Source organism: Lissotriton helveticus, chromosome 1_2, assembly GCF_964261635.1.
Source record: "Lissotriton helveticus chromosome 1_2, aLisHel1.1, whole genome shotgun sequence".
NCBI classification, from domain to species: Eukaryota; Metazoa; Chordata; class Amphibia; order Caudata; family Salamandridae; genus Lissotriton; species Lissotriton helveticus.
This window is the reverse complement of record NC_136058.1, coordinates 431,047,035-431,191,213: the sequence shown is the minus strand read 5'-3', so window position 1 is coordinate 431,191,213 and position 144,179 is coordinate 431,047,035. Positions and strand designations below refer to the sequence as shown.

The window sequence follows — 144,179 nt, the reverse complement described above, 5'->3', positions numbered from 1 at the left end:
GCAGCCGCTCGGGTTGAGATAGGCGCTCCACTTACAATCATACGACGGGCGCAATTCAACGACATCGTACCTAGGCGCCACGCACAGGACGCCGTTCGGCTCAGGTGCAAACCATTCACCAACCGCCGAAATGTATATAAAGCGGCATATTCATGTAGACTCCTTTCTATTGAAACGGAGCCACGCTGTATCGCTGCACTATGACTAGCTCTTACGAGCAGGTATGTACAACCGGGGGAACTTAAAGCATCGGGTTGAAAACTCCATTAGTGAGTTATGGGGCAGGTCGTAACCGACTGTCACACTTTTTTTTATTTAGGTTCACCGTAACTGGGGACCCTCTATATCTGAAGACTGGTTAAGGACTGGCTATTGTGTAAATAAAAAGGAAAGAGAATCGGTAATTCGTTTTAAAGCACAATTGTGGCTGACAACGCCATCAGGTATGTGCTATGGAGAGAAACCATCTAAACAAACAATTAAGCATGAGCTCATTATATATGTAGTGGTACCTGATTGCCCATTATTTCCCACATGTAGGCTGTCCACTATAGAAGACTGTTTGAATGATAGATCGTTGGAACATCAAACAATATGTTTTAAAGAGAAAAAAAAGAGTTGAATACTTTCAGGTAATCGCAACAAAAGTGATCCACTAACCATTGATATTTAAAAACAGCTCGCTTTAAAAACACAAGGCAGAACCTATATTGTTGGTTTATTCACCTTATATAGGGTCATTGACATTGGGGCTCTCTCTCCCCTCCGTCTTCAAACCCATGGTGTTGGTAAACTTAACTCATTTGAAGAACATATATCAAACTTGAGTCTATCGCTGGCGAAACGACCAGCAACTTATCAGGTATGGCACAAAACTATGACATTTAGAGACACCGTTTTAAAAAAAAACACTAATCAGCATAGAATGATAGTGTTTGAGAAAACAATTTATAAGACATTTTCTTGTCTCTATGTAATATTTAAATATTTACATGTTATTACTTCACCCTCGATAGTCATTTTGGGATTCCATACGATGGGTTTTTATATAAAAAAGAATTGAAGAACAAGTTGGTAATATAATTTGATACCAGTCATGGTTAAACAGGTTTAGATGTGGGTGTATACATACACTCCTTAGTTTGTTTGGATGCGAGAAATGATTGTATGAGCAATTAGTGTCATGATGTATAATATGTACTCCTATAATGAAACAGATTGAACGTTTATTAGGCACACAATTCAAATGTGTGTTTTGGTCATAGCAAGCTGTTTATTAATTGGTATACATTTGATAAAGATTGTTTATTTAATTAAAAAAAGATATATCTGACTCACATGGGGATGTTTTAAGCAACATAAAAATGTGGATTGGGTAGAAACTGTTTTTAAATAATTATGTACGTACTCTGATGGTGGAGCTTATTGTGTTTTTTATTGTATTTTAGAGAGATTATTTTAAATAAGAGACAACGTATAGTTTCGTCTTGACGAAGGTGATGCAATATTGAGCAACAACACCGAAACGCGTTGACGCATTTTTTCACCATTAAATCTGAGGAACTATTAAAGGTGTCAACAGTTGAGATAAAGTGCACCAATAATTTGATTTCAATCGGATTAATATTTCATGATGGTTTTCAATTGATTCACTGTTTTCTTTTTGTCTCTTATGTATAATTTTTATATTATGTATATTATTGAAGAAATGTTGTTTTTAACATATATGAATTTGTGATTTTATATTATTCTATTTTTAAACATATATTGTTATAAATGTATAATAAACTCACAACCAACTTCACATCAGATTAATTTAATTAATTTTTACACATTTATGTTTTGTTTAATTCATGCATATTCTGAAATCTGACACTGGAGTGAATGAGGAGTGGTTGAATTTAGATATCCTTATTATGGAAAGGTCTCTACTTGAGGGGCTCTTCTTTTATTGATTACGTCAGTACCCAGCCCCTTGGTTACCGGGTTACCCCCCTTTTTTCTTTCTGTGAAATCAAGAGTAGCCAGCTTGGTATCTGGCAATATAAATACATATTATGTTATATACACTCTCCCTTTTTGTACAAATTAAAATTAGGCCTTATACTAGGTTGCTCAAGGTTTATATGTTTCATTCTATGTTGCGGAAGCAGTGCCCCTTTAATTAAAATGCTACATTTAATTTATCTCTACAGACATATTGAAGATATGAGAATTAAAATTCGGAATTATGAAAAAGTCAAAGTGAAAAATAAAATAATGAATTGTTAAACCAAGTACCTGGTTGGAAAGATTTAATTTGAATCTAATGTCTGAAATTGTGAACTTTTCTGAAATCAAATATTGTAAAGGTGTTCTGATATCTGAATTGATTGATTCCCTAATTAGGAATACAATTAAATCATCAGCTTCAGATTGATTCACTCAACTTTAATGCTCTAAGACCTCCTTTTCTAATCGGGTTCCAGCCCTCTGTCTTGGCGTAAGTTCAACAGACTTTTAATAGACAGGTGAAAAATGGCCATGACCATATTTCAGAATGTTGGATATTTCCTAATATAAAAGAAAAATTATTTTGGTCATTAGAATTACAGAAGACTCAGGCGGTGCTGTTCTAAGTAATAACATGGTCCGTTGCATTCTGTAGTTTGTTTTGTAATGTGATTTTTTAGTTTGCGGACCGTAGGCTGCGCTTGCGCAGTTCGGTCCGAAGATTTAATGATTTTCAGTTAGGGGGCTTGAACCCGCCCCTCTTCTCCATTGGCTGGCCTCGTAAAGGCTGGCCAGCCATTAGAGGAGAGGGGCCTCACTCTTTAAGCCCCGTCTTTTTCGGATTGGGGGCGTGTTTTTTCATTTCTTTCTCGCTGTGATGTCATCATGAAAAAACACACCCCCCAGTCTAAAAAGGACGTGGCTCTTTCACTATCCCTCCCCTGGTTTCCTCCTCCTTCCCCCTCTTCCCACCTCTTCTTTAATTAGTAATGCAGTGCTAAAAAATAATGTGAAAATGAAACCGGTTGATTTTTCACTGTTTTGCTTTAGAAGCGGAGCGGGCCGACTTTTCACGAAATCTAGTTTAATCTTTCACATTTTATAGGCGGGGAAAACGCTGTCTACGCCTCTCCTTAACATGTTACTTCAGCAAAAGTAGAGCAGATCGCTTTAATCTATCTTTTGCCAGGGTGCAAAATCATTTTGGAGTGGAGCAAATCCTATCCAGTTCCTATGAAGGAGATAGAAAATAGCGCAAAGGAGCATTTGCGTTGAGCTTGCACCGCTGCAAGGCGTGTGTATGACTGGGTTAATTTCGGCCTGGTTTCCGCCTCATTTCTTGCCCCCTCCTCTTTCTTTAGACCCCGCAGCTCCCCCTCCTCCCTCGCAGTCCTGTGAAGTAGAGTTTGGGTGGCATAAATCGCCTCCAACTCGCACGAGGTTCACGGAGGAGGGGGGCGGTAATGTGTGGTCAGCCCGGGCCCTATCTGTGCCCGTGCCCTGAGCACCACACCCAGGCCACCTTTCACATGCTGGCAGTTGCCTCCCGCCTGTTTCTGATAAAAGTATCTGGTGGCCCTAGACCCGCAGGGGCCCTCTGTGCCCAGGAGTCAGATTTTCATAAGCCCCTTTGTGCGCCCCAGTCCTTTCTCGCTTCCTTCAGACCTGCCCCGGAATGCAGCCCCTAGTTCTGCCCAGGCTCCGGGGCAATGCCTGGTTTATGCACACGGAGCCTTCTGGGAGACGTGAAGATAGGCCTGGGACTTTGAACGGCGGGTCGGGCTGGGGTGGAGTCACATGCACCTCTCAGAGTCCTCATCGCACCAACTCGCCCTCCTTGTCTTGACCTTAGAGCTGCTCTCCCCTCCCTCCAGCTCGCCTGCTCTGGCGACTTTTCTTTTCTCTGCCCCTCCACCCACTCTGAGGCTCTCTGTTTCTACCTGTCGGCATAGCTCTCACTGTACCTTTCACTCCCCACCCCCTTCTTACCTTCTGGTGGACCCAGACCCACAGGGGCCCTCCGTGCCCAGGAGTCAGATTTTCACAAGCCCCTTTGTGCGCCCCCAGTCCTCTCTCGCTTCCTTCAGACCTGCCCCGGATTGCAGCCCCTAGTTCTGCCTAGGCTACGGGGCAATGCCTGGTTCATGCACACGGAGCCTTCTGGAAGATGTGAAGATAGGACTGGGACTCTGAACGGCGGGCCGGGCTGGGGCGTAGTCACGTGCACCTCTCCGAGTCCTCATCGCACCAACTCGCCCTCCTTGTCTTGACCTTAGAGCTGCTCTCCCCTCCCTCCAGCTTGCCTGCTCTGGCGACTTTTCTTTTCTCTGCCCCTCCACCCACTCTGTGGCTATCTTTTTCTACCTATCGGCATAGCTCTCACTGTACCTTTCACTCCCAACTCCCTTCTTACCTTCTGGTGGCCCCAGACCCGCAGGGGCCCTCCGTGCCCAGGAGTCAGATTTTCACAAGCCCCTTTGTGCGCCCCCAGTCCTCTCTCGCTTCCTTCAGACCTGCCCCGGATTGCAGCCCCTAGTTCTGCCCAGGGTCCGGGGCAATGCCTGGTTCATGCACACCAAGCTTTCTGGGAGACGTAAAGATAGGCCTGGGACTCTGAGCGGTACTAGAACACGGTCACATTGGATGTCTATGGCAGTATCTATATACTACTTTCAGCCATTTAGCCAAGGCTACTCAGCATCTAAATTTGTAGTTCCTTTCGCAACAAATTCTTATCTTGGATCTATTGGTTTTGCTAATATTTGTTGATATTTGCCACTTAACTATCTATTCTCCTCAAATGTAACTGACAGCATGGAGATTATCTTACCGGTTCCACATCTCTGGCGAGAAGACTCTTGATAGACTCTCCCCACCCCCAAAGACATTGCATCATAGATTAGCAAATTTCGCAGCATCAAAAATAAAACTTTGCAGCACACAATTGAATTTTATTACTTCAAAATTGTTTGTTTTCAGTCTTTAAAAATGGAAGCTATTCGAGAAAAAGTATTAGGTTTGAAATAGGCATGTTTAAGGTTAATGGAGTCGTTTTTTTCTTTACCTTTCTTACTTGAACAAGCTGTTGTTTGTACTACCCATTGCTGAGCCTGATGGGCTAAAAGGAAGTGCTTCCATGGAGGTCACCCCATATGCTCTGGGGCTCTGTGTATGTGTGTGTGGCTCTGTGTGTGTGTGGCTCTGGGTGTGTGTGTGTGTGGGCTCTGTGTGTGTGTGGGGGGGCTCTGTGTGTGTGGGGCTCTGTGTGTGTGGGGGGCTCTGTGTGGGGGGGCTCTGTGTGTGGGGGGCTCTGTGTGGGAGGGGCTCTGTTTGTGGGGGGCTCTGTGTGTGTGTGTGTGGGGCTGTGTGTGTGTATGGCTCTGTGTGTGTGTGGGGGGGGCTCTGTGTGTGTGTGTGGGGGGCTCTGTGTGTGTGTGTGGGGGGGCTCTGTGTGTGTGGGGGGGCTCTCTGTGTGTGTGTGTGGCTCTATGTGTGTGGCTGTGTGTGTGTGTGTGTGTGTGTGGCTCTGTGTGTGTGTGAGGCTCTGTGTGGATAGCTTTTTTTGTAGGTTGCTCTATGTGTGGGTGGTTCTGTATGTGTGAGGGTGGCTCTGTGTAGGTGGCTCTATGTGAATGACTCTGTGTGTGTGGCTCTGTGTGGGTGTAAATACAATAGGTCATGCATTTGCGAGCGATTAAGCTATTGGCATTGTAAATGACAGTGCCATTTATTTAACAATTAAGCTATTGGCAATGTAAATGAGAATGCCATTTATTTATGATTTAAAAAAAAAAAAATGTCATGAGCAATGCTAATAGCTCTACCTTTAATAATGCCGAGACCATTGCATTGTAAATGCTTGTTTTAACTTACCACGGATTTACCTATTAAAAAAACTTTCAAAATTTACCTTTGTATTAATGTCCCCCTCTTAGGGCATTATATACACTTAGACCATATCAAAGTCCTACATTTTGGGCCTGGTTGGGGATTTTAAGACTTTTATGGGGGCATAGCCTGGGTCTACTGGGTAGGAATGTTTATGGAAATGGTGAGGTTTAGGGGTATGGGATAATTTAGGGAGATGCGGAATAGTTGAAGAAAGTGGAGGAATTGGGTCACCAGAAGACATTGGGTGGACTTGGGACAGTGTGAGTGCTTTGAGTGCGGTCAGGTGGCTGAATGAAGTCATAGGTTGGAATGGATCTACAAGGAGGAATAGAGGCAGGTGTGCTGGAAGCACTTGTGTCAGAGGAGGTATTAGACCTCCCTGTGTGGCAGACAGGGCAGAGAACATATCTTCCAGGATGTTAACCAATTTAGAAAGTTGCTGAGTTAGATTTGTTTTAATACACTACGAAATTGTGGCTCGTCATCCTGTGATTCTGGGCACGTCACTTAATCTGCCTATGTCTATAAACAATGCATGTGTTTGTGTTGTAATTGTGTAGTGTCACTGGTGCACATGTGAAGAGCTTTAATACCTTCGGGTCAAGTTGGAGCTCTAATTTAAAAAACTACAGAAGAATGCATTAGGAGGTTAAAACTAAAAACAAAGTCTTAACATAAGGAAAGACAAATTGATACCCTGACACGGAGAAACATTAATCTACCGCCAGATGCCTCTTCTTACGTGATTATCCTGACGGGGGTCACAGAACTGGTACCCCCTAATACAGAAACTTTTCAGGCGCTCAAAAACAAGTTATGCCACTGGTTAACGAATAATCACCCTTTACCACCAAACCTTCGTGGTAATATCCTAATGGTGGATAGAACGCCTTGGGTAGGACATAATAAGAAAAGAATCCAGGGAGACTGTATTGTAGTGACCTTTGAGGATCCTCATATGGCGGATTATATCTGTCGGGGGAATCCTCGTAATGATAATAAAGGTACTTCGGTTACGGCCAGGCCCCTTTCTTATTTTTACATGCCCAACGAACAGCAGGATTGTAGATGGAGTTGGCTCAAAGATTCGAACTACCGTAGAGGAGAAATAAGCCAAGAGACACCTAGGGAAAGGAACACCTATAACTGGGACAGGGGTGGCGAGGAGAGGTGGATCTTAGCCCAGAGACGAGGAGGCAGACATAGTCGAGACATTAGTTATCATGTAGATAGGTTTAGGGGCAGTGGGGTGAATGTCGGTCACGCTTACAACCATGCCCAAATCCCCTATCCCTTAGATAATCTTTATAACATCCCAATGTCAAACCAGTATGATTGCCTGTCCGATTTGGGCTGGGTTGATTGACAAGAGGCGAGAATAGTACTAGGAACCGTTGAAAGAAATAAGACCAACCCCGTTTCCCCCGCAAACTTAGGTGTGGATATTAGGGTACTGCCTAATGTCGCCTGTGAGCTCTGGAATAGTAAAGATCTAGAAAATAGCCCAGTGGGTAGGGATGTCCCTAGAGATATTAGATATATCAAGATAGGAACCTGGAACATCGCAGGGTTAAGAAATAAAGTAGATGACCCGATCTGGAGGGAATTTTTGGGAACGGCAGATATCATCGCCTTGCAGGAGACGTGGGACACAAATAATACATTTACCATGGATGGGAGAGCGAGGGGAGGGTTGGTAACTCTAGTGGCAGCTAATATTTTAGGAAAACACACGGTGATTGATTCTGGCTCCCCCTATTGTTTGGTAGTTAGAATCGTCTGCAAAGGGGCTTATAATGTTCTGATTGTCAACTTTTATAACTCATTCGACAGAGCTACCACCACCAGTAACTTAACAGCTTTACATTCCTTTTTAGTAGACTATAGGGAGTTGTCTGAAAATGAATGTTATATAATACTACTGGGAGATTTTAATATCCATAGATGCCCAGATAAATGCCCGCCCAATGATCCCTTTGCTCCCATCGAACAGGCTGACTCACATTTTGAGCATACGGAGCAGGGGACCTTATTGGAATATATCTTAGCTGAAAATGGCTTAATGTTACCCATGGGGGATGAGGTGAACATACCAACTTTTAAGGGAAATGGTGGTGGGTCAACCATTGATTTTATTTTTACAAGCCTAACATTAGAGAACTACTTGGTAGATTATTTCCCTGTCTGGTCTCATTTTAGTGACCATAATCCCGTTTTTTTGCGTGTTGGAGGTATTTTTAGTAGATCCGGGACGCAACTGAACGGGGTCGATAAACAAGATATTAGGGCCACAGATCAGGCACGGAGAATTAAATGGTGTAAAATCATTCCTGAGGATTTTCAAGGCAATCTCTTAAATAGTAGGGGGGTGGAGTTACATACATGTATGGACAAGGAGGCTGGGGACAGCGAGGCAGTGGAGGCATTCCAAAAGGTCTGCCAGCAGATATTGTCTGACTTAACGCATCAAGGAAAATCTAAAGAAGCAGGGCCAGTTGGCTCGTTCAATCCTAACTGCTCAGTAGCCAACCGTAAACTGAAGGAGGCCTTGAAACGCAAGCCTGTTGATAGAAAATGTGTGGTGCTTTTAAGGAAAGCTTACAAAGCAGCAGTTAAACAGAGGAGGCGGGAGATTGGGGAAGATGCTTGGGCAGAACTGACCTCTATTGATGTTTTTGCTCCCTTGCACTATTTCTACCTAAAACGATTGATTGACAAATTTGTTTTAAAAAATTGTAATATATTTTAAAAAGGTGCGTTTTTACATTCCTGCCCTACCCTAAGGCGAGATTACTTCGCCCAGGCTCCAATACATCTCTTCCCACGGCGCCGCCGTTTCCAGGCGCATGGAAGCTTTCTGCATCATTTTGGCTGCCATCTTCAATTGGGAAGGCTGGCCGATAGCTCTGCGCCCCTCCCGCCCTCCCAGGGTATTTAATGGGCGTTACCTGTCATCGCCAGTAACTGCTTGATGTTTCCCTCTGAGGCGGAAGCCGGAGGTCTTTTTGCTCCCTTGCACTATTTCTACCTAAAACGATTGATTGACAAATTTGTTTTAAAAACTTGTAATATATTTTAAAAAGGTGCGTTTTTACATTCCTGCCCTACCCTAAGGCGAGATTACTTCGCCGAGGCTCCAATACATCTCTTCCCACGGTGCCGCCGTTTCCAGGCGCAGGGAAGCTTTCTGCATCATTTTGGCCGCCATCTTCAATTGGGAAGGCTGGCCGGATAGCTCTGCGCCCCTCCCACCCTCCTCCCGTCCCGCCCAAAAGATGTACATTAACAACAGTACCGCCCGACCGCGCAGCGGGCGGGCGCAGCGGGCGCGCCGCGCCAAAGGCAAGCCCGTCTGTGCCCGTCCGCGCCGGGACCGGGCCGAGGGCCAGAACCCCTGTCTCTACACTTTCGTACAGTCGTAGTACGCTCTTGGAGCTTTGTCCCTCATATGCCCCTCTCTGCACCAAATACGATCTACTACATATGCCCGTGGTGAAACAGATACAATGCCCACACTGCAACATTAAGCTCCCGCTTAATAAACCTACCATCGCTGCTAAAATTCCCGTTTATGAGAGAGATGCGCACATTACCATGGCACTCATTAATGCGCGTTCCCTGTGTAAACACAGCCAGGAAATAGCTGATCTCATTATTGATCTTAATCTGGATGTTCTCTACATAACAGAGACATGGACCGATGATGGATCTGCCCCTGATTACGTAACGGCAGCCCCCCCAGGCTATAATGCCTATCGGCAGGATAGGGCCAAAGGGAAAGGAGGTGGGCTAGCAATCATAGCAAGAGACCAATTTGAGGTTCGCTTCTCGCCTATTCCCATTACATCATGCGAAGCCATGCATTTTAATATAAAACTCACTCCAACCTATAACTTCAAGGGAGTACTCCTTTATAGACCCCCTGGGACCAGATCAGCGTTCCTCGCTAATCTAAGCAATATCACTGAGTCCATAATCACAGAAGAGTCCACTACTATCATGGGTGACTTCAATTTTTATCTGGAACAAAGCAGTGATAGGGACACTACCGCCCTCATATCAGACCTAGAAATAATGGGCCTCAGACAATTGGTCATGACGCCTACTCACCAGGCAGGCCATACGCTGGATGGAATTTTCACAAATGTGGAAGGTCTGTGCATAACTTCAGTTTCCCCCATGACCTGGACAGACCACTCAGTCATCCTTAGCAGCCTCACTATTAAAGGCTTGTTGAGGAAAATGGCTGTTCACCCGAAAACAGCAACGTTTAGAGCATGGAAGGATATAAACCCTAATGACCTAACATCGCTCTTAAACAATACCAGTCCGGAACTATCTATTGATCCGAATATTGCAACTAATCAATTCCAGAAATGGCTGGGCGATGCCACAACTCAGTTGGCTCCAATCAAATCCCTTTCAAGAAACAGAAGTTCACCAACGGCCAAGTGGTACACAGAAGAACTAAAATTTCCAAAAACAATTAACTAGGAACAGGGAAAGGCACTGGCGAAGAACCTATGACAGCGAAAATAAGGAAAAATATAAAAAAGCTCTTGCCTCCTACAAAGCAATGATAATAGCAGCTAAAAAACATTTTTTCACAACTCAGATAGAGACCGCAAATAACTCTAGCAAACAGCTCTTTAACATTGCCAAAACTCTTTCGGGTAATACCCCGGATCTTAATCCACCCCCATCACAAGTAATATGTGATGCCTTATCTAAGTTTTTCTTCGCAAAGGTAAACGATATCTACCAGGCCTTTAATTCTAAATCTAACTCTGGCAGCAGCAGTGCTTCCACTCCCATGACTACTTTAAAAAACACCATGACCAGCTTTAAACCCCTTACTACTGACCAAATCAAGGGCATAGTTAAATCAATAAAAGCTGGGTCAGCCCTGGATCCATGTCCAACTTCTGTGATCACGATGGTGCCAGACACGATCATCCCTATTATCACTCATGTTTGCAATATAATTCTGACATCTGGAATTTATCCTGATTCCTTAAAAAACACGTTGATCAAACCCTTGCTCAAAAAGCCTAGTCTGGATAAGGGTGAACTCAAAAACTATCGCCCCATAGCGAGTCTCTCTTTCTTAGCTAAAGTTACAGAAAAGGCTATGAATCAGCAATTGTCGGAATACATAGAAAGCAACAACTTGCTGGATGACACCCAGTTCGGTTTCCGTAAACACCATGGTACGGAAACCGCTCTCATCAAAGCAGCTGATGATATAAGATTCATCCGTGATCAAGGAGGAACAGCTTTGCTTATCCTTCTTGATCTATCAGCAGCCTCCGACACGGTCGACCATAAGATCCTGGTCGATCGTGTCGAAAGGATGGGTATTCAGCTCAATGCAAGGGACCTACTCGCCTCCTTTTTAGCCAATAGAACCCAGGCGGTTACACTGGGCCCTTTTCAATCGGCAAATCTGTCGTTACCGTGTGGGGTTCCTCAAGGCTCATCCCTAAGTCCGACACTATTTAATATATATGTGTCGGACCTTGCAAGTGTCATCAAAGCACATGGGATGAGCCTGACCTCGTACGCCGACGACACCCAATTGGTATTGGCCATAAAGGGTGATGGACAGGAGGTGGCAGCGAGGTTTCAAAGCGGGATTATTGCTATCGGTGAGTGGATGGCAAAAAACTGCTTGAAGCTCAATTCCGATAAAACGGAGGTGGTTATCTTTGGCAACTTGCTGCCAGCCTGGTCTGTAGTCTGGTGGCCACCGGCTCTAGGCACTCCTCCTCGCCCCACTGCTAAGGTCAGAAACCTGGGAGTAACATTCGACGACCAGCTTAACTTCCTGGCTCATGCAAATAAGGTGGCAGCAAACGCCCACTTCAAGCTCAAAATAATAAGGAAAATTTTACCTTATTTACCAGATTCGGCTGCTAAGTCGTTAGTCTCCTCCCTGGTCTTGACATCTTTAGACTATTGTAATGGTCTTTTTCTCAACGCACAAAACAGAGTAACCAAAAAACTACAGACCGTGCAGAACGCGGCGGCACGCGTGCTGTCCAAAAAACCTAAATTCGCACCAATCTCAGATACTCTGAAAAGCTATCACTGGTTAACCATCCAGAATAGGATAAAGTTCAAATCATTGTACATAGTCTACAAAACACTGCAGGACCAAGGACCACGGTTCCTTAAAGAGCAACTAATTCCCTATAATCCGTCTAGAACACTCAGATCCACCTCACTTAACCAATTGGTGGTTCAACGAAGCAGAACAGTCTCTTGGGGAGACCGCCGCTTCCTAGTTGCAGCTCCTAAAATCTGGAATACCCTGCCATACTACTTAAAAACAAGCCCCTCACTCCTTCAGTTTAGGAAAAAACTGAAGACATGGCTATTTAACCAGTAAATCAAGCTCCGGATCACCTGTTCAGGGAGAGACATTTTTGCTAACAGCGCCGAGACGCCCACGGGTAATTGTATGCGCTTTATAAATTTCATTAAATAAATAAAATAAAAAACAGCGCTAAATTTTGGGCAGTGATAAATCAACCCTACTTTGTAGATACAAGTAATAATGTTTTAGACTGTGGTATACAGGAGGATAAGTGGTTCTCCCATTTTAAGTCAGTTTACGAACATGTGTCCATAGGGGTTGACCATTTAACCTTTGGGGTTACTCGTCAATACACCTTAGTAGTAACCGAGGCTGAGGTAGCAGAAGCCATCTGTAAAATGAAAAGTAACAAGGCCCCTGGCCCTGATGGCATACCAGCCGATCTTTTTAAGTCTAACATAGCAATATGGTCTAAAGTTTTATCCAACGTTTTTAATAGAATTTCTAAAACTGGTATCCCAACTACTTGGTCACAGTCTGTAATTGTACCCATCTTCAAAAAAGGGAAAAGGGGTGAGCCAAGTAATTACCGGCCAATCTCCCTTATAGATTCTGCAGTGAAGGTCCTGGGCAGAGTGGTTCTGTGTAAATTATCTGATTGGCGCGAGGACACAAACACTCTGTCAGCATTACATACGGGTTCCGAAAGGGGCGCAGTACCATTGATCAGTGCCTTAACCTCCAATTATTGATTGGGAAGTATACCCTAGTGAAGCAAGGCTGTTTGTACATAGCGTTTATGGACCTGTCCTCGGCCTTTGACCGGGTAAACAGGTCCAAGCTATGGGGTCAGCTTTTAAAGATGGGCCTTGATGGAAACATAGTATATTTTTTAGCCGATCTTCATAGGGACCTCACAGCCACGGTAAGATATGGCCGTAAGGGGAATTGCACGGGGAAGATTGGTATAACTAATGGGGTCAGACAAGGCTGCATTCTAGCTCCTTTATTATTTACACAGTATATTAATGGGCTAGCTAGTGTTTTGAGTGCAGCCTGTAAGGATATCCCAAAGGCGGGTAAGTTCTGTCTTCCCGCGTTATTATATGCAGATGATGCCGCACTCATAGCGCGTACACCAGTAGGTCTACAAAGTCTGTTAAATGCTTTTTATGAGTTTATGTCTTCCCTGGATCTTAGCGTTAACTATACCAAATCACACGTCATGGCTGTGGGCACAAAGGGTGGGCATAGGAAGATTATGTCACTCCATTGTAATGGGAATAAGTTAACTAAGGTAACCAAATTCCCATACCTTGGGGTTGTTTTTGATGAAAGTTCCACCTGGCTTCCTCAACTGTCCGAGAAAAGAAATGTGTTTGTACGGTCCATCTCTGCTGTTCTGGGTTTTTCCCGCAAACTGGGGGTAAAGTCGTTACAAGCAGTGTTAAAGGTCTATGACGCAAAATGTGTGTCCATAGCTATGTGTGGCGCAGATCTATGGGGTTTTAAAAATGTTAAGCAGTTACAGGTCGCTGAGGACAAATTTTTAAAGTCCATTTTGTCTGTACCACAATCGACTCCAGGTTTTATAGTTCATCAAGAATGTGGGGTGGGATATTTAGAAGATTGGATTGCCATCGCGCCTCTTTTACAGTGGATTACGGTCTGGCTGAATCCAGAAGTGGATGTGAATCACGAGATTCTGGCGGATTGTCTTAAATTAGAACATTGGCGGTCCATTCCGTGGTTAAGCAATGTTAGAAAGGTTGCAGTCTTACTGGGGCGGCCAGAAATATTTGAGGAACCATCTAAACTGGTCAAAGGAGACATAAATTGGGTCAAGTCAGCCTTTAAACGGCACAGAGAGATGGATAGAGAGGGCTTTGAATTGAGTAAGCCTACTGTGAGAGCCCACCAGTTGACTGTAACATCAGACAATGACCTAGAGTTATATCTGAAGATTGTTAATAATGCAAACCACAGATATTTATTAACCAAGTTCAGATTAAATAAAATTCATCTACTTATTTCAGGCCGCCCATGTTGGACTAAGGCCACAGATCTGAAAATATGCACTTGCGATGGTTTCTCTATAATGGACACTGCTCACCTCATGTTCTTTTGTGGCTTTTTTAAGGATATACGGAAAAAAATAATTGTACCCCTTTTGAAGGATAAAGGGTTCTAACAAGTGAAACCTGCATTATTATATCTCCAACTGTTGACCAATATGTGGGAAATTTTTAATGTTGCTACTTTTTTAAATATAGCAATGAGACTGAGGAAAAAATTATTTAGTCTTAGATAATATTCTTTTTATAGTGTCAATTTCTGAATTTTTAAATTGAGATGAAATGTGTAGGTTTTTAAACTCATTCATGAAATTGTTATTTAAATCGAATTGTTTGTGTTACATTTCTTTCCTTACTCGATGTGCTGTCATTGTTAGTTAACCATATTGCATTTGTATGTTTTTTCCCTTTTTTTGGACCCATGTATACTTTTGTGGTTTTTGTTATGAACCGAATAAAGTATTTTGACTGACTGACTGATACCCAGTTACTTGCTATTTTGTACAGAGTGAAACCAGAAGATGTGGATACAATCGTGGCTTCCATGCTGAAATTGTGTGATTTTAGGCAAATGTTTAATTTCACTAAGGTAGGTTCTGGACTGCGATTCCCTATGGGATGCTCTGCTACCAGGCCATCTTTGATGGGCTTCTCAGAGCCTATACTAAATCAAATGGAGGATTGCATTACAAGGAATAACAGCCTTCACCTGTGGGCTGCTTCCTCTGTTCCATATCCCAGGTTTCCTATTTCAAAGCGGAATACTCTGCTAAAGCAGTTTCCATTGATATAAGGCTGAAAATTAATGATAATGAGTAAAAGAAAGTGACGCAAAAATGCCGCTAAATTTCCATATTTTTGCCGCTATATTTCCATATTTGTGCCGCTAAATTTACTAATCCATGCTGCTAGATCCTAGGGGGTCTGTAAATAGCACACAGCACAATATGCATGTAACATTCGAACTGATAGTTTTTCACTAGGTCCTGATGAATCGCCACTGATCCTCCAGACTATGAGGCATCAAACATGTCGACCCCTTAATAGTAGAGCGCAGTTATCCCATACCATTACTTCAAATAGTCGCCACTCTTCCTTATAACTAGGGGTGGAGCCAACCTGAATAAAAGTCATTCTTTGGACAACCCAACCTGTTTTAATCACTTTCCATTACACCACATCTACACTTTTTAGGTCCCTTACCTCCACTGCACCAAACGGCAAGGAACAAAAGATCTCTGCCAAAGAGCCCCTCTTCAGCATCTTCAAGCCCAAACCTCAGGGGGGATACAACGTGGTTGGGAATTAAAAGATAATTCCAATTTCAAATCGGTGTACCCTTGACTAAAGTACAAGCTAAGTCTTATCCTGCGGAAATTAAAACACTTGCCCAGGATCACATCATTTGAAATCAATTTAGGGGTCAAGAGCATTATAATTAGGTTGAGTAGATTATTTGAATCACTAGTCCTACAAGTCTTCTAACATTTTTAAGATTTTTCGAGGCCTGTGTGGGACCCGACTGTACCAAACAGGATGTGAGAGGTCCCAACACGGATAATCTCAGCTGCCTGCTAATAAATTATCATAACTACTTAAAGTAACTACAGTCTGCTAACTTGGAGCACTGCCCAGCCCGCCGCTGCACTGGGCAAACCGCAGGAGAGTGAGAAGCTGAGGCAAACAGGATGTAATTTTTTCAAAAGGCTTCAGCTTAGCTGTTAGCTCCCTAAAATAATTTAAATCAATTTTATTGTGGGCAATATGCCTGATCTGTTTATTAAGAAAAGCTATGCAAAAACATACGGTTGGATGTATTTATTGTGAAAAGCATATGTTAAAAGTGCCTAGAGATATAATATAGGGGAATTGCTATTACATGTCACGTCCCAGATCAGCCAAATTAAAGATGCTCATGTGGACACATTTGTGTCTAAAACATCATTTATAGAAGTGGTCAGTTAATGGGTAAAGTCCGTGGTTGCAGTGGCCCAGGAGAAAGGTAAGAATGTGCAACTTGAGATTCGGCAACTACGGCGGCATTCATTATCATGCCTGAAGCCTCCAAAAGCAGCCCGCTGGAGCCTGAGGAATCGCCAGTTCTGAGTTGCAAGCAGCAGACAGTCTTTAGTCTACAGACCTGAGGACGTGTGACTGGGAGCCCCAAGGCCACGACGAGCCTCCAACAGCCTGGTCGCAGGGCATTGGATTTATTTAGGCATTTTTCGATAGCGCATGCTTTACCAAGAGGTGTCAGAGCGCTTTACAATAGAGCGAAGTATATAAGATTAGATATTATGGTAACATATTTACAGAGTATAAATCCGCCAAAAAATTACACAATGCAAACTATAGTTGGCGCGATTATGGTTCCAAAAAAACACATTCCACAATTTAAGCGTAAGGACACACTAGTTCTCCAGTGAGGAACACGAAACAGTCAGAGTTATTGGGCGCCGTGTCTTTGAAAGAGAAGAGTTTTAAAATCCTTTCGGAAGATGCGGAAAGAGGTGGCAGTGCGGAGGTACGGAGGAAGCGAGTTCCAAATTGTGGTCGCACAGGGCCTCCAGTCTGGGCAGGTTTATTGTTTTGACCCTGCTCTCATTAACAGACCCCGCCCCCAAACCCAGACCCGCCACCCACCCACAGACCACACCCCCAAACCCGCCCCTTTGCAGTTCCCAACCTAAGTTCTGTGGTGGGTGGTAAAAATGTCGCTGCCGTGCCGCCGCCAGCGAGAGCGCAGCTCGGCCCGGCCGGACCTGCCCCCGGCAGAGGAGGAGCATTCACACCACAGGCCCCGTCCCAACATTCACTGACCATGCCCCACAGACCCCACCCCACACCCACAGGCCCCGCCCCAACATTCACTGACCATGCCCCACAGACCCCACACCCAGCAGAGGAAACACATTCCCACTCACAGGCCCTGCCCCCACAGGCCCCGCCCCTTGCAGTTCCCAACCTAACCTGTGGTGGGTGGTAAGAATGCCGCCGCGGTGCTGCCGCCCGGACCCGCCCCTGGCAGAGGAGGAGCTTTCATGCGCACTCTGGAAATAACCATTCAATGCCCCCAGGCTGGGCAGGTTTATTGTTTTGACCCCGCCCACTGACTCAGACTCCGCCCCCACATACACAGACCACGCCCCTACCCACAGGCCCCGCCCCTGACAGGCCCCATCAGCACATCCACAGGCCCGCCTCCTTTCAGTTCTCATACTTTAATGCTCTTGACCGCTGCCCCGAGGCCATGTCATACCTTAACTCTTTTGTGCGTTCGGCCTGCGAGAGGCGGCGAGGGAGGAGCAGCCCTGAGGCGGGCAGTGGAGCCTGGTGGAGCGGCCCTGAGGGGGGCAGTGGAGCCTGGTGGAGCGGCTCTGAGGGGGGCAGTGGAGCATGGCGGAGGGGGGGGACACACCAAGGGACTCGGGCTCTGGAGGCGCCACCAGGACAACAACTCTGATGAGCTGTAGCTGCGCATGCGCAGGACACACGATATGTTACAAGTGGCTATGACTGCGCATGCGCTGAGAATAGCGAAGCACATGAAACTGTAAGATTGTGCCATTGTGTATTGAGCAGCATAGCTGCCAAGGTTGCAGATTGCGATGTGTGACATTTTTATAATTTTAGTGTAATAAAGAGTGACATTTCAAAGACTATGAGTGACACTTTCTCGCGAGCAAAATCAAACAATGAAGATGAAGGAAACAAACAAATATTATAAATTACTATCCACTGAGCAACGAAAAGCTCTAATTGTATCTTAAACTTGCTTAAAAGCACCAGAAATGTAAGGACACTAACGAGACATAATCTCATCCCCACCATGCAGATTATGCAAAATTGGTATTGACTAAACCAGGTTGGCAGGTGATGGCAGTTGGTGGGAGCAGTTGCCACTTGAGGAAGTAACAGGATGTTATTTAAGTGTGTGAGGGAGAGCCCTGTGATTAGTCTGCTGTGTGTCTCTCCCTGCACAGAGAAACTGGATCTCAGCAGCCAATTAACTCATTTTCTGTAGTTTCAGTAAGTTGTTTAAGTTAGGGGTGGGTGCTCTGGTTTCTGGATGGTATGGGCAGAGTGGACAGGTTTTCAGTTTGCCCATGTGTGACATTTATAGGCTTCCATGGTATTTATGAGTAACATTTCAGTGGTTTATGTTTGACACTTTGTAAATCATTAAAGAAAGCACAATTGTTTTTTTCTTGCATGTTCTGTTTTCATAACTTCTTCTTGTAACTCGCCCTTGTCATAACCCATTGCCTCCAGTGCAAAGTAAGGACGCTTTTGGCAGAAGCTTTCACCAAGATTCATTTCCTTTACAGACCCAAGATGTGTTCACAATGTGGAAAAGTAAATGTTGCCATGTTCTGTGTCCCTACGCCTCATCCATCATATGTTATGTGTGCATGACCAATATGCATATGTTATTCCCCATGTCCGATTAATGACGCAATTACAGTTGTGTCCACCTCTGGTATGTCATTTTCCAGTCCTCGTGAATACTACGAATATCAGGCCTATGTAAAGTAATGTTGCCACGTTTCCCAGTGTGCACGTTATTCCATTATAAAGTCCCCGTTTCCAGGCCTCAAAAGGGCCCGGACCACAGATTCAGCTCCTGTCTCCTGAAAGCCTCGCTGAGGAGCGATACAGCCCCCACCTGTATCCTCGACCCTTCACTTACTTCCTGCCTCGCAGTGCCCGGTGCAGCTTGGCTCTGCCTCTGAGTCTGCCAAAAGTATGTTATAGTTCCAGCTATCAGTTCAGTCCTCCTCCTCTGCATTCCTAAGCTACTGAACTGCATCAATAGTTTCCGTCATTGTCTAGCCTACTCGGCTCCACGTTAGAGAAATACTGTATTTAATGGTCATTTAGTATTCCTCATCACGCACTACATGTAGAATAATGCATGGTCCAGTCTTAGAATCAAGTTAGCTTTTCCCCTCATGACTTCTAGTTTATATCAACATGTTCCCTAAACATTAGATACCAGATAGGGTTTAGGTACATGTCGCTCCGACCCTCCAGACTCTAGTCTCTGCTCCTAGCACCGAGTTCGTAGCCCCCAGCTTCTCCTAGTAACACGTCATTGCCAGTTTTCGCGCACCATTAGGTTAGAGGTCCCGGCTCCTTAGGTAGCCCCCTCCTATGTTTCCGCCCATTCATGACATATTCTGTTACGTTTGCATCACATGTCTATGTATACTCCCAGTTACACCTCTTTTTACTGTTATCTTTCGCGACTGCTACGCGTCACGCCTTCTGCTCCACCCACTGCTACGTCTACTGCAATGTAATGCTATGTGTTCGCGCTATGTATATATGCCTGTGTTTTGTTATTGAATGTTAGCGCGCTCATCCCAGACCTAGCCCCAGCAGCTGCTGGGCCTCTTTTCCCCTGCTGGGTCCCAGTTGTCCTGCTGGGCCCTGTCATTCTGTTCCTATGCAGGTTGTCCTGATCCTGTCCTTATGCTGTAATAAACCTGCAGAAACTCCTACTACCTCGAATCTTGACTCTTATTTATTGAGCTATCTGTTATGCTATAAGTCTAGTCAAAAATAGGGTATTATTTATTTATTTACCACATAATGGCGCCCGAATAGGGACTTGCCCTTTCCCCACGCGTCGGTGAAGCCACGCCGACCCCCTGACCCTCTGCAGTCGTGACGGAACTCTTCTGCGCAGTGGCAGATATTTCTGCTCAAGTATCCCTCAGGCCCACGGAGGAGACGGAGGAGGCGGTCCAGCATCCGAACGAGACGGTGGAGGAACGCGGCGAGTCCCGACCAGAGCCCAAGCCGAGAGTCCAAGGTCCGAGGTATCCGGAGGCCCACCTGTAACTGAAGTCCGAAGTCCGAAGTTCGTCGTCCGTCGTCCAGTCCAGTCCGAGGCCTTCCGTTCCGTGCTGCCCGGTGAGTACCATTGCTGGGGTAGTATCTAGACAGGACCAATCTAAATTGACTCCTGGTCCGTGGGTTGGTGGTGCCCAGACTCACAAACGAAGTGTTCACCTAGGTGGATACGGGTCTTGATGCGTCCCTTTATGGGACCGGTATGTTCCGTACTGTTACAGCAGTGCATCCAGTAACTCTAGTCTGTTCCGTTCTCGAGAAAATCTGTTCTATTTCTGTTCTCAGTATTCCAGGTAATATTCTGTTCGAACTGTTATTTATAATGTTCTTCATGTATTTTACTGTTGTGGTATGAGTGCGATGTGATTTCGTGTTTTCATTGTGTATTGTATTGTGTCCGGATTACAGTTCAGTCATGCCGCTCTTTTCCAAGTTACGTCAGATAAAAACTAGAAAGGGTCTGTTAGAGGAAGCGGTTCCTGTTCCGCCTAGGGACAGTCCAGGTCACTTTATGTATCAGAAACATGGCATAAGCGCCATAATGTATCTAGATTTATGGGTAGAGTATACCAAACAGTTAGAAGAAAAGTATAGATGGCCCGTATCGGGTACATGGGATGCCAAATGTATCATGCGAGTAGAAGAAGCATTATGGAAAAAGAAAGCCAGACAGTCACAGAAAGATGCCGTCGAGTTATGGCGTAAAGAAGCGCATAGAAGAACGGAAAAGGAAGTCAGAAAGTCAGAGTTATGTAGAGAATCCCAGGAACGAGCCCAAGAAAGAGAATTAATCGAGATAGGTGAACAAGTCAAAACCGAACAGTCAGACAGACAGAGGCATGCCCTCATTAAGGGTATGTATCCTCTTCTTGCCGAGGGCGTGCCAAAAGCGACCCCAGAGGCATCCAGTAATTTCCCGCCACCATTAGTTCCGACCAAGCTACGTCACAAACCGACCGCAGCTGATATTTTTATTTCGTCCTATCTGGACGACACAGTTCCCGAATATGCAAATCCTGTTCGTGCTCCGCCAGTCCTTGCAAATCAGGCACTTCCCGCTCCTCCAGACACCGGAGTACCTGTTACGGTACCCCCGGTCCAGCCTACAGTTCCACTTCCCACTCTGCCAGGACGTAGAGCCTCAGTAGACGACTCCAGTCTAGGGGCCGCAGGAGGAGCTACTCCTCAAACCCCGCCGCCACACAAGCGTTTATCAGCACTCGAATTACATGCTCAAGCATCACAGCGTACTCCTAAAAGTAATAAGTCTGTCACAGAAATCAGGCAAGCCCTTAACGAATGTGTCTATGATCCAGTTCCAGGCGAATATACTATGGTTTTATATTCCTTACGTGTAAGGAGAGTGACCGAGTATCTAGTCACCTTACCGAATATGAAAGAAGACCTAGACAGAATATATCGTTTCATCCGTACAGGGGATGATCCAGAAAGTATTGGCGAGATTATGTCTCAAAGGAAAGCCGAGATCCAGCTCATGATATTAAAGTTCCTGATCAATTGTCTAATAAGAGAACAAGATTACCCGTCTAAAGATCCCGCCGAAATGAGAATCCTGACAAGGTGGAGTGATAATATAGCCGAGGGTAAGCACAAGACCGTCAGTGCCATGGAGAGTATGTACAAGAAAATTCGTAAAGAAATAATAAGGTTACACGACCAGCGTAAAGCAGCACAAGTAAGCGAGAAAGAAAGTATCTCTGATCCTGAAGAGGAAGAGAACGAGAATCCCGCCAGAATAGCGTATGTAGGAAAATCCAGATTTCCAGACCGCCATTTACGCCTAGAACACAAGCCTATTTTTCATCATCCAGCACCAGAACAAGGTTCTCTAGAACAAGTATTTCAAGCTACCGATCACATTCTGAAATCACGAGTCGGTTACAGTGAATTAAGTACTATGCATGAACAAGAACTAGCCCGATCAGCAGTCCGATGGATTACTGATTCTACCACTTTTCCAGACGAAATAGTGGCACAAATGTTTCTGAAATTGCCCCCAGTCGAGCAACGACTGGTGGGTATGTATATGATCCAGCACCTCATTACTCTGTATGAGGGTCAACATTCTGATCCAGGTCCGTTGCACGATATCCTGAACGAGTTACTCCAGTATAGATGGAGAGGTCTAGGTACCGATTTAATTAGTGTCATTCTAGAACAGCGCCACAAATATAGAACGTTCCTGAACCCGCATTTTGTTCATGTCTCACCCCCAGAAAGTAAGCCATTCTACATAGACAGACAGAATCCGTTACGAGAAGTCCACCCAGTCCAAGGGGCGGGGGGCGTAATGCAACGAGTGTTTGTATACACTCCAATTTCAAAGATGGAACTTCTTGAAATGAAGAAATTAATTCCCTGTCATGACAAAGATCCAGCAGGGTTCCATAGAGAATTAAAAGACATGCTCCGTATGGGAGAATACACTTACCCAGACATCATTAAAATGTTAAAGGTCCTGTTACCCGCAGGGGTGTATGAAAAGTTAAAGGAAAAAGAATGGGAGGTGGGAGAGAAAAAGATCGATTGGGCAGCTCTAGAAGCTGAAGACAAGGCACGAGTACCAGGTACCGGTCTTGGAGATAAATGTAAAGAATTACCAGAATTACTGATTCAAGTTTTACCCAGATTATTGACAACTAGGAAAGAAGACTGGGATGCAATCTCAGCCTGTAAACAGAAACAAGATGAAGATATTAGTGATTTTTATTCTAGATTTGAGAAATGTTTTAGTATTAACAGTGGTCTCAAGACAAGTAGTGAGTCATACCCTCATCTTTTCGTTACCAAATTAGTCGAGAATTCAAGTCCACAAATTAAAAACCGAGTTCTGAAAGTCGAAAGCACCTGGCAAGCAAACACCCCGTCCCAGATGCTCCAGATGCTCCAGTATCACCAGAATAGAATCAGGGAAGAGCAAGAACACGAGAGAAAACGTATGAAAGATACGAAAATGAAAGTGCTAGTTGCACAATCTATTCCTCAAGACAGTCAGAAGAGGGGTCCGAATCAAGCCAGTCATCCTGCAGCTCCCGTTAAAGGGAACTGCAATTATTGTAAACAGCCAGGTCATTTTATAAACGAGTGTGCAGTTCTGAAACACAACATAGCTACTGGTAAGACTAAAGAAAGACCACGTCCGCCGAGACAAGAACAGGTTTCACAGATTCCTCAGTCACAGAATGCACAACAGACAGTTTCCGCACTGCAGCCTATAGCTGCAACACAGCACGTTACATCGCAGATGTATCAGTATGCACAGTCCGAGTATCCAGAGTACCAGTCATATTCATGAAACAGCCTAGAGAGGGAGGTAGGCTTGCCTCTCATCGAGATACCTGTAGATCAAGAAGGCCCCTATGTTCACAGTCAAGTATTAGGGAAAGACAGAAAGTTTTTGATCGATACAGGGGCAAGTAGGACCACAATTAGTCACGCCGAAGTTCCAGGGGCTCCGCTCTCAGGCTCAAGAAATGTTTCCCTTGGATTTTCAGGAAAACCAATAGTTAATGAGATATCTAAGCCAGTTACTCTAGAAGTAGGTCCATTGTCCCGTACTACTGATCTGTTACTTACTAAGTCATGTCCAGAAAATCTATTAGGCATTAAGACACTGAAAGAGTTAGGTGCAGTTATTTGCTGTTCCCCAGAGGGAATACGTCTGTTCCTACGTGACTTCAAGGGTCACTATGTATTACGAGATTTTGATTCAAGATTGTCTAATGTTCCGCAGCATTTATGGGCGCAAGGTCCAACTGATGTAGGTTATATGCAAATCACACCCCATCGTGTGACTCTCAAGCCAGGTGTAGTGTTACCACGAATCAGACAGTACAGATTGCCACCTGAGGCTGTAGCAGCCTTATCCAAAATTATTGACGAGCTCATGGCTCAAGGAGTAGTTGTAGAAACTGACTCCAATGTATGCAATTCTCCGATCATTCCAGTCATGAAACGTACTGATCCGAATGCACCTCCAGTATATCGATTAGTGATTGATTTACGAGAGCTTAATAAATGTATTATTCCTCAGTACCCAGTTGTCCCAGACATTTCTTCCCTGTTAACAGCCATTGATTCCGAAGCCATGTTCTTCACTGTTATTGACCTCAAGAATGCATTTTTTAGTGTTCCAATTCATCCAGACAGCCAGTTTCTTTTCGGATTTTGTTTAAATGGAAGGAGCTATATGTTTACACGCGCTCCTCAAGGTTTCACGGAAAGTCCTAGTATTTACAGTCAAGCACTCAAGAGACAACTAGACAACATTCACATGCCAACTGACACTGCCCTGCTCCAGTATGTCGATGATCTACTGATCACAGCCCGTTCTGAACGTGACTGCGAACGAGCGTCACTTACAGTTTTGTATTTCCTTGCCAAGATGGGGCACAAGGTGTCACCTTCGAAGCTTCAATTCTGTGTCCAGCAAGTGGTATACTTAGGACACTTGCTGTCCAAGAGGGGTAGGCAGTTGACACCCGACCGTATCCAGTTAATAGTGAGTCTTCCCCAGCCCAGAACCCAGAAGGAGGTACGTGCCTTTATCGGCCTTACTTCTTATTGTAGACAATGGATTCCCCAGTATGCATTTCTAGCCAAGCCACTGATACAGTTAACGACACAGGAGGCAGCCGTATCGACTGTCCTCCCTTGGACATCTGAACATACACTTAGTTTTAACGAGTTAAAGAAAGCCCTATGTCAAGCTCCAGTTCTAGCTACACCGAACTACAGTAAGCCTTTTACACTTTTCGTTACTGAACGGGAAGGTACAGCATTATCTGTTCTTACACAAGATCAAGCAGGACAATACAAGCCCTGTGCTTATTTTTCGAGCACACTAGATCCAGTCGCCCAGGCGTTGCCTGCGTGCCTCAAGTCAGTTGCAGCCACAGCTCTAGCTATCAGACAAAGTGATTCTATAGTTTTAGGACATTCCCTGACAGTACAAGTCCCGCATTCAGTAGAAGTTCTTTTAAACCGAACACAAACTCAGCACTTGACAATTGCACGTTTAACGGGTTATGAATTGACACTGTTCCAGCCACACATAGAAATCAGACGCTGCAACGTCCTGAATCCTGCTACACTGTTACCATCAGTTAATTCAAATCCAGACCCACATGACTGTGTGGAAGTAGTTAATATTACGACAAAACCAAGACAAGACCTAACAGACATTCCGTTACCAGATCCTGACCTGACACTTTATGTGGATGGTTCATGTATGAGAACTAGTACAGGAGAACTAGTCGCCGCGTATGCAGTGACTACTGACACTGAAGTTATTGAAACACACCGTATTGATACCCTGTCCGCCCAAGCAGCAGAGCTAGTTGCTCTGACACGAGCCTGTATACATGCCAAGAACCTGAAAGTTAATGTTTACACAGATTCACGTTACGCATTCGGAGTTGTACACGACTTCGGAGTGCTCTGGCAGGAGAGAGGTTTCATGACTTCTCATGGAACCAAGATTCAGCATGGTCTCCTTATTCAAGCCCTGTTAGATGCCATACATTTACCGACATCTATTGCTATCATGAAATGCAAAGCACATACGAAAGTCACCGACATTATTTCCCAAGGTAATGATCTAGCAGACCGTACAGCCAAGCTTACAGCACAGACTCCAGACATTCCAGTTAATCAGACACATACTCCAGATCCGATTATATGCATGACAGTTAAGGACCCTACACAAGATGTCATAGATATCCAGTTACATGCTACTCCCGATGAAATCAAGAAATGGTCTGAACAAGGAGGGGTCCAGACAGATCAAGGATGGTTAACGAAGGGTAGAGCCACATGGTTTCTCCCCGATTCTATGGTTCAAGTCATTATCAATACCGCACATAGTCCAGCACATTTAGGAGAAAAAGCTATGTTAGACAGTATCCAGAACATTTGGTTCAACAAGCATTTACGAGCTGCAGCCAAGCAGAAAGTCCGTACCTGTATGATATGTTGTCAGTTTAATCCAGGTAAAAGTGTCCCGGTGGAACAAGGTGGTTTCCAGCCCCCTGACCACCCTTTTGAGGTCCTCCAGATGGATTATATTCAGATGGAGCGATGTCGAGGTTTCAAGTATGTCCTTGTAGTAGTATGCGCTTTGTCCAGGTGGACAGAAGCATATCCAGTCCCAGATTACACAGCCGCGACCACTGCCAAGCAGTTGGTTCGTGAATTTTTCCCTAGATACGGACTCCCTAGAGTCGTATATTCTGATAACGGCCAGCCATTCTCATCTGAACTCATGAAACACGTTTCCCTTTTGTTAGGGTACCAGTGGAAGTTCCATTGTGTACGCCATCCTGAAGCAGCCGGTCTCGTAGAGAGACATAATCAGACTCTGAAAATCCGCATTGCAAAAATCTGTAAAGACAAAGGTGTGGACTGGTTAATAGCTCTGCCAGTCGCTTTATTTTATATGCGCATGGTCGCACATTCCAGATCAGGTCTGTCCCCGTATGAGGTCGTATTCGGCCACCCCCCTAACATGTGGGGTACTCCTAGACCCCGATGTATTACCGATGTTTCATGTAATATGCTGACAGATTACCTAGCTTCCTTGATGTCTGCCCTCAACTCATGTCGTTCACAGGTTGCCGCCGCATTTCCAGACAATACCGAGGTGGCACCGCACGAGATCGTTCCAGGCTCCCTTGTGATGGTCCGGAATTTCGACAGATCAAGTCCGCTGGAACCACGTTGGAAGGAGCCACGTCAGGTCCTCTTGACCACCCGAACTGCCGTCAAGTTGGAAGGCAGGAAGGGGTGGGTCCACCTTTCTCATGTAAAACTTTTCAATGGATTGAAATCAGTCTCCAAGAACATTTCCAAGGATTTCCAGGATTCGAAAGATTGCCAGAACATTGTTTTAAAGGACTGTCCCGCACAAGACATTATTACAACCCCTCCCTTGTTAGAGAAAACTCCGCAACAGGAGTATAAGCTCAAATTAAGGTCTAGTAAAATAAGTCAGTCAGTTTGATTGTATAAGTCCTCCCCTAGGTGAAACGGTTAGATTGTTTCTGACATGTATAAAATAGACCCCCATAGTGAGAGAGTCAGTCAAAGTTCAATCAAATGTATCGTTTTCCTGAGTTTCATATTATTTCTCAGCATTTTGATTTCCTGCACCAGCTATGCGTTCTATCTGTATTTACCAGTTCCTCATGTAAATATGTCTACTAATGCTACAGTAGAGCACACGTTTAGTGATCTGCCTCCTCACGAATATTCTTACCGCCTCGCTATGCGCAACAACACATTCATCCGTATGTTACATTATTCACACCAGACCAGCAATGCCACTAATTGTTGGGTGTGTGGTCGACTCCCCCCTTTCCAGACACCGAAGGGAGTTCTGCCACTTTTTCCTTATCCATTCTCACACAATGGTTCGTGTGGAGCATGGTCCACGTTAACGTCATCCTCAACAGATATGTCTTTTCTTAACAGTACATGTTTTCCAGACAAGCAAGGTCTCCCCCACAGAACAGGTTTAGATCTAGAAAATGAAGTGTATAATTTAGGTAATTATTCGTCGAATTTCATGGTCCTGAATGTTCAGTCTGATACTACTCCAGACTTACCTGCTATTTCAGTACTACCAGTCAAAGGCGAATTATGTGTCCGTAATCATGGTTCTGTACACGTAGGACATAGTGATTGTACTACTGTTATCCAGTATAGTGACAGTGGGAAATCTAATTTTAAAGCTTCACGTCATTCGTATTTTATTTGTGGTCAAACTGCATATGTCCGTCTGCCCCTCGATTGGGAGGGAACCTGTTACATTGCCTTCCTACTGCCACCTGTTTTCCTAGCCCCATCTGATTATCACAGAAACACACATCTAGTACACATTAGACATAGAAGGGAGTCCCCAATTGTCGATTATACTGAAACTACTCTAGAACAGTATACAGATTTCAATAAAGGTTTCTTCTTTTTTGTAGGACCTGTCCAGAATAGTAAACTGATCCGTAGGTTAACAAGAACCCTTGAAGCTGTAGTTAATGAGACTGCCTCTGCTCTAGGTAACCTAACCGAAGAACAATCTGCTATGAGATTTGTCGTTTTGCAAAATCGTCTCGTCCTTGACGTCATACTGGCCGATAGGGGCGGGGCCTGTAGAGTCATCGGATCTAGTTGCTGCATTTTCATTCCAAATAACGCGCCGTCTGTTTATTCAGCTATAACCAGACTCCATAAAATTGCCCATCTGTTACATCAAGATCCAGGCACCTGGACATGGTCAGGTTGGTTCTGGAATATAATTTCCGCATGGGGATGGAAAGTCCTGTCCTTTCTAGGTATTGCAGTAGCGATCATATTTAGCTGCTGCCTCTGTATACAATGTGGCCCTGCGATTTGCAGCATGTGTGCTACCTCTTGTATTCCTAGTCCCAAGCCCCGTTCTAAATCCCGTTCCAAGACAATTCGAGACGAGCAAATGATACTGTATGAAATGATAGACGGTATCATGAAAATTGATGTTTCCTGATGGAAACGTAGTGACAAGGAGGGAATGTGGAAAAGTAAATTTTGCCATGTTCTGTGTCCCTACGCCTCATCCATCATATGTTATGTGTGCATGACCAATATGCATATGTTATTCCCCATGTCCGATTAATGACGCAATTACAGTTGTGTCCACCTCTGGTATGTCATTTTCCAGTCCTCGTGAATACTACGAATATCAGGCCTATGTAAAGTAATGTTGCCACGTTTCCCAGTGTGCACGTTATTCCATTATAAAGTCCCCGTTTCCAGGCCTCAAAAGGGCCCGGACCACAGATTCAGCTCCTGTCTCCTGAAAGCCTCGCTGAGGAGCGATACAGCCCCCACCTGTATCCTCGACCCTTCACTTACTTCCTGCCTCGCAGTGCCCGGTGCAGCTTGGCTCTGCCTCTGAGTCTGCCAAAAGTATGTTATAGTTCCAGCTATCAGTTCAGTCCTCCTCCTCTGCATTCCTAAGCTACTGAACTGCATCAATAGTTTCCGTCATTGTCTAGCCTACTCGGCTCCACGTTAGAGAAATACTGTATTTAATGGTCATTTAGTATTCCTCATCACGCACTACATGTAGAATAATGCATGGTCCAGTCTTAGAATCAAGTTAGCTTTTCCCCTCATGACTTCTAGTTTATATCAACATGTTCCCTAAACATTAGATACCAGATAGGGTTTAGGTACATGTCGCTCCGACCCTCCAGACTCTAGTCTCTGCTCCTAGCACCGAGTTCGTAGCCCCCAGCTTCTCCTAGTAACACGTCATTGCCAGTTTTCGCGCACCATTAGGTTAGAGGTCCCGGCTCCTTAGGTAGCCCCCTCCTATGTTTCCGCCCATTCATGACATATTCTGTTACGTTTGCATCACATGTCTATGTATACTCCCAGTTACACCTCTTTTTACTGTTATCTTTCGCGACTGCTACGCGTCACGCCTTCTGCTCCACCCACTGCTACGTCTACTGCAATGTAATGCTATGTGTTCGCGCTATGTATATATGCCTGTGTTTTGTTATTGAATGTTAGCGCGCTCATCCCAGACCTAGCCCCAGCAGCTGCTGGGCCTCTTTTCCCCTGCTGGGTCCCAGTTGTCCTGCTGGGCCCTGTCATTCTGTTCCTATGCAGGTTGTCCTGATCCTGTCCTTATGCTGTAATAAACCTGCAGAAACTCCTACTACCTCGAATCTTGACTCTTATTTATTGAGCTATCTGTTATGCTATAAGTCTAGTCAAAAATAGGGTATTATTTATTTATTTACCACAACATTCTTGATGGCTGCAGCAGCAGTTACTCTTTTAAAGCACTAGCAGGGCCACTTATGAAGACAGAAGATAACTCAATTCTGATGATGATGTCATTAGACAAAGAACGAAGAATATACCTGTAACAGATGCACACCGCTGCTCTCTGGACAGGATCATTCTTAACCTCCTGGTCCCAGGGTGGCAGCTGTCCCCGCCGGGGCTGCAGCAGGGCGCTGTGTTGCTGTGGTACAGAGGGCCTCTCAGCTCCAGAGGCCTCTCAGCTCCAGAGGCCTCTCAGCTCCACAGGGCCTCTCAGCTCCAGAGGGCCTCTCAGCTCCAGAGGCCTCTCAGCTCCAGAGGCCTCTCAGCTCCACAGGGCCTCTCAGCTCCAGAGGGCCTCTCAGCTCCAGAGGCCTCTCAGCTCCAGAGGGCCCTCAGCTCCAGAGGGCCTCCCAGCTCCAGAGGGCCTCTCAGCTCCAGAGGGCCTCTCAGCTCCAGAGGCCTCTCAGCTCCAGAGGCCTCTCAGCTCCAGAGGGCCTCTCAGCTCCAGAGGGCCCTCAGCTCCAGAGGGCCTCTCAGCTCCAGAGGGCCTCTCAGCTCCAGAGGCCTCTCAGCTCCAGAGGCCTCTCAGCTCCAGAGGGCCTCCCAGCTCCAGAGGGCCTCTCAGCTCCAGAGGGCCTCTCAGCTCCAGAGGCCTCTCAGCTCCAGAGGCCTCTCAGCTCCAGAGGGCCTCTCAGCTCCAGAGGGCCCCTCAGCTCCAGAGGGCCTCTCAGCTCCAGAGGGCCTCTCAGCTCCAGAGGCCTCTCAGCTCCAGAGGCCTCTCAGCTCCAGAGGGCCTCTCAGCTCCAGAGGGCCTCTCAGCTCCAGAGGGCCTCTCAGCTCCAGAGGCCTCTCAGCTCCAGAGGGCCTCTCAGCTCCAGAGGCCTCTCAGCTCCAGAGGCCTCTCAGCTCTAGAGGGCCTCTCAGCTCCAGAGGGCCTCTCAGCTCCAGAGGCCTCTCAGATCCAGAGGCCTCTCAGCTCTTTGGCCTCAGAGACGCCGCCATGATGTTGTTTGGGGGGCGGGGAGGTCGGGAGCACGAGAGCGGTAGGAAGTAGTATCTTCGCTGCGCACATGCGCAGAGATGACGCGCGGTCCTGCGCACGCGCAGCTATGAGACGCCGTCACGATGTTGTTTGGGGGGCGGGGAGGTCAGGAGTACGAAAGCGATAGGAAGTAGTGTCTTCGCTCCCCACTTGCGCAGTGATGACTCGCGATCCTGCGCATGCGCTGTTATGAGACGCTTCATTATGTTGTTGGGGAGGTCAGGAGCACGAGAGCGATAGGAAGTTGTGTCTTCGCACCGCACTTGCGCAGTGATGACTGGTGGTCCTGCGCACGCGCAGTTATGAGGAGGCGGGGAGGTCAGGAGCACAGGAGATAAAAAGAGGCCTTCCCTCAAGGAAAACAATGTCACCCTGTGAGCTTTGATACACAGGGGCTGCGAGGCGCTACAGCGCCAATGTATGTGAGCAGAGACGAGTAGACGCAGGGGCCGCCAGCTCGGACTGGGAACCAATTCAACCACTTTGGGTCGAACGAGCCCTTCCTTGAACCCGAGCATCATTCCTTCCGGCTTCTTTCTGTGTTCAGCGGAAGGACCCTCCCCCCAGTGTCTGTGTAGCTATCTTCAGCTTCAGACCCTCACCGACCCCCCAGATCTGCCCCCACCCCCTCAGACTCCAAACCTGCCCCCCCCCCCCCCCCAGACTCCAAACCTGTTGTGCTTTTTACTGCTCTCTGGGAAATCCTGCATGTTACTTTGCATTTCACTGCACACGGAGGTATTTACATCTTAATCTTTAATTCTGTGCACACTGTATTACTTGTAATACTGTATGAGACATCTTTGCACACTGGACTGCTTTTTACAATACTATGTGAAATCTGTGCACATTGTACGTGTTTATTACTTAACTATAAGAAATATGTGCACATTGCTTTGCTTTTCATGGCACTGTGAGGGATATTTACAGCTTAAAGAGGTAATCTGTGCACAGGGCACTGCTTTTTACCACACTGAGAAATCTTTGCACAATGTACTGCTTTTACTACACTCTGAGGACTATGTTCACAATGGACTGCTTTGTACTGCACTACAGGGGGGCATGCACAGTGAAAATGTGTACACTGCACTGTTGTTTACTACACTGGGAGAGATGCTTATCGCTGCACTGTGAGGAATCTTTGCCACCACTCTTCTTTACCTGCACATTTGAGGCAAATTTACATTCTCATTGTTGCTGAGATTGGACTCACGCACCCATCGACGCGCAGGCCGCGCCTGGCTGTGTCTGGCCAGAAAGAGGCACTTCCGCCTTATACTCTGACAAGGAGAGTGTCTGCTTCTCCTGCTCTGCCGTGGTCAGCATCCCCCTCCTTTCTTCCTCTTCTTCCCTCTCTCTGTCTCTGTCTCGCTCTTCCTCACTTGCTGAATGAAAGCGTGACTTCAAGAAACGACGCTTACCCTCTCTTTCCTCTCTTTTCCTTCATTTGTTCCCCTGTGAAAGGGATCCAAAAGAGAAAAAAACACTTTTGCTGGAAATGTCGTCTAGTTCTCAAATTTTTCTATTCCAAAGTGCAGCCTCGGGATGGAAAGAAAAAAAGGTTCAAAATAAGAAAAATAACAAAGTAAAGCAAAACAGCAAAGTGGCCAGATTGCTTTTATTCACACCTAAACACATTAGCGCCACTTCACGGAGTTTGCCAGTGAAACAGTACTTTCGTTTTCTCGTCTTTCTGTTGGTGTGTGGAGTGGAAAACGTTTAATGCAATCCTTAACCACTGTTTAGTTTATAAAATGTGTACCACAGCTCTGTGTTCAGAGATGTGGTCTTTTTAAATCATACTATTTACGTTTTGTAAGGATGTAAGCATATAAGCAATGGACATTGAAATGGGTCCCTTCCATGTGTTTACTTTTCAGGCAAAAACACGCTTTGATTTCTAAATAGTGAGTGTAAACGTTTTGAGGTAACCATGTTGTTCCAGTTTATATTACGCATGCTTTACTTAATCTTGCATTCCCTACAATGTGTTCAGTTGGGTGTTGCAATTGCTTTGCGTGAAAAGTTGGTTCTAGAATATGTCAAAAATGTATGCAGATCAATATGTGGCCTGGAAAATTAAAGAACCATAATGCACAACGTAGATAGAGTGTGACCCTATCTGGGATGTGGAAATATTTTGCAAATCTAGTTGTTCAAGGGATAATAAGCTACATAAATCTACTAGCACTGCAAATAAATCAAAATGCCTGGCCTACTTCATAAATCAATTATACGGGCTTCCAAATAAATGTACCCCTTATGTGTAGTGCGGACTATGACGATATTGACTTTACACAGTGAAGCTTTTGCTTGAGGAAAAAAAGTTGTATAAAATTTCAGTGTCCGCTGTACTGGAAAATCAATATCATATATTTACATAGTATACATTTTAGCATAAGGTTTTGCAAAGAAATAAAATACAATAACAAGCATTTCAGACCCAAGCTGGTATTTACAAAACATCTGTGATCCAGCCGTAAGTCAGAAATGGACATACATGTTTGAGTGTATCTCAAGTACAGCTCTGTTTTCTCCGGCAATGTGAAGGTTAGCTTTTCTAATACATCAGGCAAGAGCAGGGGTGTGAGGAATCCTTTCTTAGGAGACAGTTCTGAAGATTTCATTTCAACTTACAGCAAAGTATCATCTCACAATGTGTGCAGGGTTCTCATTTGAATGACTGTGACATTAAAATACATAATGGCCATATAGAAAACTCATTGGTGTACCCCAGCCTGACCTCACTTGTGGGGCAAGCGGCGGGGTAGACAGGTTTATGACTGAGGTATCGCAGTCTTACCAACGGTCCCAAACAGAACTTACAGTGATACTTGGTGATGAGTTTATAGGATCGTCAACGAACAAGACCTCATTGTTTTTTACAGTGGGTCAAGAAGAGCATTAAAACTTCCCAAATGAGAGTGCTACGTGAGAGTCTTGGAGGGCTTGATTAGATCCCAGAGCCATTTCCATTGCCTGTGCTAGCGAGGCACAACTGGTACGAGAACAAGTTGTGTAGCAATGCTCAAATATGAAATGGCTAAACTCGTGATTAGCCGGTATCAGGGCTAAGGAAGGGAAACTCTTATCAATCTTGTCTGTTCCAAGCAGGCTTTTGATGTTCCTTGGAATTAACTGTAAGGAATTCTGTCTATGGAAATTTGTTTTTATGCTTATGATACACCGCTGGATGAATCCTGCGTTATCAGTATGAACATGGTATCAAAAAAGAAGGCAGTGCCATCAAAACGGTTGTGGTTGGAGCCGCGAGGTTTCACCGCTAATACTTACCACAGAGCTGTGATAGAATTAGACTTCGGCAGCAACTTTAACACAATGGGCCGTATGCATGAACACATTTTGCCATAGACACAGAATGGGCAAAACCCTTTGATGCATCTGGCCCAATGAGTCCATCTTGAGTGGCCAGTATTTGTCACAATAGTCATCCTCCAGTGAGAGCCATCTGCTTTGTAAGAAAATACATGTCCTGAACCATTCATGTCCTGAACCATTCATGTCAGACAGAAACCAAAGATGCCTTGCCATCAAAACATCAAATGTTTTACCTATTACGGTTTAGAGTATGATTTGGCCCAATTACAGCTCACTTACCAGTAAAGTCTTAAGAAATGAATCCTCAAGACTGGCTTTTCTTAACTCATGCACACTGTGTTTTACGCAGGAGCCAGGGAATGCATGCAGAAGGCGACTGGCAGGAGAAATCTCCAAGCAAGAAAAGCACAAATAGTCTAATGAAAAAACCACGCTGAAGCTTCTTTTTAAATTTTTTATTTTTTATTCTGTTTATTGATTTTACATAATACACAATACATCAGCTTATAATATATGACAAATGTACAGCATTTATCCACATTTTAGCTGAAACATTAAAACAATAACAAATTAAACAATTAGTACCGCTTCAAACATCTCTGCAACATCAGTCTCCAATAGAGAACAAATACAGAGGGGGGGAAGCATCAGTAGCCGTGGATCAGAGCAGCCAGAATAATAAGTACAGGTAGAGGAGAGCCATAACAGTACAATTCTCATAAAGTCCATGACCGGAGAGAGCAGATCATAAATGCCCAACAGAGATACAGACATACATAGAAGACCCATGCAGCCAATGGAGAGCCCCAATTTGCTTATGCACAGCTCTCAGCCCAAAACGCCATCCGGACAGTTTTCCCCGTTCATGACCTGTCTGACCCACCGGTAGTCTCTAGGTCTGCAGCTACAGTGGGGGACTGTGCCCTGTTGGTAGACCATTGTGTAAACGGCTCCCATATGTCTTTAGGTCTAGATGTAGGTGGCATGAGTTCCCAATATATACCCAGTTGGGTGTGGTTATAAGTGACATCTGACAGCCATTCAGTAAATTTGGGTATTCTTTTCCTGCCACATTGGAGTGCAATCTGCCTGCGCGCATAGAGCAACAATAGAGCATGTAAATTGCGCCGTCGGGGTAATGTGTTTTGCACGTGGCCTAGTAGGCCTAAATACGGTGAAGGTACATCACTACGCTCAACAATCTGGTTGATTGCCACAAAAATGTCCTTCCAATATTGGACAAGTGATGGGTAGTCCCATGCCATATGTAAAAAGGAAGCCGGTTCATAACCACACCTCCAGCATCGCTCATCCTCTCACAATTTCATTCTGCAGAGAGTGATAGGGGTTCTATAACAGCGATGCAGAAACTTAAAATGCACAAGACGGAGTTTGTAATTGGGGGACAATTCAGTCAATTGTTTACAACAATATTGCCACTGTTCTTCAGATAAAGGGGGATCTAATTCCATGTTCCAGAGCCCCAATGATTTGGGTTGTACAATGGGAGTTAGGTTCTGCATGGCGGTATACAACCTAGTAATCAACTTCTTGGGAGAAGCCTTAGCCAAAATGGATTCTAGCGCTTGCAATGTAGGGGGTGCCTCTGGGAATCCTTCCCACAGTGCACGACAGGCGCCTTCAATTTATGATAGGAGAACTGCTCAGCGAATGTTGGGCTCCTATCTTCCGTGCCTACGGAAAGGGGTCTGAAGCTACCCTCTGGATATAAATCCGCAAAGGTAAGCAGCTGTGTGTCACCTAACTCCAGCACCCCACCACCATGCTCCCAGCATGGAAGTATGGGATTATCGCGCAATGGTACAGAGGGCGCATATAGCGGGGGGACACCAGCTCGTCTCTGGAGTTCTCTCCAGACCCAGCGCAACAGGTCGGCTGTATCAATATCTTGACGGGGTCTCGGCGCCTTTTTAGGTCTCGTGACCTACAATGTGTGCAAGCGCATTGAGGGATCGAGAATTCAAGTGCTCGAAATCCTCATGAAACCACCAGCTTTTTGCTGGCGTTTTCATGAAGTTCACGTGGCCACAGGCACGCGCTTTTGGGCCATAAACTAGCATTTCTCCTCCCCCTCCCCAGCCAGCTTCCCCCAGGCCGTAGCAGCACTCCTCCCACACCAGCACCTCCCCTCTCTCTCCCCGCAAACACAGCCTTGCCCTAGCAGCACTCCTCCCACACCAGCACCTCCCCCCTCCCACACCAGCACCTCCCCTCTCTCTCCCGGCAAACACAGCCTTGCCCTAGCAGCACTCCTCCCACACCAGCACCTCCCCCCTCCCACACCAGCACCTCCCCTCTCTCTCCCCCAAACACAGCCTTGCCCTAGCAGCACTCCTCCCACACCAGCACCTCCCCCCTCCCACACAAGCACCTCCCCGCAAACACAGCCTTGCCCTAGCAGCACTCCTCCTCCTACACCAGCACCTCCCCCCTCATTAAGGCTCATTACTACAATCAGGATGTCAGCCAAGGCAGGCTCGGGCTTAATGTGAATTTTGGTGCGAGCAAGTAAAGAACATTCTCGTTGCAGATGTATTAGTTGAAGCAACATCTGTTGCACGGTTACACTGGGGTTTCTTTGCAGGTCCCTGTCTTTTCTCAGCTGAACCAGAAGATCTGGAGGCCGGAGGAAGTCCTGATTGGCCTCCAGAGAAATGACCGCTTTTCCTCTGCAAATGTGTTTCATTTCAGATCATCACCGCCGTGCCCCAAGAGTTTCATTTCAGATCATCACCGCCGTGCCCCAAGAGATCTAGGTTGTGTCGTTTCGAGACTACAGCTAAGCGCCAAGAGGCCACTGGACTGCTGGCAGCAGGGAGCTTTATAAGCTACAATAACACCACATCGCCTTCCATCTTGGGAGCAGCCAGCAAAAGACGAAAGATGGCGCGCTTTATTGGGAAAGTATTCTGGGATTCATTCTGAGAACGCAAACTGTGACGAAGAGCAGCCCGAGAAGATAAACACTGTTGAAACGTTAAGCACCAATCTAGCCGCAGGCATCCACAGCCCCTGCTGCTGGGCCGGGCCGGGCCGGTGATTACCCAGGACGGGCTGTTTTGCCAGCGCACTGCTGCACAATAAAACAAGCATTGGAAATGCAATAGGTCTCACAATTACGCGAGTCTGAACTATTAGCATTGTAAATGATAATGCCCTTTATTTTTGCGTTCTGGTTTTTAGAACATAAATAAAAGGCTTTGTCATTTACAAGGCCTATAGCTTAAATTTGCGTTAAAACGAGACCTATTGCATTGCAAATGCTTGTTATAAAGAGCGACTTTCAAAGGGGTGGTGGCTACCGCGTCCATCTCCACTACGACTTGGGGTTGGTAAGGAGTTGGATAGATCCAGAAGTGCAAAAATTGCGCTTGTGCACACAGTGCATATAAGTACATGTCCGGAGCTCCTAGGCCACCATGTCTAAGCGAGAGTGTCAGGAGACCCCAGGAGGCTCGAGCCTGGCCATTAGCCCATTCCAGTGACAGTAGATGAGTGTGCAGGGTTTTATGAAAGTGCTGCGTGAGAGGAAGTGGTACATTGGCGAACAGGTATAAAAATTTAGGTAAAATTACCATTTTTATCAATGCAACCCTCCCAGTGATGGAAAGGGGCAATTTAGACCAAATGCTTACTTAGATTCTAGCCAAAAATTTAGGGTCCATATGTCCTGTATACAGCGGCTTAGCCATATTCCCAGATATTTTACTTCGTCTGCCTGCCAACGCAAGGGGAATTCCGAAGCCACTGCGGGAGTATTATCAATGAGCGGGAATATCACAGATTTTTTCCAATTTATGGGGATGCCGGAAAGGCCCCCAAATCGGATTAATTCCCGTAACATCGGGTCAAGATTGTCGGATGGGTTATGAACGTACAAAGTGACATCGTCAGCATACATAGAAATTAGGAGTCTTCTAGAGCTGAGGCCAATCCCCCGAGTGGTATGATGTTACCGTATTCTAGCTGCTAGGGGCTCCATCGCAATAGCGAAAAGGAGAGGTGACAGGGGGCATCCCTGCCTCGTACCTCTAATTATGGCAAAGCAGTCAGATATTAACCCATTCACGCACACTCGTGCTTGTTGCTTCTCATATAGCAGTTTGATGCGGGCAATAAATGAGGGGCTGAATCCCATTCGAGCGAGGATACTGAAAAGGTTTGGCCATTCTAGCTAGTCAAACGCTTTTGTTGCATCTAAAAATATTGCGGCTGCCTTCACGCTGGTGTGTAGATAATGAAGAATAGAGAAAAGCGTTCGCAAATTGTGCGACGTGGCACGTCCGGGGATGAACCCTGATTGGTCCTGTAGGGCCACCATCGGCAATAATGGCTGCAAGCGATTGGCCAGTAGCTTGGCATAGATCTTAACGTAAACATTTATTAAAGACAGGGCGGAAAGAGTCAAGCTCTTTTTCGTCCTTTTCAGGTTTTAACAGGGTCATTATCAATGCTTCACGCATGGAGGGGGGAAGGATGCCCGCGTCCAGTGCCTCGTTATACACTGCAAGCAGACGGGGTGCCAGTTCCTCACTGTAGGTTTTATACAATGATGTCGTCAGGCCATCAGGTCCAGGGGCTTTACTAAGGGGTAGACCTTTGATCACCTGTTTGACATCGTCAACAGTTATAGGTCCATATACCGTCTGTGGGTGTCATTGAACCAGACGAGTCCTTTGGAGTCCAGGAAGTCTTGCAGATTATCCGATTGGACCGATTGAGTGGCAGTGTACAGGGTGGAATAAAATGTGGCGAATTCCTTCAGGACCCCTTCTTGTCCCGTTATTGTATCCCCCTCTGGTGAGTTGATCATGTGAATAAAAGCAGTGGAGTTGGAGCGCTTGATCATAGTATCAAGTGTGCGCCCAGGCCTATCACCCTCCCCATACCGCCTGGCTTCAGCGTGCTTGCCTAAGAACTTCAGTTCCCTCTGCGCTTCCTCCGCAAATTCCAGGAGTTTGCTTTTCAGTTCTGTTGCTTTTGCTGGATCCGCCTCAGCACAAAAGCGCCCCTCTAGTTCCCGTATCTGAATTTCTATCTGTGCCAGGGTCCCCCTTAGCGCCCTCAGAACTCCCACCCGCCGGGCAATACACTTTCCTCGAACCACCACCTTGAAAGCATCCCACAATAGGGCCTCCGATGGGACTGTACCAGAGTTAAGATCGAAGTATTCAACCACATCTTTCCTGATTTCTTCCTTAAACGCCTCATCTAGTAACGCATGTGGAGGTTGCTAAAAGCACGCAGTGGCGTATCAGGAAGCGTTAACGTGAGCAAGCAGGGAGCATGGTTGGAAAGGGAACGTGCCAGGTGAGAGGCATGCACTACCCAGGGCGCCACCTCCGATGACACCAGCCAAAAGTCCAAGCGGGACCAAGTAGCATATTGTGATGAAATACATGTACCCTCGCGCTGTAGCGGGTGCCAATCTCTCCAGACGTCTACCAACCTCCCCTCAGCTATCAGGTCACGCAGGGCTGATCCTGTCTGGGGATGTAATGGGTGCGGTGAACCTTGTCTATCCAGGTGATCATTTTAGACCGCGTTGAAATCCCCCTGCCCCAGATTATCAAGTTGCATTGTGACGCTACAATTTTCGACCAAACATCTCTAAACAACCCTGGGGAATCAACGTTTGGGCCATATATTGCCACTAAAACTACCTGTCTACCACCCAAGAGTCCATGTAGGAAAATATATCTCCCTTCCTGCTCCACATGAACTGAGATATCCTTCCAATCTAGAGTTTTACGGACCAATATGGCCACTCTACATGCGTAATTAGAGTACACAGCAGAGTGTATCGATCCCCATTGTGCATGTTTAAGTCGTACAGAAGGCGTTACATTCAGGTGAGTCTCTTGTAGGAAACATATGTCAATACTATGGCGTGCTAGGTATGCATGCATCAGTCTGGCCTTTCTCCCATCATTCACTTCCCTAATGTTCCAAGTTAACACATTTATTTTGTATGGCCGCATGTCAGCGATCATGTATCGTGTTCCATTTTACAGTTCCCCCCAAAATAACCAAGACCAACCGGTTAGAGACCAAAGAAAGCAGAGATTTAGCGGACCAGAACAAATTAACTAACCCAATCCCATACCTCCCCCCACCCACTCTAACCCCCCAATTAGGTCGAGTAGAATCCCCCCTAAAAACCCACAGTAAGAGTGGGCGAACACAAACAATGGGAAACTTCCCGTGGGGGCGAGGTGACAGAGGCATACTCCCCCGTTAGCACAGGGTGGCTGAGCTCTGAAGCAACAGGCCCCCCCAAGGCGGCGCGGAATGGCCACATATGAAATCGTTCGGAAACAGAACGCATTTAAGAGGCCCACAAGGGCAAACTAAAGGAGAGGATTCCTGTGTATAAACAAAACCAATGTCAATGAACGTTTTCAATAGCAGAGCAACATCGACATCATATTCAGTGGCTATAAGTCATACCAAACAGTGAGGTTATCGCAGGCAAGATTTCACAGGGGTCATGACAACATTCAGTCATTATCACTTAGACGATCCGTTAAAGGGTCATCCCCTGCTCCTTTTCGCTTTGCAGTGGGCCCACATACATGCTTTGCAAATTTGAGCGCTGACTTGGCGTCCGCAAAGAAATGGGCTGTGCCATCATGTGTCACCTTAAGCTTAGCTGGATAAAGTAAGGAGTAAGGAATTTGCGCTTGTAAAAGTAAGCGCTTTGCTGGAAGGAATTCACGGCGTGCAGCCTGCACCACGGGGGTGAAGTCAGGATAGAACGATATGTTATTTTCTTTATGGGTGATAGGTCCACGTTCTCTTGACAGCCTCAGGACGGTGTCTCTGTCCTGATAGTTCAGTATTTTTGCTAGGATGGGCCTAGGTGTGCCTCCGACTGGTGGTTTTGGACCCAACGCCCTATGCGCTCTTTCAACAGCAAATACCGGGGACAGGTGAGGATCGAAAAGTTCGTGGAGCAAATCAGCCACAAAGGTCTCCATCCTAGGCATAGCTGTAGTTTCTGGAATCCCTATGAGGCGAAGGTTGTTCCTCCTGGAGCGCGCTTCAAGGTTGTCATTCTTCGCCCTTATGACCGTGAGGAGTTTGTCCATGTTTAGGAGTTGCTACTTTTTCTCCTGTCGGAATTCATGGAACTCAGTTTGTCTATGGTTTCGTGTGTCGTGACCTGCGATTTAACCATGTCGAGCTGCGAGGTCAGGGTGTCTAGTTTTGCGTCTATACTCTTCAAGCTCGATCGCATTTCGAGCATGAGTGATTTCAGGTCTTCTCCCTGTTCTTCCATCGCACCACCATCTCCCGCTGCACCCTGAGCACCCTGGTCCTGGTCGGGTTGTCTGCCACCTCTTGTGGTTGGGAATGTTATTTTTGGCTGCCCTGCGTCCGCCTTGCCCATGGTGCCAACGCCGTGTGGCACTGGTCTGCAATGTAGGCAACCACAGCGCCCTGTGAGGTAGAGATCCTAACCGGACACAGGCTAAACTTTCACCTGCACGTTACTTCAAAAGTATGCAGCTAGCCACTCAGTCAAGCATCAAGGAGCACCCGCAGGTGGTGTGGTGTGGAGCTAGGGTCAGAATTAGCCGCAATCGGCCGTCGCGCCACGGATCTGGGTTGATTAACGCACCTAATGCATGCACTGCGCCTGTGGCCGGGCCGCCGCCACATGCCCCATAGGCTTCCCTCGTTGTAAAAACAGGTTACATCAATGTGGGTAGCAGTACATCTGTGGCCACTCACCCCAGGTCCAAGCAACAAGAAAGGAGAGCGACGCCGCAGCCAGTCTTAGCAGGCGCCTCAGCAGACAAAATGGCGGCAATGCACAGCGCAGCTTATGATACAGCGGCTTACCAGCACTCACAGCGCCATATAAAATCATGCCCACCTCGTACGTACAGATACCGTGGAAATGTTCCTCCGGAGGATCAAATAGGAGCGTTACTTATGACTCCGTTATAGTGACCACAGCGCCTATATGCTTCCAGGCAGTCAAGCATAGCACTACAGCGCAGCGTCCCAAGATCACACACACAGGGCTACCATCCAGGCTTGTAGGCAACCATCCGCAGTCTTCAGCGGTTGGGAGCGTCGGGAGGGAGGGCACAGTGCATAGCACAGCAGATCCCGGTCTCAGCGCTATTGTTATCCGTCCAGCGCCGCGGCCGGTCCGCATAGAAAATGGCTGCCTCACCAATCGGCACTCCGGCAATCCGGCGCCGCAGGATCTATACCTCGGGCAGCTTTAGCAGTGCGAACCAGGAGGCTCCGACGTTATCTGCGCAGGTGGGGGCCAGCAGCGCTCACCGACCAGACCTCGCGGCGCGTACAGCAGTTCACAATCCGATGCATCCGATCGCGGCCCACTCAGCCTCGGGCTCGATTGCAGATCAGCTCTGGAGCAACGGTTCTCGCCTCCGGCCCTCCGCTAGGCCTCTGCCCCACTCATCTTCTGGTAGCGATATTTCGCTTCTGCCGCAAGCATACAGGATGAAATTTAGGTAAGCAGGTGCTTCTGCGTCTCCGGTACCAGCGCCATTAACCGCGCCGCCCAGAGTGAAGTTTTTCTCAGGATCATGGTAGGATAATCGGCTCAGCCGGCGGAGCTCGCCTAGGCAGCAGCCATCTCGCAGCCCTGCAAGCCACACCCCCACCACACTGAAGCCTCTTAACATGCTCAAACGCATCCCCGGCTTGAGAACTATTTACGGGATGCTGGGGCATGTTACTGGTCTGGGTGCAGGGTAGGCGTATGAGAAACAAACCATACACAGTGGCCTGTGTATCAGTTTTACATTGAGCTGTGCACACATGCTTTAGCCTTTTGTCCCAGAAGGTCATCCACGAGACAGGTGATGAGGTTACTTGGCGGAAGTGTGCCACTTTACGCAAGAGGGGAAGACAACATGGGCAGCTGTAAGAAAGGTTGGTAGGTTGAGTCATAGGGAGATACTATGGGGAGAGGTGGAGAGGTGGAGATAGGGAACAGTGGGAATGTTAGGGCAAATACAAGAAGAGAAGTTACACAGGAAAGTAGCTTTGGGGGGGGGGGGAAGTAATCTACACACACACACTTGCCCACCGTTTAGCATGAGGTGACATCAGTTTCCAACATCTAAAAAACTGAAAGCATCCTTTGTCTGGGTCAAGTGCATGTCAAACTGTGGTGGTGTCTGACCATGGACAGCAGCTAAAAACAAGTTTAACAACAAGGAATCCATCAAAGCCTGTGGCTTAATCTAGGGAGGGTAAATGTAAGTGATTGTCTGATTCTTCCATTACAGCACATTATCCCACCATGCCTTGAGAGAGAGAGAGAGAGAGAGAGAGAGAGAGAGACACACACACACACACACACACACCCACACACGTACACACACACACACGCACACACGCACACACGCACACGTACACACACACACACACACCCCTCCCCCTCCCCCCCCCACTTTTTAATCATTAAATGTTTGGCTTACACAATGAGCCCCTTGTTACTGATGGGTTCTGCAGGGAGCTAGTGTTACCTTTGGGATGGGGGTGGGGGTTACTGAGTGAGCCTTTTGTGGAAAAGTAAATTTTGCCATGTTCTGTGTCCCTACGCCTCATCCATCATGTGTTATGTGTGCATGATCAATATGCATATGTTATTCCCCATTTCTGATTAAAGACGCAATTACAGTTGTGTCCACCTCTAGTATGTTAGTTTCCAGTCCTCGTGAATACTACGAATATCGGGCCTATGTAAGTGATGTTGCCACGTTTCTCAGTGTGCACGTTATTCAATTATAAAGTCTCCGTTTCCAGGCCTCAAAAGGGCCCGGACCACAGATTCAGCTCCTGTCTCCTGAAAGCCTCGCTGAGGAGCGATACAGCCCCCACCTGTATCCTCGACCCTTCACTTACTTCCTGCCTTGCAGTGCCCGGTGCACCCCGGCTCTGCCTCTGAGTCTGCCAAAAGTATGTTATAGTTCCAGCTATCAGTTCAGTCCTCCTCCTCTGCATTCCTAAGCTACTGAACTGCATCAATAGTTTCCGTCATTGTCTAGCCTCCTCGTCTCCACGTTAGAGAAATACTGTATTTAATGGTCATTTAATATTCTTCACGCACTACATGTAGAATAATGCATGGTCCAGTCTTAGAATCAAGTTAGCTTTTCCCCTCATGACTTCTAGTTTATATCAACATGTTCCCTAAACATTAGATACCAGATAGGGTTTAGGTACATGTCGCTCCGACCCTCCAGACTCTAGTCTCTGCTCCTAGCCCAGAGTTCGTAGCCCCCAGCTTCTCCTAGTAACACGTCATTGCCAGTTTTCGCGCACCATTAGGTTAGAGGTCCCGGCTCCTTAGGTAGCCCCCTCCAAAGTTTCCGCCCATTCATGACATATTCTGTTACGTTTGCACCACATATCTATGTATACTCCCAGTTACACCCACTTTTACTGTTATCTCTCGCGACTGCTACGCGTCACGCCTCCTACTCCACCTACTGTTACGCCTACTGCAATGTAATGCTATGTGTTTGCGCTATGTATATAAGTCAATGTTTTGTTATTAAATGTTAGCGCGCTCATCCCAGACCTAGCCCCAGCAGCTGCTGGGCCTCTTTTCCCCTGCTGGGCCCCAGTTGTCCTGCTGGGCCCTGTCATCCTATTCCCATGCAGGTTGTCCTGATCCTGTCCTTATGCTGTAATAAACCTGCAGAAACTCCTACTACCTCGAATCTTGACTCTTATTTATTGAGCTATCTGTTATGCTATAAGTCTAGTCAAAAATAGGGTATTATTTATTTATTTACCACATAATGGCGCCCGAACAGGGACTTGCCCTTTCCCCACGCGTCGGTGAAGCCACGCCGACCCCCTGACCCTCTGCAGTCGTGACGGAACCATATTGGCCAAGTGCAGATATTTCTGCTTCAAGTATCCCTCAGGCCCACGGAGGAGACGGAGGAGGCGGTCCAGCATCCGAACGAGACGGTGGAGGAACGCGGCGAGTCCCGACCAGAGCCCAAGCCGAGAGTCCAAGGTCCGAGGTATCCGGAGGCCCACCCGTAACTGAAGTCTGAAGTCCGAAGTCCGTCGTAGTCCAGTCCCGTCCGAGGCTTTCCGTTCCGTGCTGCCCGGTGAGTACCATTGCTGGGGTAGTATCTAGACAGGGTCAGTCTAAATTGACTCCTGGTCCGTGGGTTGGTGGTACCCAAGCCCACAAACGAAGTGTTCACCTAGGTGGATACGGGTCTTGATGCGTTCCTTTATGGGACCGGTATGTTCCGTACTGTTATAGCAGTGCATCCAGTAACTCTAGTCTGTTCCGTTCTCGAGAATTCTGTTCTGTTTCTGTTTTCAGTATTTTCAGGTAGTATTCTGTTCGAACTGTTATTTATAATGTTGTTTAATGTATTTCCAATGTCGTGGTATGCCTGAATTGTTTTCCCAATTGTTATTGTTTTTCGTGTATTGTATTGTGTTCCGATTCAAGTTTAGAATGCCGCTCTTTTCCAAGTTACGTCAGTTAAAAACTAGAAAGGGTCTGCTGGAAGCAGCAGTTCCTGTTCCGCCTAGGGACAGTCCAGGTCACTTTATGTATCAGAAACATGGCATAAGCGCCATATTGTATCTAGATTTATGGGTAGAGTATACCAAACAGTTAGAAGAAAAGTATAGATGGCCCGTATCGGGTACATGGGATGCCGAATGTATCATGCGAGTAGAAGAAGCATTATGGAAAAAGAAAGCCAGACAGTCACAGAAAGATGCCATCGAGTTATGGCGTAAGGAAGCGCATAGAAGAACGGAAAAGGAAGTCAGAAAGTCAGAGTTAAGTAGAGAATCCCAAGAACGAGCCCAAGAAAGAGAATTAATCGAGATAGGTGAACAAGTCAAAGTAGAACAGTCAGACAGACAGAGGCATGCCCTTATTAAGGGTATGTATCCTCTCCTTGCCGAAGGCTTGCCAAAAGCGACCCCAGAGGCACCCAGTAATTTCCCGCCACCATTAGTTCCGACCAAGCTACGTCACAAACCGACCGCAGCTGATATTTTTATTTCGTCCTATTTGGACGACACAGTTCCTGAATATGCAAATCCAGTTCGCGCCCCGCCTGTCCCTGTAAATCAGGCACTTCCCGTTCCTCCAGACACCGGAGTACCTGTTACGGTACCCCCGGGTCAGCCTGTCATACAAGTTCAGCCCACGTTACAATTACCGACCCTGCAAGCACGAAGAATGTCAGTCGACGATTCTAGTCTAGGGGCCGCAGGAGGAGGTCCTCCTCAAACCCCGCCGCCACACAAACGTTTATCAGCACTCGAATTACATGCTCAAGCATCACAGCGTACTCCTAAAAGTAATAAGTCTGTTACAGAAATCAGACAAGCCCTTGCCGAATGCGTCTATGACACAGTCCCAGGCGAGTATAATATGGTTTTATATTCCGTACGTGTAAGAAGGGTGACCGAGTATCTAGTCACCTTACCAAATATGAAAGAAGATCTAGACAGAATATATCGTTTCATCCGTACAGGGGATGATCCAGAAAGTATTGGCGAGATTATGTCCCAAAGGAAAGCCGAGATTCAGCTCATGATATTAAAGTTCCTGATCAATTGTCTAATAAGAGAACAAGATTACCCGTCTAAAGATCCCGCCGAAATGAGAATCCTAACAAGGTGAAGTGATAATATAGCCGAGGGTAAGCACAAGACCATTAGTGCCATGGAAAGTATGTACAAGAAAATTCGTAAAGAAATAATAAGGTTACACGAACAGCGTAAAGCAGCACAAGTAAGCGAGAAAGAAAGTATCTCTGATCCTGAAGAGGAAGACGAGAATCCCGCCAGAATAGCGTATGTAGGAAAATCCAGATTTCCAGATCGCCATTTACGTCCAGAACCTAAGTCTATTTTTCATCATCCAGCACCAGAACAAAGCTCTTTAGAACAAGTATTTCAAGCTACCGATCACATCCTGAAATCACGAGTCGGTTATAGCGAATTAAGTACTATGCATGAACAAGAACTAGCCCGATCAGCAGTCCGATGGATTACTGATTCTACCACTTTTCCAGACGAAATAGTGGCACAAATGTTTCTGAAACTGCCCCCAGCCGAGCAACGACTGGTGGGTATGTATATGATCCAACACCTCATTACCCTGTATGAGGGTCAACATTCTGATCCAGGCCCGTTACATGATATCCTGAACGAGTTACTCCAGTACAGATGGAGAGGTCTAGGTACCGATTTAATTAGTGTCATTCTAGAACAGCGTCACAAGTATAGAACGTTCCTGAACCCGCATTTTGTTCATGTCTCACCCCCAGAAAGTAAACCATTCTACATAGACAGACAGAATCCGCTACGAGAAGTCCACCCAGTCCAAGGGGCGGGTGGCGTAATGCAACGAGTGTTTGTATACACTCCGATATCAAAGATGGAACTTCTTGAAATGAAGAAATTAATTCCCTGTCATGACAAAGATCCAGCGGGGTTCCATAGAGAATTAAAAGACATGCTCCGTATGGGAGAATACACTTACCCAGATATCATTAAAATGTTAAAGGTCCTGCTACCCGCAGGGGTGTATGAAAAGTTAAAAGAAAAAGAATGGGAGGTGGGAGAGAAAAAGATCGATTGGACAGCTCTAGAAGCTGAAGACAAGGCACGAGTACCAGGTACCGGTCTTGGAGATAAATGTAAAGAATTACCAGAATTATTGATTCAAGTTTTACCCAGATTATTGACAACTAGGAAAGAAGACTGGGATGCAATCTCAGCCTGTAAACAGAAACAAGATGAAGACATTAGTGATTTTTATTCTAGATTTGAGAAATGTTTCAGTATTAACAGTGGTCTCAAGACAAGTAGTGAGTCATACCCTCACCTTTTCGTTACCAAATTAGTCGAGAATTCAAGTCCACAAATTAAAAACCGAGTTTTGAAAGTCGAAAGCACCTGGCAAGCAAATACTCCGTCCCAGATGCTCCAGATGCTCCAGTATCACCAGAATAGAATTAGAGAAGAGCAAGAACACGAAAGAAAACGTATGAAAGACACGAAAATGAAAGTGCTAGTTGCACAGTCTATTCCTCAAGACAGTCAGAAGAGAGGTCCGAATCAAGCCAGTCATCCTGCGGCTCCCGTTAAAGGGAACTGCAATTATTGTAAACAGCCAGGTCATTTTATAAACGAGTGTGCAGTTCTGAAACACAACATAGCTACTGGTAAGACTAAAGAAAGACCACGTCCGCCAAGACAAGAACAAGTTTCACAGACTCCTCAGTCACAGAATGCACCACAGACAGTTACAGTACCGCAGCCTATTGCTGCAACACAGCACGTTACATCGCAGATGTACCAGTATGCACAGTCCGAGTATCCAGAGTACCAGTCATATTCATGAAACAGCCTAGAGAGGGAGGTAGGCTTGCCTCTCATCGAGATACCTGTAGATCAAGAAGGTCCCTATGTTCACAGTCAAGTATTAGGGAAAGACAGAAAGTTTTTGATCGATACAGGGGCAAGTAGGACCACGATTAGTCACGCCGAAGTTCCAGGGGCTCCGCTCTCAGGCTCAAGAAATGTTTCCCTTGGATTTTCAGGAAAACCCATAGTTAATGAAATATCTAAGCCAGTTACTCTAGAAGTAGGTCCATTGTCCCGTACTACTGATCTGTTACTTACTAAGTCATGTCCAGAAAATCTATTAGGCATTAAGACATTGAAAGAATTAGGTGCAGTTATTTGCTGTTCCCCAGAGGGAATACGTCTGTTCCTACGTGACTTTAAGGGTCACTATGTATTACGAGATTTTGATTCAAGATTGTCTAATGTTCCGCAGCATTTATGGGCGCAAGGTCCAACTGATGTAGGTTACATGCAAATCACACCCTATCGTGTGACTCTCAAACCAGGTGTAGTGTTACCACGAATCAGACAGTACAGACTGCCGCCTGAGGCTGTAGCAGCCTTATCCAAAATTATTGACGAGCTCATGGCTCAAGGAGTAGTTGTAGAAACTGACTCCAATGTATGCAATTCTCCGATCATTCCAGTCATGAAACGTACTGATCCAAATGTACCGCCAGTATATCGATTAGTGATTGATTTGCGAGAGCTTAACAAATGTATTATTCCTCAGTACCCAGTTGTCCCAGACATTTCTTCCCTGTTAACAGCCATTGATTCCGAAGCCATGTTTTTCACTGTCATAGACCTCAAGAATGCATTTTTTAGTGTTCCAATTCATCCAGATAGCCAGTTTCTTTTCGGATTCTGTTTAAATGGAAGGAGCTATATGTTTACACGCGCTCCTCAAGGTTTCACAGAAAGCCCTAGTATTTACAGTCAAGCACTCAAGAGACAACTAGACAACATTCACATGCCAACTGACACTGCCCTGCTCCAGTATGTCGATGATCTACTGATCACAGCCCGTTCTGAACGTGACTGCGAGCGAGCATCCCTTACAGTTCTGTATTTTCTAGCCGAAATGGGGCACAAGGTGTCACCTTCGAAGCTTCAATTCTGTGTCCAGCAAGTGGTATACTTAGGACACTTGCTGTCCAAGAGGGGTAGGCAGTTGACACCCGACCGTATCCAGTTAATAGCGAGTCTTCCCCAGCCCAGAACCCAGAAGGAGGTACGTGCCTTTATCGGCCTTACTTCTTATTGTAGACAATGGATTCCCCAGTATGCATTCCTAGCCAAGCCATTGATACAGTTAACGACACAGGAGGCAGCCGTATCGACTGTCCTCCCTTGGACATCTGACCATACACTTAGTTTCAACGAGTTAAAGAAAGCCCTATGTCAAGCTCCAGTTCTAGCTACACCGAACTACAGTAAGCCTTTTACACTTTTCGTTACTGAACGCGAAGGTACAGCATTATCTGTTCTCACACAAGATCAAGCAGGTCAATACAAGCCCTGTGCTTATTTTTCGAGCACATTAGATCCAGTCGCCCAGGCGTTGCCTGCGTGCCTCAAGTCAGTTGCAGCCACAGCACTAGCTATCAGACAAAGTGATTCCATAGTTCTAGGACACTCCCTGACAGTACAAGTCCCACATTCAGTAGAAGTTCTTTTAAACCGAACACAAACTCAGCACTTGACAATTGCACGTTTAACAGGTTATGAATTGACACTGTTCCAGCCACACATAGAAATTAGACGCTGCAACGTCCTGAATCCTGCTACACTGTTACCATCAGTTAGTTCAAATCCAGACACACATGATTGTGTGGAAGTAGTTAACATTACGACAAAGCCAAGACAAGACCTGACAGATATTCCGTTACTAGATCCTGACCTGACACTTTATGTGGATGGTTCATGTATGAGAACTAGTACAGGAGAACTAGTCGCCGCGTATGCAGTGACTACTGACACTGAAGTTATTGAAACACACCGTATTGATACCCTGTCCGCTCAAGCAGCAGAGCTAGTCGCTCTGACACAAGCCTGTATACATGCCAAAAACCTGAAAGTTAATGTTTACACAGATTCACGTTACGCATTCGGAGTTGTACACGACTTCGGAGTGCTCTGGCAGGAGAGAGGTTTTATGACTTCTCATGGAACCAAGATTCAGCATGGTCTCCTTATTCAAGCCCTATTAGATGCCATACATTTACCGACATCTATTGCTATCATGAAGTGCAAAGCACATACGAAAGTTACTGACATTATTTCCCAAGGTAATGATTTAGCAGACCGCACAGCCAAGCTTACAGTACAGACTCCAGACATTCCAGTCAATCTGACACATATTCCAGATCTGACCACATGCATGACAGTTAAGGACCCTACTCAAGATGTCATAGATATACAGTCACATGCTACTCCCGATGAAATCAAGAAATGGTCTGTACAAGGAGGGGTCCAGACAGATCAAGGATGGTTAACGAAGGGTAGAGCCACATGGTTTCTCCCCGATTCTATGGTTCAAGTCATTATCAATACCACACATAGTCCAGCACATTTAGGAGAAAAAGCTATGTTAGACAGTATCCAGAACATTTGGTTCAACAAGCATTTACGAGCTGCAGCCAAGCAGAAAGTCCGTACTTGTATGATATGTTGTCAGTTTAATCCAGGTAAAAGTGTCCCGGTGGAACAAGGTGGTTTCCAGCCCCCTGACCACCCTTTTGAGGTCCTCCAGATGGATTATATTCAAATGGAGCGATGTCGAGGTTTCAAGTATGTCCTTGTAGTTGTATGCGCTTTGTCCAGGTGGACAGAAGCATATCCAGTCCCAGATTACACAGCCGCGACCACTGCCAAGCAGTTGGTTCGTGAATTCTTCCCTAGATATGGACTCCCTAGAGTCGTATATTCTGATAACGGCCAGCCATTCTCATCCGAACTCATGAAACATGTTTCCCTTTTGTTAGGGTACCAGTGGAAGTTCCATTGTGTACGCCATCCAGAAGCAGCTGGACTAGTCGAAAGGCATAATCAGACTCTGAAAATCCGTATAGCAAAAGTCTGTAAAGACAAGGGTGTGGACTGGTTAGTAGCTTTGCCAGTCGCTCTGTTTTATATGCGTATGGTCGCACATTCCAGATCAGGTCTGTCCCCGTATGAGGTCGTTTTCGGCCGCCCCCCTAACATGTGGGGTACTCCTAGACCCCGAAGTATTACCGATGTTTCATGTAATATGCTGACAGATTACCTAGCTTCCTTGATGTCTGCCCTCAACTCATGTCGTTCACAGGTTGCCGCCGCATTTCCAGACAATACCGAGGTGGCACCGCACGAGATCGTTCCAGGGTCCCTAGTGATGATCAGAAATTTCGACAGATCAAGTCCGCTGGAACCACGTTGGAAGGAGCCACGTCAGGTCCTCTTGACCACCCGAACTGCCGTCAAGTTGGAAGGCAGGAAGGGGTGGGTCCACCTTTCTCATGTAAAACTTTTCAAAGGACCGAAACCAGTCTTTAAAAACATTCCCAAGAACATTTCCCAGGATTCGAAGGATTGCCAGAACATTGTTTTGAAGGACTGTCCCGCACCAGACTTTATTACAACCCCTCCCTTGTTAGAGAAAACCCCGCAACAGGAGTATAAGTTAAAGCTCAGGTCTAATAAGTCAGCCAGTTTGATTGTATAAGTCCTCCCCTAGGTGAAACGGTTAGACTGTTTCTGACATGTATAAAATAGACCCCCATAGTGAGAGAGTCAGTCAAAGCTCAATCAAATATATCGTTTTTCTGAGTTTCATATTATTCATCAGCATAATGATTTCCTGCACCAGCTATGCTTTCTATCTGTGTTTTTCAGTTCCTCATGTAAATATGTCTGCTCATGCTACAGTAGAGCACACGTTTAGTGATCTGCCTCCTCACGAATATGCATACCGCCTCGCTATGCGTAATAACACATTTATCCGTATGTTACATTATTCACACCAGACCAGCAATGCCACTAATTGTTGGGTGTGTGGTCGACTCCCCCCTTTCCAGACACCAAAGGGAGTTCTGCCACTCTTTCCTTATCCATTCTCACACAATGGTTCGTGTGGAGCATGGTCCACGTTAACGTCATCCTCAACAGATATGTCTTTTCTTAACAGTACATGTTTCCCAGACAAACAAGGTTTCCCCCACAGAACAGGTTTAGATTTAGAAAATGAAGTATATAATTTAGGAAATTATTCGTCGAATTTCATGGTTCTGAATGTTCAGTCTGATACTACTCCAGACTCACCCGCTATTTCAGTACTACCAGTCAAAGGCGAATTATGTGTCCGTAGTTATGGTTCTGTACATATAGGTCATAGTGAATGTACTACTGTTATCCAGTATAGTGACAGTGGGAAATCTATTTTCAAAGCTTCACGTCATTCTTATTTTATTTGTGGTCAAACTGCATATGTCCGTCTGCCCCTCGATTGGGAGGGAACCTGTTACATTGCTTTCCTACTGCCACCTGTTTTCCTAGCCCCACCTGACTATCATAGGAATTCTTTCTTAGTACACACTAGACACAAGAGGAATCTCCCGATTGTCGATTATACTGAAACTGCCGCAGAGCAATTCATTGATATAGATAAAGGTGTTTTCCCTTATTTAGGTACAGTTGTAAATAGTAAGCTTATCCGTAGGTTAACAAGAACCCTTGAAGCAGTAGTAGATGAGACTGCCTCTGCTCTAGGTAACTTAACTGAAGAACAATCCTTTATGAGAATTGTCGTTTTACAGAATCGTCTCGTCCTTGACGTCATACTGGCCGACAGGGGCGGGGCCTGTAGAATTCTCGGATCCAGTTGTTGCATTTTCATTCCAAATAACGCGCCGTCTGTTTATTCAGCTATAACCAGACTCCATAAAATTGCCCATCTGTTACACCAAGATCCAGGCACCTGGACATGGTCCGGTTGGTTCTGGAATATAATTTCCGCATGGGGATGGAAAGTCCTGTCCTTTTTAGGTATTGCAGTAGCGATCATATTTAGCTGCTGCCTCTGTATACAATGTGGCCCTGCGATTTGCAGCATGTGTGCTACCTCTTGTATTCCCAGTCCCAAGCCCCGTTCTAAATCCCGCTCCAAGACAATTCGAGACGAGCAAATGGTACTGTATGAAATGATAGACGGTATCATGAATATTGATGTTTCCTGATGGAAACGTAGTGACAAGGAGGGAATGTGGAAAAGTAAATTTTGCCATGTTCTGTGTCCCTACGCCTCATCCATCATGTGTTATGTGTGCATGATCAATATGCATATGTTATTCCCCATTTCTGATTAAAGACGCAATTACAGTTGTGTCCACCTCTAGTATGTTAGTTTCCAGTCCTCGTGAATACTACGAATATCGGGCCTATGTAAGTGATGTTGCCACGTTTCTCAGTGTGCACGTTATTCAATTATAAAGTCTCCGTTTCCAGGCCTCAAAAGGGCCCGGACCACAGATTCAGCTCCTGTCTCCTGAAAGCCTCGCTGAGGAGCGATACAGCCCCCACCTGTATCCTCGACCCTTCACTTACTTCCTGCCTTGCAGTGCCCGGTGCACCCCGGCTCTGCCTCTGAGTCTGCCAAAAGTATGTTATAGTTCCAGCTATCAGTTCAGTCCTCCTCCTCTGCATTCCTAAGCTACTGAACTGCATCAATAGTTTCCGTCATTGTCTAGCCTCCTCGTCTCCACGTTAGAGAAATACTGTATTTAATGGTCATTTAATATTCTTCACGCACTACATGTAGAATAATGCATGGTCCAGTCTTAGAATCAAGTTAGCTTTTCCCCTCATGACTTCTAGTTTATATCAACATGTTCCCTAAACATTAGATACCAGATAGGGTTTAGGTACATGTCGCTCCGACCCTCCAGACTCTAGTCTCTGCTCCTAGCCCAGAGTTCGTAGCCCCCAGCTTCTCCTAGTAACACGTCATTGCCAGTTTTCGCGCACCATTAGGTTAGAGGTCCCGGCTCCTTAGGTAGCCCCCTCCAAAGTTTCCGCCCATTCATGACATATTCTGTTACGTTTGCACCACATATCTATGTATACTCCCAGTTACACCCACTTTTACTGTTATCTCTCGCGACTGCTACGCGTCACGCCTCCTACTCCACCTACTGTTACGCCTACTGCAATGTAATGCTATGTGTTTGCGCTATGTATATAAGTCAATGTTTTGTTATTAAATGTTAGCGCGCTCATCCCAGACCTAGCCCCAGCAGCTGCTGGGCCTCTTTTCCCCTGCTGGGCCCCAGTTGTCCTGCTGGGCCCTGTCATCCTATTCCCATGCAGGTTGTCCTGATCCTGTCCTTATGCTGTAATAAACCTGCAGAAACTCCTACTACCTCGAATCTTGACTCTTATTTATTGAGCTATCTGTTATGCTATAAGTCTAGTCAAAAATAGGGTATTATTTATTTATTTACCACACTTTGGTAGTCTAAGATTTGCGAATGGAGCTAGGGATTCTCGGCTAGAGATGCCTGAAGTTTCACAGTGGATGCCGCTGATGGCTTCGCGGTTACATGTGGAGCTACTGTTAGGCCGGTGGTTCGAGAAGAGGGAGGGATGATTGAGAGTTGAGTTATAGATTTAGACATGACAAGAGAGCTAGACTGTGAACCAGAAGAATAGAAGCTGGCTTCAGAGGGGGGAGAAGAGATGTGAGGGTCCTGGAGGCTTGGTAGTGAGGTTACACTGTCAGCAAGGTAAGGATTTCATTGAGTGCAAGAACAAGGAAAGGGTTGGACATGGCTAGAGATGGGTCAGAAGTTTGCTGTGGAGCAGGAAAAAAATATGAATATTAGATGTGGCTAAAAGTGTTGGGTTCCTTAGGCAATGCAGGGGCTCGTTTTGATGCTTTTTTGGTTTCAAACTAGAGTTTATGGTCATTGTAAAACACTCTATATAAAAGCATTCCTGTTCTTCTCTGGCTCCTATTCTACATCGAGCCTCTACTCAGAGCACTTTAATATATGTTGTTTCTATATTTAGTTGCCTCTAACAAGACCTTGTGCATGTATTTCTGTGCTTTGCAGACAGTATCTTTTGAGCAGATGAATAACTTCACTGCTGCATGCTTCGAGGTTAAATCTTGCGAATTGTGGTCCTCTCTAAATGTTACAACCTTTGTGAGGTGTAGTTGATTGAGCACATTAGAGCCAACAGACCAAGAAGCCAAATCAAAGTCCAAGGAAAGACTGTGAGACACAGGGAGGTGTTTGAAAGTCTGAAAACAAAGCACGTCCAAGCTTTACTGATGTGGGGAACACCAGGGCCTTGTTAATCTATCAACATCAGGCCAGAAGAGGAACAGGGCACCTTCAGACTCACCACACTCCCTCCTCAAGTTCTCTGTGACCACTGTTAAGAAGCCCATTTTATGCCCTGCATTAAAAGGGTCTCAATCCTTTTTACATTTCTTAGTTAGTGGTATATTTGAGGTACATTTTCCAGATGTTGACCTAGTGTTGGCATACAATACATCATGCTAGTGAAGTTATAATCTGTTGGCTAGGTTAGCAGCTGTTAAATGTGAGCACCAAACTTCTAACATTGCTCAATTTAGCTACAGTGGGTGATCTTTGGTAAATGATCAGAAAACTGTTTGCACTTGGATAAAGGCTTCTCCCTTTCCCAGGCAACTGTATATTTACATATTAAGTGTTTTATTGATTAGGAGCACAACACCACTTTGTGTAAAACAGTATTAAAATCACGAGCACAGAGACCGAAAGGTACTCAGATAAGGTCCCAGTGAGGGCCAGTGGAGCCACTATCGTGTAAGGAGGAAGAATTACCATGTAGTAGATATCGGCAACAGCGGTTCCTTGCTCTCTCAAATGGTGAGCGTTTCATGTCCCACTAGAATAGTTTCCCTATTTGGAAGATATTAGTCTTGATACTGGTTGATGCCTTGCTGTGGGCTCCAGCCTATCCTGGAGGAATCCTGTTCCCAAATAATCTAGTTACAGCTAGGTGAGTCAATTTGGAGTCCTCCATATGTTTTTGAATTAATTTTATTGGATAACACACACCATTCTTGCCTGAGGCTTTGTTTCCCCGTAAAGGCTGTTGTTAATTTGCTAGTCCTGAGGAAGACCTTCTGTGATTTGTATACACTAACACACCAGGGTCGAAACGTCGGGTCGAAACGTCGATGACATCTTATTGGTCCATGATTGTGGTCAACCATCTCTAATGAAATGAATGAAGAGATAAGGTGTATGTTGAGCCAGTTGTCACAATAAGGATACACATTTCTTTATTTGTTTCATGTGCATTTTTTTGTGTTGTGTCAAGCACTTTTGCACGTTGTGTCATCAGTCACATTGTTCGATATTTGTTTGTCCGTGACAGCCATATACGAAGAAAATTGTGTATATTATCTGAGTATATCATTTGGAATATACACAATATTTAATATTTATTCTGTGTGTTGTCTATATTTTTATTGATTGTACCATGGGGGTGTTAAATATTGGATTAATATAGGGCCACGCTCCATGTTTGTTGTGTATATTGTTTAAATAATTTTTGAGACCATATATTGATCTGCATACATTGGTGATATATTCTAGACACCATCTTTTCACACTAAGGAATTGCGACACGCAACAGAACAGCTTTATCACTTCATAGAAAGTTTGCATTTTCCTGCCCTAGCCACTTGGTGCCTGCAACCTATTTCTGGTCACATGACTGGGTGAAGTTGGCAGTGGGGCTTTCTGTATTCCTCCCAGACAGTCACAAACAATGGGATAGAACGTGTGACTGATGGGCCATCACTAGCAGGATGGGAGGAAGCAGCTGGGCCCAGCCTCACTTACACCTGAATAGGCTGTATCCTGTGTCCACACAAAGGTCTGCATACTCCCTATATTTTAGCGTGGAGCCACATTAGGAAAAACAGGGCATCTGTGTACTTGAAGGGCATGCCTCTTGAAGCTTGTTCCCACTTCAAAAGCATTACTGTGTATAAAAGAACCATCTCTGATACCACTCCTTCAGTATGCTTCTGGACCTGTGGATACTGTGCCAGGAAGAAGGGCTGCTGTGCTGCTGAAGGTCTGCCTCTCTGCTGGACTCCTGCATTTCTGTGCAGACCTACTGGCCTACAGTCCTACTGCCCTCTTGCCTGAGTAAGAAGGAATGGACCTGCATCCCTTGAACCCAGAACCCAGAGTGACTCCAATGGCTGGTTGAATTTCCTCCTAAACTGAAGCCTCGGGGACATAACATGCTTTCAACAACCCAACCTTGCATCTGCACTTCGACTCTACCATCTGCGATTCTTTCCTGCCAAGTTCTGTCAACCAAGTCCAGGACACTTCGAAGTGGGCCTAAGGTACTCTGCTAGCCTCTGCGGATCCAGAAGAACCGACACATCTCTGCTGTGCGGCGCAAACCCAAGCAGAGCCAACCCAATCACCGCACTACATGGATCGGAACCAATGCAAAAAAACTGCATCAAAGCCCGAGAATGCATCTGAACTGCTGCTGTGTGAGACATCCCCCGCACAGGCCCTCACATCCCACTTAGATGTCAGCCTCAGCAATGGACTCCACATTGTAGCCCCACAGCTCCCCTGAACTGATACATCTCCCCAACTGTGCAGTGCATCTCCGACTTGGACTTCACATTGCACGCCGTCATTGATGATGACGCAACAGGACCTCACACTGCAGGCACGCCATATCTCCGTTCCGATGCACCGCCTCAGCTGCACGATACATCTTCTACGCGGATCCACACAAGGTTCTGCAAAGTGGGTTTAAGGTAATCTGTTCAGCAAGCATAACTGGGTCCCTGTAGCCGACACACACTCTTTAACGGTCAGCCTGAACATGTTACTGTGTCCCGATCTGCCGTGACCAGATAGCTTCAGCAAGTACTTTACTCTTTTGGTGCCATTTACTCTAAACACTTTAATGTTCAATATCTCCAGTTCTACTAATTCGATTTTTGTCATGGTTTATTACATTTAGCTTTATTTGTATAAGCTGGTGTAGGATCTTTTTGTGTGGTATTTACACAGTTTTTCTAACAACCCCCCACTGTCTTATTATGGCATGAAGCTGTTGTTTTCCTTTGCAACTCAGCAGTTATTTTCCAATTACCTGGCCTCATCCCTAGTCACTGGTCTGTTCTGTATGTGACCTTTGTATCCACACAGTAGGCCATCAAAGAGGTATCTAAATATATCTCTGTTCCAACTTTTTAATGAGGCTTTGCTGATTCAGTGCCCCACCGTGATCCTTTCCCCACTCTGCTGCCTCTACAGAAATGGACACTGCCAATTCACATTTAAGCAAATTATGCTTTTGAGTCAGTAGATGGCTACTAATGTTTAGACTTGTAAAAAAACAAGGGGGACCCACTAAATGGCTCGGGACCATGGGTATCAATTATTTTCTGGAAACAAAGGTCCTAAGCCTAGAACAATTTTTTAAAACAATGTAATATAGACCACACTCGGACACTATATGCACTTATTCTTATACCCAGCCGGGCAAAGAATTTATTAAGAAAGATAGGACAAATATCCAAAATATAAATTACAATTTGACAACAAACATTTGGCGTTTGAAGTAAGGCACAAGCCTGTGCCGTACTTAGAGATAGAGGAAAGTTGTGAAAGAGGGTACAGAGGAGGGGACAGTTTACGTCAGGCAAAGAGAAAGTTTGAGCGAAGCTGGATACTGCATTGAGATTCAAATTGGCAGTATTCCCCAGAGTAGTACATACATATATAAATGTTCATAAATCAACTGTATGTCTACTAAACAAAGTCAACGGCGTTTCGATCCCGTGCTCAGAATTATGGGATCATCATCAGGACTTAATAATTGCCTGGTATAACAAGAAAAAGGCCAATTCGGAAATTAAATATTGGCGGAATAATTTGCAGGTCGAAGCATGCCCTGTGTGGGTGCCCCGTCTGATTGGTTTAGAACAGCGTTCGATACAATGTTCGATCCGCGTTTAGATAGAAGCTTGTCCGTAGGTGCGGTCGGTAAAATTACGCGATCCGCTTCAGAAGGGTGGTCGGACGGAGTGCCGATACACAGGTTCCTCGTAGGTAACGCTGCTTCCCTACGAGGAACCTGTGTATCGAACGCTGTTCTAAACCAATCAGACGGGGCACCCACACAGGGCATGCTTCGACCTGCAAATTATTCCGCCATTATTTAATCTCCGAATTGGCATTTTTCTTGTTATACCAGGCAATTATTAAGTCCTGATGATGATCCCATAATTCTGAGCACGGGATCGAAACGCCGTCGACTTTGTTTAGTAGACATACAGTTGATTTATGAACATTTATATATGTATGTACTACTCTGGGGAATACTGCCAATTTGAATCTCAATGCAGTATCCAGCTTCGCTCAAACTTTCTCTTTGCCTGACGTAAACTGTCCCCTCCTCTGCACCCTCTTTCACAACTTTCCTCTATCTCTAAGTACGGACAGGCTTGTGCCTTACTTCAAACGTCAAATGTTTGTTGTCAAATTGTAATTTATATTTTGGATATTTGTCCTATCTTTCTTAATAAATTCTTTGCCCGGCTGGGTATAAGAATAAGTGCATATAGTGTCGGATTGTGGTCTATATTACATTGTTTTAAAAAATTGTTCTAGGCTTAGGACCTTTGTTTCCAGAAACTAATGTTTAGACAGCCCTACCAGTTGTACTCCAGTTCGGTCAAAGACATTATAACGGGGCTGGCTCAGTCAGGAGTACCCTCTTCAGCCCACCATCGTAGTTACCGTCCATGCATACCCTCATAATTGCATTATCAATACCTCCTGTGGAATTAAGCCCCTTCTTATGGAGAACATGGGCCTTTCTTATTAAAACCAATCAAATATTTCTGAATCAGACAGATATAGAACTGGAAGGAATTATTGGAGTTTAGAGTATAAAGATCAGTCATTTTAAAGAAAACAAGAAGTTTGACCTTTCATCAAGCTGCTGTTGCTCATGGAGTTCAGCGTCTGAGAGCTGCTGCCTTTGGCCACACATCGTGTCGCTTATCATCTGATGTATCTCTTGTAATTTGATCAGTTTTCACAGGCAACAAGGAAACTAGCGCTACGTGCCACAATTTAACTTACCCAAAAACATTGTAAATATGCCATAAAGTTAGATGCAAAGCTAAAGTGCAAACTTCTTTGGCCCTGTATGCTGCTTGGTGAAATTAATGCGCCGTTAGTGCACCATGTCCCTCATGTAACAAATCCATCAATTTCACCCTCCAATGTGGCACCGTCAGTTTATCTGCTCTTCTGACAACACCGTTTACCTTGGACAACTGTATTTATTCATGCTTCTCAATTTATCTGCCATTCTTAGCTAAGGACAAAGGATACATTTGTTTTACTTTTGTCAACTAATCAGCACATTGGACTTCCACAATCATTGGGCGTCAGCAATTGCTCAACCTCAACTAGATTACCCGCTCGCCAAAATCATTTTATCAATACCATTTTCACCTTCAGTGCTCCGCATTATAAGTTTCTAGAACAGGCATGTTACACCATAAAATAAAAAGTATCAATGAACCAATGACATACAGCATATTGTAGGGGCAGGCAATGAAGCCAGGCAGCTCCATGTACAAAAATATTGGATGAATGCCACAACACTGTGAGGTGCATCCTGCTGCCTTGGGTCTTCCTGTCCGTCTCTTACTCCAAGCACTGTTCTCGTTTTAAACAAATCTTGACTATATGCAGCTACATAGAGCTGTAACTATTATGCAAGTGCTACGCAAGTGTTCTTTCTTTACTAATTTACTCTACGAACACTGGTAAATCAACACATTTCCTTAAATAAATAAGTTGTGACATGTTCAACTGAACTTTTATTGAAATATCTGTTTATAGTGAAATAACCTTGATAAGTTTCCCAGATGGTATAGCAGAGATGTTTTTATGGCCAGTTAAATATTGTGCATGCAAATTCCATTATTTTTCCATGCAGTAATTATTATTATTTTTTTACATTCAACAGAAGAAAAGCCTTGAATGCACAAAATGTTTATGAATAAAGAAGAGAATGCTGTAAATCTGCAAAAACAGCCAAAGCATAAGCTCCAATATTAAAGAAAGCCTTCACGTCCGAGACAGAGGACCCCGAGGATAAACTGACAGATCCTGGAGGAAGCAGTCAAAGCAATTCAGTGGATGTAAGAGTCTGAGCTGTGCATCCCCACGCAACAAGACGAAGAAAAGAACTCTAGAGGATTAAGGCAAACTACCTCCTGTATAAACAAGTCCAATAACAGCATTTTATCTGTAGGATGTGGTTACAGCTATGCTTTGCTGTCCACAATTATAACAACCCACCATTCAGAGCTGTAGGTGTACCGCAAACACTTTCTAACTAAACAACATCAACCAGAGAAGAGCACAATGGAGTGGAGCCAGACAACTGAAGGGTGAAGGAAAGACAAATTCTGCTATCTACAATACAAACTTTTTCCCAATTTGTTGTGACCAGTAGGATGAATAATCTTTATCCACAAGCACGCAACACCATTATTGAATCTAAAGACACAATTGCCCACTAAGAAGGGCATTTAGTGATAATTGTACTTTGTTAAATCAGAAAGAAAATGTCTGAAATATCATACACTTGCAGGGAATGCGAGACTAACGCAAGTGCTTTATCAACCATGTTGGCCCATCCGGAAAAGCAGTCATAGGATGAAGAAAAATATATACCCGACCCGAAGAAAGAAAAATCATACACATGCAGCGAAAGCTTTAGTTTGTCATCACTACTAAAGTGCCGTCAGCAAACGCACACCGATGAAAAATCATTCAACTGCAGTGAATGTGTGAAGAGCTTCATTCAATTATCAGGCCTACAAAGACATTTACAAAAACACGCAAGGGACAAATCTTACCATTGCAATGAATGTGGAAGTAGTTTTAGTGACTCCTCAAAGCTAAGGATTCATCAGAGAATGCACACGGGAGAAAAACCATTCAAGTGCAATGAATGTGAGAAGAGTTTTAGTAGGTTATCAACCCTAAAACAGCATCAGAGAACACACACCGGGGAAAAGCCATATCACTGCAATGAATGTGGAAGTAGTTTTAGTCAATCGTCAACATTAAGGAAACATCAGCGAATACACACAGGAGAAAAACCTTTCATATGCATTGAATGTTTGAAGAGCTTTAGTCAGTTATCACACCTACAAAACCATCAACGGAAACACACGGGGGAAAAACCATATCATTGCAGTGAATGTGGAAGTAGTTTTACTGAATCGGCAAAACTCAGGATTCATCAGCGAACACACACAAAGGAAAAACCATTTAAATGCACTGATTGTGGTTGTAGTTTTAGAGAATCCACAACATTAATAAATCATATGCGAACACACACAGAGGAAAAACCATACCATTGCAATGAATGCGGAAGCCGTTTTAGGAACTCCTCATATCTCAGGATTCATCAGAGAACGCACACAGGGGAAAAGCCATACAAGTGCAGTGAATGTGTGAAGTGCTTTCGTCGGTTATCATACCTACAAAGCCATCAGCGAACACACACAGGGGAGAAGCCATTCAAGTGCAATGAATGTGAGAAAAGTTTTAGTCAATCGGCAAACCTAAAACAGCATCAGAGAACTCACACTGGGGAAAAACCATATCAGTGCAGTGAATGTGGAAGTAGTTTCAGTAACTTATCAACATTAAGATATCATCAGCGAACACACACCGGGGAAAAGCCATTCAAATGCAGTGAATGTGAGAAGAGCTTTAGTCAATCGGCACACCTAAAACAGCATGAGAGAACTCACACTGGGGAAAGACCATATCAGTGCAGTGAATTGGACGTAGTTTTAGTAAATCTTCTACATTAATGACTCATCAGCAAACACATACAGAGGAAACGCCAAGTGCAGTCAATGTGAGAGGACCTTTTGTCGACTATCAAACATACAAAGACATCAGTGTATACACACAGAGGAAACTCCACTCAAGTGTAGCCAATGCTTGAAGAGCTTTTGATGATTTTCAAGCCTACAAAGCACCAGTGTATGCACACAGGAAAAACTATTCAATTGCAGTGAATGTGTGAAGAGCTTTAGTTAGTCATCACTACTACATAAGCCTTCAGCAAACACACCCAAGGGGAAAACATTCAAGTACATTGAACAAGTGAAGACCTTTTTCTGATTCTCACCCCAATAATCCTTTGAATACCATAAGCAAAAACTCACCTTAATGAAACGCGCATAGAAGTAATCCTAGAGGTGCAGCAAATCCGCAAACATTTAAGGCCATCAACATCCTGTCTGTGGACACACTCAGGAATAAAAAATTGCAGTTCTTTTGAGATGAAGGAATTACTCAAAATAATAAAATTACAATGATATGGAATCTTTGAATACCAGATTATAAAAAGTAGGTGATAAAAGACTGGATTAGTAGGAAAGAAGAAAAAAAAGATATTTGTAAAATTATAAAAGTGTCTGTTCTCAGCGATTGTTCATTTCTTTAAACCTAGGAAAAAAATACAAAATACCAGCAAAACATACTGGGAGACGAGCACAATGTGAACTAAAATAAAATAACCATTGTTTGTTTTTATTTATTTAGGTATAGTTAAAAAGAAAAACATCCAAGTACACCTGATCATCCAATAATGTGAACAATGCTTGGACTTAAAAGGGTCATTAAAAACTAGTTTAAGGGATTAGTTAATAACCCTATAAGCCCAGCACACTAAAACTAATTTAACAAGCACATACTGGTGGAAATTCCTAGCTGGTTCGGATGTTAGGTCATTTTGCGGAACATTGCAGGTTCTGTTGGCGCATCTAGAGAACAGTGTCCAAAAGCAGGAGAAGTGAAAGTGTGAAAATATGAGCTGCAACTCTCAGGCTTGATGCGTTCAGTTATGGTATGTTATGCCAACTGGATTTGCAAGACACCCTGATCACCAATTGAACAAAAACAGGCTCTGATGGGGAGGGGGAGTTCCTTCTGGTCTTGGGGGCGATTGGGAGAAGACATATCTGGGAGTGAGATGATGCAGGGATGTGGTTGCAGAGTCGTCCAGCTCATCTGTGTTGCCTATTATGGGTATGGAAGTGAATGTGGTCATTGAGCTACGCAAGGACTAAGATGTGGAGTGCCTTTGTAGGTGAATGTGGGGGGATTGAAAGTGGTGCTCTTCTAGATGGGGAGTCAGTGAGGGTGATGTGTGTCCATGGATGGAGATTGAGTATGAGTCTGCTGCTGTGTTTTGGACCGCTTGATATTTGTTGGTGAACTTGGTGGTTGTACCTGCATAGGGGGTGTTGCCGTAGTCTAGTCTACTGGTGAAGAATGCTTGTCTGACACTCCTGCTGCTGTATAATGAGAACCGTTTGAATATTTTCTTAAGCATCTTGACAGTGTGGAAGCATGTAGCTGCTACTGTGCTGTCTTGGGTGGTCATGGAGATTTGGCTATCGATTATGATACCCATTTCCTTGCGTTGTGGTTGGAATGGATGTAGGGCCTCTGGTCCTGGGTTACCTGGCCGGGGTCCAGAGAGGGGTGTACTTGCCGGACAGTACCACTTCAGATTTGTCAGCACGTAGCTTGAGGCCGCTTCTTTTCATCTATTATGCTATGTTGAATATTCACATAAGGAAGGGTGATTGTGTGATCGATGTTTCTTCTGAGATGGAGAGTATGAGTTGCATGTCATCTGCACTTGAGATAATGCTGAAGTCGTAGGGCCATACGATGGAGGCCAGTGAAGCAATGTAGACATTGAAGAGGATGGGACTCAAGGAAGAACCCTGTGGCAGTGCCCCATATATGTCTTCCCACCCATGATGCGGGAGATGTGATGCTCATTTCCATCATCACATGCATCTTCTAATGCACGAGCCATAGTGGCACTTCCCCAAAGGTGTACAACATCGAGCTGGATCCTTGAGAGATTTGCTGGCTTACCACTATGTAAATGATTCACAATTAGAATTTTAAAAGTATCTTTTTTACAGAGAATCACTCATCCAAATCCGAACTGGTGGAAGAACAGAACTGGTGCATGATAGCAAAATTATTGATAGGAGAAAGGGCTGTTGAAAAGTTTAGTTCTCATTTGGTTTCTAAAAGCTTGACAGCTAGGGAGAGATTGCATCTTGAGCAGTAAAGAATTCCAGCTCTGAAGAGCTAGAATCCAGAACTATCGACTCCCTACAAGACATTTCTGGATTCTTGGCACTGGAAAAGAAATCGTGATTCAGAAGAGAATGAGCGCAAACAATACTGAGTCTTGACACAAATGATATTCAGGTTTGTGTATACCTGCAAAAAGGAACCCTCATTGTATAATCTCCACAAGTGTTTGAATGGACTTACAAAGTATGTGCTGCCTCGTGGGCAAACAATACACTTTATTATGCAGCTGGGGCTTCCTCAGACCACAAATAAGATAGACCGCAGCATTCTAAATAATCTGAAGTTCGTATTTGATGGCTCCAGCAACACAAAAGAGGAGTGTTCTCATAGCCTAGGCTTGTATAGAGGAAGGAGTTCACCAATATAATATGCAAATCAAATTAAAGGAAAGGGCAAATCTTCAGTAGCCGAAGATGGTAGAAAATAATGCCTTGCACTGAGTTCATTTTAGCGAAGTGCTGAGTTCAGGAAGTTCTTCCTGCCATCGACCACCATCACAACCACCCAGTCAGTGAGGAATAAGACACATGACTGGTCTTCAGTACACCCATCCTTAAAAATAACACTACAGGGGTCTGTACCAGGATCAAACTCACTTTCCTTTACGTTAACAGGAACCACTTTTAAACTCAACTCTACATATTTAGGAATAAGTGGCTGGTACGGCCATTAGTGGCATAAAGAATTTGAATCCAGACACTTTTAAATCTCTACTAATAAAGCACAACCAAACATCCGACCACGGCCCATGCATGGACATCCAAGAGCCTTTAAAAACACACTACAGAGGTGTGTACCAGGATCAAACCCACCTTACGTTCAAATTAACATGAACTAAAATATGATCCAGTGAAAAGCAATCACGATGCTATGCAATGTACACAATGATGATTAGAATTTACATATTAATAAGAAATCTAGGTTTTTTGAAATGTAATAAAGCAAAATAATGTCTTTTAGTTCATGGTATTTCACTGCTGATTGTGTAGAAAGAGATGTTAAATGAGATTTGTTCCCTAAACTATAAAGATAATGTGCGATGTCAACAAGGAGCCTAGTTTATTTGGCAATAGAGGGGTCCTATCTTGACAGCATGACAGTTTTCAGCAGGAGTCTGACACAAGTGATAACAGAGTGCACCATTCTCACCAGTGCGCCTGCTTTCTGAGTGAGAATAGGTTCTTTGCCTGATAAGGTACTACCTTCTCTCCTTCTGTGTTCATGAAGCGAGACGTGCTGCTAGTATTGCTGTCCACCTTCTACCTGCGATCCTATCTGTTTTCTGCCGACTGCTTTGTCTTAGTGTCCACCTTCTATCTGCGATCCTATCTGTTTGCCACCATTGTTATGAAACAAAGCTGCTGCAGAAAGAAAGGTATGGGGACTGTAGTGATGCCTTCTCGTAACTAAAGATCTTTCACAAACATCTCAGGTGTTGACACGCACTGTTGAGAATATCAGCTCTCCCTCTACCTCAAAGTGAATATTATTTTACACTGGCAAACATTTTCCAATTCTTTTTCTCAGGTTTGCTCGCTGCCCCTGTTGCTCTTTTCTTGTAACATATCGGGGTGGGTGACGAATTCCACCTCGTCGGCAGAGTTCACTGAGCTTCACCCATGGATCGTAGAGTTCTGAAAAACTACAGAAAGCCGCACAGGTCAGAGTTTTCCCTCTTGCGTGGCTCGTCAATGTTAAGTTTGGCGAGCGAGTGTGAGAAGTATCATATGGCTGGCCTCCTCCAGTCGAGATTTCTCAACGCAATCAGTCGTGGCAGGTCGCTCCTGCTCATGTTAAGGAAGCTGCTGTGTGAGTAGAACAACTACTCAAGTGGCTGAAAAAACAGCGCCCTCTTACGATTCTCATGGTGCAGTTCGCACTGATGTTATTGTGCTGTGCAATGTCTTGGCGCTAAAAACCAGGCATGAGCAGAGCGACTTACCGCCCTTCGCATTTTCAGAAATCCTAAGAGTGTGGCAGAGTTTTTTCGGCACTTCGCAGAGTTCCGCATAGGAGAACTCCGCCCAGGCCTAGTAACATACAATACTGTGCTATCAGTCTGTTCCAGGATGCGGCTTGAAAGTATAATAAATTACCTGCTTATAGTAACTCACCCTGTTAGCTGCTTATACTAATTTACCGTATTAGCTGCTTATAGAAACTCACCTTATTAGCTGATGTCTTTGACAATTACAAGGTTACTTGCAGAAAAAAAATTAAATCCAAAATTACGCTCTGTGACTTCTGTAGAGAAGTGCTTTAATTTTGAAAGTATATTCTACATTTTTAATGCCTATCTCTTTAAAATGTGTGCTCTAAAGTGACATTATGATGTTTCAAATATTCCAAAGACTGTTCCTCTCGTCAATCTTCTTATTTTGGAATAACAACTTACGGTGTACTAGTGCTCATTGTATCCAGTTTACGTCCTTCCTTTCTTTAAGCCTACACATTTCAACGCAGCAGAGCACATTTCACCTTCTGACAAAGGCAGTGTGTTGTCTCATGTAGTGACCGTGCACATTTAATGGCCGCTAAGGGGAAGCTTATAACCATTGCTTGCACTAATTGCTCAGTTGGATTTCCAAGGTGAAAATGAACAATGGTCGGCTCTTGTAACGTGGATGAATCGCAGTGTACTAAGATGTATTACATCACGAGTATTAGAATATAAAACCTATTTATGGAACACAGTGTAGCATAAAAGCCAGTCTATATCTCATCGAAGCTAGGAGCGAATTCGCTTAACACCATCACATGTTGTTATTAAAATGTTACAGATTACAATGATGAGTTGCAATTCAGTCAAACTGACCATCTCATTTAAATGCTGTACCTCTGTCACTATTGTAAGTATCTTAAGCGGCCTAGCGTCTTACAGAATGGTGATCACACATAGATCGACCATTGTGTACAGCAGGCTTTATCGATGGGAGGCCCGTAGGGAATTATCCATTCATTTGACTATTATGAAAAGAATAAAGATAAGTAGAACTCCTTTAGCGAAATATCAAATGTTATGATATGGTAATGTAATCTTTATTGTGTTAAATGCTTGGCTGAGAATCCCGATTTCTCTCTGATGGGTCGATCGGCAAAACGTACCATTCTTTTGCATTTCAGATAGCAATGCTTTGGATCTTTCTCGCTAGACAATGCTCTCCTGGAGTTCTTTTCTCACTGTCTAGCTGTAAAAAAAACATTTTTAACACCAGTGGATTATCCTGCCTTTCCCAAGCATCCAAATCTCTGTGTAGCTCGATGTCTTAAAGAGTAGAAAGCTTGAGCATCGGGTCTCTGAACACTTGAATCGCAAATCCTTATTTACTTTAGGAAAAGTCATTGTCCTGTATCATCTGCTACTCTTTCCAGATGCGTTATGTGGTCCACGCAACAATCTGGAATTTCAGGGGTCATTCTTTCATGGCGGGCCATGGCTTTCTAAGATTTTGCAATAAGAGAACATTCTCAAAGCAGCTAATTGGTTGTTGGCCTCCATTTTAAAAACTCTCTATTGCAAACCAATTGTGCATGATTCTGCAATGAAGCAGCTTTAAAATAGCATGATTGGGTTCTCTAGTCTTCCGATAAGATCCAGATTTCCCCAGTTTTAATGATGGGAAGTTGTTATTTCATGAAAGAAACTTAGACGACAAGCTTTAATTTTGTCGATAGTGGTTTGTGTCTCCGTTATATATATATTGTCCCTCCCAATTTAGTTCTCTTATGCAGTGATGCTTAACTTGTGGTCCGAGGAGCCCTTGGAGCCAGCTGCGCCTGCTCAGTGGGTCAGTGACTGTTTTTACAAAATTAAAGAATATACGAATGAATTCACTCAAATTTATAAAGTATGTTCAAATAAAGAAGGAAAACTGACAATTTGAAAACTATTTCAATATTTGATTGTGAATTAAAGAAAAAATTTGAATAGTTGGGAATTTGGTGATTGCTTGTTATTTTTGAGTATTGTTTTGAGGTTCAAATCATAGAAATGTCTTAGGCCAGGGAAATCCCTGGCTTTCAATAATAACTCAGTGGGCACCCTGGATTCGAGTAATGATTCAGTGGGGGGCCTCAAAAGTTCAAGAACCACTGCTCTAATGTGTTCATCTTTAACATTTTCCTCAGAAAAAGTGCTATTTAGGAAAATGGAAGCAATTGGGAGAGCCTGAGTCAGTGGCCCTGCATGTACTTCAACCAACCCAGCCGGTTTAACCCTATCATCTTGCTTCAAACAGTATTTATAGCATCTACTGTTAGAGACTTAAAAAGGATTCAAAGGTGTTTTTGGGGGATGCAGTTTGTTTGCTTTATGTACTTCACAATGTAAGGTTCAATTTAGAGAGAAAGCTCATCAGGAAATCTTCAATCACAAAAATACAAATACGTTTTTTTATTTGAAAATTGTTCACAGCTGACCTTAGGCGCTTCCCCGTGCCCCGATACTCCACTGTTTCCGAGTTCTTCTCTTCCGCCTTCCTGTTCTCCCGTTGTATGGTTATATGATTATCACAGACAATATTATTTTTTCAAATAGATAACTAGACACACAGCAGTTGAGAGACCCCAAAACATTCGCCTCTCCACCTCTGGCCCATATACAGCATTTCGTTATCCTTCAGAAAACTTGGGAAAGTGCCAATTCATCAAAACAACAACTTTGCTAACATACATGTTACTGTCTCTGATAGCTGCCTTTCAAGGTCTTAGAGTGAATGTGCAAAGTAAACCCAGTTGACATATTTTCATCATGCTGGTTCATACCAGTTATGTCTCAAAGTGATGGAAAGTCCACCAATATAGGGCAACACTATATATACACCCCATGAATTGTCCACTCCATTAGAGAGGTCTTCGCCACAGGTCATCGCAAGAGCTCCTGCCAGACTGCCGCATCATCCATTCTTCTGCTGAGAGCCAATACAGAGAAGAGCAGAGCTGAACCCGGCTGATGTATGTTTTCCTTTCAAGGAGACACTCTTTCTCGACTGAAGTCTGACAGTCACAGCTTCTCCAACGTGAACAGGTATGCAGTGCGCGGACTCCCAGAATCTCCAGAGGCAAGTTAGTTACTCCATACTTTCTTAGTGTAGCACACAGAAGTAGTCTTCCAAGTGCTAAGCTCCTGGGAACATTCCAATCGTGTTATAAATGTGTATATTATTCTTGCTTCTCGTAACATACATTAGTGCTGTTCTAATTTTATATGTGTGGTTATTGCTCATGTACTAAGCAACAGAATGAGAGTTGAAATAAACACTTTCAAACATTAATATAGTCTTTTCTTTTTACTGTAGTTGTGCGTGCTATTCTAAAGAGGAAAAGTACCACTGCGTCCCTGACCCATTACAGAAGGCATGGACAACACACTAGCAGGTATGCCTGGTGGGGATACAATAACCTGGAATTCTGGTCAAGCGATGGAGCACTGCACTCAGTCCAGGCAGCAGTGGGTGGAAAGGTCAAACCATTTGGAGCTAGGCCAGAGCCCTAGTTTATGCAACACAATAATATTGTTCACATGATTATTGGGGTATCACAAACAATATCTTTAATCCAAATAGAGACAGCTAGACAAACAGCATCCTATGTTTCACTGTGCTTTCCATAAGACCGTGTCTTCAAGACCATAATAAAAACACAAAGAAATCATTTTATAAACAAAATAGTGTAAATTATCACCCAATAAGAACACAAAAAACATTTAGGACATAAAAACAATTATAAATAAATATCTTATAATGGCATCTAATTTATAGAGTATAAATTTGCAATATATTGTCACCTGATTATATTGCTTACTAATGAGAGATTCTTTTAAACCTGTCCACATTTCTTTCAATTATTCTTTCAGAAAAATATGACACTAAAAGTTATGTCACACTATTTGTGTCTGTTGAATATATTTCCATTCATATTTAATATTACACGGTAAAACAATTGACCTAAACAATAATATATTTAGCATAATCTCTAAATATCCCTGGAGGAGTCCTTTCAGAAAGAAGTGGAATGTTTATACTCTATGAACACACGATGCAGCTTGTCTTCCCAATTCGCAGCAAAGAACCTCTCCCCTTGAAACTGCATCTTTGAGCTGCATCCATGTTCCAGTCTTTAAAATACAGATTGTGTCTAGAAGCACCATTTGCTAAAGCTGTAGACTTAACCACGTCAAAGGAAATATCTGACCCCTCTGCATTCTTTTATGAGAAGAAGAAGCTGATGATGGAGAAACATTCGTCCTTTTAAAAGATAGCTTCCCCATGATGGCTCCAACAATAATCAGCAGTTTGCCAAGTCAGGAATGCTGCAGCATGAATCCTCAATGTGTGGACTGCTCTCCTCCTGCGCATGTGCAGGAATCGCGCACCCTTCCATTACTGCCGCAACCCGGAAGCACCCAATCTGAGTACATGGGCCTCTTCCCTCTGTGTCCACAACAACTGGGAGAGAAGGATCCCAAAACCTGACATTGCCCCCCTAAGCAGTAAGTTCAGGTATTCTGCAGTGCAGGATGAATCCTGTTAGAAAGGCGGTCCCTGGGGAGGCAGAAGATGTCTGACTGACCACCCCGAGACCCACCTCTCTTTAAGGAGTGGCCGAGCGCCGTCGAGAGGCCTCCTAAGCGAGGGCCCTCTCCAAGAATCGTCACAGCAGAGTATTCACACACTACAAAGGGACACCGCACAAGAGAGTACTTCTTCGAATCTTTATCTGCATTAATGGTTCGGTTCCTTCAGTAATATATACAACGGATCGAGGGATCCTCAGAGTCTCGGTTACAAGGGGAGAAAGGGTAGCGGGACAGTCTTAATATCAGTCTAGCACGGGGATACCCTACGCTCAGCTCTCAATCCTCGAGCTGGGGGGTTCCGCCAGGTTGGGCCGCGGCAGCGCCAGCAGGCTCCGAAGATGGTTTTCGCGATGTTGGGCCGCGGCAGCGCCAGCAGGTTCCGAAGATGGTCTCAGCGAGGTTGGGCCGCGGCAGCGCCAGCAGGACTCCAAGATGGTTTCAGCGAGGTTGGGCCGCGGCAGCGCCAGCAGGACTCCAAAGATGGTTTCAGCGAGGTTGGGCCGCGGCAGCGCCAGCAGGACTCCAAGATGGTTTAAGCGAGGTTGGGCCTCGGCAGCGCCAGCAGGACTCCAAAGATGGTTTCAGCGAGGTTGGGCCGCGGCAGCGCCAGCAGGACTCCAAAGATGGTTCAGGGTTTCAAGTAGTGAGTTCTTCTCGGGGTCAGCCGCGACAGCGTCAGCAGGGCTCTCGACTCCAGGATACAACTGCCGACCCATCCCAGAGCTGCCCCAGATATAGGTCTGGAGTCCTTTGATGTCCGGACCCTCGCGCCTGGGGGTCAGAGGGGCCGGGATGAGAGTGTCCAGACACCCGGCAGGGGGGTGGAGCCAGCGCCCAGGGAGGCCGGAGGGCGATCGAAACCAGGCGTCCGGGGACGGCTGGAGGCCCATCGAACCTCCCCTCTTCCTGGATCCGTTAAGTGGCCGTTTTACCACCTGGTTGGATCTTGGTGCCTCGAGGTCTGGGCTTCGCTAGGGCTGGAGCCGAGGCCGGGCCGGGGCCACGTGGTCCGGACGTGTAGGGTCCAAGATGGAGTCGGGTCCTGAAATGGTGGGATCCGTAGAGTGGGGCGAGCCGGGGTCACCGGGCTCCCGAGGGGGAGAGCCGGGGATCGCCAGGGGTGGCGGCCCTCGTGAAGCTTGGAGGGGATAGCTTTTCAGCCGGGGGATAAGGGTTGATGTTGTCCAGGGCCCGCTTGGCGGGAGCAGTGGGACCACGCCACGAGGCCGGGTCCAACACACGTCCCCCCCAGCTGAAGGCGGGGAGAGTCACCCATCTTCTTGGGGGTTCTCCTCATCGAGGCGGAAGAAGCGGGACAGGCCGTCGGCGTTGGCGTGGTCGTTGCCAGGGTGATGGTCCACAGTGAAGTCCATCCCTGGGAGGGAGATGGACCATCGCAGCAACTTTGGGGTTTCCCCTCGCATTTGCATTAACCACCGCTAGGGCCGATGGTCCGTTTGCACCCGGAAGTGGGAGCCGAAGAGATAGGGTCGGAGTTTCTTGAGGGCCCATACCACAGCGAAGGCCTCTCGTTCAATGGTGCTCCAGCGTTGTTCTCGGGCCAGCAGACGCCGGCTGATGAAGGCCACCGGTTTATCAACTCCCTGGTTGTTGAGTTGGGAAAGGACCGCCCCGATACCGTGCTCCAAGGCATCCGTTTGGACCACGAATTCCCGGCTGTAGTCGTGGGCTTGGAGCACGGGGGTGGTACACATTGCTGTCTTCAGAGTCTCAAAGGCGGCCTGACACTCGGGAGTCCAGTGCACCTTCTGTGGCTGCTTCTTGGAAGTGAGTTCGGTAAGGGGGCCAACAATGCTCCCATAATCCTTCACAAAGCGCCGGTAATAACCAGTGAGCCCCAGGAAGGCTCTGACTGCTGTTTGGGTGACCGGGGGCTCCCAGGCCATGATGGCGTCGATCCTGGGTTGGAGGGGTGCCACCTGGCCGCTCCCCACTTGGTGTCCCAGATAGGTCACGGAACCTTGGCCTATCTGGCACTTGCTGGCTTTGATTGTCAGTCCGGCCCGTCGGAGGGCCGTCAGGGCCTCCCAGAGGTGCTGGAGGTGCTCGGCCCAGTGGCGGCTGTACACCGCAATATCATCCAGGTATGCGGTGCTGAACCCTTCTAGCCCCGCCAACACCTTATTCACCAGTCTCTGAAATGTTGCGGGGGCGTTCTTCATCCCGAAGGGCATCACTCTGAAGTGGTAGTGGCCATCGGGGGTCGAGAAAGCGGAGCGCTCTTGGGCGCCCGGAGTGAGTCCGATCTGCCAATAGCCGGAGGTGAGGTCGAAGGTGCTTAGGTAGAGGGCCGCCCCCAGGCGGTTGATCAGCTCATCGGCCCGAGGAATGGGGTGTGCATCGGTCCGGGTGACGGCGTTCAACCCCCGGTAGTCAACACAAAATCGTAGTTCGGAAGTGGCGCCAGGGGCGGCGGATTTTGAGACCAGGACGACTGGACTGACCCATGGACTGTCGGAGGGTTCAATTACCCCCAGGGCCAGCATCTTGGAGACCTCCGACTGGATGCAGTTCCGCACTTGGTCGGGAACTCGGTAGGCCCGGTGTCGCACAGGCGGGCTGTCCCCGGTATCGACGTTGTGGACACACCACTGGGTGACTCCGGGGGTGAGGGAAAACAAGTCTGCGAATTGACCCAACAATTTCTGGCAATCCTGGTGCTGTTCTGGGGTCAGGGCGGAGGAGAGGGTGACCCCCTCGACGGAGGTCTGGTAGGGGCTCGGAGTCGTCTTCGGCCCCGCCATCAGTAGCCATCAGCAGGCTAAGTTCTGTTCGGACAAAGTGCGGTTTGAGCCGGTTGGAGTGGAGGACTGGGAGGGGGTTCCTGGGGGTCTCCATGTCCACCAGGTAAGTGACAGGGCTCTTGCGCTCCACCACCTTGAAGGGCCCCATCCATTTGTCCTGGAGGGCACAGGGTTCGACCGGGGACATGACCCAAACTTGTTGACCCGGCTCGAACTCAATGGAAGAGGCGTTTTGGTCGCACCAGCAATTCATTTCCTCCTGGCTGGCCTCGAGGTTTCCTCGCAAACCCTTGCGAACACAAAAAACACAAAAATCCGCAAATTCGCGAGAGTTCGCGGATTTTGCGGATTGCAAATCCGTAAATCCGCAAGTTCACGTACGCCAGATTCGCTAAATCCGCCCATACTTAGTGTGGTGCCGGCGTGAAGGACTTTCAGGCTGGCCGGGAACAGCAGAGAGTACTGTATGTCATTTGCCCGCAGGTGCCGCTTCACCTCCAGGAAGGAGGCTCTGAGCTTCTGCACCGCTTTGGCGTAGTCAGGAAAGACCCTGAATTGTTGGTTTTCAACTTGTAGTGAACCTGCACGTCTGGCGGCTCGCAATAACGCATCCCGATCTTGAAAATGCAGAAATTTCGCAAGCAGTGAGCGAGGTGCGTTACCGGGTGGTGGTCTACGAGCTGGGACTCGGTGGGCTCGTTCTATCGAGAAAAACGCTGTGCGGTCTTTAGTTGGAGTAAAGGGTTTGACCCAGGCCTCCACGTACTCAATGGGATGAGTCCCCTCCACGCCCTCCGGTAGACCCAGGACTCGTATATTACAGCGTCGAGAGCACCCTTCCAAATCATCCAAGCGTTCTTCCACGTTCGTCAGACGACCCAGGGCTGTTTGGAGTGTCCACTGTTGCGTAGTCAGGGTGGGCTGTATATCAGCGAGGGATCTCTCTCCTTCCCTCACCTTTTCCGCTAGTTTCCGATGATCGTCGCGGATTAGATTGATGTCCGCGGTGAGCGCGCCCAGGCGCTTCTCCATTGAGGCCCTGGAGAGCTCAACGGCCGCCAGAACCCGATCCAGTTTGTCTGAGATGGTGGGGTCTGGCTAGGTCGCTGGTGTGTCAGAGAGAGTTTTGGCGCGGGGCTGATCTTCTGGCGCTATTTCAGGGACCGACGTCTGTCGGGTGGCCCTTGGCTTTCCCATGCTGCTGGTCGTGGATATTTAAAGTCACAGTATGCTGCAAGGGACTTGTTTTGGAACAGAGAATCTTAGTTATGAGTCGTACATGTGTAACAAACTCTATTGTATCAACAGAATATCACACTATGTCATTGACTAGAATCAATCAAAGGAAGGAAAAGAAAAAAGAACACACGGAGAGAGTAAATTATTTTTCTGAAAAACTTTTTTGTATTTAGTGATGAGACAATAAATTTGCATCTTGAGAGACGGATACACAGAAATGAATTCAAGCAAAAACTGAGAACAGAGGTATAGATAACAATGACCCTTCAGTTCACAGCTAAAACATCAACTCCTGGTAAGTATAACAAACAACCAAAAATAGTTAATAAACAATGGTCGTATGTTGGTGACAACGCAACGCTTATGGAGATGATGGAGGTGTCGACGTTTTGGTCTAATATGCAGTCGTCATGAAGACCATCATCAGGACAAAACATTTCATTGCAGAAAGGAACTCCCTGAAATTTCCAAAGGATATTTTTTTTTTAATTAAGTGGACGACAAGAAACGTGGAGCAGGGTCACCAGTTGATTGAATCAAATCTATTAATCTGGTATATGGAGAAATACTTCCGGTGTACGATTGACAGACAGCTAGCAATTGAGCGTACAGCGTAACTCTGTGTATTTTAATAATCGGGAAACAGCGTGATCGATCGTGGATGTCCTTCCTTGTTGCCGTGTAGTCGATCATGGGGACGGAGCTGTGGCAGCGTGCTCCAGGGGATCGATTGTTCTGCTTGTGGCCCTTTTGTTATAAGGGGCGTAATGCGCCCGTATGTCTCTAGCACCCCAGAGGGGCCCGCTCCCCCGTACCGCCAGTCGTGCCACTCAGGGGGGGGGTGCCCGCTCCCTGCCCAGCACGTTGGGGGGCCCCTCAGAACACACAGTTATATTTAATATGGCACTCGTTGGGCAAGGCAGCAGCGGGGCACAGTCACGGTCTAATGGTACTGGTCCTGTCTGAGATGGGACCCACACACTGCATCGGAGGGCTTGGAGTTGCTCAGTGTAGGAAGGTGGCTACCTGACTATGGTTACCCCAGATTTTTTTGCCTGTGTTTAGCTGGGTTTTTGACTTAGTTGACCTGGTTCCCTGCTAATCAGGGCCCCAGGCCATCTGCTCTCTCTGTAAAATGGATTCCATGTACCCTAGGTACATACCAATTGGAAATGGACTCCTTGTCAGCCCCTGTAGAATGCACTATAGGTGCACAGGGCACAGGAGCCACTAAGGCCTACCAGGGGCTGCAGCATATCTTTTGCCACCCCTGGCTGGTTCTTAAATTGACACAACTGGCTGATCACTCAGCTGGGGTAAGGTGGTGTACACACCCCTTGCTTAGATATAGTATCCCTATGTCTAAACCTATATCTGGACACATGTAAACCTGTGAGCCACTCCTATAGACAGGCCTCACCAACCCTGGAGGCTGGGTGCATGGTTTTATGTGAGATGGAGCTCTAGCATGAGCTGAGCCTGTCTGCAGCCGTCGGGAACAAATCCCTAAGCTGTTTCAGGATAATGCCATACCATATACTATTAAGTGCCTTATAATCCTCGCGGTTATTTAGCAACTCTGGTTTGGCTTTATCAAAACATGTCGTGTAAGGTGTCATACGCTTTGGAATACCATCCCCTCGCCAGTTCTGGCGACGGGGATGGCATTCCACCCCTCTAGAGGGGTAAGACATGTTACTTCACTTTAATGCGGTTGATTTCTCCAAAGGCCTTAAGATCCACAAAATGGATGCCTCTGCCACAGACAAATGTCTGGACCCCTGGAGCTGACCGAAACCCAGTCAAGGGGGTCCTGGACAAAGGGTTTCCTGTCACAGGAGGGTGTCACCGCCCTCCAGACAGGAGATAGTGTATTGTAGCAGGGAGGTTTGAAAGAAACCAGACACTGCCTGGGGCGCACAAGGCTGCCCCTTGCATAATCCGGCCAAACCGGTTCTGGGGCACTCCAGCCCTCGTGCCAGGGCGGCCTGGATCAAAGGAAGGGGGTGTATCCACCCACTTCCTGGGTCCCACCCATAGGAGGGGACCTAGCAGGTAATCACGCCCACCAGATTCGAATAAGAGTGGGAGCAGTGCCAATGCACATCAGATTTCCTGGAAGAAACATTTGAAACGATATTCTGGACCCTTCGCCCTCCATCTCAACGTGGAAGCCCGAAGAATCTCCCTTGTGGTCAAGGAGTGACCACCCTGCAGCAGCAGGCACCATCCAGCCCTCGACGTCTACTTGGTTGCAGTTCCCGCCGGAACTCGAGCGACTGAGATCGACGAGATCAAGCCTGCCCAGCTTCTAACAGCCCGATCCACAGTCCCTGCAAAGCTGAGACCCGTGGAGGCGACCGGAAGCGTGGGGCACGCCATCTTGAAGTGACCACGAGACGCTGACCGTGCAGCCCACGAGTGACCCTCGAAGCTGTACACCGGGGTTTGAGAAGCCCCCACCCTGAGCTACTCCTGAGCCGAAGTTCAGCCCTCCACACTCGACGAGTGCTGCGTGGGGCCCTTTGGCACGATTTGGCTCAACGCGTTGGCCCGGTCACTTGCCAGCTGGCTTGTGGTCCCTGTGCCGACGAACTACAAAAGAAGACTCGTGATTCTGGTTGCTCCAGATCCACACCAGCTCCCCTGAAAGGGAGCCCCGACTCTGACCTTCCTGGTCCGAGTAAGACGCCATCTTCCAATCCCGCGTGGATTGCTCTTACCAAGGCTTGTTTGCTCCAAACCGGAAGCCGACTGCACCGACGGTGAGAGCCTGCGTGGGACAGATCGTGACCTGCTCCTGGACGTCGCAGATGCCCCAGAGCCCACGTGACAGCGAAGAGAAGCGCCTCGACGACCACCTGATTGCGCCCGACATTGCCTGGTTCCGTCCTGGTTCCACCCTGGTCACTGCTGAGTGACCCAGACTCTGTCCCCTCTGCTTTCAGGTACTCTACAACTTGAGTCCACCCTTGGACTCCACCGGACACTTCGTCTTCACCCTGCCTGCAGCCCTTTCAGCTTCAAGCACCAAGAGCCTGCGTGTCAAAACCCGACGCCACTTCGACCCTGTGCACCCACTTCCTGTGGGTGAGGTAACTTTGCTCCGCCAGTGTTCCCACACTGGTGCACACCTCTAGGGTCTGTGTGTTAAGTTTTGTTCCTCTAGGTTCAGCGGAAGTGTCCTTAAACTTTAACTATTTGACTTTTACGCACCATTGGTTAACATTGGTGCATGCGTGCGCTTTCCGCACATCTCCCGAATCCCGAGGGCCATTCCCGACTTCAGCATTGCTTGTCCTGACTGCTCCCAGCGATTCCCTAGGCCCTAGGCCTAACCACTGTTCGAGTGGCCTCTCTTATACCACTTGTTTAGTATATGGTTTGAGTGGCCCCCTGCCCTCATCCATAATTGTGCAACTTTGTATGTTTAAACAGTGCTTTTGATTTAACGCTTGTGCCCCTTTATTCATAAAGAATACTGGGGATTGTTTTTAGTAATAAACACATATATTTTTATAATATATACTTGTGTGGTGTCCTTTCATTTGGTATTACAGGATTGTATGTGGTAAAACAGCTCGCTTAACACGACCTCTTAAGTTAAGCCTTTAGGCTGCTTAGTCCATGCTACCACTAGGATAGCTTGTCTAATAAGGTTGACTTACAACCAGACACCATAAGGGGATTGTTTGGTCAGGTAGTAGGTGGTTCCAGAATTGGAAACATCCCCTACCAGGCCAACTTCTCACATTGGTGAGCAGCGGTGCGGATTTGAGCTTGCTGTTGTTTTACCATTGCAATCTTTATATCAAATTGAAAGATCACATCAAGTACCTCTAGGTACATATAAAATCAAAAGCTTAGCATATTAAGTTCTACTGAACTTAGTAGTTGTAGGTTGAAGGGAGTAGCACACCCCTGACTACAACTCACTAGCAAGGTCCAGTAGGAAAACACTTAGTGTAGGTAAGTGCACCACTTACACCTCACTAGTAACCATGTCCGACACAGGAAAGGCCTCAGGGTCTAGTCCTGTGACAGTTGACCCTACCCAGGCAACTTCTGGATATGACAAACTAACCCGCAGAGACTTGATTGTCTTGTGCAAAGCAAGAGGGTTAAAAAGGGGCAGAAGCCCCACCTGCCTAATCCTGGTAGAACTCCTAGAACAGGATGACTTAGAGAAGGCAAAAGCAGCTTCCCTAGATACAGGAACTGGAGGGAACCCCCCTGCAGTTGATCCCCCTGAAGAGGAGGATGATGATGACTTGGATGAGGACTCAGAGGTTGAGGACTTAGAAGTACAGGATCAGGGTAGCCAGGTTCCAGTTGGTAGGCTTAGCCAGGCCAACTTGGACCTACTGGGGAATGGAGAGGGCCAGCACCTCCCCAGAACCCAACATGTGATTCTCCCAGGCAACAGAAGAGTGAGATCTCCCTCAGGGGACTCTCATCTTTCTAGTGCCTCCAGAGAATCAGAGAGAGGCATGAGTGCTTCTCAGAAAGCTGAGCATAGGGCCAGAATGAGGGCTGTCCAACTCCAAATAGAGAGGGAGGAGGTAGCCTTGGCTCAAGCTAAACTTAGCATGGCCCAAGCTAAACTTGCCTTGGCAAGAGAGCAGAAATTGTGTGGCTTAGATGCCACTGGTGGCAGCAATATTCCCAAAGAGAAACCCAGGTCCTATGATAGTAGAAACCTGACAAAGATTGTGCCCCCCTTCAAAGAAGGGGATGACATCCACAAATGGATGACTGCTCTTGAGAGAGCCTGCATGGTACAGCAGGTTCCTGAGGAACAGTGGGCAGCAATCTTATGGTACTCCTTTTCAGAGAAAGGGAGAGACAAGCTCCTCACTGTTAGACATGAGGATGCAAACAAATACAAAGTCCTGAAGAGTGTTCTAATAGATGGGTTTGGCTTAACCACTGAACAGTACAGGTTGAAGTTCAGAGATACCCAGAAGACACAGACTCAGGACTGGACTGATTTTGTAGATTGTGCTACTAAGGCTCTGGAGGGTTGGCTACATGGCAGCAAAGTACATGACTTTACAGGATTGTATAATTTGATTATGAGGGAGCAGATCCTAAGTAATTGTCAGAACCAGCTCTTACACCAGCACCTGGTAGACTCTGATCTGACCTCTCCCCAAGAATTGGGAAAGAAGGCAGACAAATGGGTCAGAACCAGGATTAGGCCTAAGAATCAGGACAGTAACCAGAAGAAGGAGTCTACCAAGCCTCAAGATAAGGGTGGGGATAAAAGTAAAGAAAAGACTTCCCCAGGGCCCCAAAACTCCAAGGATGGGGGTGGGTCCCAAGACACTTCTTCAACTGAGAAAAAGCCTTATTGTTATGCCTGTAAACAGGTGGGGCATTACAAAACAGATAACTGTTGTCCCAAGAATAACAATAAAGAAAATATACCTCCAAAGCCAGCTTCAACACCTCCTGTTACTGTCAGCAGTAATCCCCCAGGAAGTGGGAGCACATCCAGGAATCTGGGTGGGTTTACTTTTGGAAATCAGGTGGACCCTGGCCTATCCAGGTCCCCATCACCCAATGATCTTGTTTATGAGACTGGCATGGGGTTTGCCAACTTCTCTGCTTGCCCAAATACTTTGAGTAAGTATAGACAAGAACCCATCATCAATGGTTTAAGAGTTGAAGCTTTTAGAGACACAGGGGCTAGCATCACCATGGTGGCTGATGGCATAGTCCCCTCTAAGCAACTTTTACCTGGTGCCACATACCAGGTAATAAACATTGATGGCATCCAAACAAATCATCCCATGGCAGTAGTAAGTCTCAGCTGGGGAGGTGTCACTGGCCCAAAGAGAGTGGCAGTGTCCCCAAACTTGCCTGTAGACTGTCTACTGGGTAATGATTTAGAAATCTCAGCCTGGGCTGGGGTTGAACAGGAAATCCATTCTAGAATGGTAAATTCCAATGGAAAGGTTAGTGGGGCTGTAATGGCTACAGCCCCAATTCAAGATGTCCTTCCTGACAAGGTTGGTAGGGCGGAGATACTCCCTGCCCCATCTTTAGCAAAAGCTCTTCCTGAACAGAATAGCAAAGCTGCTATGATAGCAGCAGAAACCCAAACTGAGTCTCCTCCTGAAAAGGTTGGTGGGGCTGTGATGGCCACAGCCCAAACTCAAACTGACACGTGTGTTGTGAAACCTGAAATGATGGATAACTCCACACAAACTGAGAGCATGGAGGAGGAAGAGAAATCTCCCCCTCACCAGACTTTAGGACAGGATCAGCCTCCTCAGGGAACTGATCTTACCCCTGATGAAGGAACTGCCCCAGAGGTGGTTGGGCCTAGCCTGACAGAACCTCTGATGTCAGTGGACCCTTCTCAGGTGGGACCCAGTCTGGAGCAGGTAACCTGCCCCTCTCTCCCTTGCCTTAGCCAGCCCAGGGCTGCAGAGGACAAGAAGGACAGTGAGACCCAGAGGGCCCCCTGTCAAATAAAGCACCCCCATCAAAAGATTAGGTGCACCAAAACTAGTAGCCCTAGTAAGGTGAAAACTTTAAAAACTCCTGAGGGAGCCCCCTTAAAAACAGTTAGGGACCTCCCCCAGATGGATTCTGTTGGGCACAGCCAAACCTGGGACCCAAAGGGCCCAAACCTGAACTGTCCCTCCAGCAAGCCAAACAGAGGGACCCAGCCTCCAGCTTTAGGTAGCCAGAGGTTGACCCTGAGAGCACAGTGCAACTCAGTTAAAGAAAGAAAGGCACACATGGTGGAAGATAATTGGAGGAAGCTAAGCCCTAAATTAGTAGAGCCTCACTTCAATACTCCATATCCAAACCAGCCTTTAACTTTGCATAAACACACCCAAGGTAGTGATTCCCTATGGTGGAGACCCTCTAATACCCAAAGGGTGAGGGACTGCTTAGTGGACCATGAGACAGGGGGTACCCATGCTAGTGCAGGTACTTCCTTATATGGCCACTCAGGCAATATAGGCTTACCTGGCCAAGGATAGCCTTATCTCCTTTCGTTTGGGGGGGGGTTATGTAGGAAGGTGGCTACCTGACTATGGTTACCCCAGATTTTTTTGCCTGTGTTTAGCTGGGTTTTTGACTTAGTTGACCTGGTTCCCTGCTAATCAGGGCCCCAGGCCATCTGCTCTCTCTGTAAAATGGATTCCATGTACCCTAGGTACATACCAATTGGAAATGGACTCCTTGTCAGCCCCTGTAGAATGCACTATAGGTGCACAGGGCACAGGAGCCACTAAGGCCTACCAGGGGCTGCAGCATATCTTTTGCCACCCCTGGCTGGTTCTTAAATTGACACAACTGGCTGATCACTCAGCTGGGGTAAGGTGGTGTACACACCCCTTGCTTAGATATAGTATCCCTATGTCTAAACCTATATCTGGACACATGTAAACCTGTGAGCCACTCCTATAGACAGGCCTCACCAACCCTGGAGGCTGGGTGCATGGTTTTATGTGAGATGGAGCTCTAGCATGAGCTGAGCCTGTCTGCAGCCGTCGGGAACAAATCCCTAAGCTGTTTCAGGATAATGCCATACCATATACTATTAAGTGCCTTATAATCCTCGCGGTTATTTAGCAACTCTGGTTTGGCTTTATCAAAACATGTCGTGTAAGGTGTCATACGCTTTGGAATACCATCCCCTCGCCAGTTCTGGCGACGGGGATGGCATTCCACCCCTCTAGAGGGGTAAGACATGTTACTTCACTTTAATGCGGTTGATTTCTCCAAAGGCCTTAAGATCCACAAAATGGATGCCTCTGCCACAGACAAATGTCTGGACCCCTGGAGCTGACCGAAACCCAGTCAAGGGGGTCCTGGACAAAGGGTTTCCTGTCACAGGAGGGTGTCACCGCCCTCCAGACAGGAGATAGTGTATTGTAGCAGGGAGGTTTGAAAGAAACCAGACACTGCCTGGGGCGCACAAGGCTGCCCCTTGCATAATCCGGCCAAACCGGTTCTGGGGCACTCCAGCCCTCGTGCCAGGGCGGCCTGGATCAAAGGAAGGGGGTGTATCCACCCACTTCCTGGGTCCCACCCATAGGAGGGGACCTAGCAGGTAATCACGCCCACCAGATTCGAATAAGAGTGGGAGCAGTGCCAATGCACATCAGATTTCCTGGAAGAAACATTTGAAACGATATTCTGGACCCTTCGCCCTCCATCTCAACGTGGAAGCCCGAAGAATCTCCCTTGTGGTCAAGGAGTGACCACCCTGCAGCAGCAGGCACCATCCAGCCCTCGACGTCTACTTGGTTGCAGTTCCCGCCGGAACTCGAGCGACTGAGATCGACGAGATCAAGCCTGCCCAGCTTCTAACAGCCCGATCCACAGTCCCTGCAAAGCTGAGACCCGTGGAGGCGACCGGAAGCGTGGGGCACGCCATCTTGAAGTGACCACGAGACGCTGACCGTGCAGCCCACGAGTGACCCTCGAAGCTGTACACCGGGGTTTGAGAAGCCCCCACCCTGAGCTACTCCTGAGCCGAAGTTCAGCCCTCCACACTCGACGAGTGCTGCGTGGGGCCCTTTGGCACGATTTGGCTCAACGCGTTGGCCCGGTCACTTGCCAGCTGGCTTGTGGTCCCTGTGCCGACGAACTACAAAAGAAGACTCGTGATTCTGGTTGCTCCAGATCCACACCAGCTCCCCTGAAAGGGAGCCCCGACTCTGACCTTCCTGGTCCGAGTAAGACGCCATCTTCCAATCCCGCGTGGATTGCTCTTACCAAGGCTTGTTTGCTCCAAACCGGAAGCCGACTGCACCGACGGTGAGAGCCTGCGTGGGACAGATCGTGACCTGCTCCTGGACGTCGCAGATGCCCCAGAGCCCACGTGACAGCGAAGAGAAGCGCCTCGACGACCACCTGATTGCGCCCGACATTGCCTGGTTCCGTCCTGGTTCCACCCTGGTCACTGCTGAGTGACCCAGACTCTGTCCCCTCTGCTTTCAGGTTCTCTACAACTTGAGTCCACCCTTGGACTCCACCGGACACTTCGTCTTCACCCTGCCTGCAGCCCTTTCAGCTTCAAGCACCAAGAGCCTGCGTGTCAAAACCCGACGCCACTTCGACCCTGTGCACCCACTTCCTGTGGGTGAGGTAACTTTGCTCCGCCGGTGTTCCCACACTGGTGCACACCTCTAGGGTCTGTGTGTTAAGTTTTGTTCCTCTAGGTTCAGCGGAAGTGTCCTTAAACTTTAACTATTTGACTTTTACGCACCATTGGTTAACATTGGTGCATGCGTGCGCTTTCCGCACATCTCCCGAATCCCGAGGGCCATTCCCGACTTCAGCATTGCTTGTCCTGACTGCTCCCAGCGATTCCCTAGGCCCTAGGCCTAACCACTGTTCGAGTGGCCTCTCTTATACCACTTGTTTAGTATATGGTTTGAGTGGCCCCCTGCCCTCATCCATAATTGTGCAACTTTGTATGTTTAAACAGTGCTTTTGATTTAACGCTTGTGCCCCTTTATTCATAAAGAATACTGGGGATTGTTTTTAGTAATAAACACATATATTTTTATAATATATACTTGTGTGGTGTCCTTTCATTTGGTATTACAGGATTGTATGTGGTAAAACAGCTCGCTTAACACGACCTCTTAAGTTAAGCCTTTAGGCTGCTTAGTCCATGCTACCACTAGGATAGCTTGTCTAATAAGGTTGACTTACAACCAGACACCATAAGGGGATTGTTTGGTCAGGTAGTAGGTGGTTCCAGAATTGGAAACATCCCCTACCAGGCCAACTTCTCACACTCAGTGCCAGTTTATTTACCGCGTCCTGGCTGCCATGTTAAGGTCAGGCAATGGCGGGTCGCAGTCCGGTCCTCCGGCCAAGGAGACCTGTCGGGTGGGAGTGGAACTGTGGACGCCTGAGGGGTAACGTCGCGCACCTGCTCACCTCTGTATTCGCCGCAATCCCAGGCTTCAAGGAGTGTGGGTAGTCGATTACGTGCCTTGCTTTCCCGCGGGAGCCATGATAGGGTCAGGCAGTCTCTGGTGCGAAAGTACGAGCTGTGAGGAAGGCCTGTCAGAGCGGGGTCTCTAGGTAGTCAGCCCCGGGGTCTGTCACCCGCTGGCCGCCGGATGAGGTCCCCGACCTATCCGTCAAAGGTGCACTGCTGTTCGGTGATGTCACCGCCGTCCGAACGTCGCCGTTGGCCTCCGACCCTGCACGGCTCTCTGCTCACCCGGGGCTGAGGACAAAACGAGGCGGTCGGAGTCGCGGGGGCCACACCAGACTTAGCTCATGCCCCAAGCGCTCCTTCTGTTCCCTTGCCACCGAGGATCGTTCGGCTCGGCTGCATCCTACAGGTCAGTCTGGGCTAGGGACGGGTGGCCGCCATGTTGGATTCGGGCCCGGGGACAGGAGTCATCGGCTGCATTGGATGTTGCTGCAGTTAACGCCACTATTTTCGGGCACTCCCTGGTGTCGCTGGGATTCCGCTGTCCAGGGGGGCATTTGTTTCCCCCCAGTCGATGAGTTATGAGGATCTTCTGGGCCGCCCGGCTGCGGAGCCTCAGCAGACCGCGTCCGCCATCGTGGCTTGCTTAGCCACGCCCCCTTCTAGATGACTGCATGAAGCTAGATAGAGCCGCAGATATTCCCTGTTTAAGCTATGTTTCTCTGCAGCTTTCAGCACTAGGACAACCAGAGCTATTTAATCAACCAAGAAAGCTGCACCTCATGGAGGTGAAAGTTATATAAACTCAATTCTTAACTAGGAGAAATCTGGATAGGGAAGCAAATGAACTTAAGAAACCTACATCCAGATTTTTAATGATTATAAGTCCTGAGATTTTAGATGAACCTCTTTGGTCTTTTGTTAATAATTTGCATCATAGTTTTCTTTTATCTAGATTTAAATTGTATTGTAGCCGTTGGATCCTTACTGTACCTAAAGGTTTCTCAAAGCCAGGAACCTTACAGCCATGTGCATGTGACACTTTTTCTGACCAAGATCTGTTGCACTTTATGTTCTTCTGTTGCTTTTATACTGAGCTGCAAGCAAAATATATTCTACCACTTTTAAGAAATTGCTATTTTTCACAAGTAAGACTAGCACTGATTTACCTGCAAATGTTCTACTCCCAACTTATTTCTTATGAGGTCACAAGTTTTTTATCAGGGGCTATACGTAAAAGAAAAAACATGGGTTGACAATAGCAATGACTTGGCTCTATTTGGAAATGTTTTTATTATATGGATGCATATTATTTGTGCTCTTAACCACATTCGTAGCACAGTTATAATTGTTATCTGTTTGTGGCCTGTTCGGTGAAATTTACTTTTATGGCCAGAACGTGGCCGAATAAAGTTTTATTGAACTGAACTGTACTGCCTGCTAAAGGGACTATAAGTCCCAGGAGACCTGTTTGTCTGCTGGTGGAGGAGGAGGGAACACAACTTTCACTCGCTATATAGTGCCGGACTCTCAAATGCAGTGCTGGGTGGCACACCACTGCAACTGATTGGTAAAGGGACTACAAATCCCAGGAGACCTGTTGTCTGCTGGGGCAGGAGGAGGGCCCGCATCTTCAATGTGCTACGTAGCCCGTACTGTCTCCTGCAGCACAGGATGCCAAACGCACGTCTTCATTCAGCCTGTTAGTTTAGCTGAGAGGCTGCTCTGCATTTCCCTGTATGCAGACATCTGCACAAAGTAACTTCACAGCTGGGAGCCGCTAGATTAATTGTGAAAGTGACACAGCTCGGAGCTCTGCAGTCACTGACTGTCTGCACAACAAGTTGAGTTCTGTTCAATTTCATAAAGCTGGCTCCAGGCCAGCTCACCGCAGGGGCCTCTCACGAGTGCCCTTACTTATGTTTCCGGTTCTTTGCAGCAGTAAGGTCAGTTAAAATAATGAAATGAAAAGAATGTGAAAGAACAGATTGCAATACTTTGTGAGTTTTTGAAAATAGATTGTGTCAGTCAAACAAACGTAAGTTATCGTATAGCAGCCAAAGAAACCATATATCAGTTTATGAAACCCACTTTTATTACGCAACACTGTTGACTCCAATGTGTGCAAACATCAACCTATTTCACAAAAAATGTATCCAAATAGTCCAGTTAGGAAAAAAGCGCTCTGACGTGGCAAGCACTGGATGTGTCATAGCTCTTTATTTTCTTACGGCAGGTTGGTAGTATGGGTGTTGGTGTAATGTGGGAAAACAGCCAATCTTTAACGAATAACAAGGCTGTTCGGCGTAGAATGCCTTTAATTCCAATATCGATATTTACCAAATAAAGAGACAGGCGCTGGAAATCTGTAAAAAACAAGAACGGTTTATTGCTTCAGTAGAGAACACAACAGGCCTGACACAAGTCAATGTCTTCAGGAGGTGTTCTAACAACGTCTCCGCGGTCCCACATTATATACAGTTTACAGTAAGTTTATTGGTGGTCAAACATCCTTGGAATTCCCGCCCCCAGCAGGTTCCAACAGAGTCCCAACAGTTGGTAGTCCCCCACCCGAGTCTTGATTGGTGATTGGTATCACACAGCTGGACATTCCAATGGGGACTGTAAATGCGTGGCATCGGTCAGATCTAAGAGTTATGTAGATGATAAGATCATGCATCTCTGTGTGTGCAACACTTCCTGCAGTGTGGGGGCAATAAAGTATGTCCGCAAATGTAAATGTACAGGAATTTATTTAGCGCAAATCACCAAGCGGTCTCTAAGCGCTTGCTTAGGAACCCGTCCTGGTATTCCCCTGTGAGATAACCCCGGCAGGGTATCCGCAAGGTGAAAGCCAGGCATCCCGCCGCGAGGGGCTGTTGTGGAGATTAAGCAAGCTATTGCCCAGAGCCGCAGAGTGTGAACCCGTGAATCGAGTAGGCACCGGAGCGAGAATTGTCGAGTCTATTGACATTTTAGGACTCAAGACCCCGCCGAGCCGGGAATTGAACCCTGGTCCCGGGCTGACCTCTGCTTCCAGGTCTGCCTCCTCTAACCAGTGTGCCACACTTCTCCACAGGGCATGTGGGTTCGGCACGGGAAGTGGCTCCGGGGCAGGGTCGCGCTGAGGATGCTTTATGACTCTAGCATGTGTGCTTGGGGGCTGCCAGCGCGCGGGGGATAATTGCGAAGTCAGGGTCACGTGTAGGTGACTCGCAAAGCGTGAGATGGCCGCGGCACCTAAAATGGATGCCGTTTACGTGCGGCCGATGGCTCTTGTTAAGCAAGATGACATTGGTGATGTTCACGTTTGTCGATACTACTTTTAACAGTAAGATGTAGCATTATAAGTCTAGTTAGCTGTGTAAATAGAGATATTTAAAAATAAAAACTGTTGCAATTCAAGGCAGTTAAAAATATATAATATGGAAACTGTTTTTAAGTTGTTGACAGAACTGTATGCGTCTAGGATGTGCATCTGTCAGTGACATACAGTCACAGGGAGAGTTTAAAGTGTACATGCAATTGAAATCAAGAAATAAACAAAGCATGTTGAGAAAAGTATTTAAAGTATGCGGTTTGGATGTGTATCTGCTAAGGGCATAGTTACAAGGCAAGTTTAAAATATATACGTGAATATCATTAACAGAAAGCTATTGAAAGAAGTATTAAAAAGAGAAAACAAGCCTCTGGTAACAAAATACATTCACACAGAGTATGCCTTTGAGGCTAAAAGGGTTTGTAAGCAGACATCAAGGGAGCAGGGAAAAGTAGATCCCACAACCCAAACAGTGGAAGGACACACGAGTACCTTAGCATGCTTCAGGGAAGGTTGAAATTAACGGAGGATGACATGGGAGAATGCGCTTACCAATAAACAGAAACATACCGATCAACAGACCTGATTCTGGTGGGATACTCATGATTTTTTAAGCAAAAAATGCCTTTATTTTATGTGTCACAAATACCCTACTAAAAGCCCACCAGTAGGCCCACCTGTAGGTTCGTCACTGGATGTAAGGCTGTGACCAATTTATACCAGGTGATTCAAATGCAGAACATGAGAGGAAACATAGAGCAAACAATTCACTGAGGAGAAATGGGACAAGCTACGGGGCTACTGTTAGACCTGGCATCATTGGCGTGAGTCTCCCTTCCATTTTTGACGGATTGCCTCCTCTGTTTTGATATGTTTTTGCTGGATTTATGCTTTGGGTACTGTGCCACTGCTAATCAGTGCCATAGTGCAAGTGCTCCCTATGTTAAAGTAATGTACTAATTGGTTATTCCATGATTGGGTTATTTGATTTATCTGTCAGCCCCTAGTACAGTGCACCATGTGTGCCCAGGGCTTGTAAATCAAATGCTTCTGGTGGGCTACCAGCACTGGTTGTGCCACCCACAGAAGCAGCTTGTAAAGTGTGTCTCAGGCCTGCCATTGCAAGGCCTGTGTGCAGTCTAGCACTGCCATGTCGACTTGGCCAAGTGCACCCACTTACCAGTCTCTAAACCTTCCCTTTGCTTCATATTAGACACCCCTATGGTAGGCCCAAGGACAGGGTGTATTGTAAGTATAAGGTCGGACATGCTCTGATGTGTATAGCATATTCGAATAGTGAATTACAGCCATTTTTGTTTTTCTCTATTGAGGTCTACCCGTTCTCATAGGCCAGAATGGGCAGTTAGATTATTACATTCTTATAATCCTAACTGACTCAGGGAACACGGTGTAAATTCGAATTTAGTATTCCTGACCTCAGAATAATAAATTACATCTTTTAGTAAAGTTTATTTTAGTATTCTGTGTTCACAAATACCACTTTTAGAAAGTAGGTATTTGCTTGCCTAACCATTTGAGCCTGCCTCGGCTGAGTTGTGTATTCCTTGTCTGGGTTTGTGTGTGACAGGGCTGGGGCAGCCCAGTGGTGAATAGAGAGATCTGCATCTAGATGGGAGGGAGGAGTTGCACCTGGGGCCTGAATTGGGCTGGGCCTTCCCTCTACAATGCTGGCTCCATCTCCTGTGGCTTGTCTAATGTATCTGCCCTGCACTGTGAAAGGAGAGGAGGAATCATGTTAACAGAGTGCTCCAGAGCTGTATCTTCCCTCCCCTGTGCTGGCTCCACCTCCTGTGGGGCGGCTGATGTCTCTGGCCTGCACTGTGACAGGAGAGGAGGAATCATGTCAACAGAGTGCTCCAGAGCTGTATCTTCCCTCCCCTGTGCTGGCTCCACCTCCTGTGGGGTGGCTGATGTCTCTGCCCTGCACAGTGAAAGGAAGAAGAGAGTCATGTAAACAAAGTGCCCAGGAACTGGTTTGAACTAGGCAGAGGCCTCTCTGCCTTGATAGAACAAAGGATTTTGGGGTATAAATATTGGGACCCTGATCCCAAGAAATTAGATCACTTCTAGACAAGAAACCTTTCTGCCAAGGAGAAGAGCCAAGGAAACTGCAGGAGTTTGGACTGCCCCTCTGCCAGTGCTGTTTGCTGGGTTGGCCTGCTTTGGTTGCTTCATTGCCAAAGGGAAAGGAGAAGGAACTTTGTAAGGACTTTCATCTACAGAATATTCTCCAAGGGCTTGAACTGTGCTTGCCTCCTGCTGAAGTCTCAGGGACAAAAGACTTCACCTCCAGCTCCCTCCTGAATTTCCTTGCTGGGAATTCTGACTCCAGTCACTTGCATGCCGCTGGGAGCTGGAAGCATTGAGAAGAAGCGTGTCGCCGCCGCAGCTGAAATAATCGCAACGCCGGAGAAGTGAGCCTTCGCCGCATCTCCCTGGAAGCGTGTGTTCTTCGAAGCTGCCTGTTGTCGCATCACCGGAGAAGCGTGACGCCATCGTGAGAGTCGCAATCGCATCACTGGAGAAGCGTGTCGCAGGGCCTGTTGCAGCTCCAAAGTACAGAGTTGTCCCAAGGCTGCCAGGGCGTTATCGCATCGTCATCGCATTGTCGCATCAAGGGCACCATCTTCCCGCATTGCAACCGGATCATCGCATCGCATCAAGGCGCCATCTTACGCACCGCAACTGGCCCGCAGGCCGAGAAGCTACGCATCACCTCCGCACCGGTAAGAAGCACGACGCATCCCCTACTCTGCACAAGCATTGAGGTGCAACGCATCATCTCCCCCAGATCACAGAACCAACGCATCTCCCCTTTCGCGAGCCTTTTGTTTACTTTGCGTTACGCATCCAGGTACTTTGTTGAGAACTTTGTCGCATTTACCAGCAACTTGAACTAAGCAACTTGAATCATCTTTTAAGTAATCTTAAGTGTAGTATTGTGGATTTTTGTTGTTTGTGGTCTTGTGTTTAAGTCTATATAAAGAATACTTATTTTTATAAAATCTGTGTTGTGTCCATCTGTAGTGTTTTCACTGTTTTACTGTATATATTCACAACTGCTTAACACACTGCCTCTGAGATAAGCCTGTCTGCTTGTGCCAAGCTACCAAGGGGGTGAGCAGGGGTTATTAAGGAGTGTAATTCCCTTATCCTGAATTAGAAGTAAGGGTCCATATTTGGACAAAGGTGAATACCATTGCCTACTAGAGACTCCTAGATCTAACAGCTACTCACAACTGGTTTCAAGAAATGCCACGTGCAAATGCAATTTTTTTTATCTGTCTGCATCAGAAGTGTCTTTGGCCATGCCGGTGACGTCGGGTGATTCTGGTCAGTGGTGACAGAGATAGTGTCACTCATAATTACACTGAAAATATGAAAATGTCACACATAGTAACCTGAAACCTTTGTAGCTGTGTATGGATAGTCTTTTAAAAGCAAATAACAGATATGGCACAGGTTTACATGAAGACGGAAGAAATCCGGCACGCTCTCAGGTACTTAATTCTACAAAGGAAAACTGGCGCTGCTGCAACAGGCGGACGCCCTGCATGGCCAGCCTGCAACTGTAGTGTAGTTTCTATATTCCCAATGGGCTCTGTGCATTGGAATAGTATATCCTATAGATATGACGTAGGACTTAGGTCAGTAGGTCACTAACGAATATACTAAACTTAATAGTGAGTGACAGCTAGCTCAGAGGTCACTAGAAACGTTCTCGAATTCACAAGGAGGGATTAGTTTCTGACAACGGCATAAACATGACAACTTTTTTCTCTAGGACTGGAACAAATATCTTCAGAGTCGTGGAAACAATAGATAAGTATTTCACTCAGTCAATTGTGCATGTTTAGTTTCTACAGAGTTGCAGAGAAATAGTGAGACGGGCGATTTTAATAAAAGGTTTCTTGAACAGTCTTCCTACTCATGCAAGAGAGGTGAACTGCTACAATAGTTAGGCAGACTGCAAAGTATAATGGTCACAGCATAAACAGTAATATGAAATAATACTGTAAGAGCATTGTATGTTTTCTAAGCCATATAAAAATACATACATAAATACACAGGCTAAATTACTCAACTGGTGCTTCTAAAATATGCCTACCCCAATGTACCTAACCTAAGTTAGTACGAGGGAGGAAGTAAGTTTGGTCTGCTGCATAGGTTTAGTTTTTGCAAAGAATCTACCAAAGGTTTCTCTAGGTTCTAATCAGCTCCATACCTTTCAATGAAGGCGGTCTGGTATCTCTGTTCCGGGACTCGATTTCCAAACACCCCGCAAGGGGAGTCAGAAACACTGGAGTTGGATTTCTCAGCGGAGGAGGGCAGCTTCCTGATCAGTGTGTCAGCTGGAGAGTCGGCTTCCTTTGGCACTTGCTGTAGCGAGCTGCGTCGGGCAAGTAGGTCGTCAAACTGCTCCGAACCACCGACCTTTGCAATTACAAGCGAAGGTATATTTATACCTTGAAGGTGTTTAGGAATGCCATCGTTGACGTAAAGTCGGGTATATGAATATCATAAATGAACCCCTGGGGAATAGTTGTTCATTGTAAAACTAACGGAGTTCTTGGGGAAATCAACATTTAAGCAAGGGGAAGTCCCTAACAGCTTAAGCTGGTTTTCCAAGAAATCGTTGACGCTGGGTGAACGGATGGAAGTAGCCATGCCTGTATTTGGGTAGCATGGGCTATGCCTAAATAAGGGCTTGATATCTATGCCTATATAAGGGCAAAGTGGATTGTACCTATATAAGGGCATGAGTTGGGAAAATCCATTTGGAATCTAAAACGATATACAACATATCAACTGGTCGTGGACTTCCAGGCCTGTGGTGCAACCAACACCACCCCTGCATGAATTATGGTCATGTGCCACTGTACACATACTGATTGTGACAATACTCACTTTAACACAACCTGAAGGGGAAGAGGTGACATACTGTTATTTTTATTGTTAGTTTATATCTGTCGAGCACCAATCACCATAGGTCTCGAGGCGCTGGTAGCGTGGACCGAGGTCCATTGGTTCCAAGTGTAATCAGTGCACTAAATCGATTTAGCCGAATCCTAAATGGCAGTAACACAATTTCCATTCATATATTATCTGGAGGTTTATTCCAGACTTGGGGGATTCCGACTGAGAAAGCCCGTCCTCCCAAGGTGGTTTTATTAAAGCGCGGGCAGGCCAGCAAGCTGGCCTCCGATGACCGGAGGTGCCTCATAGGCACACAGGTCTTCAGGCGGTCTGTGATATATTCCGGTGCCATTTCATATTTGGCTTTGTGCACAATGCACATACTCTTGACCCTGATCCTCTGCCCAATAGGGAGCCAGTGCAACTGTTTCAGCAGGGGGGTGGCATGTGTTCTTCTTGGAGAATTAAGAATCAGCCTTGCTGTATCATTTAAAACTACCTGGAGTTTCCTCAGGAGTTTTTCAGGGAGCCCTATGTATATTGTGTTACCATAGTCCAAGCGTGACAGTATTAGGGCTGTCACAACGGTAGGCATGGTAGAAAATGACTGCAGGGTACCAAGCTTTCGGAGTTGCCACGGCAGACTTGTGCAGCTCCCCACTACCACCGACACCTGGTTGTTTAGGGTAAGTTTGGTATCTAATTTGATGCCAAGATTCTTTACAACTGGAACTGGTGTCGGGCTGGTACTGAGCTCTTGGGGCCAGAAAATATTTGACCAGGGTGAGGCCTCTGTGGCCAACACCTCTGTCTTTTCAGGATTCACTTTTAGTGAGTTTGAGGTCATCCAATTCATGGTGAACCATAGTATGTTCAGGACATTGAGCTGAGCTTGGGGACAGTTATTGACTCGAACTATTAGCTGGGTGTCGTCAGCATAGGTGAACACCTGGCAGTCTAGTTTTGACAGTGATTCGACCAGCGGCAGAGGATAAATATTAAATAGCAGGGGGGATAGCGCTGAGCCTTGTGGGACCCCCAGGGTAGGACACCCTGCCTAGACCTACAGTCCCCAAGTTGGGTTCTTTGAGACCGGTTTTCCATAAAGAAAGTAATCCATTGAAGAACCCTCCCACCGACTCCAAGCCGCCGGACACAGGCCAGCAGCTGTGCATGGTCCACCGTGTCAAACGCGGCGAGAGGTATAGTAGGATCAGACTGAGGTAATCTTCTTGTCAGCCGCTTGCCTCAATTCATCCTGCACTGAGAACATCACCAGCTCAGTGCTGTCGTGGGCCATGAAGCCTGCTTGTCGTGTATGTAGCAACTGATGTTCTTTCAGAAAGGTCGAGACACCTCCCCAATTTATGACTGCAACACACACAAAGGAGTGGGAAAGTGGAGAATAAAAGGTGGCACATGCACAGTGAGGAATCCCTGCCCTCATTCACAACATTGTGACATGCTTCATCATTGGGCTTGCTTACTAACATCCCTGCACAGACCAACGCCCGGGGTAGAGCAAAGGGGACGGGAAAACAATACAAACAATGAAAATTTGGGATCACCAAAGAAAAGTCCAGCTAGTGAAAGTTAAAACTAGCTTGGATGTGTACCCACTCGAAACTGTATTCCTTGGTCATCTGGCTAGTTTTTAATTTGTGAAGGATGATGGTGAAAGGAGAAGATTAAGATTCCTTCACCCCTCCTTACTGCCAAGGCGTCAACATGTTTTACACTTGTTATGCAGCTGCAAAGCCCTAGACAGTGCCCGAAGGGGCCTACTAACCCAGCTCTGGAATCAATATGGTGTGCGAACTCGTAGACAAGCCTTGCTGTTTAGCTTTAAAGGAGAAAATATTCAACTGGCCTGTCGACTAGTGCGCTTCATGAAAACAGTTAATACGTTCCAAAACCCAGAGACCAGCAACTGAATTAGACTCATAAAGACCCACGCCTGCGTTTCTGTATAGATTATCGTTCATTCTTTGAATTTTCTTTTATCGATTTTAACTGCTTTTTTTGTAAGACTCATGATTGTGAAATTCTTCCTGTATTTTATTTTTATTTTTTATTATAAAGTGTTATTGCAAAGATTTTTATTAATCATGCAATAAATTGAATTGAATTGAACATGTTTCTGCCATTTAAATCGTGCCCACAGTGTCAGGTCACTTCGGCATTCATCAGGACCCTCCGGATCCCGAGACGTAGTACCCTCTGATCCTGCCTCGGGTATCTATGGAATGCATTTCTTCCAACATGAGGTTCCCCATTTCACGCAAACTTCATAATCTGTTGGGAAAAGCACACGGAGGGGAGAAAATTATTACTAGATTGCCATTTGATCCTCCACAAAGGTGATGCACCGTTACATCGCAACTTTTACAACGGGAGGCTTTTACAACGGAACTTTTACAACGCAGGATCCATTACATCGGATACCATTACAACGCATGGCATTACATAGCAGATGCTATTACAACGCATGGCATTACATCGTAAGCATAGGTAAGTATTTAATTTTTTTTATTTTATTAATATTAATTATAATTAAATATATTTATTTATGTTTTTTAATATTATTAATTTATTATTTATTATATTAATTAAAGTAATTTTTAAAATAAGTACAGGGTGTTTTTAGGTTTGAGGGTAGGGTTTGGGTTTTGGGGTACAGGGGTGTTTTTAGGTTTCAGGGTAGGGTTTGGGTTTTGGGGTACATGGGTGTTTTTAGGTTTCAGGGTAGGGTTTGGGTTTTGGGGTACAGGGGTGTTTTTAGGTTTCAGGGTAGGGTTTGGGTTTTGGGGTACAGGGGTGTTTTTAGGTTTCAGGGTAGGGTTTGGGTTTTGGGGTACAGGGGTGTTTTTAGGTTTCAGGGTAGGGTTTGGGTTTTGGGATACAGGGGTGTTTTTAGGTTTCAGGGTAGGGTTTGGGTTTTGGGGTACAGGGGTGTTTTTAGGTTTCAGGGTAGGGTTTGGGTTTTGGGATACAGGGGTGTTTTTAGGTTTCAGGGTAGGGTTTGGGTTTTGGGGTACAGGGGTGTTTTTAGGTTTTAGGGTAGGGTTTGGGTTTTGGGGTACAGGGGTGTTTTAGGGTTCAGGGTTGGGTTTGTGCTTAGGGCTAATTAAATTATATTTACCATTTATAAATTAATTAAAATATATTTATTAAATTAAATTAATTATATTATATTAATTACATTTTTTAATTAAATTAAATAAAATATTTTAATTAATTTATTTTAATTATAATGTTTAAAAATATTTAAATTAAATTAATTTCATTATATTAATTAATTAAAATTAATTACAATTTTTATTAAAATTAAATTAAATAAATAGATTTAAATTTATTAAATTAAATTAATTACTATTTTAAAATGTATTTTAATTAAATTAATTAAATTAAATTAATTAAATTAACTTAATTACATTTTTTTAAAAAGATATACTTACCTATACTTACGATGTAATGCCATGCGTTGTAATAGCATCTGCTATGTAATGCCATGCGTTGTAATTGCATCCGATGTAATGGATCCTGCGTTGTAAAAATTCCGATGTAACGGAATGCGTTTTAAAAAAACGCGTTGTAGTGACACCAATCCTCCACAAAGTATCAGGGAGTGAAAAATCCAAACCTCTGAGTGCTTCTTCCCTTTTTGCACCACATCCACGCACCACCTCAAAGCTCACAGTACCCTATTGGTATAACATTTCAAGCATTGCATCCAAATCGGACTAAACAGTCATTGTGGAACAGTGTCCACACCATATAACACTCAGGAAAATGCTTTTACCATCACCAAAATCGGTTTCAATCAAATGCGCCCACTAATGGTGCTCAAAACAATCTCACTCAGCGAGTTTCACCAAGCGAATCGCTAGATTTAGCGAGGTGTTGGGAGGGACCCTAAGTAGTCAAACTCTTTAAGGAGATAAAACATATACATAATGGTGTTATAAATAGTAACCCTGGGCAAAGCACTACGCTACGCTCGTGTAGTTTGCGAAGTTTGTCCAACTTCGCACTACGCGAACTGCACGTAGCACAGTGCAAACACGCGTAGCTTAGTGGTCATTTTTTGCTTGCTCGCGGTCCTCAACATCAAGTTGGTGACCACCAGCAAGCAAAATGACATCCTGGTGAGACTTTTTCCTCATTCGCGATCACAACATCAAGTTGCCGATCGCAAGCGTGGAAAATAAACCTCTCAGCGAGATTCTCAACGCGGGGAAGTCAAGTTTTTAATTGTGAGTGGTCGTGTATGCTGGTGACCGCTCGCGATGAGAAACTACCAGTCCGCGTTGAGAAAGCTGCAGCTCGAGCGGCAGAAAACTACAGCTCGCTCTGTGCAAGATGCCGTTTTCAATTATTGCACAGTGCCGGATGCTTGTCCGCACTGTGCAATCATTGAAAATGGCATCTTGCACAGTGCGAACAAGGTACTATGCAGTTCGCGTAGTGCTACGCGTAGCTCGCAAAGTGCACTTCGCATAGCTACGCGTAGCACTACTTCGCAAACTACACCCAGGGTTAATAAATAGGCATGCTTATTTGATATGTATAATTGGGGGAAATCAATAAATCTGGAAACAACTCAGTGTCATTTCACACAGTCGAAGTGTCATGACGCTAAACAAATACCTGATTAGAGTGGAAATGCTCCAGTTCACAATATAAATGTGTATACCACCACACATAGTCAAAATTAAAGTAAGCAATCACTTTGTCGGTGTAACTGCCCACCCAGTATAAATGTGGAAAATCAATCAATTTGGAGACAATTTAAAGTGTCATTTCACACAGTTGTAAGGGTCATGACCACTGAAAGAATGCCTGGATTACAGTGGAAATGCTCCAGTTCATGATATACATGTGTATACCACCACACATAGTCATAATTAAAGTAAGCGATCACGTATTTACTTTGTTGGTGTAACTGCACACCCAGTACCGTAATCTATGTCCACATCTTGTAGCTGTTCCGTCCCACGGAAACCCACCCTTAGCTCCTTACTTCGTCAAGGTGGGTACACTTCCTGGACATTCTCCAACTCTTGCCATGTAGGTGGCAAGTTGCTGTCCTCCTCCTACCCTAAGACGGGAAAAGTTCCGGCAATGTGGGGAAGGTAGGAGTCACATGATCTTGACGTTTACGGCGTCATGCGTCCGATCTTCAGATCTGTACTGTGATTTTTTGACAGTTTATTGGGAAGATAACTTTATTGAAAGCTTGTCCATTCCTCATGGTTGAATGGTTGTATAAACATATATGCCCCCCAGCTTGTTGCCGATGAATTATGATCGGCTGGAAGCATAAATGTAATATACAGATTCCCTTCAGAAGGAATGTTGTTTCTGGCTTGGGGGTCACCCATCGTAACGATATAAATTATACGAACAGTACCTGATGTGTAATTGAGTTTATTAGTCGAACTGACAAGAGGATAATTCCTATACATGTTTAAACCGATACAATACATAGATAATGTTAAATGTAAGGAACCTTCTTACACCTAAGGTTCTCATTAACTTGTATCTCTCCTACGTTTTTCTTCATCAAGTTTTTTCTATGGCCTCCTAGCATGTTCAGTTGTTTGTATTTCTCATATTTTATTTAGTTTTATTCACAGACAAACATGGGGCAAGAGGCCACTAATCAAAACTGGAATCTATATAGTGGTCAACTTTATATATTCAGAGTGTTCCAAGGAATATCATCATTCAATCCCAACACATGGCTTTTTAATCTGTACACCCGCTTCTGTTCCCTCATTAGGAGTCATCTCTTTTTATCTTCTGTAGATGGTCTGATTCCTGGTTATTTCAGCCCCGTCCAGGATAGGTCATTTACTGTGTGGTGTTCCTCTAGGTAGTGTGTAGTAAAGTTTGTATTGGATTTCTGACACCTAATGGTACTTCTGTGTTCTTACTCCTAAGCTACGCATTAACTCGTGTCTCTACTATGTGTTTGTTCATCAAGTTTTTTCTATAGCCACACAGCATGTTCAGTTGTTTGTATTTCTCATTTTTTTTATTTAGTTTTGTTCACAGACAGATGCTCACGGGGCAAGGGGGCATCATGGAACACAAGGTTGTTAGTGAGCAAGCCCAATGAGGAAGCATGTCACTGTTTTGTGAGTGAGGGCACTTTTTTCTCATTGAGCGCGTGTCAACTTTTATTATCCACTTTCCTACTCCTTTGTGTGTGTTGCGGGGACAGTATTCACTCTGGCAGGGGGGCAGGCTGCTGACTCGGACTGGCATCAGCTCTTTTGCCAGCTCTGGTGGGCTCAGCCTGTGTGTGACATGGTAACTCACGGAATCCATACCTCTGGGCTGGTGAGTATATGACAGTGCTGACCAGCTTCACCAAAGTGGCAAGTCAGGCGTGGCCAACTCTGTTTCCGGGAATCGATCCTCATCCACAATGCTGTGGTGTGAGCGGCGAAGAGGACCTGAGCTACCATTAATTTGCCCAACACACTGACAAGTGTCAGTGAACAATTCCTGAAATGCCACGCACTTGCACCACTGCGGGTAGAGGGGAACGGCAGCACTGCAGGACTGATCCCGTGACTCACCCCCACCACCCACTTTTTAAAATGTCTCAAGGCTTCACAATGATATTTTAGGTATCTAAGTAGCCAAGTGATGGGGCATCGTATTGGCCTGTGGTGTGTCCAGTCCAATACATAGTAGAGAGCTGCGAGGAGCAGATCATGAGGACACCCCTGAAACCTAATGGGAACAGCGCGCAACATGCATTGCCACTCAGCCATGGTGCATTATAGCAGCTGAGGAGGCGCTATAATGAGTGACTTCACATTGACCAACACACTGAAATGCATTAGTCTAACGCCTGATGCTTGGTATGCGGCAGGGCTGGCCATACTCATCCAACTAAACTGAGGTCGTGCCCCGTGGCGCGCCGGCTCATGTGGCAGTCAGAATCACAGCTGTAATGAAAGATTTTTATTTTGCTAGTGAGCGTGCTTTGACCTAGAGTCTGTTAGCTGACTATAATTATGATGGGTGAGGCAGCGGAAATCTGTGTCGGGCCGCTCACATTCTACAAGACTGGACCCGGGTCCCGCGTGAGACAGAGATATCCGCCTGGCCAGTGATGTTCCTCCTTTGCCTCCTTTGCCTCGATTGATTGCCAGCAAAAAGCCTTGGGCCCAGTGGGTGTACTAAGGCTGGTGAAAGCTGGAATTACTAATTGCTTTTCTGCGGGTTTAACATTGTTCTGAGCTCCCTGTCTTTTTGTGCCCGTAGAACACCGGCCCGTCCTCCCAACAGATATCTGAAGGTGTGCCAACATGTCCCTAGTTCAATTTCCTGCCTACCCGAGCCCCTGGAATTGTTGCTGTCGCCTGGCTCCCACCTTCCCGCGTTCGTGTGCAATCCTGACGGACCGCCGTATAGCTGTCATTCTGTTTCTTCTCCCCCGCCCCTCTGGTCATCCGGAACAGCCATCTTTCAGCATTATCGTCTACGCAGAGGGAGACAGCTGGATACAGTTTTTGTTTACTCCCGAAAATAAGTATCCTTAAAGAGTACTAACTCTTCGATCGTGGGAGTCTCCCTAAACCAGCGGGAAAGCTACCTAGTCTGTTCTGGCATATTTAGCCTCCACTTCAGGGACTTGGCTGTGTGATTCTAGAAACAGACGCTTTCTGCCACTAAAACAAGGTATCGCTCCCTCCATTATCCCAGGAAGGGTTCATTCTTGTTTTCTCCCGTCAAGTTCGATCTGCACACTTATGTCAGGATTCACGTGATACCTTACCCGTAGTGTGCCCTGATGTAGGTGTGGCTTAAACATTGGCCTAATACTGAAACGCGCGTTGGCGCTTGAAGATTGTCCCACATTTGCTACCTTTGGTCTCTACTGTGTATGAGACCCTGTGGGACCCAAGCCATCAACATCAGCTGGCAAATTGTCTTCGTGCTATTGGATATATGTATGAACGATCGTGACGTATGGATGTGCGGATGTGAATGTTTGAAGGGCTGTGTGGGACCAGTTTTGAATGAGTTGCTTATTTATTATGTTAGTCCATAAGATGTGTCTGTTTGCGATTTTTCTATTGATTGATTCCTAAAGAACTATATATATATATATATATACAATAAAAATGAAACTATTTTTCTAATTATGTTTGTTTGATATTATGTTGCTTATTGGTTGGGTGGGCTTTTGACTGATTCCTCAAGCTGGGACTCTTTATGAGCCCATATATGTATCATAGATAGGCAGAAACCCTGTGTTGTTGGTTGGCTATCGCCTGGCAACACTAGTACTTTGAAGCTGGTGACATCCACCAGTTCAGAGAGCTCCTCTCTCGTCCAGCGTGCCTCCTGATTCGAGACATAAATCACAGCATTCCGCATATATCCTTATGAATTACACCATTTGTGCTGCATGTTTAATTCAGAAATAGACAAACACATTTAGCTCCATCAGTCGATATCACAGAAATAGCTTTACACCATGGCATGCATGGTGAAAATTAATGGTGAAACCATAGTTGGCCTAACGGCTAGGGCGGTCAACCTCAAATCTGGGGAACCGGGTTCTGGTCTCGGCAATGACACTGAAAGTCCTGTGATTCTGGGCAAATCACTTAATCTCCCCGTGCCTAACAAAATGATGAATGTGTGCTCATGTAACGCAACTGGTGCTATGTAAAGCGCTCTGATACCCGATACCGGGTCAAGTTTGTGCTATATAAAACTCCGTAAAAAAAGGAAAAAACAGCTATTGCTTATAAATGGTTTTAGGAGTGTTTTAAATATTTTAACTGGTTGCAGCAGTTAACAGTAGTGTTGTGCCTCTGACTTTACGAGGGCACTAGGTTGGTACCATTCCATATCTGGTGCTTTGCAGCACTTAACGTTTCAATTTCTTGATTGGTGTAATTTCTGATATGTATATGCTTTCCTCTTCTTCTTTGCTTAATTATGCTGGCCAGAAAGTGTCACTCATAGTCATTGAAATGTGACTCATAGCGATCTGAAACCTTGGCAGCTATGATAAGAAATAACCCAAAAACACAGAAAGATTAGAAAAAAATCTGTTATTTAAATTTTCACTTTGACATATGACTTATGCCACACTATATTTGGTCTGGTGTATGAAATCCATGGTATTTTTCTCTATTTACTTTGCTATGCACCATGCTGTGCATTTGAAAAAAAAACAGATAAATAATGAGTTTAAAAAAAATAAAAAGTAAAACTTAATAAGCTGACCAGTTTAATTGCATCACTAACGCGTATTCTCATATATTCAATGAAATATAAACTGTCACTTCCACTTGTCAATTTCTGTAAATAGTCTTTAGTACTCTGCATCAGTGTTTTGTAGATGGTCATATGAAGACAAGTTGTAATTACTTTTTTACAGCAGCAACCAAGGGTGAGACCCTGTACGAGCACTCTGTGTATCTTAAAATCATTCATTTCTGAGGAGGAGCCTAGCCTGGAAACATGATGGCCGCCTGAACCCTCGGCTCCGCTGCCCCGCTCTCCTCCCCGCCGTACCGTCCCGCATCCTGTCATTTATCCGGTCTTTCTCGGACGGAATCGGACTCGGGGAGTGCTGCTGACTCCGGCGGTGTGCTTCCCGACGTGATCCCTTCGACGGGACGGATTGAGCGTCCCTGTTTCCTTTCCGCCATTAATGGCGTCTTTGTTCGCGGAGCAGATGGGCTCCGACCACCTCAACAGCGGCCACAGACTGCAGGGCGAAGTCGACCAACGGAAATCGGCGGCCGCTTGGAGTTTCTGCGGCGGCGCGCTTTCATTTCTTGTTACCCCGGCACTTATTTAGACTTGTAGCGGCTGGTGCTACATTTGTATCTCCTGTGCCTTCCCTCTGTGGAGCGGGGAGAGGGGCCATTTTGTGCCGAATGCGAAGCGCTTGTTACTGTTGAACTAATCGACTCCAGAGGGTGTTTACTATTGCTGAAGACTGCATCCATGTGCCATATTGCTATGGAACTCGCTGCCCCTGTCCCCGTGACCCGGCTGTGCTTTCCGGGGCGCTCCTGGGAGGATAAATTGCGAGACGGGGATGCCGGCGTATTGGCTCGGGGACTGCCCCTGGTCGTCGACCTTTGCTCAAGTGGAGCTGCATTATCCTCCTCGCCGGAGGTTCCCCTTCAGATCGCTGACATCCTGAGCGCCCTGGCTGCCTTGAGTGTTGATTGTGCTGGCCACGCCTGGGACCTGGGGGGCCGCTTGGACTCTGTCTTATCTGCGATATCCTCTGCCCGATATGGAGATCGTGTGCTGAGCGCTTCGCCACACCCTGAGCCCGTGCACGGTGAGCTGTCTATCCTGCTGTGCATGGTGGCGCTGGGGGTACAAGAACTGGCTTCGGCTGTGGCGCTGTCGTCTATAATCCTGGAGTGGTGTGACGATCCTGGACCGGTGCAGCCGCAGGGGAGTCGCCGTTGGGCGCCATGTTCTGTACTTTATTCTGGACTTGCTGGAGATTCTTCTTGTGGTGTTTTGGGCACGATGCTTCTGTTTCCGCTGTTCATCTGTGGGGACTTGTATTTGCGCACCGCTCTTCTCTGTGCACCGATGGCCCACATGGCGTTGTGTTGGACTGGCCTTAACGGACGGCGCCCTGTTCTGCTGTGGTACTTGCAGTTGCTTACCTTACTTTGGTGGGCGGTTTCATTTTTGCCTTTCGCTGCCACTTTGGATCGTCAGGGACAAGGTTGACAATGCCTTTCACTGTTGTTTTTTGTTGTCGGCTTGCTGGGACTGTGATGGGTAGACAAAGGAACTGGACGCTGGAACTGTTTTAATGGGGGATCGCTGGGTCGGGCGGCCGCAACTATCCTGGGTTTCCTTTTGGGGCACGTAACTCTGGCCCTCCTCCGGTTTTACATGTGTGTGTTTTTTTTCTTTCTTTCTCCTTTTTCTGTATTTCGGGTATTCTTTATTGGGCGACAGGCACGCCGTTATGGGGGGGGGTAGGCCGTAGCCTCTACGTGTGTGCAGGGTGGGGGGTAAGGGGGGGGGGGGTTTGTTTTGTTTTTCGTTCCTATGGGCCTTCTTTTCCTTTTTATTCGTTAACTCTTTCTCCTCTTCTTTCTCTGGGGTCACTGGTTTGGGTCGGGGTGGGATGGGGGGTGATCGACGCACGGCTTATTATGCGATTTTCAATCCTTTTCAGTTATCACTGTGCGGCCATTTTGCTCCTGTCTTACTGTTTGTGGACTTCCTTGCTTCACATCGCCCACCTCTGCTGTTGATGTATATTGCGACTTTTGATCCTTTCTAATGTCTCTTTATTTGCTTTGTTTTATGAACATTATAAAATCAAAACCTTGCTTTCTCCTGCTTCTCGGCGGTGTAACAGCTTCTGTGTAATTTGATTGCCCGTACTTGTATTTGCATCGCTGCTGAGTTGCCGTATTGCTTGCTATTGTGCACAGATCTCTGTCTAGGCCGGCCGGTTGGTTGTGGGCCCGTAATTGTTTATGATTTTGTGCAATAAAGGTTTTAAAAAAAAAAAAAAAAAAAAAAAAAAAAAAAAAAAGCATTCATTTCTGTAACTTCTAAACACCCAGATATTTCCTGCCACATATCTCTTGTTTGTGCAAATTCACTCGGGACTGGATGTGATGGTTCTTTAAGTGGCCAGCAGAGGGCGCGCCTGCTGAGATGAATCCTCTGAGCACATTGTATGAAAGGGAGAAGGGTTCCCTGTTCCAGGTCAGCGGTGGCAGAGCCAGCACAAGCAACAGATGCTGACATCACTTCCAGCCTCTCCCTCTGTGTCCAGCCTGCGGCAGAGGAGGAAGGACGCCCTGTCTGTCTATTCAGTTATCTTCATCTTCAGACCCTCACAGCCCCCCCACCACCTCTCCCAGCCCCTAAATCTGCACCTGCCCCACCCCAGTCATAGGAGGAGGAGAGAGCCTGGAAATGTCTGCACAGGTTTCTGCTCAGGTAGGAGATTGTCAGCACCTTCTGCTGTGTTTGTTGAAATAGACTGAATGATCCTGAAAGAACTCTCTGCCAGGAGCCAGGTTTTTCTCTCCAGGGACCTCTGGGGGCCTTTCCGTCCGGCCCTGGCTGTGTTGGTGGTCATCATTTGTTTTAAAGAAAGGATCTGTGCACTGCATTGCCATAGCTGCCAAGGATTCAGATGACTATGTGTGACATTTTCATAATCACAGTGTAATTATGAGTGGCATTTCAATGACTATGAGTGACACTTTCTCATGAGCAAATTAAACATATAGGAAATCATATAAATAATATAATTTAATTCCATTTTAGCAGCAAGAAACTCTAAGAATTCATTGAAGACACAACATTCATCTCAAATTATTTCATACATTCATTCACTCTTTGTGGATGGAACAAGTTAACCTACACCGCTGCATGCATTACTTTTTTGTGCGTTTCAAATGAGTGAAATATAAATTAGGAAAACTATGCCTCGGACTCATTTTGGTGTAAACTAATTGGAATTGTGGCCTTCTACTATTAAAACACATGCCAGCAGCGGTCAGAGTGAACTTCAGTACAGAGTCAGAGACTTGGGGCCCGATGTAGGTAATCCCAGATTACCGATTCCGAAATACCGAATCATACCGATTCGGTATTTAAGAACTGGCAATTGGGATGTAGGTAATTTTACCGAATTAATTACCGAATCGGTATGATTCGGTAATTAATGAATCGGTATTTACCAATTCTGTAATTGGCATTGATTCCTATTGACCTTAAGGCCCATAGGAATCAATGTCTATTACTGAATCGGTAAATACCGATTCGGTAAAAATACCGAATTTGCAAGATGGACAGGGTTTCCCTTTGACACCCTGTTGCACCCCTGATTCTGGCTTGTGTGCCATGTGGCACAGATACATGCCCATAGGGCATGTATGTGTGCCATAGGGCATGTATGTGTGCCACATGGGCAGGTGTACATGCACAGATGTGCATGTACACAGGAATTCGTTATTTACCATGACATAGTATGTCATGGTAAATAATGAATTCTTAAGGGCCGGTGGCACTGTTTTCAGTACCACCTACATCACAAATGTGAGATTCGGTATATTTACAGATTCGGTAATTTACAGAATCTCTAAATTTACCGATTCTGTTCATTTACCGAGTCGGTAAATTTAAGGCCCCCTACATCTCAATCACCAAATACCGGTCGGTAACGGCCGAAATCGGCCGTTACCTACCGGTATTTGGTGACCTACATCTGGCCCTTAGTGCGCGACTCCCCAGGCTGCCAGTTCACAAGTGCCTGTGGAGTGTGTCTGCCCATCGGAGCGCTTCACTTGTGGCGTAGCAGTGGCGCTTGTGTTGAGGCCCCAGCTCAGGGCTGCTGTGAGTCCACCTGCATGAGAGTCTGCTGGCTGCAGACATGAAGTTATCCAAGTTGTCACTCTGATATCTGGCGCTAGGAGCAGAAGACCGACTGCTCTCTTGTCCTGACCATGGCAGGCTCGAGCACATCAGTAAAGAGTACATTCACTGCCGCTGCCTGCTGCAAAGCTAGTGGGCTTTTGGTGAGGGGCTGGAATGTCTGCCTCGTGGCAATTCTAAATAATCGCGCAGCGTAGTCACAGGACAGGCACGCCTTGCCAGAACATATCAACAGGCAGGCCTGATTTTGGGTGAGCAAGTGAAGAAAGGAAGTGAGCTCCCTGTGGGTGTGCCCTTGCACCCCCCATTAATGGGTTAAAAACAGAGTGAATGAGTTTTTGCAGAGAGACTGAAAGTGGTGCCGCATTTTAACCAGCCATGTTGGTAGTGACCGCCCCATAAAGTGTTCTGGCAGCAGTAGTTGAATTGCGTAAAACTAATTTCCATTTCAGTTTTAGTTTGGAGCAACAATAGCTAATTTTCATATAAATCTATTCTTACCTGATATGATACCGGCCACCAGGATAAAGTTGAATACTTGGCAATTAGTTGTAACCAGAAAATGGTCATAATAACAGCATTTTATATAGTGCTGAAATACCATACATTTTCATTTCTAAACGGTATTCTTCTACTCAATGGATTAACCTTGAAAGGATGAAAGGCTGAGTAGGCCCTACCGAAGTTTACACCCATAGTCCACAGATGGTACACTCACCCCAGCAGAAAAAGTGTACTTGTCTGAGCCTCTTGACAGCATCTGGCCATGAAACTATTCATTAAACTATGTAACCTCCAGGACTAGGCAGCAAAGAGAGTGGGCAATCACCAGAAGTGGTTGGTTACTGTGGGCCTTCAGGAGTTCTTACGGCTGCTGCGCGCAACCAGCTTTTCACCACTGTTATCGAGTCTGTATAATAAAATCTATGACAACAAGCAGGCTGCCAGACGTCTGGTCCGGCTCCACTATGTCCAGCTACACATCATCAGCAACGGCCCCAGGTCTCTCACTGACACTCTCAGCAGACTGGCCAGGCATTGCAGTGGGACAGGGAAAGAATGCACCTCTAAGTTGTCAGGCAATGGCTGGAATGTTGCGAGGGGAAAGGATATGTAGACATATTGTGTGTGCTGTTGTTTTGAAATCAGAACAGTATTTAACTCGGACATGCATAAAAAGACAGCCTCCCCCACACGACACACACTTCACAGATTCAGTCAGGTTCGACATACCATTTCAAGGCAGCGCACGATGGAACAGACTACACTTAACACATAGATACAGATATATTCCGAGAAGATGTGTTTTTTATTTTTGGACGTAGTACCCAGCCCAAGAAATGAGGGCAGAGGTGAGGGGTCACCATTAAACCTAATTGTGGAACTGTGGGCACGGCAGACCTTTATCACGCTTTGACACGGTGCCCATATTTCTACCTAAAATGTGATAACTTTCAAAATTGGCAACCTCTAGTTAATTTTGCAAATGTGCAAACCGAACTGTAACATTTACACCTCTAGCTAATTTTGCAAATGTGCAAGCCAAACATTTGCACCTACACAACTGTCTCAAAAATACTCCGCAATAAAAATCGACATTTACCCACCTATCTGCGGGCAGGCACCTTGGGAAGTTGGGGTCAGCACACAACGGCAGTTGGGCCCTGGCAGGGGTGAGCAGCAGGCAGCGCTTCAAGCTCCATAATTGCTGCGGCGCCTGCCAATCCAGCCCGAGCCGCGGCCCGCTTCCTCTGAAAAAAAAACTCACCGCCTTTAGTTGCAGGACGTGATCCAACCCCCCACCCACCCCCACGGCACCAGACGTCTAATTACACTGGGCACTACCGTGACGTCTGGCTGTAAGACCCGTGCCATGGGAAATATTGACCATGAAACATTGTTGCACATCAGACAGTGAGCCAGCAGCCTTAACTGCAAGACTCAAGCTTGCATGGGAACCGCGCGTCTGCTACCGGCGGCGCTCTGCCAGCTGCCAAGTCACTCCGTGATATAGTTTAGGTAGAGCTTCAGTGAGGCTGCTGAAGCACTATGCAAATGCGTGACGATGCATTTCAGTGCGGTGATGCGGATCACCACACTGCAATGCGTTAGAGTCACGTCTGATGCGTGATACTTGACTGGACTGCACTGCATCTTAATGCACTGTGAGAAATATGTGCACACTGCACTGAATTTCACTGCACTATGAGACATCTGTGCACGCTGCACTGCATCTTACTGCACTGTGAGGAATCTGTGCACTGCATCTTACTGCACTACGAGGAATCTGTGCACGCTGCACTGCATCTTAATGCACTGTGACAGATGTGTGCACACTGCACTTTACAGCACTATTAGGAATCTGTGTCACTACAATGGATCTAACTGTACTGAGAAATGTTTGCCACTGCACTGCATCTTACTGCACTGTGAAAAATGTGTTCACATTGCACTGCATCTTAGCGCTCGATGAGAAATCTGTGCACACTCTTTGCTAGGCTCTCTCTGTTCGTCTGTTGACTTGCCCACCTGTACCCCTGTGTCAGAAGCATGTCCACCAGGCAGCTGAACGTCAAGCGGCATAGGTTGGCTTATAGCATTATCTGCTGCAGAGGTTGTGTGTCTGCTGCAGGGATTCTGGTGTGTTCACTGACCTTGGGTCTGCCAGGTACGAGGCCTTTCAAGCAGTGGAACGTACAGGTCTGTGTTTTTAATGTACCTCTGCAGATTGGATGTGTGTGCCTCTGAACAGGGTAGAGTTGTCTTTGCAGTGTGTGTGTGTGTGTGTGTGTGTGTGTGTGTGTGAGGCGCGTCTACAGTGTGTCTTTTTCAAGTGTGTCTGTCCTAGCAGATGTTGGCGGACTGTTAGTCACTCTTCTTGGCCTCTCCTGTCTGTACCAAAATCTTTATGATCACTTGCTGTAGGAGGGTCAGCTGTGTGCAGAATAGTCAGGTGCTACTCGGCACACAGCAGTCGTCTGAGCAAATTCACATGTGAAGTTCTAGTTCTTCCCCATAGTTTGGAAGAATTATGCAGCTTTGAGTGAGACTTCAGCCCGACTTTCAAATATGTGACTGCCTACAAGCACCCAGGGCTACTTGTATGACAATGCTACAAGGGGTTGCTTCAGTCTCTCATCAACAGTGTGTTGATGAGGATTTTGCTAGAATAAGAAGCCTGCATGTAGGATTCTCAGAGACGCTTGAAGTCATTCTGCTCTAGTTGTCACTTCAGCATAAAGCGGAGAACAAGGTGGGTGAGCAGAAAAAGCAAGAAGAGGCCAGAGAAGAGAAGTAAGAAGAATACAGACAGAACACACATGAAGGGTGGAGAAAAGTAATTAATAGATATCGGCCAAAATGTGAAAGGAAAAGATTTGTATGGGAGAGAACGAGAGTCCCAAAGATGGCCAGGGAAAAATCTAATGAACATTATTTATAAATTACCAAAAGTTGAATTATATTTTAGGAGCTAACAATGTAATTTAAGAGTGATGTGAATGTGAGTCTTCAAGTATTTTAGGTGTAATGTGCTGGTTAGTGGTACCAATACTTGAACCAACTTTATAGCTTTGGATCTGGGATTTAATCCCAATCACCGAATGGTGTAAATGAAACAAAGGGAGGGATCAATGTATTTTCGGGTTACCAATCTCAGCTCAAGTGAGATAGTTAAGAGGTCCCAGGTTCCAACCGTCCTCCTTTATAAATGTGTTTAAGCACATAGAGGACAGATAAAATTCAAGGCTCTCACTCTGGCCTACAGAGCCTTACACGGAACCTGCCCGAACTATCTAAAAACACGACTGCCTAGATACTCCCAGGCTAGACTCCTCCGCTCTAATCACCAGGTTCATCTTCGCGTCCCTCAAGTGAAAAGGGCATGCACGGCACTACTCTGGAATACCCTGCCGCCTGAAATACAACAGGCATCCTCTGAACCCAGTTTTAGGAGACTACTGAAAACCTGGCTTTTCACGCAATAATCTTAACTCCTATCATTCTGGTTTTTACTGCTTACCGAGCGCCGGGACACTTCCTTTGGAGGTAGCCGCTTGCGCTTTACAAAATTCAGTATTATTAATATTATTATTATTATCTGTGTTACCTTTGTATCAAACATACCAATCCTAATACATTTTGTTGGAGGTGGCCCTTTCTAGGGTGCTTTCCCTCACCTTTTTCTTTGCTTTTGTCCCTCCTGGTTTTTCGCTGATCTATGTAATAGCCTAAGGACCTTGATAGCTTTTTACGCTGCCATTCAGTGCTAAAGTGATGTGCTTGTCATATACATACTGGTGATTAGTGTATAGATGATTGGCTAATTTGTGTTTGTTGTTAGTCCATTGTCTAGAGGTAAGACATATACCTAGGGCATGTAACTCAACACCTTCTCCGTGGGCCTGCAGAACTGGTTGTGCCACCCATGGAGGTAGTTCTTCAAATGTGCCACAGATGTGCCATGACGGGGCCTGTGTATGTAGGTTACTGTTACTAGGCTTGGCTTTTAAGAAGATGCTTGCCAAGGTTCTGCATGTCTCTTGCTATATCTGAGTACTCCCTGGGGACAGGGTGTGGTGTCGGTAAAGGGTACGACATGTGCGTGTATCTGCTACATACACTGGTTGTCAATGGCACACAGTAAAGTGTTTGGCACAGTAGGGCCTGCTCCGCGTATTGGATTGGCCTGAGGAATCTGTGGAAAGGCTATTGAGCTGGATTTCTTGCATGCAGAAGAGTGTGAGTGATATCGATGAGTTTGTAATGTGAACCTGCTCCGGTGGTGCGAGTTAATTCAACATAATGACGGTGGAAATACCAATTTGGGAAAGTGGGAATGTCTGTACTCATGGCTCTGTATCCCTATCCACCTGTCTCCAATTCACAGCTGGCTGTGGGGGGGGGGTGGCTACTTCTGTGCATTTCTGATAAGAAAGCCACAAACTAAGGGCTCACAGTATACTGTAGACCTCTCACTCTGAGGGGCTTTCCTGTGTTGGTTAAGAGGGGGTGGAATTGGCATCTGCATTCCAAGTGGCAGGGTTGTGGCCCCACTAAAGATACTGATCAAGCCTCCCAGGGTAGGATGTCAGACATGACAACATTTAGAGAGGGCCCGTGCATTTCAAAGGTGGCCTTTTGAGCTGATCTCATCTTCAAAGGTCATTGTGGGTGCAACCACTGGGGCTCTGCCTTTAGGAGTTAGAAACGCTTTGGGGATTGGAAACTTACTACACTGGTTCGATGCTGGGACATCAACTAGAAGAACTATTGGGGCAAGGGGGCTGCAACTGGATTATCTGCAGACTACTGGTGGCCTGGGGCCTGTTATCCTCTAGGAAGGGGACTATCACTTGGTGAATTTTGCCTGGATGTTGCTGGCCTGCAGCTAATTGGCAACTGTTGTAGCCCAGGTCCGCAAGCACTCTCCAAGGGCTGGTTGACTGGCCTCCTGTCCATGAGTTCCCAGGGACAGAAAAGATCTCCCCGTTTCCACAAGATCATAAGGACCGCACAGGGTGAGGCGTAAACATGATCGTCGGTTGGGACAAGGACCCTCCCGACGTGTGCAGTCATCAGACTGTGCTGAAGAGTGAGCTGGTAAAGTTCAGTGGCTCACCTGGGGTGGCTATAGCGTGACAAGTTTGACGAGTGCAGGGGACGTTTAATGAGGCCAAGAGGCTTGAGCTTACAGCCGGAAACCACTGCTAGTTAGTATTTCTTAGCGTATGGTTTCTGAGCAGTGTTGAGAGAAGTTTGCAGAGCCTGCGATAGCCAAGCTGGCAGCATAGACTGAATCTGACCTCCAGATTGGGAGGACGGCAGTGAATTTGAATTTGAATTTGAATTTAAAATATTTGTAGAGCGCACGACTACCAAGCGGTTTCTTGGCGCTAGGGATGCAAACCCATGGTCAGAGCAGGAAGTAGGCCGCTAATGGGGGAAGGCTTGAGAGAAAAGGAAGGTTTTGAGGGCTTTTCGGAACTCTAAATAATGAGGGGAAGACCTAAGGGAAAGAGAAGAGTGTTCCAGAAAACAGGGGCGAGAGTGAAGAATTTCATACCTCCCAGTTTCTTCCTCCTAAATCGAGGAACCGCGAGAAGGAGTTGGGAGGAAGAGCGCAGCTCTCTACAAGGGAGATAGGGCTTCATTTCAAAATTAATAAATGCAGGGGCCGTCCCTGCCCGGGCCTGGAAGGTGATACAGCCCATTTTAAAGAGGGAACGTTCCCGAATAGGAAGCCAGTGTAAGGCTTTGAGTAATGGGGTGACGTGATGGAATTTAGGGTGATTATATACAAGTTGGGCGGTCTGGTTCTGAACCAGCTGAAGTCGCCGTAACTCGCAAACAGGGATACCAGAATAAAGAACGTTGCCGTAGTCAATACGGGAGATGACCATGGCTAAGAGAATGATTTTGAGGGCAGAAAGAGAGAAAAAGAGAGAAATCTTTCGGATGGTGCGAAGAGTCATGAAGCAGGAGGAAACAACAGAACTAATCTGGGAGTGCAAGTTGAGAAGGTTGTTCAATTTTTATCCCTAAAGTCTTGACTGATGAGGAGGGGACAGGAGGAGAACCCAGGGAAGAAGGCCAGAATGTGGGGTTCCAGGGACTGGAGCAACCACCTGTAAGAACCAGCTCGGTTTTATCTGGGTTTAACTTCAGGTGGTTATGACTCATCCAGTCCCTGATGAAAATCATAATGGATTGGAAATTGTGAGTGGAGTCTGGGGAAGAGGACAAATTAAAAATAAGCTGGAGGTCATCGGCGTAGTTGTACACCGTGACCTCCATTTGCTGTAGTGCAAAAACAAGAGGGAAAATGTACAAATTAAACAACAAGGGGGACAGGAAAGAGCCTTGCGGTACACCACAGTGAACCTTACGGGAGGGTGCAGAAAAATTGGCCAGATGGACGGCCTAGGTTAATGCTGTTCTGCTGCTAATGGAAGAGTTTGAACTGTAAAGTATATACGCTATGTGTATGTCGTTTTGATTTCAGTGTGTGTGCAATCCAAAGACCAGTGTTGTATACATACCGTGTGGAGTCTTTTTGTAGAATCCACAGGGTGTTGTGAGGTTGAGTGTTGTGCCAACACTTTACACTTTGACCCGGAGGATAAGCCTGATTGCTCTGTGCCAAACTATCCAAGGGTGAGCGTAGGTTATGAGACAAGTGTATCGTACTCATCCTATCTACAACAGTGGATTCTGCCTGGCTTAGATGAATATTAGCCAGAAACCGCTGGGTCTAACAAATTCCTAATAATAAATACATTGAAAAAAAATGTAAGCTGCACCAATTTTGCACCCAAGACCACCTCAATCTGTCCCAACTCTAGACATGTTTTTAAAGAGCCATGTCTTCAGCTTCTTGCATTGCTCAAGAAGTGAGGAGAAGGCTCTGATGTGTTGAGAGAACTCGTTCCACACTTTAGGAGTTATGTATGAGAAGAGTTGGCCTCTGGATCTGTTTCTGTGTATGCATGAGATGTGTCTGAGTATGAGTCTGGGTGAACGGAGGTGCATAGGTGGTTGATGGAAGGAGATGCAGTTGTTAATGTAGGCAGGAATGTGTTGGGTAGTGTCTTGAATGTGTGGGTGAGGAGTTTTAACTGTGAGCACTTATGTATCTGGAGCCAGGGAGCTGTTATATGTGTTCTGATTGGGAGGTTGAGGATATGTCTGGCTGCGGCGTTTTGGGTGGTTGCTGCCTTCTGGTGAGCTGTTTGATGATTCCTGCATAGAGAGAGTTCGCGTAGTCCAAACTACTGGTGATGAGTGTGTGGATGACTGCCTTATGGTGATTCTCAGGAGCCATCTGTTCTTGAGGGTGTGGAAGCAGTGAAGGCATTAACCTGGGCGAACATGTCCACCTTTTTGTTAATGATGATCCTTGAGTTGATGGCGCAAGAGCTAGAGGTGAGAGTAGGTCGTAGGTTGGATGGTGGAGTCCCATGGACAGGTGATGTTTCCAAAGATCAACACTTCAGTCTTGTCAGTGTTGCGTCTGAGACAGTTAAACTTCATCCTCGTGGCTACTTCCTTCATGCAGGCAGTGAACTTGTTCCTTGTGTTCTGGATTTTGCCCGAGAGGGACAGTATTAGTTGTGTGTCGTCAGTATAGGAGATGATATTGATGTAGTGGGTATGGATGGCGTTGGCCGGTGGGGTTATTTAAGTGTTGAATAGTGTTCTGCTGAGGAGTGAACCTTGAGGTGCTCCGCAGATGAGATTTCCAGTTTCCAAAGAATATGATGTCCGGTTGACTGTCTGAGTTCTTTTCATCTGGAAGGAGCAGATCAGTCGCATGCAGGGCCTTGAATCTCGAACTTGTGAAGGAGCCTGATCAGGATGGAATGTGGTACCATGTGACACGCTGCCAAGAGGTACGATAGAATGACTGCCTTACTCTCTCCTCTGTCTAAGTTCATGCAAATGGCGTAGGTAGGTTTAATGAGCGCTGTTTCCATACTCTGGTTGGGCCGGCATCTAGACTGGGTGGCCTGGAGGAGCTGGTGGTTGACGAGGTAACTGGTCAGACATTTCTTGATGGCTTTCTCTAGGACTTTGGCCATGTATGATAGGAGGGAGATTAGCCTTTAGTTGGAGAGTTTGGTGAGATCCACGGAGGGTTTCCTCTCTAGGGCTGTGGCAGCTGCCTGCTTCCAGGTTTCTGGGAAGAGGGTTGCATTGATGGAGTCATCCAGGATGGGAGTGAGGACTTCACTGGTGGTGGTTAGACCTTTGTTGAAAGTGTGGTGGGGCATGTGTCTAATGGGGCCCCGGAGTGGATGGTCAGTCAGGGTATTGGGGCAGGTGGTGATCCATTCATTGATGTTTTTGACGTCTTCCACTAGGTTGCTGGTGTGCTTTGAGAGGCGTATGGAGAGTGCAGAAGCCCAGTCCTTCTCCGAGATGTTCTTCCTGCATCAGCAATCCTGTCCAGAGGTGGTGGTTCTCCTGTGATCCAGGTTGGTGAGCTGGAAACTCAAAAGGGTGCTGTCAGTTCGGGTGATAGGCCTTTGTCTGTAGACTCTGATGTTGTTTAGTGTGGAGAAGAGAGGGGCCAGGAAGTGTTTGATGGTGTGGGTGGGTCTGGTGATGTGCTGAGTAAGGTTGGGGTTCGTAAGGCTTTTGAGGAGGGCATTTGAATTTCAGTCATTACTGTCCTCTAGGTGAAAGTTCGAGTCTCAAAGAAGGATGAAAGTTCTGGAGTTGATGGTAATCTCAGAACTAGATAAAACACACACGATGGACTAGATTCATTGCAATTTCCTGTCTTTCTGTCACACAGAATTATATCTGTATTTTGCTTTGGGACTGTGAAGTACCATAAATAAATAACCTATAGAGCTATATTTACCACTAGCCCCCAATACCAATTACCAAATAATCAGTCAGTTGGCAGTGAAGAAAGTTCAATCATTTATTAAACAAAAATGCTCTGTAGAGGAACCTCTCTGACCCTCACACCTCGGGTGCGCAGAGAAGACTGCTGGATTATAGTCAAAACAGAACATATATACTTTCAGATCAACACATGAAGTCACTGTACATGGAAAAGTACAAGCTGGCCCAGGGGGCCTCAAGGAAGGACCATATATGGCATACAGGATTGGTTCAGAATACCTCTATTCATTATAGTAAGGTCAGAGGGGTGACTCCCTTTCGTCCTGGCGCCCGGGAGTGGAGGCACAGAGCCTTTCGGAATGCGCTTATCACATTCAAAGCCAGATGTGACCTCGAGTCCTTGGGGAAGGGAAAAGACAGTCTACCTTTCAGCTGCTCTCTGTAACTCAAATAATGGGATCCTGTCAGCAGAATAGAAATAACACGTGACTACAGCTTAGGATAGGACATGGCCAACAAAATGGCGTCTGCATGGTTTTCGGCCTAACTCGCTAATACAAAGGGAAAACAGTACGATGCTCCTAATTTCACTAATGTAAATACACGAGTAAATATACATTATATAATATATGAAAGGATATATAGGTACATCATGCTAACAATATATAATTGTATCTAATGCTACTGAAAGGGAGGGAAATCAGATTTTTCATCCCTCCCCCTCTGACTTTTGACAATTCAATCTGTTAACCTAGAAAGACATATGTCGGCTACTTCACTTTAATTCTTCCAAAAAGTTTGACGACGCTGAATTCTTCAATGTCTGACCCAATGAGAACCTCATTTAGTTTGTGAACATCTGAGGCGAAAAAAGAAAATTGGGGTTTTCCCCACACGGGATTCGGTCCATGTGAAGGTCACCTTCTTCAGATAGCAACCGTGGTATCCTCTCTGATTAATTATTTGATGTCTTGAATACTACGTGGAATACACATCCAGTCTTCTGTGATCCATACTCTTTACCAAGAGACTAAAAACAGCCAAAGTGTACCCCAATCTTATTGAGAGTGGATAGATCCCCTTCTAACAATGCTATGATGTGACTGGCTGTGATGGCAGTAGATTATTCATCAGTGTTCATTTGCACCCCTAAGGTGAATACTGCTGGCTGAGGGTGGGGAGGACAGGTATGTGTCTGTCTGTCTGGCTGTTTGTTGTTACTTGCTGGTTGTGCTGTGTCTCTGATGTGCCTGACAACCTGACCATTTCTATTGCTATGGCTCCCCTACCTGATACTGGAAGTAGCTGGGGAAGGTGGGGGATCTTGAAATCCTTTTCATTGTAGGAGCAGTTTTCCTCTGAGCTCAGTGAAATCCAGCTTCCTTTTTTTCAGTCAATTTGAGCTTAGTGACTTTATTACTAAAATGCCAATTAGGAAGAAGGTGACCTAGAGCAGCCCAGAGTCACCTTATCTTTGAACTGTTCAGCTAGGAAAGGAGCAACATCTGACTGGAAGAAAGCTCTGGAACTTCTTCATGAGGCACCTCCTTCCTGCAGGTGGCTTCAAACCAGTGAGCCACCACAAACCACTGGCCACTTCCAGCTCAGCTGGCCTCAGAGCAACAACAAGCATCATCCAGGGCAATGGTACTGTAGAAACACACTTTCTGTTGGTCTTTCTGTGACCACAGGTGTCATGGCACCTACCGTCGCGGAAAATGACGACCCCAAGCCCAAACCCTGCACAGATGGATCACTGACAGCGCCAACACCTTAGCTCCCCCTCAAGAAAAACAACAACGCCCACACCAAGAAAGCTAGATGGTTTATCACCGAACTTCAAGAGTGCAGACGCACCTGCTGCCGGCTTGAAAAGGACTGGAGAAACACCAAATCCACAGAAGCCCCCAACAACTTCAGAGCCGCCACCGAAGTCCACCACCAACTCATCAGAAAAATGAGGAAAAAAAGCGCTCGAAGACAGAATCTCCACCCACGCCCCCAACATCAAAACATTCTTCAACATCAATAAGGAGTAAGCTTGATCTGTCTGTCCAAGCAACCGTAGATGTATCCATGAGAAAGCTTCTGGTCCTGGTACTTAACCAGGGTCAATCACATCATTGGTAGACGTGCCATTAATTTCTACCTCATCTCGGGCAATTGGGCACTTCATGTCATCCCCACTGGATAGCCAGCCTGTGTCTTCCGGCACTAGAGAGAATCTCCTCATGCTCGGGATACTTCCTCCCAACTATAGTCCTATCAGCACCTGTGTCAGGGTAATGACCTTCCTCCCTTGGAGGGTAGCTAAGAACAGAGACCCAATGTTATTTGAACGGATGCACCTTGGAACGTCTGTGTCCCCTTTGAAAATGGTGATTGCTGCTAGATTGAATCCAACAGGGAGCTATTACCCAAGTCAAAACACTCGGTATAATGGGTGCTGCTGAGACACGTCTGTCACCTGATAGTTCTTTACTGAATGACCACTCACTGTGACCCCTGTAGCAAGTTATCCCTTTTGGCTTGAAAGAATGTTCTTTAATTTTTGTACTGACTTGAAATCCAATTCCTTCTTTGACTGTGTCATACCCCTGGGAATGTTATACTGTTCTTACGAATAATGTAGGACTGTGTATTCTGGGCAACATGAATTTCAGAATATGGTAATTCAGTTCACACGTGTCATCAGGAATTTTGGGCCTGCTTCCTAACTAGCTCACACTGCCCCATCTGAACCCCCTAAACATACTAGAATACCAGATGCTTAAGATGGTACATAACATACCTGACTGTCATGTATCACAAAGCCAGCCTGTGTAGAATGGTTAGCATCCATCTTTTTGAGACACTTGTCATGAAACGTAACCTAGAATGCATATGATACAATATTTTTTCAAAGAATATATGTGATTTCACAATGCAGTCATGCCATTGTCCACAACAACCAATGCATTTTCCAAATTAATCCCGTCAATTTGTCCTAAGTGTTCAGCAGGGTCCTGCTGAGAAGTTTTCCACAGTTCATTGTAAGTGGAGTGAATGAATCTGTAAGAATGTGGTGACCTAAGACCCAAGAAGAAATCTTGTAAATCCATGTCATCAGAAAGGAAGTTTAGATGTTCCTTAACTACAGATAATGTGGAATGTTGTAACCATTGCTGTGTGGAAGCAGGTTCGGGTTATCAAAAAGTAGAACAGCGAGGCTTGGCAGTCAGGAACAGTTTAAATTAATTAAACAATAATGGCCAGGAATAGCTGCCACATCTCCGACAGCTTTGTGCTGGAATTCAGGTCCATGGCATGCTTTATTCTGTATGCCCGGTGCAATAAAGTGAAGCTTGCCCCCCTTTGGGCAGGACATTCTGGTACATTGGGTCATAAATATTGTGTTTAGATACTTTATTCCACTCTTATAGAAGGGACCATTAATACCAACTGGATGTCACATTCTGAGGTGGTCCAGGTGTGTTGTGTATGTTATCTAGAGTAAAGCTTACTGCAAATACATTGTTTGGGCTTTATCTGATGAGTGCAACTGACCGGCTGCTCTGACATACTCCTTGGCCGGAGTGCATGCTCTCAGCTGTGCATTTATTTGTGTTTGAGTGTGTGCATCTGACTTGTTGCTTTAAGTATTAGATCCTGGGACCACATGTGATTTTTCTGTTGCAATCTTCCTGGTGTGTTTGAGGCTAGTTCCATGTCTGATGTTTCCATCACGGTAAGTTCTAGGAATGAACAGAGGACAACTGTGTTATGTTGGGTCACTCTGGAACTGTAACAAGTATTTTATGCTGATTTAGGTAGTGCAGGCAACAGTTATTCTCTAGTGTGCTGGACTCCTAAGAGCGGGCCCTTTTTATAAATTAACCCAAATCTAATATTGCCCGTCCTTAATTGAGTTCTCTACTACCCTGGCTGTTTGTGTCCGTATCTTGAGCATGGACAGTTCCTGTTTGTGGCTTGTGGTGTGAGTGTTTCCCTTGGCATTGTGTGTCCTAATCAGATGTATTCCCCCTATTTTCAGGGAAGCCTTCTTCACGCAGGCCCATATTAGTTGCAGGGTGCGGCACAGCAGGAGCAAAATTGAAACCACTGGTAACGATGCCTTACATCAATTCATTATCAGTAATTGGGCAATTAACGACAGGCTAATGAAAATGATCAAATAAACCAACCCCCCTCTCTAACAAACTTTTCCTAGTCCGAATGACTGAGTATAACACATTTGCAGTCATAAAAGAGATGAATGGGGTTTCCAGGGAATGAATTACTGTAAGGGCTGAAAACTAAGAAAATAGACTCCGTTTTGTTAACATTGGGAGAAGGAATTTTTTTCTTTACATTTTATAAAAACAACAGAAGAATAAAATATGAGACATTGTTTGAGTGGACAAGCCATCACAAGGACATAGCAATAGATTATTTAGTTCATGTTCTTAAAATTAAATCTCATCCTTGTTAAATGATATTGATGCATGTTATAAGAGATAAAGGAGAGATATGAATCATGTCCTGTGGGCACCCTAGAAAGTGTCTGGTAGAATATAGCCGTGACTTTATTTTGATTACATTGCCATCTTTCTAACTCACATTTATTAACAAAAGCCTCTCTTAACTCAGTTTTGGAGAAAGATAAGCATTTAGATGGTGATGTGTACAGAAAAGCCAGGCCCAAATCTGTGAAAGACTTCTTGATATATGCTAGCCAAGGAATACTAATGGCTTGGTCAAGGTTGATTATATCTTTTATTACAGCTTGAGTATAACCGAGTCCCTTTTCCAGATACTCTACCATAAGAGGAGCGGCGCCAGTTTGATTGTGTCAGTAATACAAGGGAGGTCGAGTTCTTTGTGGCCAATCAGGTTCGAGCAAGCCAGAGTAACTGGAAGCAGCATTTTAACAAACTTATCCTCCACTTTCTGCAGAGCACCCACTTCAGCTGTGCCCCATATTTCTGCTCCGTAAGCGGCTATGGCTATGGATTTTGACAATTAAACTTCAACTGTACACTTTTAACACTTGTATTATACTTGTACTTGCATGTGTATTTTCATACTAATATTTTAGAGGTCCGTTTATTGTATATATCCGTTTTGACAGTTAGAGATTGAGCTACTTTCCACATTCCAAGATGTCTGCCATCTTCACATACATAACTAGTCCATTCTTCGCTGTTCACTTTTTTAAAATCACGTGACACCGCTTGTCGAGCACTAACGATCGCACACCGGCAGATGAACACACACAGCGTCCGTACACCGGGCGGGACTGAGACCATACCGGAGGAGTGACGGAGTCGTTAATTAAAGTAGGTGATTCACGCACCGTTTGATAGTCTAAGCGCTCTTTAAAATAGAGCGAGAGAGAAAGTTTTAACGCGTTTAGCGCTATCAGCACGGCATAGCGTTTTTTTCATCTAACTTTATAGACAGATGTGAAAGCTCATAGCAGACTTGGGGCAATTGACAATTGGTAGTTTAAAGAGGACATCAGAACCACGCTTACCAGTGACACTTTTTTTACAAAATCTAGTTGCAAAGCATCAGCCTTTCGACATTAACCTAGTGAGTATATGCACGTATTCACACCTCGGGCTCACACTGATTATTTTCACTGATTATTTTCACCATTAACTTTGTCCATCACATCAGTTCACGCTGCTGCACGTTTTTTTGTCATTACAAACAAGATAACACTTAATCACCCACTGGATTTGGGTTGATATGGTTTTTACCATTGATCTTCTGAGTATCAGTAAGCACATATCGTTTGAATTCCAGGAAGTTCTCCCTGATGAAGAGCAGGAGATGCTCGAAAAGCATTGGAGATTACGACAATGGAATGATGAATATATAATTTAATGTCTACAACTACAATGAATATATAAGAAAGCAAAGGATATATTGCCTAACATGAATGAATACATTCAGTACTTTTTATCAATGGAACTTTTGTATTGAAATTTAATCAGAACTATACTAAAGAGTGCCCCAAAAGGGGATGCGACCAGGTTCTATGGAAGCACAACAGTAGAGTTTAATTTAAGACGTTCCAGGACGGAAACGTCACCCCAGGGTGCACCCACGTCAAAAGAAGAATATTTTCTGTTAACCTTTCTTACTCTACATACAAAGCGAACGGTTGTGCGCACCATCCACTTTCTAAATATCTTTTGGAATATCTCACTAGTGTTGTAAGCTGATAACACTCAGCTAATTATTTCCCTGTCAGCAGTCGACTGGCTTTTGTGCCAAATCTAAAAACCTTGATGGCCAGATGGATGCATGACAACTGTTTAAAACTTAACTCCAAAAAACAGAGATCCAGGGAGTACCCAGCCTAGCTACCTAGATGCAGTTTTACATGCCCTCCAGAACACAGAGCTTCGCCAATCTAAACCTGGCCCACATCCCTCATCATAGCAGAGCCAGAATGAGAGGTTGCTCCTTCCGGATCACTGACATAATATAGAATGACAAAATATAGACTTACCAAAATATAGTCACCAAAATATAGAATGCCAAAATATCGAATTCCTATCTACAAACAGGTAAGTACAAAAATATCTAATCCAAAATATAGTCTGTAAAAAATATAGTCAGTCAAAATATCGAATTTTTTTAAATGTCTTAAAAGTAATTTTAAAATTAATGAAATAATAAATATAATTAACTAAAACATACTTAAAAATACTCAAATAACCTTAAAATTAAGATATAATTAATTTAAGTTATTAATAAAAAATGTACAATATTTTACCCTAGGATAGCAGGAGGGTAACATTTAATATTACCACTCCAGTGAGTGCAACAGTAGGGAAAGCGTTGGATAGCGTAGGGGTAAAAATTACTATTCCCACTCCAGAGAGTGCAACTGTAGGGAAAGCATTGGATAGCGTAGGGGTAAAAAATACTATTCCCACTCCAGTGAGTGCAACAGTAGGGAAAGCGTTGGATAGCGTAAGGGTAAAAATTACTATTCCCACTCCAGAGAGTGCAACAGTAGGGAAAGCGTTGGATAGCGTGGGGGTAAAAAATACTATTCCCACTCCAGAGCGTGCAACAGTAGGGAAAGCGTTGGATAGCGTAGGGGTAAAAATTACTGTTCCCACTCCAGAGAGTGCAACAGTAGGGAAAGCGTTGGATATTGGAAGGGTAAAAATTACTATTTCCACTCCAGAGAGTACAACAGTAGGGAAAGCATTGGATAGCGTAGGGGTAAAAATTACTATTCCCACTCCAGAGAGTGCAACAGTAGGGAAAGCGTTGGATAGCGTAGGGGTAAAAAATACTATTCCCACTCCAGATAGTGCAACAGTAGGGAAAGCGTTGGATAGCGGGAGTGTGAAAATTACTATTCCCACTCCAGGTAGTGCAACAGTAGGGAAAGCTTTGGATAGCGTAGGGGTAAAAATTACTATTCCCACTCCAGAGAGTGCAACAGTAGGGAAAGCGTTGGATAGCGGGAGGGTGAAAATTACTATTCCCACTCCAGTGAGTTTAACAGTAGGGAAAGTAATGATTTAATATATTATAAAAAATAAATTAAATATCAATACCAATAAAACATTAATTGAAATTAATAACCAATTTAATATTATGTAATAATTAATTAGAAATACAACTACATATTAGTTATTAAAAATTAATAACCTATTCATAATTATTTAACAACTAATTAATTTTCAATAACAAAAACTAATTAATAACAAAAATTAATACCAATTAAAAATTAACAGTAAATTAATTATCAATACACAAAAAGTATTTTTAATATGTAATTAATTACAATTACATTACGTCCCACCCTATTCCCCTATAAACCCACATCCCACTAAAGAAAATACATTAATACAATTATCATAATTATCAATTATTTAATTAATACAAAATAATTACCAATTAATAAAAATGAATTGCCAATTAATAGAAATTAATTACCAATTAAAAATTAATTAACAATAAATTTAAAATCAATACCAATAAATGAAAAAAATTATTTACTTAATTACAATTAAATTACTTCCCACCCTATTCCCCTATAAACCTACAACCCACTACAGAAAATAAATTTAGAAAATTAACAATATTAACAATTAATCAATTAATACAAATTAATTGGCAATTAATACAAATTAATTACCAATTAAAAAATACCAATAAATTCAAAATGAATACCAATAAATAAATACAAATATTTAATTAATTACAATTAAATTACTTCCCACCCTATTCCCCTATAAACCCACAACCCGCTACAGAACTAAAAAGCTAAATTTAAATAAAAATTAATAATAATTGCTAAAAATTAATATTTAATTTAATATAATCAAATTACTTCCCACCCTATTCCCCTATAAACCCACAACCCGCTACAGAATTAAATTACGCAAAAATTAAATAACATAAAATTCATTACTTAAAATACATTAAACATACATTACAAAAATTAATATACACTTTTCACACATATACTAAAATACAAAACACTTTAACAAAATTTATATTATTAAAAAATCGATATATTTAATGCCTATTTTGTATACTTCGATATTTTGACTTCTATATTTTGAAAATCGATATTACTTACCTTAAATTCGATATTTTTAACCACTATATTGTGTCCATTCGATATTTTGTCCATTCTATATTTTTACTTCGATATTATGTCCATTCTATATTTTGGAATCGATATTATGACTGTTTACCGCTCCTTCCATGTCTTAGCTCTGACCCGATGGAAATCTATGCCTCCTAACCTTAGAAAGATTCAATATCACTTTCTGACCCGGAAACAGTGGAAGACCTGGCTCTTCTCCATCTGGGCTGACGATTTGACCTCTCTGCCGCTGTGTTTCTTAGGATCCTTTTATGTCCCTTGCTGATATTGTCTGACACCTGGACCCTCACCTTCCCCTGAAGGCAGGCAGTCTCCAGGTGTTGTGCTATCTAAGGCTCTGCTCTTCTCTTGTAAAGGGTCAAAGTGGTAACACCCCTGCAGCAAGTGCCTCTAGCAGGCGCAGGAATAAGATATAGTGCACACCAATACCCAGCCCAGTAAAGGCCTGAAACAGACCAAAAAAGGAGCATGTACCTACATGTTCACCTCCCCTGTTTGTACCTCATTAGTAGCTACCTGTGCACTTCCTCCATTTGTATGCCCCCGGCGAACTTCTCTAGAGATGCTTAAGATCCTTGTACTGCCAACTATGGCGTTTGACTATCAGACCATTACCTGATGTCTGCTGTGTTCATCGAGTCACTCCCCTGCTTTAGCTGTCAATGAACCCTGCTGAGCGAGTACACAGACATAAGGGAGTATGGAAGGCGATGAACAGGGATAAGGTAAAGCGGAATGTAAGAAATGTGCAGCGGTGTAAATGCTGCAGTCACCCTCAAGCAACGGACATCTTGCCCCACTCTGCCAAGGCTCCATTCACCGACAGCGAAGCATGCTGGCACCAAACTTAAAACATTGTCAGAAACCATGGTAAGGTAGAAAAAGACAAAACGCAGACCTATATTGGCAGCAGAGATATCGCAGGTATATTACTGCCTGTGATGGAATCTCTATAATAAATGCTGCAATCTTCCAACAAATGCTTGAACCATCCCTGGGAAAGTGGCAAAGATAACTTAACAAGCAGAAAAGTAAAGACATGCGTTGCAACTTCAGCTGCTCCAGTGTAAACTGGAAAGTATTGTTAAGAAGAGTGTGAATCGAGCTACATTTGTTATACACCCCCTCCTGAAGCGTTACTTTTATTATATACTTCCTAAAGCGTTACCTTTATTATATACTTCCTGAAGTGTTACCTTTATTATATACTACCAGGAGCGTTACCTTTATTATATACTTCCTGAAGTGTTACCTTTATTATATACTACCAGGAGCGTTACCTTTATTATATACTTCCTGAAGTGTTACCTTTATTATATACTTCCTGGAGCGTTACCTTTATTATATACTTCCTGAAGTGTTACCTTTATTATATACTACCAGGAGCGTTACCTTTATTATATACTTCCTGAAGTGTTACCTTTATTATATACTACCAGGAGCGTTACCTTTATTATATACTTCCTGAAGTGTTACCTTTATTATATACTTCCTGGAGCGTTAACTTTATTATATACTACCAAGAGCGTTACCTTTATTATATACTTCTTGAAGCGTTACCTTTATTATATACTTCATGAAGAGTTATCTTTGTCATATAGTTCTTGAAAGGGTTACTGTTGTCATACACTTCCTGAAACTGAAGTGACAGTAGCACATCCTGATCCATCTCTTTGTTCACAATCCCTTCTTGTTTAAATGAAATCTTGGCCATGTGCGTCTTCCTAAAGCTGTACCTCTAGCGAGTGGGCACTCCATGTGTGCTCTTTCTGTACTGTTACTCTGTGAACACTGAAAAATCTCCTCCTTTTCTGAAGTAGGTAAGAGTGAAATGTTCAATGGAAGATTTAGTTAAATATCTGTGAAATAGCCCTTGGTAACTTTAAAAAATGGTGAAGAAGAGATGTCTTTTACAACTAGTTAAATATTGTGTATTCACATTCTTTTACATTTCCATTTAGTGATTTTAAATCTCTTTACATCCAATAGGAAACCAGCCTTGAATGCACAAATGATCGTGAATAATGACAGTAATCGTGCAAATCTAAAAAAAAAAAGCGGTTAGAAAAAATGAGCTCCAATATTCAGGAAAAGATCTGCACAGTCCGAGACTGAGGACCCTGAACATAAACTGATAGATCCTGGAAGAAGCAGTCAAGAGCAATTCAGTGGATGCAAGAGTCTGAGCTGTGCACCTCCACGCAACAGGACTAAGAAATGACCTCTAGAAAATTAAGGCACCAACACTGACAAACAACCTCCTGTGTAAACGGGCCTCCACCACCAGCTTCGATAATGTGTTCGGTATGAGGTAGATACAGCATTGCTCTGCTTCCTGTAATGATGGCAGACCACCATTCAGCACGCTAGGTGTATTGTAAACTCTTTCTGGCCAAACCACAAGAGCAAGAGAAAAGCACAATGGAGTGGAGCCAGACAACTGAAGGGTAAAGGAAAGAGAGGGTCTCTGATCTACAACAGACTGTCCCAATTTGCATCGACCTGAAGGAAGACTAATCTTTACCGTAAACATGCAAAGCCATTATGTAATCTAAAGACAAATCCACCTACAAAGAAGCTTCCCTTGCCACAATTATAATATGTGTAGTGGGTGAGTTTTGTATTTCATTGTGAAATCTGAAATCAAGCATCCAAAATACCACATAAATACAGGGAATGTAAGAATAACACAAGTGCTTTATAAACCATGTTAGCTCGTCAGGAAACGCAGTCATGGGATGCAGACAAATATAAACCCGACCCAGAGACACTAACCAAGAAAGAAAAATCATACACAAGCAGCGAGAGCTTTAGTTTATCATCACTACTAAAGAGCCATCAGCAAACACACACAGGAGAAGCAACGTGCAATAGCAATGAATGTGTGAAGAACTTTAGTCAGTTAGCACTCCTAAAAGATCATCAGCGAACACACATGGGGGGAAAACCGTACCAGTGCAGTGAATGTGTGAAGAGCTTCAGTCGGTTATCACAACTCCAAGTTCATCAGCGAACACACACAGGGGAAAAACCATTCCAGTGCAGTGAATGTGTGAAGAGCTTCAGTCAGTTATCACAACTCCAAAGACATCAGCGAACACACACTGGGGAAAAACCATACCATTGCACTGAATGTGTGAAGAGCTTCAGTCAGTTATCACATCTCCAATCACATCAGCGAACACACACAGGGGAAAAACCATACAAATGCAGTGAATGTGGAAGTAGTTTTACTAATTCCTCACATCTCAGGAGACATCAGCGAACACACACAGGGGAAAAACCATACAAGTGCAGTGAATGTGGAAGTAGTTTTACTAATTCCTCACATCTCAGGAGACATCAGCGAACACACACTGCGGAAAAACCATACAAGTGCAGTGAATGTGGAAGTAGTTTTACTAATTCCTCACATCTCAGGAGACATCAGCGAACACACACTGGGGAAAAACCATACAAGTGCAGTGAATACGGAAGTCGTTTTACTGATTCCTCACATCGCAGGATTCATCAGCGAACACACAGGGGAAAAACCATTCAAGTGCAGTGAATGTGTGAAGAGCTTCAGTCAGTTATCACATCTCCAAATACATCAACGAACACACACTGGGGAAAAGCCATTCAAGTGCAGTGAATGTGCAAAGTGCTTTAATTGGTTATCACAGCTACAACGTCATCAGCGAACACACACATTTCAAAAGCCATTTAAGTGCAGTGAATGTGTGAAGAGCTTTAGTCGATTAGAAAACCTACAAAGACACCAGCGAACACATATTGGGAAAAACCCTACCACTGCAGTGAATGTGGAAGTAGCTTTAGTGACCCTTCAACATTAAAAAATCATCAGCGAACACAATTCGGGAAAAGCCGTTCAAGTGCACTAAATGTGTGAATAGCTTTAGACGATTATCAGCTCTTCAAAGACATCAGCATACACACACAGGTGAAAAACCCTACCACTGCAGTGAATGTGGAAATAGTTTTGGTGACCCTTCAACATTAAGAAATCATCAGCGAACCCACTTAGGGAAAAGCCATTCAAGTGCACTGAAAGCGCGAAGAGCTTTAGTCGATTATCAATCCTACGAAGACATCAGCAAACACATACATGGGAGAAACCATAGTATTGCAGTGGATTTGGAAGTAGTTGCGGGAAGGATTTTCAGCAAACTACAGGGATTAGTGATAAAACCTATAAACAAAACATACCTGAATACGTTTAACAAGCATAGACTGGAGAACATTTCTATCTGATTTTGGTGTTTGATCCTTTGGTGCAACAACCAGTTCAATAACAGCTGCTAGAGAAGAACGTTCAAAGGTAGAAGAAGTAAAAGTAGAAAATTGTGACCTGTAACTGTGAGAGATCATGCTTGCAGTGCACAACATTTACATCTGAAGCCCTGACGCGGGGCAAATGATACTCATTTCGATCATCACATGCATCTGTAAATGCACCCACCATAGTGGCACTTCCCAGAGGTGTCCAATATCAAGCTGGACTCTTGGGAAATTTGCTGGCTCACCACTGACTGTAAATGATTCACGGCCAGATTCATTGTATATGAATATATTCTAGACCTTTCTTATTTACAGAGAATCACCCAACCAACTCCTAAATGGTGAAAGGACAAAATCCGTGCATGATGGCAAAATTATTGAACAGAGAGAAAGCAGTTGAAAAGTTCTTGATAGGTTTCTGATAGCTTAACGATTAGGTAAAGATTGAATCTTGAGCAGTAAAGAATTCAGCTCTTGGAATCCTGAAATATCAACTCGCTGCTTTACATTTCTTGATCCTTGGCACTGGAAAAGAAATCTGGATTCAGAAGTAAAGGAACACAAAAGATACTGAGTTTTGACACAAATGATATTAAGGTTTGCATTACAAGCTTTAAACCCAACCCTTTTTAACATCTATTTCCAAACTCTGGCAGCAGTGGCCAGGAGCAGAGGATTAGCTGTGGTCTCTTACGCGGATGACACACAGCTGGTGGTGGCATTATCTGACAACTCTGGGCAGCTATTGCAGATTGGATGACGGCCAATTGTCTTCTGCTCAATGGCAACAAATGAGCGATCTGGGTCGTGTGCAAAGACATCCATCTGTGCTGCCAACCATCATCACCACCACCACACAGCCAGTGAGGAACAGCAATGAGACTGCTCTTCAGCACACCCATCCTATACATAACACACTACAGGGGTTTGCTGCAGGGTCAAACTCACTTCACTTTCACGTTAACAGCAACAAGTTCTAACCTGAACAAATTATCTTTAGGAAGAAGTGGTTTGTACGGCCATTAGTGGCATAATAAATTTGAAACACAATACTTTAAAAATCTGTATTAATGATACATAACCAAACATCCAGACACCACCCATGTATGGACATCCAATAGCCTTTAAAAACCACACAACAGAGGTGTGTACCAGGATTTACTTTAACATTAACATGAACTAAATTGTGATACAGCAAGAACAATCATGCTGTTATGAAATGTACACAATGATGACTAGATTTGACTTATTAATAAGAAATGTATGTTTTTTGATATGTAATAAAACAACACATTTATTTGAATTCATGGTATTTGACTGCTGATTGCGTAGGAGATCTTAAATGCGATTTATTTCGTAAAATATAGAGATAATTTGTGATGTCAGCAAGGAGCCTAGTTAATTTGGCAATAGAGCGGTCAAATGATCTCGATAGCATGACTGCTTTCAGCAGGAGTATGCCACAGGTGGCATTAGATGGGTCTATTCTCGCCAGTGTGCCTTCTCTCAGAGTGAGAGGTGCTAAAACTATGTCTGTATCTGGCACTTCTCTTGTTAATAATCCTTAAAAATGCCACAGAATGTTGAGTACTTGAAAGCAGTCTGCCATACAAGTAATTTAAACATGAATTTGTTAAATACAAAATTTTCTTTTTTTTGAAGGTTCTCATATAACGTGCTTTATCTAATGTCTGATAGGTTTTATTCGAAAGCCCTTTCTTCGGAAGAAGTTTTCCATCGACATACCCAATGGGATTTCCAATAAAAGGCTGAAAATCCATCCACCCCTAAACAGGGCTGGCGGGTGGACCGTTGGTTTGGCTGGTATAATGCTTAGTTGCATTTTTGATAGAGTGCCCTGTCCACCACACCCTGAATCCAGCCCGTCTTTCTTTTGTGATTTTTCTATTTTGAGTTACATTTGAAGACTGTCCCTTACCTTTATAGTTTGACAGGTGGTCCACGGTCTGCCAGAGGAGCAGGTGTAACAACTTCCACTACCCCGTTGGACTACCGTCCACCATATTTAGCGATTTCCACCAACCTGGCTATCCCTGTATCTTCAGAGGAGCAACAGGAGCTCCTCTAAAAGCACCTAAAGTTTGCTGAGTGGCTGCCATGTTTCCCATTGGTGCCCAACAGACTTTTTTGTTTAACTCCTTGTTGTAAAACAAGGCATTAGTTGTGAGGCCTGCACAAATAATGGGTCTACATTTGTCCTTCACTGGAAACCAAACACCCCAATGTAGCGCTTGACTCTCAGAGGGTAGCGTTGCAGAGCAGTCTAACGCTTACTCTAGGGCTGTAGTGTGGGCTAGAAATCGCCATTTACAGGTACGCAGAAATAACACTCTGTACTTTTCTTTATAAAAAGGAAGAGTACATTTATTACACTCACACTACTCAATACTATGCATCAATTCACAAATATACATAAGTTGATGGAAATACTTGTTGACATTGCGTAAACACTCCCACCCCTCCCGCGGGGGGGTCTAGTACCGCTACTAACTGTGTGAACATCATCAGCCCCCAAATGCATCTGGTTGACCATAACCTGTATTGGTGGCCAACCCATTATTTCAACAAGCACTTATAATGGGAACATCTGCCATAGTGACACATAACCCTGACTGAGAGCATCTCATACTGACCATACAGTATACATATTTAAATCACAGTGGCTGACAGTCTGGTTGTTTAGCTAACACATTAGCAAGAAATGATGCCTAAGCATCACTTGGAATGGCAGGTACTTATCATATTTGGTAACATGATCAATGCAAGTCAATCACAGCCCCTAAAAGGCATCGTATTCATTATCACTTGATTATGAAATTACAACCAGGCACCATGGCAAGAACGCCTAGCAACAAATTTCCAATTTAATTATCATTGCGCATATTGCATGTGACTTCCCATCCCTAAGGGAAACCACATTATGTAAATGCACCACTTGTACAACTGCACCTTTACACCTCTAGGGGATGTCTCCACAAAGACAATCCATGTTCAGCCTTTCACAGCTCTGTGCAGTCAGAAGCATCAGCTCCCAGCTGAAGAACAAACACCAGCATTAGGTAGGCTTGATTAAACATGAATAACCCTTGAGGGGTGTGAGAAGTTAGCCTGGTATATGATGTCCACTATCCTAGTGGGCACCTTGCGCCCGTCTAAACGACCCTTATTGATGGTGGTTGTAAAGTCAACCTTATAGACAAGCTATCCTAGTGGTAGCATGGACCAGCAGTCTTAGGCTAAAACTTCAGAGAGCATGTGAAGCCAGTTGTTTTACCTTTTATAATCCCTTGAATACAAAATGAAAGGACACCACACAAGGTGCATATCAAATATATACATATTTATTACTAACACAACCCCTCTGCACTCTTTATGAGGTCAGAGATCGAAATACATTACATGTTACTCATATAGCATACTTTAAGTTGCACAAATACAATTCTGCTCTAGGGGCTTCACGTACCATATACTAAGTAAGTGGTATAAGAACCACTGCACGAACAGTGAATAGGCCTAGGGCCTAGGGAATCGCTGGGGCTACACTACAGTACTAAAGGTTAGGAAGTAGGAGACCCATGGACGGCGCCTGCAGTGTCTAAACACAGGTGCAGGTTCTCATTGACTTAAATGAAGCACGAAGGAATCACAAAGTTACTGATTTAGGGAACTTCCGAGTGGCCTACGATAAAACCCCTTTAAACTAGGACACTTGGATAGTCAATACCCACTGGAGCACTGGAGTACTTGAGTTACCTCACCCAGGGAAGCCAGGTGCATAGGTGTCTTTTCGTGTCGGGTTTCGTCGATGCTTTCAATGGAGACCTGCAAAAGAAGTGCTGCAGGCGGCTGAAGAAAGAGTGTCCGGGTAGATCCAAGTGTGGATCGAAGCAGTGAAGAACGTAAAAGCAGAGGGGACAGAGTCTGGGTCACTAGCCAGTGACCTGGATGGAACCAGGATGGAACCAGGTGATGTCGCGATGCAAACAGGTGAAGAGGTGAAGCTTGTCTTTGCAGCCACGAGGACCATGAGGTGTTGACGATGACCAGTAGCTGGATTCGAGCTGTCCTACAAAGGATCTAGTTGACTGCGGTGTCGGTATCCTGATTGGACCCAACAAGCCTTGGCAACCGCAACCCACACAGAAAGTGAAGATTGGCTTCAGGTCAGACCAGCAAGGTCTGAGGCGCTCCTCTTTTGGAGGGAAGCTGGAACAAGCCCAGAGCAACCAGACAAGCATTGGAAAATCAAAGGATCGTCTTCGGAGGGCTCACTAGCCAATAGGCTAGTAACCGCGAAGACGCGTCGAGCTGAAATGCAGGAGGGGGCCCCACGTGGCACTCGTGGAGTGAGGAGGGCTGAGCTCTGGTGCAAATGATGCTCGGGTCTGGGGCTTCTCTTACTCCAATGCACAATTGCGAGGGTACCTCGGTCGTTGCACAATTAGAAAAGTGCAGGTAGTCCAGGATAACCGGTCCCACATCTCTCGTGTCCGCCACGGGTCTCAGCTTTGCTGTGGATGTGGATCGAAGTCGGAGAAGTTTGGAAGTCCAGTTTCAGAGTCGCTGAGTTGTCGGGTTCCCGTTAGAGCACTGACAAAGCAAACTGGCAAGTGGTGCCTGTTTGAACAGGGTGGTCACTCCTTGACCACAAGGGAGATCTTCTTCAGTTTTCTTGTCAGCATAGAATGTCGAAGTCCAAGAGTTCTGTATCGTAGTTTCTTTCCAGGGTAATCTAATGTCTCTAGGCACTGCTCCTAACTTTATACCAAACTAAGGGGCTGGATTACCTGCTAGGACCCTCCTATGGTGGTCCTGAGAAGGGGGTGGTTACACCCCTTTCTCTTTGTCCAGTTTAGCGCCAGAGCTGGGGCTGGAGTGCCCCAGCAACTGGTTTGAACCGGGCTATGCATGGAGCACCTTCTGTGCCTCAGGCAGTGTCTGTAAAAGCAGCTTTTCATTGAACCCACCCTGCCCCAATACACTACTGGCTGTCTGGGGTATAAGCACCTCCCTCGACAGGAAACCTATTGTCAAGGGCTCCCTTGCTGGAGTTTCCCCCAGCTGCAGGAGGTCAGACTCGTGTCTGTGGCAGCAGCATCCATTTTGTGATGCTGAGGCTCTGTTTAATTTTAACCGGGTAAAGAAGTAACATACATGTCTTTTCACTCTAGAAGGGTGGAATGCTACCCCCGCTGCCAGAATTGGCAGGGGGGGAGTATTCCAAAGCGTTTGACACCTTACACGGCATGTTTTGATAAAGCCAAACCAAAGTTAGCATTTAACCGCACAGATTATAATGCACTTAAGAGTATTTGGTATGGCTATATCATAGAACAGCTATAAGGACATGGTTCCGAAAGCTCCAGAGGGGCTCAGCTCATGCCAGAGCACCCTCTCGCATAAAACCAAGCACTCTGCCTCCAGAATTGTTGAGGCCTGCCATATGAGTGACTTATAGGTGCATATGTGTCTATATATAAGGTTAGATATAGGAATACTATATCTATGTAAGGGGTGTTTACACCACCTTACCCAAGCTGAGTGATCAGCCTGTGGTGTCAGTTTGGATTGCCAGCCAGGGGTGGCATAATACATACTGCAGCCCCTGGTAGGCCTTGGATGCACCTATGCCCTGGGTACTTATGGTACACTATAAAGGGGCTCACAGAGGTGACCCAATCAGGTATGTACCTAAAGTACATGGTATCAATTTAGAGAGAGAACAGCTGTGCTGTGGTTCTGATTAGCAGGCCCACAGCCACACTAAAGTCGAAAAGCCAGTAAATCACAGCAAGAAGTGCGGGTGACCATAGGAAGCAGACCCTACTCTCCTACACAACCCCCCCCCCCATACGTAGGGACATTAAACTAACCTTGACCAGTTGAGTCTTCAGGTTGTAAGTGGAAATATCTAGAGAGTCCATCTGCATTGGCATGGTCAGTCCCAGGTCTATGTTCTACTGTAAAGTCCACCCCCTGTCGGGAAATGGACCACCTAAGCAGTTTGGGATTTTCATCCTTCATCTGATTTAGCCACAAGAGGGGCTTATGGTCTGTCTGAATTTTGAAGTGAGTACCAAACAAGTATAACCTCAGATTCTTCAGGGCCCAAACCACAGCAAAGACCTCCCTGTCAATAGCTGACCAACGATTCCCTCTAGGGGTCAGCCTTCTGCTAATAAAAGCAATGGGCTGGTCTTGACCATCTTTATTCAATTGTGAAAGAACAGCTCCCACACCCAACTCAGAAGCATCTGTTTGGACAATGAATTATTTGGATAATATGGACTTTGTAGAACAGGTGCAGTGCACATGGCCTGCTTCAGGTCATCCAATGCCTTTTGACCGCTGACTGTCCACTGAACTTTCTTTGGCATTTTCTTTGAGGTGAGGTCATTAAGAGGAGTCACAATGAACCTATAGTTCTTAACAAACTTCCTGTAGTAACCAGACAGGCCCAACAAAGCTCTAACCTGTGTCTGGGTGGTTGGTGGAGTCCAGTCCTTTATGGTCTGGATCTTGCGCTCCAGTGGTTGAACCTGACCTCCACCTACTAGTTCACCAAGGTATATAACCTTGCTCTGCCCTATCTGGCACTTGGTAGCCTTGATAGTAAGGCCTGCCTTCAGCAGGGCCTCCAAAACATTCTTCAGGTGGATCAGGTTATCTTCCCATGTGGAGCTAAAGACAGCAACATCATCAAGATAAGCTGCACAGTAGTCATCCAGACCTGAGAGGACTTGGTTCACCAACCTTTGGAATATGGCAGGTGCATTCTTCAGACCAAAGGGGATTAACACATTTGATAATGACCTCCTGGGGTTGAGAATGCTGTCTTCGCTTTTGCATCATCAGCTAGTCTGATTTGCCAGTAGCCAGCTGTCAAGTCAAATGTGCTCAAAAACTTGGCAGACGCCAATCTTTCAATGAGCTCATCTGCCCTTGGTATTGGATGGGCATCTGTCCTAGTGACAGCAATGAGCCCTCTGTAGTCCATGCAAAACCTCATCTCTCTCTCACCATCTTGGGTGTGAGGTTTAGGCACAAGGACTACAGGACTGGCCCAAGGGCTCTCTGAGGGCTCAATAACTCCCAACTCCAATATCTGTTGGATCTCTGCCCTGATACAGTTTCTGACATGGTCAGGTTGTCTGTAAATTTTACTCTTGACAGGCAGACTGTCACCAGTGTCCACCTTATGGGTGCACCAGCTTGTCTGACTTGGAGTCAGAGAAAAGATATGTCTGTAGGACTGTAGAACTTGTCTGCAGTCCTGCTGCTGTTGGTCAGTGAGGCTGCTTGCCAAGGCCACTACATTGACTGAACCATTTATTTATTTTATTTAATGAATTTATATGGCGCATCAGCTACCCTAAGGTTTCCCGGCGCCCTGGACATGCACTCACCTAGAAGGGAACAAAGAGGTTTATTGATTGAACAACCATCTCTTAATGCCTTTACGGAATTTTGCATAACTCTGTTCCAGTCGTAGTTGAAGTGGAAGCTAATTCCACAGGACAGGAGCCAGTTGCGCAAAGGAGCGGCCCCCCATCCGCACTCGTTTGAATCCAGAAACTACAAATTTCGCCTGATTCGATGAACGAAGGTGACAAGATGGAATACATTTTTGGACCAGCTTACATAAGTAGCTGGGAGCCATTCCTGTGCTGATTCTGAACATAAAGCAGAGTGCTTTAAATTTGGAGCAATTGCCGATCTTAAGCCAATGAAGATTGCGAGATGTGGGTTCTTCTAGGGAGGCGAAACAGTAGTCTGGCTGCGGAATTTTGGGTAACTTGTTGCCGACAAGTGACTTCTTTATTGGAGCCCAGGTATAAGATGTTTCCATAGTCCAGTCTAGAAACAATGAGAGCCTGGACTACTGTTTTTTGGGCCCCTTAAGGAAGCTGCCAGAGGATTTTCCTCAGCCATTTTACAATGGCAAAACATATGGAGGCAGTTTTCGTTACTTGTTGTCGCATGGACAATTTATCATCGATCATAATGCCCAAATTGATCACAAATGGCACAGGTTGAGGGGTAGGACCCATTTCGTTTGGCCAAAGCAAAGGACCCCAGAGCTCTTTTTGTTCACTGAGGATAAGCAGCTCTGTTTTACCCCCATTGAGCTTCAATTTATTGGAGTGCATCCAAGCCGCAATCTTTTGAAGTCTAATGCGAAGAGGAGACACCTCAGCCTTGTCAGCTACCAATAGGGAGAAAACAAGCTGTGTGTCATCTGCGTATGAGAATATCGTAAGGCCGGCTTCTTCTGCTATTGACGCCAAAGGACTTATATATATATATTGAAGAGCAACGGACTTAAGATGGAACCCTGAGGGATTCCATACTGGGCGATCATCGTCCTAGACTTATTATTTTTGGAAAAAACCTGAAAAGATTGATTAGTAAGAAAACTCACGAGCCATTGCAGGGCAGAGCTCCTAACACCCTTTATTTCCAGAGTCAGGTCAAGGGATTCATGGGAGATGGTATCCAAGGTGGCGCTCAAATCCAATAATATGAGTGACACCGTGCCACCCCCGTCCAGTCTTTGGCGGATTGTTTCAGTCACTCCCAGCAGAGTAGATTCAGTTGAGTAACCCGCTGTGAACCCGGATTGTGACGGGTGCAGAAGATTGTTGGTATTTACAAATTCCGCCAAGTGGTTATTCACATGCTTTTCCAGGATTTTGGAGAAAGCCGGTAAGAGTGAGACAGGGCGAAGGTTAGAGAAAACCTCTGGGTCCCCGTTGGCTTTCTTAGGTAAAGGTAAGACCTTGGCATGTTTCCATGTGTCCGGCATCACTGCTTCCCCCAATGAAGCATTAAGAAGTCCCCTAATTTCGTTTAGGATATGTAGGTCCAGTTGTTTTAGAATGTGAACCGGGATAGGGTCATTCGGGGAACACGAATTAATGCTTTTTAAAATTTCCATAAAGGAAGTAGGGTCTAACAGTTGCCAGCTAGTAAGTAGATTCCTAGGAGGTCCAACCAGCTCGTTGGTACAGCTGGGGGCAGGGCTCTGCTCTTTATTTGTTCTGAAGTCTGTGTAAATTTCAGAGATTTTATCCTTGAAATACTTTGCCAATTGGTTACATTTCATAACCGTTAGTTTAGGGGGGTCAGGTTGTTGTGCTGCGCCCGACAAATCTTGTACCATCTTAGACAGGAGTTTAGAAATATTTTGTGCAGCCATGATGTTATTTTTCATAAATTCTGAAATTTGGTAGGACTGATAGCTTGTTTATATTCCGATTTTTTTATTGGTTCATAATGTTTCCTCCACTGCCTCTCAAGCACCTTGCATCTACTTTTTTCAGTTTTAAGCGATTCTGAGAACCATGGAGCAGGAGGGCGACTAAATCTGGGTTTATTCTTAGTAAGTGGAATGATAATATCTGCTGCCTCGGTTAGCCATTTATTAATTATGGTTGTGTCTGCAATTCTAGCCTCTTTTATATCTGGCATTGAGTTGAGTAATTGAGCATTCAAGCCGTCAATGTTAAGCTTTTTCCAGTTCCTGGACCAAATGGCATCAGCCGATTCTGTTTTCTGTGACATTGCCAGCATGATTTTAAAACTAACCAAATAATGGTCTGACTCTGACCATAGAAGAGGTATAGTAGGCTCACATGTTAAGTTGATGAGACTAGAAAAGACAGGGTCTAACAAGTGTCCTGCTTTGTGTGTGGGGCCGGAATTACGTAGCAACAAATTAAGAGCTTCAAGATCAGAGATAAGATTCGAGCTAGTGGAGCAGTTGTGATCCTCAAGATGTAAATTAAAGTCTCCTAAAATTAAGAAATTAGTGGCTTCCTGTAAATATGGGGAAATAAAGTCTGGAAATGCAGCCACCCAGGCTCCTGCTGCTCCTGGGGGTGGGTAAATCAACATCCCTGAGAGTGTAAACTGGGGTGTAAGGGTTAATTTAAATAATCCGGCTACACAATAGTTTAGTGGTAAATCTTCCCATTTACAGATAAATTATTTTCTAAAAAAATGCCTATACCTCCACCCACTCTGTTCTAGCGATCCATCCTAACAATCGTATAATTAAGCGGGACTGCCTTGGATATATCCGGTCCAGAGCTATCATTAAGCCAAGTTTCCGTCAGGAAAATGGCGTCAGGCTGGAGATCATTTATTAAATCATAAATATCTTCTTTATGTTTGGGCAACGATCTACAATTTATACTAAAAAATCGTAAATCTCTGGTCGTACTAACCTCTTTATGCTTTCTATAGGGATTATGTTTGTTGTACACCCGAGTATCCCCTAACACATTTTGCAAGCTCAGGGAATAGGAGAAGTTACAGCCAGATGAAGGATGTTATAGGTTTAGTAGTTTACAATTCTGGTGGCAGGCAGAACATAGTTTATTAAGCTCACCATATGAATATTTAAGTTGGATCATATTACGAGGAGGGGGGTGGCCCCTGGTCCCGGTTTGTTGCGGACGGGCGCAGACGGGCTTGCCTTTGGCGCACCACCTGCGCGCCCGCTGCGCGCTTCCGTTGCGCGCTTCCGTTGCGCATTGTGCTCATGGGCCTTCTAAATACTGAACCAGGAGTAGTCCCGCCCCCTGTCCTCTAACCAGGAAAGCGTCTGTACTGCCTTCACTCCCTCTACAACAACCGGGAAAAACTTGTGGTGGACCAGGGAGTTGGCGGACTGAAGTGCGGGTGTCAGAAAACAGGAATCAGCCCTGATGATGATCCATCATCAGGGTTCTGAGTGAGCAGGTCTGGGAGAGGGTCACTCTCCTCCACCTGTCCCTCATCTGTAGCCATGAGCAAGCCCATGTCTGTCCTGTCAACATATGCCTTGAATCTGTTGACATGAAGCACCCTGTGGGCGCTCCCTGGAGTTCCAAGGTCAACCAGGTAGGTTACCTCTCGCTTTTGCTCTACAATAGTGTGGGGTCCAGACCATTTGTCTTGGAGTGCTGCTGGGGCCACTGGCTCCAACACCCACACTTTCTGTCCTGGCTGGTAAACAGCCAGCACAGCCTTTTGGTCATGCCAGGCTTTTTGGAGTTCCTGGCTAATCTCAAGGTTTTTAGATGCCTTTTTCATATACTCAGCCATCCTGGAGCGGAGACCAAGTACATAATCCACTATGTCTTGTTTAGGCTTTTTGAGAGGTAACGTAATTCTTCTTTCACCAGACACAGGGGTCCTCTTACAGGGTGCCCAAATCGAAGTTTAAAAGGGCTGTAGCCGACCCCCTTCTGTGGGACCTCTCTGTAAGCAAACAAAAGGCAGGGCAGCAAGATATCCCATCTTCTGCTAAGCTTTTCAGGGAGTCCCTTGATCATGCCCTATAAGGTCTTGTTGAATTTCTCCACCAGACCATTGCACTGTGGATGGCAGGGTGTGGAGAAATTATAGTTCACTCCACACTCTTTCTACATAGCAGTCAAATATCCAGACATAAAGTTTGCACCTCTGTCTAAGACAACCTCTTTCGGAAAGCCCACGCTTGACAAAACTCCCAGGTGGTCTCTTACCACAACAGGGGCTGTTGTGGTCCTTAAGGGAATAGCTTCTGGGTACCTGGTGGCATGATCCACTACCACCTGAATAAATCTGTGCCCAGATGCTGTTTGGGGATCCATTGGTCCAACAATGTCTATCCCAACTCTTTCAAAGGGTACCCCCACCACAGGTAGTGGTATTAGGGGGGCCTTTGTGGTGCCACCTGATTTGCCTCTGGCTTGGCAGGTGTCACAGGAGCGACAAAACTCCTTGGTATCCTCTGACATGTGTGGCCAGTGAAAGTGAGGGACAAGCCTGTCCCAAGTCTTGTTCTGGCCAAGATGTCCCGCTAAGGGAATATCATGGACTAAGGTAAGAAGGAAGCCCCTGAATGCCAGAGGTATGACCAACCTCCTGGAAGCATCAGGCTTGGGGTCTCTAGCCTCTGAATAAAGGATTCCTTCATCCCAATACACTCTATGGGTACCTGTAGCATTCCCAGCAGCCTCAGCAGCAGCTTGCTGTCTGAGGGGTTCAAGAGAGGGGTAGTCTAACTGCGCCTGCCTCAGATCTGCCCTTGAAGGTCCCCCTGTCCCAAGAATCTCAACCTGATCAGGCTCAAGCTCTTCCAGGATAGTTCTTTCTTGGGTCTCACTATCAGCTTCCTCAGAAGGCTGATCCTCACTCTGACTCAGGAAGGGGGGGGAGGCACTGCCTTAACCCTACTGCTCTTTCTCTTGGAAGGCAACTGGTCCATAGTTTCAGGATCCAGGGCCTGTTCAGTTTTGCACTTTTTGGCCTGTGACCTGGTCACAGCAAGGACATGTGCTGATATACCTAACATCTCTGCATGAGTCCTATACTCCACTTCAGACCAGACTGAAGATTAAAGATCATTGCCAAGCAGACATTCTACAGGAGGCCGGGGTTGCGCCGGGTGCAGGGGTGTCTTTGGACATCGGGAAATGTTACCCTATGCTGGGTGCAGTTATGGGGTCCCTGGTTCTGAATCTGCAGGCGTCGTCTGGGTCATCGAGGAGGGTCCTGGGACACTGGATTCCAGGTCAGAATAGCCGGGGGGACGTCCTCAGGGTCTTTGTCCACTCGGCCACAGGCCGGGCTCGGCGGGTGCAGAATCGGCTGGGTTCGCGGTTCCTGGCTGGCACCAGGGGTATTGCTGTTTAAGCAAAGCCACTGCTCGTGGGAATCCCAGTCTCTAAGGGGGTCAAGGCAGGCCGATCCTCCGGGGTGCTTGAGGTTGCTGTCCGCAGGAGATGCCGGGATTTAGCAGGAGCAGGTTCAAGAATCGACAGGCCAGTAGGGCTGGGGCCAAGTCAGTTAGTGTCGTCCTCTTGTTAGCAGCTGCACAGCAGCTCTTCTTCTTCTTGGTCTTCTTTCTTGTTTTGAATTCGGGATCTGAGGAAGGAAGGTTCAAGGTGCCCCTAAATACTAATTTTTGGGGTATTACAGGTAGGGGAAGGGCAGGGACCAATAGGTCCCTCTCCTGGGGTGAGTACACCCCTTATCCTGCTCCTCTCCTGTGGGAGGGGGGCAGGAGCCTATCTCTGATTAAGCAAAGCTCCCCATCTTCAAGATGGCCGGGGCCTGGAGTTGTGCTTCACCTTGCCTCACCTGAGGGGTAGGGTTGGCACAGGCTCTCACCCCTGCCCCTTCCTGACGTAGGATTTCCCACCAGTCTTCCTGCCAGAGTGAGGGTCAGAACTAGTGGGGGCCAGTTGCTGAGTACAGCAAGTGGCCTGGAGAAGCTCAAAAAGGCGGCATGCCTCTGAAGCTTCCACCTACCCATCCTGGGGCTAGAGACCTAGCACCTCGCCCAGGATGCCACAGTCGATATCACAGAAACAGCTTTACACCATGGCACGCATGGCGAAAATTAATGGTGAAACCATAGGTGACACAGCTATTGCTTATGAATTGTTTCAGGAGTGTTTTAGATATTTTAAATAGTTGCAGCAGTTAACAGTAGTGTTGTGCCTCTGACTGCACAAGGGCACTAGGTTAGTGCCCTTCCATTTCTGGTGCTATACAGCACTTAACGTTTTAGTTTCTTATTGCTCAGATGGGTGTAATTTCTGATATTTATATGCTCTCCTCTTCTTCTTCGCTTAATTATGCTGGCCAGAAAGTGTCACTCATCGTCATTGAAATGTCACTCATAGCCATCTGAAACC

At 45.5% G+C, this 144,179-nt stretch overlaps 1 protein-coding gene across 1 annotated transcript; it reads left to right on the top strand.

The window, feature by feature from the left end:
• Nucleotides 1–42,547: 42,547 nt before the first annotated feature.
• On the top strand, nucleotides 42,548–129,865 carry LOC144805038 (uncharacterized). Its single transcript, XM_078671939.1, has 3 exons — nucleotides 42,548–42,652; nucleotides 62,541–63,695; nucleotides 128,909–129,865. The coding sequence occupies exons 1-3, from the start codon at nucleotides 42,548–42,550 to the stop codon at nucleotides 129,752–129,754; spliced, it is 2,106 nt and encodes a 701-aa protein (XP_078528065.1). The 3' UTR covers nucleotides 129,755–129,865.
• The last annotated feature ends 14,314 nt before the right edge of the window (nucleotides 129,866–144,179 follow it).

Excerpts from the sequence above, each read along its gene's own strand:
- LOC144805038 (XM_078671939.1), top strand. The coding sequence starts at position 42,548 with ATGGCTGCCTCACCAATCGGCACTCCGGCAATCCGGCGCCGCAGGATC. Across the intron at positions 42,653-62,540 it reads CTCCGACGTTATCTGCGCAG|GATGAAGAAAAATATATACC; the intron begins GTGGGGGCCAGC and ends AAGCAGTCATAG. Across the intron at positions 63,696-128,908 it reads GTGAATTGGACGTAGTTTTA|ACCATGTTAGCTCGTCAGGA; the intron begins GTAAATCTTCTA and ends AGTGCTTTATAA.